The 124,491-nt window shown below is 31.9% G+C and overlaps 9 protein-coding genes, 1 long non-coding RNA gene and 1 other non-coding gene across 17 annotated transcripts; 6 read left to right on the top strand and 5 right to left on the bottom strand.

Moving 5' to 3' along the window:
- The first annotated feature begins 2,603 nt into the window (after positions 1–2,603).
- LOC115721166 (uncharacterized) lies at positions 2,604–15,832 on the top strand. Of its 2 annotated transcripts, XM_030650418.2 has the most exons (18): positions 2,604–2,928; positions 3,089–3,150; positions 4,001–4,121; positions 4,396–4,606; positions 4,839–4,918; positions 5,103–5,141; positions 5,659–5,677; positions 6,166–6,219; positions 7,067–7,194; positions 7,266–7,334; positions 7,569–7,654; positions 7,931–8,040; positions 8,402–8,452; positions 8,627–8,685; positions 8,939–8,983; positions 9,102–9,176; positions 9,343–9,541; positions 15,734–15,832. In XM_030650418.2, the coding sequence occupies exons 2-17, from the start codon at positions 3,089–3,091 to the stop codon at positions 9,457–9,459; spliced, it is 1,326 nt and encodes a 441-aa protein (XP_030506278.2). In that variant the 5' UTR covers positions 2,604–2,928; the 3' UTR covers positions 9,460–9,541; positions 15,734–15,832. The 2 variants fall into 2 exon arrangements, with proteins under 2 accessions (XP_030506278.2, XP_030506279.2); XM_030650419.2 differs by lacking the exon at positions 6,166–6,219.
- A 10,345-nt stretch (positions 15,833–26,177) lies between these two features.
- On the bottom strand, positions 26,178–26,284 carry LOC133035221 (small nucleolar RNA R71). The gene has a single exon (XR_009686501.1). It is a non-coding gene; the product is annotated as a small nucleolar RNA R71 (small nucleolar RNA).
- Positions 26,285–37,319: 11,035 nt separating this feature from the next.
- Positions 37,320–38,508, bottom strand: LOC115721183 (transcription factor bHLH149). Its single transcript, XM_030650439.2, has 2 exons — positions 38,348–38,508; positions 37,320–38,261 (listed from the first exon to the last, which is right to left on the bottom strand). The coding sequence occupies exon 2, from the start codon at positions 38,170–38,172 to the stop codon at positions 37,507–37,509; it is 666 nt and encodes a 221-aa protein (XP_030506299.1). The 5' UTR covers positions 38,173–38,261; positions 38,348–38,508; the 3' UTR covers positions 37,320–37,506.
- An 8,288-nt stretch (positions 38,509–46,796) lies between these two features.
- Positions 46,797–47,933, top strand: LOC133033843 (uncharacterized). The gene is made up of 2 exons (XR_009685901.1): positions 46,797–46,977; positions 47,656–47,933. It is a non-coding gene; the product is annotated as an uncharacterized LOC133033843 (long non-coding RNA).
- On the bottom strand, positions 47,749–60,841 carry LOC115719308 (protein SUPPRESSOR OF QUENCHING 1, chloroplastic). 6 transcript variants are annotated; one of them, XR_009685899.1, is made up of 30 exons: positions 60,381–60,841; positions 59,998–60,098; positions 59,829–59,885; positions 59,647–59,741; positions 58,897–58,996; positions 58,594–58,652; positions 58,247–58,371; positions 57,709–57,838; positions 57,458–57,545; positions 57,234–57,312; positions 56,952–57,012; positions 56,732–56,807; positions 56,538–56,648; positions 56,240–56,335; positions 55,693–55,815; positions 55,408–55,605; positions 55,180–55,284; positions 54,775–54,839; positions 54,580–54,673; positions 54,231–54,388; positions 53,408–53,457; positions 53,180–53,301; positions 52,972–53,079; positions 52,214–52,306; positions 52,010–52,046; positions 51,363–51,610; positions 51,082–51,231; positions 50,038–50,225; positions 48,259–48,335; positions 47,749–48,016 (listed from the first exon to the last, which is right to left on the bottom strand). XR_009685899.1 is itself a non-coding variant. In XM_061108832.1 (30 exons), the coding sequence occupies exons 1-29, from the start codon at positions 60,727–60,729 to the stop codon at positions 50,058–50,060; spliced, it is 3,216 nt and encodes a 1,071-aa protein (XP_060964815.1). In that variant the 5' UTR covers positions 60,730–60,841; the 3' UTR covers positions 48,075–48,335; positions 50,038–50,057. The 6 variants fall into 6 exon arrangements, 4 of the variants coding, with proteins under 4 accessions (XP_060964815.1, XP_060964816.1, XP_030504150.2 ...); XR_009685900.1 differs by having other exon boundaries at positions 48,291–48,335; XM_061108832.1 differs by lacking the exon at positions 47,749–48,016 and having other exon boundaries at positions 48,075–48,335; positions 57,709–57,736; positions 57,767–57,838.
- Positions 60,842–63,848: 3,007 nt separating this feature from the next.
- LOC115718665 (pentatricopeptide repeat-containing protein At5g48910) lies at positions 63,849–66,118 on the bottom strand. The gene has a single exon (XM_030647488.2). It carries the CDS (start codon positions 66,047–66,049, stop codon positions 64,025–64,027), a length of 2,025 nt encoding a protein of 674 aa, XP_030503348.2. The 5' UTR covers positions 66,050–66,118; the 3' UTR covers positions 63,849–64,024.
- A 353-nt stretch (positions 66,119–66,471) lies between these two features.
- On the bottom strand, positions 66,472–69,052 carry LOC115720765 (putative high mobility group B protein 11). Its single transcript, XM_030649942.2, has 6 exons — positions 68,784–69,052; positions 68,361–68,436; positions 68,037–68,199; positions 67,783–67,923; positions 67,320–67,549; positions 66,472–67,111 (listed from the first exon to the last, which is right to left on the bottom strand). The coding sequence occupies exons 1-6, from the start codon at positions 68,957–68,959 to the stop codon at positions 66,836–66,838; spliced, it is 1,062 nt and encodes a 353-aa protein (XP_030505802.1). The 5' UTR covers positions 68,960–69,052; the 3' UTR covers positions 66,472–66,835.
- A 23,245-nt stretch (positions 69,053–92,297) lies between these two features.
- Positions 92,298–95,902, top strand: LOC115720490 (probable pectinesterase 29). Its single transcript, XM_030649639.2, has 5 exons — positions 92,298–92,753; positions 93,624–93,786; positions 94,388–94,600; positions 94,691–94,929; positions 95,549–95,902. Exons 1-5 carry the CDS (start codon positions 92,497–92,499, stop codon positions 95,706–95,708), a joined length of 1,032 nt encoding a protein of 343 aa, XP_030505499.2. The 5' UTR covers positions 92,298–92,496; the 3' UTR covers positions 95,709–95,902.
- A 2,799-nt stretch (positions 95,903–98,701) lies between these two features.
- Positions 98,702–103,755, top strand: LOC133034345 (probable pectinesterase 55). The gene is made up of 5 exons (XM_061109409.1): positions 98,702–98,961; positions 99,059–99,218; positions 99,893–100,135; positions 101,530–101,777; positions 103,288–103,755. The coding sequence occupies exons 1-5, from the start codon at positions 98,702–98,704 to the stop codon at positions 103,454–103,456; spliced, it is 1,080 nt and encodes a 359-aa protein (XP_060965392.1). The 3' UTR covers positions 103,457–103,755.
- Positions 103,756–104,360: 605 nt separating this feature from the next.
- Positions 104,361–107,863, top strand: LOC115720491 (probable pectinesterase 55). The gene is made up of 5 exons (XM_030649640.2): positions 104,361–104,691; positions 105,412–105,571; positions 105,722–105,961; positions 106,042–106,292; positions 107,508–107,863. The coding sequence occupies exons 1-5, from the start codon at positions 104,441–104,443 to the stop codon at positions 107,686–107,688; spliced, it is 1,083 nt and encodes a 360-aa protein (XP_030505500.2). The 5' UTR covers positions 104,361–104,440; the 3' UTR covers positions 107,689–107,863.
- Positions 107,864–112,733: 4,870 nt separating this feature from the next.
- On the top strand, positions 112,734–115,165 carry LOC115720492 (putative pectinesterase 52). Its single transcript, XM_061109407.1, has 5 exons — positions 112,734–113,014; positions 113,273–113,450; positions 113,933–114,139; positions 114,222–114,478; positions 115,001–115,165. Exons 1-5 carry the CDS (start codon positions 112,734–112,736, stop codon positions 115,161–115,163), a joined length of 1,086 nt encoding a protein of 361 aa, XP_060965390.1. The 3' UTR covers positions 115,164–115,165.
- Positions 115,166–124,491: the final 9,326 nt, after the last annotated feature.

Genomic DNA, 124,491 nt, shown 5'->3' with positions numbered 1-124,491 from the left:
TATTCTTTTAACTTTATCTATAACCAGTTATGCTGACTATGCTCCATCCTTCTCGCAATGACAATTCTCCTTAAGTATTCGTATATTTACATCACATAGAATAATGACAAATAACTTCTCATAACTATTCTTTTAACTTTATCTATAACCAGTTATGCTGACTATGCTCCATCCTTCTCGCAATGACAATTCTCCTTAAGTATTCGTCAAGTAGTATTTCTTGCATTCTTCTATTAATATTGAGTGAGACATACGCGGGACGCTTATCCAGGGCCGGCCCTGAAAATATATGGGCCCAAGACGAATTAAATTTTGGGACCCTAAAAAATATATAAAAAAATAATCAAAAAAAGAGTGCTATGGGATTAGAACCCATGACCTTAGACATTATGTCATCCACCTCAACCAACTAAGCTATGAATATTTGTTGCTTATAATACACTTAGATTTTACTTAAATAAAAGCCTAAATAAATTTTTTTATTTTTTTTATTTCGGGCCCCCGGAAAGTGTGGGCCCTAGGCGCGGGCCTAGCCCGCCTATGCCTAGGGCCGGCCCTGCGCTTATCACCATATGAGAATTGTGAGGTGAACCATTTTTTAGTCTTTCAACATACTCATGAGTATGTGGGTCAATGACCTGCGAGCTCTTTCGATAATTCATTATCTACCATTTCCAAACATTTTTACTGTTGTGTATTCTATGTATCCCAAGATGGATTTTTTTTTGTTCGTCTCGCTGATCTCATTAGTCAGTACTTATTATTCATGGGTCGACATTATCTTAAAGAGGGTGAGTTTGAATATTTCTATCAACTATACTTCTCGAGGCGAGTTTTCTGAGTATTTATTATTGCATTATCCGGGTTAGTTCATATTCCAGCTTCATTACACGTGTCAGCACCATATTGCTGATCGAAATAAAAAGTGACTTCTTAATTACTTAAAGGGTACGATCGTATTTTTCCATTTAAAATTGCACGCTTTATTTTGGTAGTTCAAAACTTCGAAGCACACATCATTTCAGCATTTATTACATTGACCCCCATTTTCCCAATAGTTCTTATTTGTCTGATCAACTATCATTGTGATAGAATGGTTTTCATTATTTGGGTATAAAGTCTGAAATTCCTCTTATTTTGTCATTACAATTTCACGAAGTTCTCATAATTCAAAAAACTTCAAACCAATTTGCTCCCTAAAATTGCATGCCCTCATAATCCCTTACATATTTTCTCCGAGTATCAAGTGATTTCGCTTCTCAAACCCAGAATCGATGACGTTCAGGTTCTTTGCACCAAAAATCTTCAAAAATTCTTCGGGACCCAACTCTTTACATTGAACTAGTAAGTGACGTTTCTTCATTTATCTTCTGATTTCTTCTTGTTTTTCTTCCCATACATTTTCCCTTTTGTCACTTATTTCTTGAGAGGGATTTACATGAACTTTTTAATAATCTAGGGCTAGAAATTTTAAGGTTATGTAATTCGTAAGTTTCGGATTTTAACTATGCTTTGTTTTTCTAAGAACTTTTTGGGGCATTATACTTTGTGACAATACCATTTCCCATTTTGATCCAGAATTTGCACAACCAGGCCCCTTAGCATCAGATTATCCTCGTTTCTAAGGTGTAGTTTTTAAACCTTAAACTCATAAACCCTAAACCATACTTAAAATAATTGATAAATTAATTAGGCAACACACCACTAGGAGCAATCAAGAAGAGATATCCACTTATTATATTTTTACATGTATTGGCCCCTTATTAAATTTTGGGATGGTATCGCCATTAGGTGCATGGTGATTCATAAGTTAAAAATTTAATAATAAAATAAAAATTATTAATAATGATATAATTATATAAAAATATATATATTTAGTGATTCATAAGTTAAAAATTTAAATTTAATTTTTTCTAATATAAAATTAAAAATATTTTAAATTTTTTAATTTTTATTATATATGTAACAAATTATATGTAAATAACTGTATATAAGTTTTCTAATGGAACCTAAATTTATTATTTTTTTCTATAATGCCAGCTTCAATAATAGCGAAACGGGTCACAATAGGTCGACAAGAACACGACACAATTTCTCACAGGTCGGGTTAGGGTTGAGAAAATTAGACAAGAGTCAAAAATGGGTCAACACGCCTGACACGAAATATAAAAGTTGGTCACATAAAATATGACACGAACACGACACGATGACACGTTTTGCCACTTCTAGCTAAATGTTAATCATCTTTAAAAAAAATCAATTAAGAAAGGGTAATGTGTAACGCAAATACTTAAGTTTAATTTTCGATTACAAATAAATGCATACATTTAATTTTTGATGATAATAATATTAAGTTAAGTGTCAAGTAAATGGTCAAATAGTAATCTCTAATTAGTACAAGTAATTAAATTTTTATTTTTAATTTAAAATTTATTTAAATATATTAATAAAAAAAAATAACACGTAAATATTGATTTAACAATTAACGACAAGAAATTAAAATTTTAAAATAATATTAACGTTAAAAATTAAATTTAAATATTTATTTACCATCAAAATTTAAATTTGATTATTTATACTCCAAATTAATCCTCAACAAATATATTTTGGTTTTTGGAGCTGGGACCGGGTACCTTAGCCAGTATCTTTTTGAAAACAAATTTCCCAAACCAATTCCGTCTTATCTTTCAGACTCACTCGTACAACTACGAACCCCAAACAGCTGTACAAGTGACCCACCGTCCCCACTGCGTCTTCAGGCACCGTTCACCGCCGTCCACTCCTTCCGTTGCTTCATGAACTTAGCTTCTTTTCACCATCTAACACAACCAACACTCTCTGCCCTCTCTCCACTCCTACTGAGCTGACCCTGACTCCCATTGTTAACTGTTAAGAGAGAGCTATACCATTCAAAACCCAATATAAAAGGTAATCAAGGATTTCAATGGAATTAAAACAATGCTTTCTGGTATTTTTCAGTCTTTGGATTTAAATAAGTGGGAAATTTGTTAACTGACAACATTGTATAAAGATTATTATTGGGTTTGGAGTTTCGATTACATCTACGTTTTATTATTTCACATATCAGATGGCTCAGATTGGTGCTTGGCAACTTCAAAAGCTGATAGTTGATTGGGGAGGCAGTATCAGGTTTTTCTTTTTTGCTTTTAAATCATTATGAATTTAGTTGTTTATTAAGATTTACGATATGAAAAAGAAAGTTATGAAGGTGGAAATGAGAGGCTTAACCAATCTTGAAATGGGAAATGTTATTACTAGAACACGTCCGTTTATGAAAAGAAACTTATTGTTGTGGATTCATAATTCTTGATTAGAACCATTAGTGTTAAGAATTTAACTTACATTATGCCATTTGAGGCTAGTTCAAGTGGATGACTGGTGGGTGAATGGTATGGGTTCAAGTTTCTTGTTAAAGAAGTTACATTACCGTTGCTGGCTTCTTGGACTTGTTAATCAATGGGCTGGAATTTGAGCATTTGGGTACTTGCGCTATGTTGTTATAGCGTGAGGACAACATTTCCTGTTTCTCCTTCCCACTCTTGAATGTGGAGGGTCTGCAAGACAGAGAGTGAGTAACTATAAGTGTATATCTTGGGAGATAGAGAGAGGCCGTGAATATAGACAACATAGAGAGGCGGCAACAGAAATATGTGACAGTGGAAGAGAGAATGAGGCTAGGAGAAGATAGAGAGAGATGATGTGGGGCAGAGAGATGCTTTGAAGATAATATGAATATGCTATTTAACTTGGTAGTTTCCTTAAGGGATTTTGAGGTAAAAGACCCAATATTTTTCTCTTAAATTTTTTGTATATATTTTAATTAAATAATGAGTCTCTTCCAAAAATATAAATAAATAAGAAGAAGACAATGGAGGAGGAGAAGGAAAAGAGTCTCAAAACTTGATAAACTAGCAATATACAGTTTTCATTCATGGCGTTCTGTCAATCTTCACAGCTTCATTAACATTCTCTTTTGTAGATGCTTCAAACTCTTTGGTACAAACTTCTTAACCCCTCGGAGTGTTGGAGTTGGACTTAATCGCCTCAACAGCTTAAACAAACCCCGTTTGTGTCCCCCTTTGCTCGCCTTATCTTCAAAGGCAATGTTTTACTAATTACTGTACTCATTTTTGCGTTTCATGTATTTTTCTTATTTGGATTTGAATTCATTCCTAGAAAAAGAGCTTTTTCTTCTTTCTTTTTTTGTGGACACAACAACATCCACGCTTGCTTCAATGCTCTTAGTTTGTTTTTGCTTCTCACTTTTCAGAGAGCAATGGTAGAAGATGCTTCCCACATTTATGGAATATGCTTTTTTATTCACCGACCCTTTTGCCTGTTTGACCTGATGTGCAACTTAATGTAAATTTTCAGGGTTATTGCATAAAATCTGGTGGTTTGGATGCCGATTTAGCTGGGGGTGTTCATGAGGAGAGGACTGCAACCCTTTGTGCAAAAGGTACATTGCAGCAAGGTGGACTAGTTTCTTCAGATGAAAAGGATGTAAATAATAATTCTTTGGACGGTAGATTAATGCTCATTGATGGCACGTCTATCATATATAGAGCGTACTACAAGCTTTTAGGTAAATCTTCTTGGTTTATATTTTGATCATTTGTTTTGGCTTCACTCCAGATCTTCGTCTGTGTTTTCACATAGATTCAATGCTCAGCTAGATAAGATGAATTATTTCTTATTGGCTTTATTTGTATACCATACTATGCTGGCCTGGATAGATTGGTGAAATGTACTTTGTCCTTTTACAGTTCTTGATTATGTGGCCCACTAACAAATGATTTACCTTTTCCTTTAAATAGCGAAGTTACACCATGGGCTCCTATCACATGCTGACGGTAATGGAGACTGGGTGCTGACTGTATTTACAGCGCTTTCTCTTGTAAGTGATTGTAAAAATTGTTATCTTATGATAGTTTCTCCTTTATCTTTCGAGTCTACTTTGTTAACCTATTTTACATTTTTGGGTGCACATTATGACTGAGAATTGTGTTTCTTTTTGGATGATGATTTAAGATGAAAGATCAGGTCTAAGTAAATTCTTTTATCCTTTTTGGGTTTTGCAGATTATTGATGTTTTGGAATTTGTCCCTTCCCATATCGCGGTATGTTTATTTTTTATCAAAATTTTACTGACCTGTCCATTGAATTATATTATCCCTGATTTGCATTCCATGTACTTGTGCCATTTTTGGTTGGATGGGCTTGGCTTTGTTTTCTTTTTTATTTGTGTTCTGTTACTGACCCTAGAGATCATTTGTAGATTGTAAAATTTCCACCTAAAATAGTTGTTTATCTCACTAGGACCTTAAGTTTTATGTCATGCATTTATCATGGGAGAAGAAACGACCAACAAGCTCATTGAATCTTGCCATGTTGGACTATAACAGTTACTAAATGTCATTGAAAGTTGTAGAAAGTTAGGAAGAATGGCATCAATATGTTATATTGCTGGGTCATTTTGGCCTCTTGTTTAAATCAAACTTTGTGAGGACCCTATATCTCTTTTACTAGGTTCTGTCTGCTCCTATATAACCTTCTTTTGTTTGAGAATCTTTTCACCTCTTAATTGGATAATGTTTCTCATGGTTTCCTTTCTTCTTTCTTCTACCCTTTTTGCAGGTGGTGTTTGACCATGACGGTGAGATATTAAATCGGAACATCTTTTACTTTCTACTTTATTTTGTTTATTGTTGCTGTGGTTGAATTGTTATAGTTTTGAGTTCTTGTACGTATTTTTCCTTTTGTCATTCTAAGCTTCCTTATGTTTTCGCGAAGCTGGTGATCTGACTATAGTCACTTCAATAGGTTGCTAAGGGAAATTCCTAAAAATAATTGGGAAACTAAGTAGTCTATGCGTTTAGATCTCTTTCTCTCTCCCCCACTTCATTTTTCCTTATTCAATGGTTGATACTCTCTTCGATTCTCATGCAATAGGACATGAAGATGTATCACATAGTTGAGTCACATTGGACTAGCATCTTATAAGAAAGATGTCAAGCTGTTGTCTAATAACCCACCTTCTCCTATTCTCACTATAATTTATGAGTATTAACATTTTGGAGAAAATTTGGTGTGTGGACCTACTGTTTCCTGTCAATTTTTGATAAGATAGACCTTTCTTTTCAGGATTTCCATATGGTCAAACATATAATTCGTCCAAAGAAAGTTTTATGGCAAAAGGTATGTTTTTAATCAGTCTTAGTTTTGTTGCGTGCACATGTTAATGTTGAGAAGAGTAGGCCAGTTTTTTTAGAACTAAAAGATCATAGTTTGAAGGTAGGAAGTTATGGATGTAGTGTTTTCTAGGGTATGGTAGGGCTTGCTGACAAAATAAGTCACAGTGAATCCTGAATAAATTTTGAAAGTGCAAGGAACTCTAGTGTTAAGCACTCCGGAGAGCAAGTTATAATACATACACATTCTATTCTATTTTCTATGTGGCTGGCTTGCTTTTCCAGATGAGGGATGGAATTGTGCATGTTTTTTGCTTTTTGTTTTTTGAAAGCAAGCCACCATAAAAAGAAAACCCATCATTTTTGCTCTTCAATTTTCCAAATGCAGATGGCTCTATAATTCCTCTGCTCTTTTGGCAATTGACATATGTACATTTCCACATAGGAAATACGAAACACATAGACATACTCCTCTCACTAGTTTCTCCATTACTTGCACAAAGGTGTTTTTTGAGCATCTTGAGAGATTTGAATGAGTTGAATCCAGGCTCAGGCTCAAGTTGCACCAAAAATTGGTGCTATGTCCTCTTTCATTTTAAAAGGAACTTCAACCAAATCCATAAATTTGTAATTTTTGAGCTCTGAATGTGCTTTGTATTCCCATTTAGAAAAGGTCTTACGAAACATTCTTTTATTATTTTGTATTCCTTGGATAGAGTTGAAGATTAACTTTTAGACAGATGATTGTTGCTCTTAACACTTTTTTGTAAATTGATTTTTTTGTCATTAAACTATATGCTGTGTTGGCTGTTTTAAAACTTATGGCTTCTTATATGCAAATTATTTATTTTTAGGCAGGAATTTTCGTCATACTCTTTATCCCTCATACAAGAGCAATCGACCTCCGACTCCTGATACTATAGTTCAGGGACTTCAATACTTAAAAGCATCCATCAAGGCTATGTCAATTAAGGTTATTGAGGTAATGGCTGTACATCTGAGATCTAGGTTGCTTTCCTTGGCAGTAAATTATTCATTAATCTTGTAACACAGGTGCCTGGTGTAGAAGCTGATGATGTGATTGGAACTTTGGCTCTTAGAAGTGTTAATGCTGGATACAAGGTAGGTGATTTCTGAAAAATTTATATCTGAAATTTCCAAAAAGTGAATTTAGTGAGATAGTTTCTGTATATAAACTTTCAACACTATTTATTATTTGTGCTTGAAATCTTAATAGTTCGATGTGGTATTCTCTAATTTTTTTTTTTTTTAAATTATGATTGCATTTTGAATAATTGCATATGATATATCGGCATGTGTGCTTAGTTTCTCTTGATTGCCTTGACTTTTTGTCAGGTACGAGTTGTCTCCCCAGATAAAGACTTCTTCCAGATCTTGTCTCCTTCATTGCGTCTTCTACGAATTGCTCCACGTGGTGGTGAGTATGTATCAAAATTCTTATCCACCTTTTTCTGATCTAGTTGACTCTAATGTACTTATATTCTGTTTATCACCTCTAGAACTTCACAAAGACTAAATTAATACCAAGTTTTGAAGCATATTATTTCAAGTCTCTTTTTCTCCTCAAGTAAAGCTGTTAAAATTTGAAAGTGAAACGGCTGAAGTAGAAAGATTTAAATTTCTTTTTCACTTTTACAATTGTCTTTTACCATCCAGGGAAATTAGAATTTGACCCAAGTGTTTTTCACCCTTCCCAGAATGGTTTCATTTGGAGTAGAGGATTTTGCTAAACGATACGGAGCCCTAGAACCTTCTCAGTTCGTTGACATCCTTGCACTTGTGGGTGACAGATCAGATAATATTCCAGGTGATAAGTAATTTTGAGTATGAGAAAGCTGTAATGAAATCCTCATAGATATTTTCATTTACAATTGTTTTTCTTTTCAGTTTCTTACCAGTTATCCTTAAGAGCTAATAGAATGGAGTCCATCTGCGTGTCACTATTGAAATCCTAATGCACTCAATATGTTATGCGTTTTAATAGGGATATACATATTTGAAACTATGCTTGAAATATAAGCCCGTGGCATTGGAATGCCTGCAACTGGATTTAAATCTGAAAGTTTCCTATAGTCTTAAAACAGAATCCCAAAAGATAATTTAGAGGGCCTAGTTTATTTTTTTAAATGAAAACTTAGTGCATGAGTACTTATGATAGTTCAATGCAGGAGTTGAAGGTATTGGAGAGGTTAACGCGGTGCAACTAATCTCTAGATTCGGTATGCACATTACATGACTTATACTTTCTGCTGACAATGGGTTTCCTTCATTTCGTCAAAAAAAAAAAATGATTTCCTTCATATATTTCAAAGTGATTTTGTTTAGTCTTCCACCCCTTTTTTAAATCTGGAATTTAAAGTATTGGGAACCTAACTGCTATCACTATTTGGCAGGCAATATAGAGACTTTGCTGCAACGAGTTGATGAGCTAAAGGAGGATCGTATTAAAAAGGCAAGTATTATCAGTTCTATGACTGATTTGATGTTGTAACTTATAAGATCCATTTATTATAATGTTCATGTTCTTTCGTACCTTCTTTCTTTACTTTAAGAGACGAGACGACACATGTTAACTGCAAAACAATCTTTGGTGAGCTTTGTTATTTAAATTATTGTTAATTGCAAATTATTGTGCCTTTTGTTTTTGTAAAGATTGTTAGTATAAACTAACTCGTGAATCATGATCTACTGCACTTTTCTTGTAGACCTTGGTAGCAAATGCCGATCAAGCTCTTCTAAGCAAGAACTTGGTAATTATACTAACATTGCTACCACTTCTTTGCCCTTTTGAATTTGTTTTGTTTCTTTCCTTTTTTCTTCAAGTTTGGATTTTGGGATATAATTATTTGAGTGCATGACTTAACACAGGTGCTTTTACGTTCGGATCTTCCATTCTACATGGTACCATTTGTCACTGAAGATCTCATATTTAAGCATCCAGAGGTTTGTTCTATCTTAGCTCTATAAATTTCAATTGAACTATGCATCCATTGTTTTGCATGAGAAACACTAGTTGTCATACTCATATCGAGGAACTACCCCGAAATAATGGAGTTAGATAATAGATATGGTTGTACCCCTATGCCATTGCTAATATTGATGAATGCAGGATAATGGAGAGAGGTTCAGTAGCCTGTTAACCGCAATGGGTGCCTACGCAGAAGGATTTTCAGTTGATCCCGTTATCAGGAGAGCGTATTACTTGTGGAAGAAGCTTCAACGGTGACAAAATTTTAGCTTGTTTAGTCAAGTAGAACCATAAATTCTATCAAAAAAAAGTAGAACATGATGTTTAGGAACCATACTCTGTACAGCAATTGAGAATATTCTTTTTTTTTTTTTTTGAAACACAGGATGCTTTAAAACCTGAGAAAAGAGTACAACCTAACAAGAATCCTCAGGTAAGCCAGGAAGGCAAACAACCATTCCAACAATACTCACCATCTAATCCTAACCCTGCCCTAGCACACCTGTGAGCCAGCTTATTGAACTCACGAGGCACAAAAGAAAGAATACAGGTAGGACTGAACGATAGCAAGTGTCTAATACGAGTTACAAAATCACTCATAACAGAAAGGTTACTAAAAGACCCATTAACTTTATCCACTAAACCCTTACAATCAGACTCTACAACATCCACAGGAAGATTCACACTCTGAGCCCATTCCAATGCAAGAAGAAGAGCCTTGGCTTCTGCAACATCAGGAGGCACAGTCCCTGTCAAAGGAGCAATAACACCAGCCACCACCTGATCTTGATCATCTCTTACCACCACACCAAGACTATGCTTTTTCAAGTTAAGATCAATTGCAGCATCAGTAGTGATCTTGTATCTAGAAGGAGCCACTGAAGAAATAAGGCTGATTGAAGACCGTTGCACAGTACATAAACCTTCAGCTTTAAGATTAGCAGATTCAAACTCCTGCAAATAAGCAACTGCATGATCAAATATAAACCTGGGAGGCAAACATCTCTGATGATGCAAATAATTATTTCGCTGTGACCACACCATCCAGAGGAAACAAAAGAGAATACATAACATGTGTTTATCTAAAGTCTCAACTGCTTTCGAAATAAAGGCATAAATATTCAAAGATTTGTTCTCAGCATAAAAAATATTAAAGGAGGAATTTTTCCAGGCAGTTTTAACTCTAGAACATTCAAGGAAAGCATGTGTGACCGTTTCTGAATCTACATGACAGAGAGGGCATAAAGGTGCAGGGATAATATGTCTATGATAAAGGTTATAAGCAACAGGGATAGAGTTCAGAAGAATACGCCAAACACAATGCTTAACCTTCGCAGGGATGGGAGAGAACCAGAGTTTAGACCAAAAACGTTTATTTCCCAAAGGAGATGAAGAGGAGGGGATATCTCTAGAAGTAAGTGCAAGATGATATGCAGATTTAACATTAAAAATCCCAGAATTATCCTTCCCCCAGATTAAAACATCAGAACACGAATGACCTGCTATAGGGATATCCAAGATATGATCAATAATGAAAGCAGGAAAATGATCTCTCAGCTTGTTTAAGTCCCAAGCACCCGAAGGAGAAATAAAGTAGGATAAAGAAGGAGAAGGAAGAGCGGCTATCAAATCAGAATCCTGGATGATAAAATTGGGCAACCAGCGATCGTTAATGGTGTTAATAGTTTGCCCATTACCAACCTTCCAACAAAGGCCTTTCTTAAGAAGATCTCTACCCCAAATGATACTTCTCCAAGAGAAAGAAGGGTTATGACCTGGAACAGCATCAAGAAAAGAGGTATGTGGGAAATATCTAGCTTGAAGGGTAAGACTAAGTAAAGAGTTAGGTGTTTGAAGAATTCTCCAAGCCTGTTTTGCCAACATGGCCTGATTAAAGTGAACCAGGGACCTAAAACCTATACCTCCCACAAATTTAGATTGGCAGATCATGGACCACTTTCTCCAATGAATGGAAGGGCGATTGAGAGAAGAGCCCCACCAAAACTTAGATACCATTGATTCAAGTTCTTTGCAGATTTTGGGAGGGATACGAAAGCAAGCCATAGCATAAGAAGGGATAGCTTGAAGGACAGCCTTGACTAAAATTTCTTTTCCAGCCTTAGAAAACCATTTATGATTCCAGGATTGAAGAACAGACAAGACCTTATCCTTAAGGAAAGCAAAAGATTGATACTTAGCACGAGAAAAACATTGGGGAAGTCCGAGATACTTAGAGATAAAAGGCTTATCCACCATTCTGAGAGTATGCATAAACATATCTCGAACATTGGCTTGAGTGTTGGGGGAAAACAAAATGGATGATTTATCAAAATTAATTAATTGACCCGAAGCCTGAGAATAGGTATGAAGAGCTGAGTTCAAAGCTTCACAAGAAGACGGTGTAGCCATACAAAAAAGAAGACTATCATCCGCAAACAGCAGATGAGTGAGAGAAGGGGCAGTGCGGGAGATAGCAACACCTTTAAGAACTCCTTGACGCTGAGAGTGATGAAGGAGTGCAGAAAGTCCTTCAGAACAGAGGATAAAAAGGTAAGGAGAAAGAGGATCTCCTTGCCTAAGCCCTCTGGTAGGGAAGACTTTACCACATACCTCCCCATTAACAGAGAAAGAAATGGTCGCAGTAGTTAGGCATTTCATGATATTAGAAACAAACTTTACAGGAAAGTTAAAATGATACATCAGACTTTGAAGAAAGTCCCATTCAACCCTATCAAAAGCTTTTGACATATCAAGTTTAAGGGCCGCCCAACCTACTTTCCCACTCTTCCTATTGTTAATGGCATGAACAACTTCATTCGCAAGGAGAATGTTATCAAAAATGATACGCCCCGAGATAAAAGCACTTTGGTTAGGGGAGATTATTTTATCCAAAACAACCTTCAGCCGATTGGCAAGAGTTTTTGAGATGATTTTATAAAGGGTGGTACAAAGACTAATAGGCCTGAAATCCTTAAGAGAATGAGCACGTTGCTTTTTAGGAATAAGAACGATGAGAGACGAGTTGATTGAGGAAAAATCTGCACCATGATTAAGGCAATCCAAGATAGCCTTAGTCAAGTCAGATCCCAAGACCGACCAATTCTTCTGATAAAAATAGGCATTGAAACCATCAAGGCCAACTGCCTTATCACCAGAGATTTGGAAAACAGCCCTCCTAACTTCTTCAGCAGTAAAATCCTGATCAAGAAAACTGACATCAGATTCATCTAACCCAGAATTAAGATAAGAAAAGATAGCAGAAGCAGCGTGCACATCACTGCCTTGGGTAGAAAAAAGGTTTTGGAAGTAGTCAGTGATTAAACCAACAATCCCCTCATGAGTGTTCACCACCGAGCCATTCTCAGTTCTAAGGAACTTAATCGTATTCGTTTTCTTCCTAAAAGAGGCATGTTTATGAAAAAATTTTGTGTTTCTGTCCCCAGCTTTCAACCATTTAATCCTAGCACGTTGCCTCCAATAGATCTCCTCTTTGTACAGCAGAGAATCCAGTGCAGACTTCAAAGAACTAAGCCTACGGGACTCCTCAGAACTAAGGGCCATCTTACTCTGAAGTTGGTCAATTTCTAAATTGAGCCGAGAGATTCTAGTCTTAAAAAGAGAATTGTGCTTTTTACCCCAAGACTTAAGATGGCTAGCACAGTGTTGCTGCTTATCAAAAAAAGATTGCAACCCAGAGGTAGACGAAGGAATAGCATGACCAGTCCAAACTTCTTTAACAGTAGAATAAAAATCAGGATCCTCTAGCCAAACATTCTCAAATCTAAACCTTTTATTTACAAAATTAGGGACAGTATAAGAATTATTATCTAAAACTAACTTAAGAGCTCTATGATCCGAGCCAAAAAAACCTAGATGATGTAAAGAATTATTAGGGTAAAGGTCACACCAAGATTCCGAGACAACCACCCAATCTAATCTTTCTTTAACACTAGAATTATACCAGGTAAATTTGTTACCAACAAAAGGAAGGGGAATAAGAGAAAACTTGGTTATAAAATCAGCAAAAGAAGAAGAACAAGAATTAGAACTAATACTACCCCCATATTTGTCACTACTAAATAGATAACTATTAAAATCTCCCATTATAACCCAAGGAAGACAAGGAGCATTATAAAAAAGCTTATCCAAAAGTTCCCAAGTAAAACGCCTATGACTTTCCACAGGAGAACCGTAAAAACAAGTAAGATGCCAAATATCATTAGTGTTAAAAGAAATATTACAATCTATATGATTAAGGGAATAGTTCAAAATATTTACATTACAATCAGCTTTCCATAATAACATTAAGCCACCCCCAAAAGACAATCTAGGGACTTCTAAACCAAAATCAAAACCCAAAGAAGTCTTAAACCGATCGATAGAGTGAGGCTTGAGTCTAGTTTCCATCAAAAAAAGAACTAACGGCCTGTGAGTCTTGACCAAAAGGGAAAGCTGGTTAAATGCTCGAGAGTTCCCCAGCCCTCGAGCATTCCAACTAATTAGAGTCATTTTTCTGGGCGGGTGTGCCCTGCAACACCCGCCTGTTCAGTTGGAGTTGTGGAAGGAGGAACAGAATCAGCATCCCCAGACCTTGCTCGCTTCAGTTGAGAACGCAAAGAGCCACCAATTTGGACTTGATGCGAGTGGAAAGTAGGTCTCTTGACTCCTGAAGCACAAGCAAGACCCTTTCCCTTGACATTAGGATCAGGGGCAGCAGTTTGCTTCGCCATATTGGTTCCCAGGTCAAGGGAAGGAATAGCATCAGCAAGAGATCTAGCAGCCATTAGAACTTCAGGATGCTGGAAGTCAGAATGATCAGAAACAATAGTGGAGTCCGTTGGTGCAATAGTCATATGACTGGGAACAGAACCATAATGCATGGGAGTAACATATTCAGGAAAGTTAGAAGTACCATGAGTGCTAAGATTCGGATTAACAGGAGTAGGGATCATAAGAACACTAGAGGAAACAGGTGACCCCAAAAACGAGCTTGGTCCAATGGTAGAGTTCAACAAACCAGTGAAAGTATAAGACTGGGCCAAGAACGGATTTGACATTCCCTGATTAGGGGGAAAAGACTGCTGAGGTAACTCAGAGATGGAAAAAGCAGGAGGGTGAGGATAATCAAAAGGACCAGACTTGTCCATAGATTTTTCTTTCCCCCGGAGGAGAATGGTATAAGGACTAGGTGGTGGAACAGGATTTTCATCACATTTTTGCAAATAAGACTGACAGAACCTTCGAGTATGATCAAGCCTACCACAGTAAAAGCAGAAATCAGGCAATCTTTCATATTTGAAGTCCAACCATTTGGTAAATTCCCGCCCCATCTTAAGAAAACGAATGTTAATACCCCTCCTAAGTGGTTTATTAACATCCAGAAGGAATCTACCCCTTAAGTAAGGCCCAGTGCCTTCCTTAATGGTATCCTCATCTACTTGAATAAGGTCTCCCAAGCCTGAAGCTATAAGCTTGGCAAGATCATAGGACTTACAGCGAAAGGGGATGCCATACACTTGCACCCAGAAAGGGATATAATGCAAAAGATCGGCTGTAATAGGAAAGGAATGATCAGGAGATGCAAAAACGGTCAAGCTTTGAGCAAAATGCCAAGGCTGCCCATCAAGGATTCTCTTCTTATCACCTTCGCACCCAAACGTGACAAGAAACAATCCCTCAGAGTGTTCAGAGACAACAACAGGAAATCGGCATTGAGAGGTCCACATTTGCGAGAGTGTTTTCATGAGGGAGGGACGATTGAAAGGACGGATGGTAAACAAACGCAGAAGAAGGTTAATGGAGGGATGAGAGTCATCAGGAATATCAGGTAAGGTGAAGACATCACTTTCATCAGGAGTTAGGGACAAAGGGATAGGAGTTGAAGTGGGAATCATAGCCATAACTAGAAGAGAAAGCAGAAAAAAGTAGGCAAGAAAAGAGAATAAGGAAGAAGATACCTGGATCTGTAGCCTAGGATTCACCTTAAATAGAAAAAACCAGAAAGTCCACAGATCGACACCTCTCCAATCGCAGATCATAGCCACCACTTCTCTAGGAGTAGATCTCATCATGGGTAGAGATCTTTGAGCTGCACAGTGACCATCATGCTTCCTTGCCGCCATAAAGATGAAACAAAATGGCTCTTTGAGAAACGGGATGATTTGATAGCCAAAGATTAGGAAGAGAGACAAGAGTAAAGAGAGGGAAAATGGAGGCTGAGGAGTATCTATTTGATTAAGAGAGTAATTAATGTGGTCAGATGGGAAAGAAAAAACAAAGAAATAAAGATTTAGAGGATCAGAAGCATTAAAGATACATTTAATGTTCTGAAAGTAATCATAGTAATCTTGGATTAAAGGATCGGGGCACCGGAAACCACCACACAACTCCGGTGGGTGGACCAAAAACCCATTTCGGGTACCAGAGTAGGAAACACACACAGGAACCTTGAACATTCTAGAGAGAAAAAGCCTTCGCCTTATGTGCACATCTAAAATTATTTTTCATTATTTTTATGTTTAATATAAAACAGTTTTCGCAATTGAGAATATTCTTGAAAATATTATTACTCAACAAACGTGCAATTTTTATTTTATTGGGTAAATTAGGCTGAATGCCTAATGTTTTCAAAGTGTTACAATTTTCTACACTTTTTTTTTTTTCCTTTTGTGGTAAATATACTAAAATATATTTTCAACTAGTTGACCTCACCATCCTAATTTCCATCCATCATATGAATTTAACACTACCCAAGTCTATATGCAAATTTTTACCTTTCACACATTGTAGTTATTTATAACATGTCATCGTTAGTATTTATATGACTCAATAAGATTTTAGATACTTTTGAACATGTGTTAAATTTATATTATTACACATAATATTATTATTTTAAAAATATAAAAATTATTTTAAAATTTATAATTTTTATTAAATATTTTTTTTTATTTTTTTTATAATTTTGTTTAATTTTAAAATGAATTTGAAAAATAATTTTTAAATAATAATATTAGGTGTACTAAATATAAGTATGTCATGTGTAATAAGCAACTCATAATGACAGTTAATCAAATGATATCTTAAATTTGCTACTAGTTAAGTATTTTAAAGGGTTAACCGTTAAAATTTGAACTTAGAAAGTTAAATACAAGTGAACAACAATTAAGAAGGTTTAGCTGTAAAAAACTCATATATATATATATACTAGGTGATTGTTACGTGCCAAGCCGTAGTGTTAGTTTTATTTAATATTTTAGTTTTTTATTTGAATTAATAATTAAAATAGTATAATTATTTGAACGATTTGTTTTATAAAAATAAAATATGTGTCAGTATACTTAGTAAGTAAAAGATAGCTGTGTTATAATAATGTATGTTATTAATAGTAAAATGTACATTAATCTTCTAATTGAAAAAAAGTTCTATTATCTCATTTCATATCTAATAATAATAGCTACACAACTATATATTTATAGACTTTCACATTCTTTGCAAATTACTAATAAGCACCAATAATATTTTCATATTCTAATATTTTTCAACCTTCTCCTCTTGGTGGTAAAATTAAAAATAAAACTAAAAATAAGCACAAACATATAAGGTAAATACTAATTACAACACATTTCATCTTCTTTTTATTTTTTAAGCCCAAACCCAAAAATCTCTAATCCAACACAATCAATCTTCTTCTTCCCAAATAAGTTTGTTAGAGATATATGTGGCTAAGATGATTTTTTTAATTTAAAAAGAGATTATTAATATTTAAAAGATTGTTTAATTTTTTGGGTTTAATTATTGGGTTTATTTATTAACGGTAGATCAAACCTAATCGTTAAATTTAACAGAATATTCTTTTATTTTTAAGTATATTCTGTTAAACCAAGAAATGCCGTTAGATAGGCACTTTTAATATATAAAGATATATAAAATCATAAAAACGAATTAATTTATATTGAAAGTGAATAGTTTATATAATAAGAAGGAATAATAATGTATATAGAATTTAGGTTAGTGGAGAAAGTGGTCATTTTCTAGCCACCAAAGAACCACGTGTGGCAAATAAGTAAAGGGACCCAAACCCAACCCAACTTAGGCCTAGCCCATAACATAATTTTGTGTGTTTTGATAGTCAACTTGTATTTTGTCACATGACAAGGAATCATCATCACCATCATCATCATCTTCATCATCATCATCATATAATATAAATAAATATATATAGAAAAAGAAAGAGAAGAAAGAGAGATAATGTGATATGTGTTCATAAGTTATGCCACGACTTTCCCAATTATCTATTCTCTACATTTCACCACACAAAAAGGAAAAGAAAAAAAACACAATACAAAACAAAACCAAAATAAAATAAAAGCTTTGCTTTGACACACATTTTGTCGTTTTCCTAATTCCTTTTTGGTTATGGGACCAACCCAAATGTGACCAATGTTGTTGGGGGGCCTTTTGTAGAGTTGGTTGTTGGACATGGACAGCTCAAAAGTGCTGCCCTCTCTTTTGTCGTTTACCACCTCATTTATGTCGTTTTGACAACTCCTTATTATGTATCCAAAAAGCAAAAGGAAGATATGATTTCATTTTTTTTTCTTAAAAAAAAAAACTATTACTACCAAAAACAAACAAATATGACCCAATTTATATCACCAAATAAGGAGGGGTCTTTTGTGTAATATATTCTTTATGTCCTTAAAACATGCAAATCATTTCACTTGTGCTATATATATATATATTTAGTCTTAAAATGTGTCCTACTATCAATTTCTTCATACCTAAAAAGATAAGTCTAAAACAACAACAACAAGAACATGTATTGTTTAAGTTAGCAGTAGAATATTATGATGTAAAATTAATCCCACAAAAATGGAAGATTAAGACATTTATTATTGATGTTATTATTATTATGAAAAAACAAATAAATAAAAAAATTTGTATCATCATCACATGGATTGGGGACAAGACAAGAAGAAAGTTAATAGAGAATAATAAATAATAAAATGATAGTAGACAGAGAAGGATTTAGTGAGTTGTGTTTTTGTCGAGTTTTACTGAATTGTTGACATGTCAATTGGCTGCTTCCATGGCTGAATAGCCACATGTCATCTTATACATCACAATCAACACCCATGCGTGCCAAACTTTCACACGTGTTCTAATTCAATTGGAATAAAAAAAATATCAATTATACATGACAAAATATATATAAGATTTATTATTATTACACATTTATTTGATTTTTTTTTTTTTGAGAATATACTTATTTGTTACTATTAAAATATAAGTGTTTTATCAAAGTATAAATTTGGTAATATCTTTTTTGTTTTAAAATTATACATATTTTATGTTTCGAACTCAAATTTGATTAATAATTCTTTATCAATTAGACCAAGTTACTCTTAGTTACTTATAGTTAAATAGTTAAATTAAATTTGAAACTCATATAAGATAGTTTGATTATATTGATGAAATTTAAATTTTACAGTACTAAAGTTTATAATGTCAAAATATAAAGTATTATATAAATAATATTAAAAATATAAAATATTAAATTTGTATTTTAATAAAACACAAGATATCAAATAAATAATAAATGCACATATATTTTTTAATATAAAAACCGTTCTATAGTTTTCTAATTTTATTTTCGTTTAATTTAATCAATTCATACCTTATTAAACTAGCATCTTAAAGAGTCAAACATAATTCTTTTAAAATAAGTTATGGTAAGATTCAAACTCATACAAAAAAAAATATCGATAAAAATATTCGTACCATTGTACCACACAACGCAACACAGCTACTTAAACTATGGTTGTATTTAAAAAATACAGGATATAATTATTTATTTAGTTAGTTAAAAAAAGGAAAAATGAAAATTCTCAAATTGTTTAATGACCGACACAATATATGCCCATGAGGAAAAAAGGGTCCCTTGAGATTTTATAGACAAGGGCCTTACATGAATGAATTGTTACGGTTGAAATGTTGGTGACATACAAAATATATATTTATATATCTATATATATATTATTTATATCCACATTTTCTAGATTGGAAAATTTTGGATTTACTTTCAAAAAACATAAAAATTATTTGGTAAATTAATAAGATATTCAAAATGTTTGATGAAGTCATGTATGGTTTTGGTTTTTTGTGCCTATGAAATATTGCTAGAAACAAATATGAAGATATGAGAAAGAAAGAAAAAAAAAAGAAGAAGAAGAACGAAGAAATAATAATAAAGATCGATTTTACAGCCTATCATTTTGTTTTGTAGATATTCTTTGTATGAATATCATATTTTATTATTGTTTTAATTAAGGAAAGAACATAGAGTGGTCTTAGTTCTAACTTTTGCACATATATGCCAAGTTCATGAGTCTTTAATTATTACCAGAAAGATTGTTTGTGATAATTAAATAGTGTTGATGAATAATCATATATATATTTATATATAAATATAAATATATATAAAGAAAAATCCTACAAAAAACTAAATTTATAAAGTAGTACCCACCACCCAGCAGTACTACATGGGGAAAATATTGAGGAAAGATTTCATTGTACAAAAGACGTACAATTCTAGATTTACCAAAAGTTAAGATAAAACATGTGGAGTTGAGATTTTTATAACGGCTGATATTGATATATATATATGACGTGTATGACTTTTTTTACTTTTTTTTTTTAATATTTTAATTTCATTAAATGTTACAATCTCTATATAATTTCTAGTCAAATGTAACTCAATAGAAGTCTTGTGGAACCTTTAAATGAGATTGTAGATGAGATTGTAAGAAATTTAGCTTTCATATATAGGAATTAATTTTTGTAATTCTAGCTTCAAGATCACACTTAAACAAACAAAAGTTATATCAGAACAAACAAATCAAGAACAAAAACCAGCAAACACAAAACCAGAAAAATATAATACAGATGAATCTAAATGACTGTCAGACACAATAACACAGAGATTTATATTGGTTCTGATCCTAAGTTCAATGTGAACTTGGTCATACTCCAGTTTGAAAGCATTGCCACCAATCTTTATTGATGATGAGAACAAGAGATATCAATCTCAGGAGCTACAAGAAAATAATCACAGCAAGTCATGTATGGTGTAATCCCTCAACACACATTAACTTACTAACCCGAGCCAACATAATCAACAATGTTGCTCAATACAATTTCCCAATCCCAGCCCTCTCTCTCTCTCAAATATCTCTCTCCATTTCTCACTCTAACTTCTCTCTCTTTCTGCTGTATTGTATCTCACTCTCTCTTGTGTTTGACTTCACCTTTTTTCTTTTGTTTTTTTCACTTATGAAATGAGAGGAATAGTTCTCTTTATATAGGCCAAGGGACCCAATATGCAAGTTGTCCTTTTCGATAATTAAGTTAGTTAAAGACTAACTAACAAACCGAATCTTGGTTGTTGGGGGTTTAAGGAATAATACCACAAATTCTACCTTATTTTTTCAAGCCCTAACAAGCTAAGCATATCTGTCCAATGGAGGTGGTAATGCTTTCATGTGTAGCTACTTAGCAACTAAGGTTGAGTAAGTCCAAGCGATGCTTGAACTTACTAACAGGTAACACCTTAGTGCCAATATCAGCAAGCTTCTCTTCTGACTTCACTTTCTCCAACTATTACTTCTTCTATCTTCTCCCTTATCCAAAACAACCGAATGCAAATGTGTTTTGTCTTCTCGTGATAAACAGGATTCTTGCACAAATGAACCGAGGATTGGCTGTCAGAATATACCCTTGCCTTTCCAACTAGAAGCTTCAACTCCTTCAGAAATCCTTGTAGCCAAATTGCTTCTTTGAATGCCTCTGTGGTCGCCATGAATTCTACATTTGTAGTTGAAAGTGCTACTATGGATTGGAGTTTTGATTTTCAACTAATACAATCTCCATTAGTTTGAAACACATAAGAGGTAGTAGACCTTCTAGTATCCTTGCTTGATGCTTAATCAACATCAACATATCCTTTCAATGTTACTTTCTCTAAAACTCTCTTGTAAGTCAATCCAATATCCGATGTCCCTCTCAAATATCTCAACCATTTGAGTGCCCTCCAATGGTTTATCCCAAGATTTGACATGAACCTACTCAATATGCTTAAAGCATGAGCAAGGCCATGTCTTGTGCTAACAATGACATACACGAGACACCCCAAAGCCATTGCATATGGAATTTCTTCCATTTCTTCTTTCTCTTCTACTGTCATAGGGCTTTCTTCCTTGGTTAATACAAACTGTCCTCCAAGAAGTACTAAAGTGCTCTTAGAATCTTGAATCTTGAACTTTGTTAGGATCTTCTCAATGTAATTCTTTTGCTTCAAATGCATGACTCCATCACTCTTGGATCTATGAACTTCTAGACCAAGTATCTTCTTTACTTGTCCCAATTCTTTCATGTCAAATTCTACCTTGAGTTTATCTTTAATTCCTTTAATTAATGCCTTGTCTTTGCTCATTATTAACATATCATCTACATAGAGTTATACACAACTGTTGACTCTTTTAGGTGCTTAAAATACAAACTATGACCAAACTTGGACCTTATGAAACCAATCTCCTGAACATAGCTGTCAAATCGTTTGTTCCATTGTCGTGGTGATTGCTTAAGGCCGTATAGGGACTTTTCCAACTTACAAACCATCTCTTTTCCATCTTGTTCCACCTAAAATCCAGGTGGTTGCTCCATGTATATCTCTTCTTCTAGATAACCATTTAAAAACACAGTTTTAACATTAAGCTGCTCCACTTGTAAACCTTGCTGAGTTGCCATTGACAACATAAGTCTAATGGTCTTATACTTCAGCACAGGTGAGAACACCTCAGTGTAATCTATTCCTTCCACCTGAGTGAAACCTTTGGAACCTAATCTTGCCTTAAATCTTATTAGCTCATCATCTGTCACACCTTCTTTAATCTTTAGAATCCATTTGCATGAGATCACCTTCTTGTCCTCAAGTCTTGGAACCAATACCCATGTCTTGTTCTTTCTAAGTGAGCTTAATTCATCATCCACAGCCCGAGACCACTCTTTGTACTTTCCATTTAAAGCATCTTCTATACTTAATGGTTCTAGTATGTCACATGAATGATCTATTGACAAAGCATAGGCAATCAGATCAGCTTCTACAAACCTTGCTGGTATATGGATTTCTCTTCTGGTTCTATCTCTAGCAAGCTGGTAGTCAGACAGATGTGGTTGTTCCTCAGTCTCATCTGGAGCTGTGTCTGTACTGTCATTCTTCTCACTTTCTAGTTCAAATCCTTTGAGCTCAATTTCAAACTCTGTCAAATCTTCCCTCTTGCCAAATGAATCTGCATCAAGTAACACACTGCCTTTCTCGGCTCTCAAGTGAGGAAAATCATTTTCATTAAACACAATATTTCTAGAAATAATCGCCTTACGCTTTCTATTCTGGTTTATGCAAATTCTATAACCTTTTGTGCCTATAGGATATCCTAGAAACATGCTTTTGACAGATCTAGCATCAAGCTTATCATCAGGTTGATATACATATGTTGCACATCCAAACACTCTCAAGTGTTTTAGGTTTGGTGTCTTCCCATACCACTTCTCATAAGGTGTCTTTAAGTCTATGACTCTATTAGGACTCCTATTAACAAGGTAACAATAAGTAGCTAAAGCCTCTCCCCAATAAGACTTTCCCAACCCCGAACTAAGAAGTAAACATCTAATTTTATTCAAAAAGGCTCTATTCATACACTCAACAACTCCATTCTGTTGTGGAGTTTTTACAACTGTCCTATGCCTAGTTATCCCATGCTCATTACACAACCTATCAAACTCAGTGTTGATGAATTCTAGACCATTATCGGTTCTAAGTGTCTTAACCTTTAAGTTTGTTTTATTTTCCATCAAAGATTTCTAAATCTTAAATTGTTCTAGACACTCATCTTTGGTTTTAAGTAAATAGGTCCAAACACATCTATTAAAATCATCAACAATAGATAGGAAGTAGTGTTTACCTGAATGTGTTGGGATTCTACTTGGCCCCCAAAGGTCAGCATGCACATACTCTAGGACTCTCTCTGTGTTGTGAGTTACTGTTGTATACTTGATCTTGTGTTGCTTGCCATAAACACAAGTCTCACAGAATGGTAATGCACATGTCTGAAGCTTTTCAATGACTCCCTTCTTGTGCAATTCCCTCATGCCTTGTTCACTCATATGTCCAAGCCTTTGATGCCATAGATGCATATCACTTTCTAAGCCTTTTACTGTATCTACCTCAGCCACAGGTATAGTTTCACCCTCGAGTACATACAACCCATGTACTCTCTCTCCTTTCATCACAAGCATTGAACCTTTTGTGATCCTTAGGCTCCCATTCAAGGACTTATAGCCATAACCTTCATCTTCCAAGGTTCTAAGTGTTATACCCAAAATTCAGCTAGCACATCAGAGGAAGACACGTGTCAAGCTGGGAAGAATATGAACCCAAACACGTAATTATAATTACACTTGAGATGGATAGGATTATGTTAAAAGTAATTTTGTGTTTAATTTTAAAATAAATTGGACTATTTTTTTAAAAAAGAAAATTAAAATTTAGCTAAAGTTAAAATATAATGATAAATGAATAAAAATTAAAGTTAAATAATAAAAAAAATTAGAATGATAAAATACAATAATAAACCTTTATAGAAATTAATAAAATTTATATTTTAGAAACATAATATATCATACTGTAACTAAATATGTATATATATTTATAACACTTAGTTGCATAATATATTATCATTATAATAATATCATGATTTCATATAATAAAAATATTTGAATAATAAAATATCATTTATATTAAACAATAATTTAAATAAATTATTTAATTTAATACTAAATATTTTTATAAAACTTTGATGTAAATGTTAGGCTATTTTTAGCCTATGTTTTGGATCTAATTTATGTGCGTTTTTAGCTGTGTTAGGACGGAATTACGCTTGTTTTCTATGTTTTCAGGTTCTTTGGAATAAAAGATGTCTCGGGGGCAGAAATTCAACAACAGACGGGCTGAGCCAAGAAAACGCGAATTATGGGTTATTTTGCACATCTGGCCGCGGCTAGATATAGCTTGGCCGCGGCTAGATCACAAAATAACCAAAAGTTGGAGGCTGCTCCAGTAGCCGCGGCGAGGTTGTATATGGCCGCGGCTAAAAGCTCCTTACAGAACAGCCTATTTTTTCCACTCATCTGGCCGCGGCGAGTGTGTATATGGCCGCGGCTAAAAGCTCCTTACAGAAAGACCCCTTATTTTCAATTATCTCGCCGCGGCGAGAGGAAGCTTAGCCGCGGCGAGATCCCGTACGGACCAGGGGTATTTTCGTCCATCGAACCCTAAATTTCAGTTATAAATAGAAAACTGCGATTGGAAGTCTGGGAGAGCGATTAGAAACCCTAAAATACAGCTGAGAGCGGCAGGAAGAGCACAGAGATTGAAGTGAAGATCCAGAATTCATTCACCAACAGTTCTTTTCTTTATTCCTCTTTAATTTATTTATGTTGAATATTGCTATAGGAATGGTTATGGATTTGTGTCTGAACTAAATTTCCCATTTAGGGAGGATGATGATTGTTGTTTAATGTTTTGCCTAGTTAATGTTTAATTACCATTCCTCCATTCTTGTGTGTGAAATTATCTTAATTTGTTCTTAATTTCATGTTTAAGATTGATCACCTTGTGCATGCTCTATGATCTCAATTCGAAATCTGAAAAGTGAGAATTGAGAATGCTAAAATTAAGATAATCAATGTTCTATGTGAAACGAAAGTATTTGCATGACTTATGTGACGAGTAGATTATTACTTAATGCTGATTTCATGTTAGTTTAATTAAGGAATTAATTAGATAACATGTGATTTAGAATCTAGAAGATCTGAAAGGAGCTAGGTTATTTCATAATCTGTCATTCACTCCAAGAATAGGATAGTAATTAAGCATTAACGATTTGGGTAAACAACAACAGGATTCTCCTCCCTATTGTCTCATCTTGCTCAACTTTCAATTGTGTTATTAAGTTTTCTGAATTTCTTTCATATTTTACTGTTTTTAAATCATAATTGTTTTCGATTTGCTGAATAGAATCATAAGTATAATTTAGTGGTATTTAATCCAATTCCCTGAGGGATCGACCTCACCTGTGTGAGATTTACTACTTGATTGCGTATACTTGCGTAGCGTTTATAATTATAGCAACAAGTTTTTGGCGCCGTTGCCGGGGAATTGTTAAAGATTAATATTACATAAAATTATACTAACTTCTACTTTGGTATATTTTCTCTTGCTGATTTTTTTCTAACCTTTTTCTTGCAATAATTTCTTGATCTATTTCAGGAATCCTAAGTGCATGCGCCGTCAAGGACAAACAGTCATATTACCAGTTGATCCTGAAATCGAGAAAACTTACAGGAGGAATCGAAAGAATAAGAGGCAAGAAAGCGTTTCAGCAACTGCTGAAACATCAGAAATTATGGCTGCCAATGTGAATAATAATGCTGGAAACAATGGGGGTAATAACGGTAATAATGGAGGTGCCGTGGAAGATCAAGCTAATGGCCGTAGCTTGAGAGATTACATTCTCCCTACTCTGACGGGAGTGCAGTCATGTATCAGGCCACCGGCAGTGGATGCAAACAATTTCGAGATTAAGCCTGCCATACTACAAATGGTGCCGGTCTTCGAGTCCCGATTTGGTGGACTCCCTTCTGAAGACCCCAATCTGCATCTATCGAACTTCATGGAGTTATGTCAGACCTTCAAAGTCAATGGGGTTAGTGATGACGCCATCCGTTTGAGACTGTTTCCATTCTCACTGAGAGAGCGAGCCAAGAGTTGGTTGATCTCCTTGCCACCAAATTCTATAGCAACATGGACAGACTTAGCAACAAAATTTCTGTCTAAATTCTTCCCTCCAGCAAAGTCTGCAAAGCTGCGAGGAGAAATAAACAACTTCTGTCAGCAAGATAATGAATCTCTCCATGAGGCTTGGGAGAGGTTTAAAGATCTAATCAGAAAATGCCCTCATCATGGCATAGAAAAGTGGATGCTGGTTCACAATTTCTACAACGGGTTGGTTGGTAACACTAGAACTCTGATAGATGCAGCAGCTGGTGGAGCTTTTATGAGAAAGAGTGCTAATGAGGCTTACGATCTATTGGAGGAGATGGCTCTAAATAATCAGCAGTGGCCAACTGAAAGGAGTCAAACTAAGAAAGTAGCTGGTGTGCTAGAGGTTGATGCCATCACAAAGTTGACAGCTCAAGTTGAGGCCTTGACAAAGCTGATTGCAGGGCAAGCTAAACAAGCCCAAGTTATTTGTGAGATATGTGGAGGCAACCATCACTTTTCAGAGTGTCAGGCAGATGTGGATAATTTGCCAATGGATCAAGCAAAAGCCATTGGGAACTACTCCCAAAATAATAATTATGGGCACAACCAACAGGGGTTCTACCAGCAGAGAAATCAGCCCCAACAAAACCAACAACAAAGTCCTAGTGGAGGCTCCAATATCCAAGCTGATTTATTGCTCCAATTCATGATGGAGACTAGAGCCTCTATTAAAACTCTAGAAACTCAAATGGAACAATTGTCTACTCAAGTGGCAAACCAAGCTCAAGGAAATTCACCTAGCACTAGTGAGGCAAAAGGAAAAGAGCAATGTAAAGCAATTTCCTTGAGGAGTGGAAAGAGTTATGAAGGACCTAGTGGCAAGCAACCAGTTGAAGATGGGGTTCAGGATCAACAGGCACAGACACCGGCACCAAAGGAAAAGAAGGCTACTGATAGCCCTGCACCACCACAACAGTCTCCACCAATCAGTATTGATCATCATGTGAAGATACCTTATCCTCAGAGACTCCGAAAGACCAATCTAGACAAGCAGTTTACAAATTTTCTAGAGGTCTTCAAAAGACTACACATCAACATTCCTTTTGCTGAAGCCTTGGAACAAATGCCCCGTTATGTGAAGTTCATGAAGGAGATATTGTCTAAGAAGAGAAAAATGGAGGACTATGAAACAGTGGCATTAACTGAGGAGTGTAGCGCCATTTTGCAAAAGAAACTACCGCCCAAGCTTAAAGATCCGGGTAGTTTCAATATTCCATGCTCTATAGGGGGTTCAGTGGAAACTAAAGCTCTATGTGATCTGGGAGCAAGCATTAATCTAATGCCGTTGTCTGTCTTCAAAAGGCTAGGATTGGGAAAAGCAAAGCCCACAACAGTGACTCTACAACTAGCGGATCGTTCTCTAACTCATCCTCGTGGCATAATTGAAGATGTACTGGTGAAGGTTGGTAAGTTTATCTTCCCTGCTGATTTCTTAATTCTTGATATGGAGGAAGATTCAACTATTCCCATTATTTTGGGAAGACCATTCTTGGCCACGGGTCGAGCATTAATAGATGTTCAAAAGGGGGAGTTGAAGTTGCGAGTCCAAGATGAAGAGGTCAATTTTAATGTTTTTGCCCCAACTGACATTCCTACCTGTTGCAAGATTGAGGTGGTGAAGGGTTCTTTTGTTAAAACTGATAAGAAGAAAGCAAAGCCTAAAGAGCGACTTCGAACGATTCAGCGTCGTTGGAAAAGATTGATGTGTGGTAGTTCTGAAGGTGAACTTACTCTTGTGCAAAACTCTGAAATCAACACTATTGGTGGTAAATTTTCTTCATTTAGTGCGAGGGCTCTTTTGAATGCAAAAGGTGGACTTGATCCCTTCTGATGGGGCTCAGGTAAGTTTCTCTCACCCTGGTTTATTTTCATACATTGGGGACAATGTGCATTTTAGTTTGTGGGGGGAGACTTAAATTTTTCAGTTTATTTGTTTTAGTTTAGTTTGTTTTAGTTTTTCTTTTAGTCTTGTGTGATAGCTAAATTGAAAGATTGATTGAATTGTTGTTATTCACTTGTGCAATGGATTAAAACATAACTGTGTGCTTGACTTGCAACTGTTTGAATTAAGATGGATGTGTGCTAGGAAGTGATTCATGTAGATTTAAAGCATTTGTTATTCTCACATATCACCTCTGTTCTATTTGGTTTGTGGAATGATTGATTGTACATGAAATAGAATTTGTTTGACATACTCTCTTGAAGCAAAATCCTTGATTTTTTTTGTTTGGAAAGTGATTTAGGCAAGTTTTCTTTGGAACGATTGAGTCTTTCAAGCCTACCTAGAAATTTTTACCATAGTATACCCAAAGTTGAGCCTTAGCCTGTTTTAAAAATTTTTCACCACTTAACTGAGCTGAATTCGTATCTTAAATTCTTTTCACCCTGAACGTAACTTATTATGCCACGAGCCTTGAAGCAAGTTTGGGGGGAGGATAAGTGTTGTAAGTGGAAAAATAAAGTGTAGGAATGAGAGATTGAGAAAAAAGAGAATAATATTGTGGGTTGTGCCTATGAGAAAAAAAAAAAGAAAGAAAAAAAAATGTCTTCTTGAAGAAAAAAAAAGTTAAGAAAATTATGAGGAACACACATAAGAAAAATTGCAATATCTTATTTCTGTTTTTGGGATATATGGAAAGAAAGCAAAATAAATGTCTAGGCTTGCTTGGTTAATAGTGCTTATGGTATAGTATAGCCTAAATGACTTCTCACCTACCCATGTACCTAAGCCATGCGATGTTAACCGAAAAAGACCTATTGATTCTGAATAGAAATTTGTCAACATTAGTGGAGAGAGGTATGTCATTCAAACTTATTGATCATGTGTTAGTGGGATGTTGGAAAGTTTAGAACAGTTGTGATATTGATGGCAATTGCGATGCTTTATGTTTGTATGAATTACTTACTTGTAAATTGCACATTCAACTTAGTTCTTAGAGTTGGCAAGTTGAAATTCTGGTTATTGATGGATTGAAGTTGTGCAGGTGGTGGGAACAATTAAATTGTTGGAAAGTTTAGCTATCATTGTCAGTTTGTTTTTAGTTTAGTCTTAGTACTCGGGGACGAGTAAAGAGTCAGTTTGGGGGAGTTTGTTAGGCTATTTTTAGCCTATGTTGTGGATCTAATTTATGTGCGTTTTTAGCTGTGTTAGGACGGAATTACGCTTGTTTTCTATGTTTTCAGGTTCTTTGGAATAAAAGATGTCTCGGGGGCAGAAATTCAACAACAGACGGGCTGAGCCAAGAAAACGCGAATTATGGGTTATTTTGCACATCTGGCCGCGGCTAGATATAGCTTGGCCGCGGCTAGATCACAAAATAACCAAAAGTTGGAGGCTGCTCCAGTAGCCGCGGCGAGGTTGTATATGGCCGCGGCTAAAAGCTCCTTACAGAACAGCCTATTTTTTCCACTCATCTGGCCGCGGCGAGTGTGTATATGGCCGCGGCTAAAAGCTCCTTACAGAGAGACCCCTTATTTTCAATTATCTCGCCGCGGCGAGAGGAAGCTTAGCCGCGGCGAGATCCCGTACGGACCAGGGGCATTTTCGTCCATCGAACCCTAAATTTCAGTTATAAATAGAAAACTGCGATTGGAAGTCTGGGAGAGCGATTAGAAACCCTAAAATACAGCTGAGAGCGGCAGGAAGAGCACAGAGATTGAAGTGAAGATCTAGAATTCATTCACCAACAGTTCTTTTCTTTATTCCTCTTTAATTTATTTATGTTGAATATTGCTATAGGAATGGTTATGGATTTGTGTCTGAACTAAATTTCCCATTTAGGGAGGATGATGATTGTTGTTTAATGTTTTGCCTAGTTAATGTTTAATTACCATTCCTCCATTCTTGTGTGTGAAATTATCTTAATTTGTTCTTAATTTCATGTTTAAGATTGATCACCTTGTGCATGCTCTATGATCTCAATTCGAAATCTGAAAAGTGAGAATTGAGAATGCTAAAATTAAGATAATCAATGTTCTATGTGAAACGAAAGTATTTGCATGACTTATGTGACGAGTAGATTATTACTTAATGCTGATTTCATGTTAGTTTAATTAAGGAATTAATTAGATAACATGTGATTTAGAATCTAGAAGATCTGAAAGGAGCTAGGTTATTTCATAATCTGTCATTCACTCCAAGAATAGGATAGTAATTAAGCATTAACGATTTGGGTAAACAACAACAGGATTCTCCTCCCTATTGTCTCATCTTGCTCAACTTTCAATTGTGTTATTAAGTTTTCTGAATTTCTTTCATATTTTACTGTTTTTAAATCATAATTGTTTTCGATTTGCTGAATAGAATCATAAGTATAATTTAGTGGTATTTAATCCAATTCCCTGAGGGATCGACCTCACCTGTGTGAGATTTACTACTTGATTGCGTATACTTGCGTAGCGTTTATAATTATAGCAACAGTAAATATTTTTAATAATTTAAAGAAAATCAAATTTTTTATTATATATAATTGTAGTAACATAATATTTCTCTTAAAATCAATTGAATATTTAGTTTTTAATTAAAACTATTTTCAATTTTAAAACCTTAAATATGGTTAAATTCAACATTATAATTTCACCAATTTTAGTAAATAAGTTTTTAATAAAGATAATCTATAAATAAATTTTTAAATTTAAAATATATTTACAAAATTAAAAATTAAAAAAATTATTAAAGAAAAATCTCAACTGCATGAGAGTATTTATCCCACATTACAAGATGTCAGGATAGGATAAATAATCTCAGATAAATGAGATGAATTTGATTAGTTATCTGACCTCCAACATGTCCAAATGCAAGAGTGAATAAATTATACAATCTTATTAAACCGATTGGTCATTGATGAAGCTTAAAGCAAAACGAAAGAGAAGAGAAAAAGAGAAGAAAGGAAAGAGAAAGATTAGTAAAGAAAAGAGAATCTCATTGAATTACAATACCAGTCAAGTATATATACAATGAGCAAAACAACAAACAGTATAAGAAAGCTAACCAACTAACACACATAACAACTAACAGAAATAACAGAATTAGTTATAACTAACAACTAACTATCTGTTCTAACACCCCCCTTCAAACTCACAATTGAATGATCTTCAATTTTGAGTTTGGTTATAAAGTCTAAGAATCTTTAACTGGAGATAACTTTGGTCAGCCCATCTGGGAGTTGGTTGTATGCTGAAACATATTTGATTTGAATAGTTTTTTACAAAATTTTCTCTCTGAAAAAGTACAGGTCAAGTTCTATATGTTTAGTTTTAGCATGTAGCACAAGATTTTGTGTAAGCATAATTGTGCTTAGATTATCACACCAAATTATTGGAGGTAGCGACATTCGAATATGCAGCTCAGAAAATAGATAATGCAACCATGTGAGTTTCGCTGTGACATTTGCTACACTCCTATACTCAGCTTCAGTGCTAGAACGAGAGATTATTTGCTGTTTCTTACTTTTCCAGGCAACTAGATTAGATCTAAAGAAGATGGTAAACCCTAAAGTGGATTTCCTGTCATCTGGATCCGATGCCCAGTCTGCATCACAATAGGCAGTCAGTTCATAAGACAGGGGCTTAGTTAGGTGAAGGCCAAAGTCAGATGTTCCACTTGTGTACCTGAGAATCCTTTTTACAGCTTACCAGCGTGTTAACAGAGGTCTTTGCATGAATTGACAAACCTTGTTAACACAAAATGATAGTTCAGGTCTGGTAGTTGTAAGGTACTGCAGGGCACCAACAATTGACCTGTATAGTTGAACATTTGGCATAGGATCCCCTTGGTGAGCTGACAATCAAAGGCCACTGGTCATTGGTCTCAGCAATCGATTCCCTCTTATTGCTGCAAGAACCTGCTGCTTCCACTGGAGAAAGTTGTGATCATTGAGACAAACAGATAGGCTGTGGTTGAATAAGACAGGATCATGATTCATTCGAGCCCTATTGTCAGCTTGAGCTCCTAGTATGTTGTTTCTGTTGTTGTTCGTTGCAGGATTGGTATTGTTGTTTCTAAGAGTAGCCATGTTAGCTGAGAGCGGAGAAAAGTACTCTGATACCATGTTAAACCGATTAGCCATTGATGAAGCTTAAAGCTAAACGAATGAGAAGAGAGAAAGATTGGAAAAAAAAAAGAGAATCTCATTGAATTACAATACCAATCGAGTATATATACAATGAGCGAAACAACAAGTAATAAAAAAAAGCTAACCAACTAACACACTTTACAACTAACAGAAATAACAGAATTAGTTATAATTAACAACTAACTTTCTGTTATAACAAGTCTTATTCAGTCTAATTATGCATATCAAATGGACCTTATATGTATACACGCATGTCTTTTATAGTATTGTTATTGGATATCAGTGGTTCCCAATACTTTTTATAGGTGGCGCTCCACGATTAGTTAACGATATTTCCTAAAAATTATTTTCTTAAGTTATATGAGACCTAATATTTAATTACACCAATAACAATATAACATTGAAAAGGGTACTAAGCACTAATGATACTTGTTAGCAATTCTTGGATTGGACCATGGACATCCACTTGGGCCTGGATATGTTTATACATTATTCACCAGACTCACTCTGGTAAAAATAATAAAGTTTGAATGGTTAATCGAATGCTTTTATTATATATTTATATGGAATAGAGTACTAATAATCCTCAAAACATGTAATCATTAACTACACCAAGTTTTGTAGGTGTCTAGGTGAGTATCATGTGACCCAAGAATGAGTGAACTATAGTTAAAAAAGAACACAATATCCGAGACTTCGGAAGTACATTAATATTGAAACTAATGATGAAAGTGTTGGGAGTAAATTAGTTTAAAAACAAAACAATTCACCCCATTTAAAGTTTAGACTGATATTAGGATAAGAAGCTAACTATTTATTTATTTATTTATTATTATTATTATTCAAATTAGAAAAATACAAAAACAAAAAAGTGGTTTGTATTTGTAAAAAGTGATGATATATAATTTGCATTATATGGCTCTTGAGGTATCTTTCATATCATCAATCCCTTTGCATTAACTTTTCATTATTTGTATTTTATTAATTTATTATTATTTGAATTTGTAAAAATGAGAGAGAAAGGTTGTAAGTAAGAAAGAAGGCAGGAAAGTTTGGCCTAAACTTTACCATGTGACTTCTCTATATAGATGCCCCCATTTTTTGTAACATGGTAAAAATGTTCTTTTCTTTCTTTCTCTCTCTCTCTCTCTATTTGAAAAAAGTTGGCCAGGTGCATAATATAAGGTAATAAATTCTGAAGAAAAAGAAAGAGAGAAAATGATAGCCCTTCTTAAAGGAAAGCACATGGCTGCATGTGAGAAAATATGGTGTTATTATGTGGGAATGCATAGAAATCAGTAGAATCAGCACAAAAATAATGTGACTTTGTGTGTATGTTTTTGTTTTTTCAGAGAGAAATAATAAGACTAATAAATAAGCTACCAAAAAAAAGCCACAATAATGAGAGAAATATTATATAATATTAGTAGTGCTTAACACCCTTTTATGTATTATATTATTATTAATTAAATATCAAATTTTATATAATTTAATATAATAATTATTAAAAAATATTACTAATTAATGGCAAGACGCTATTTTTAAATGATACTTGTGACGACCCAATATCAATCCACTCATAATATTTACAAATAAATACATGTCTTCATGTGGTCCTTGGTTGGTTGATTCAAGTATGATGACCAATTAACCTCCAAAAATAAAGCCAAAAAACCCCCTCCTGATAGGGATGCCACTCAGTACCCTCTATACTCTATGTCTCCATCCAAAAACAAGTGACAGCTGGGTGATTTCTGTCAGCACACGTGTTACAATTTAATTAGGACAATTAAAATTTTTCAGCCCATAAAATTTTAAAAAAGAATAAAAGAAAAAACCCAAAATTTCCCTTTCTCTTCTTCTTCTTCTCTCCCTAACATTTTTCTTAAAATAAGGAATTATATAATAAGGTGAGTTGAGTTGGGTGGGCAAGGTAGGGTTGGTCCCCAAATTAAAGTTTAATTTGTCTCAGTTAAATACACACATAACATAATGTTACTACTTTCTCTTCTTCTTAGAACACTGAAATGCAAAAAATATGTACTTGTGGTGAATATATTATCACTTTTATTTTTATTATAAGGATATTTTTTCCAAGTATTTGAAATTTATCGAAAATAAATAATATACAACGTGGTATAAAAATAATTAATATATTTTTTTTTATATGAGCAAAAATAATGTTATTTATATATATAATAAATTAATATTTTTTTTTTGAGAAAATACTAAATTAATATTTCGTTAGTTATATTATTAATTTTTATTTTAATTATGTATATATTTTTTATTGTATAATTAAGTTTTTTTAATGTTATTCAATAAATAACATCATATATTATTAAAACATATTGAATTTATGTATTATTTATAAAAAAAATTATAATAATATTTAAAATTTATTGTTAATTACCGTTTTAATTTAACCGTAATATTTTTAATTATATATATTTTTTAAAATATCACAATTTTTCTATTTTCTTTTTTTTTTAATAAAAAAAAATATTTTTTTATAAGATATGTAAATTGGGTAAAAAAAATGATAATAGAAAAATATTTAAAATAAAATATATGAGATATGTGTAGTAAGTTTAAATTTAAATTGTAATATTTTTTTAAATAAATAACATTATTATATAACACATTTAATATAACATAGATATATTTAAAATAGGATAAATACTATTTTGTATCCTATATTTCTACTTTCTACTTTCCAGCACATAAATGCGAAAATTGTAATCAATTTGGTCATACCACCTTCGTATTGAGTTATTACTAAATTTTAATTTAACGAAAATTAAGTTCATGATCTATTTTGTACAATTTTAAAAAATACAGTGCCTAAATTATCATTTAACAAAACAAATACTCTCATTATAATTTTTGCAAAAATAGATCAAAAAATAATAATAGGAAAAAATTCTACAATACACCCCCTTAAAATGGGTGTATCGAGGCACCCTTATCTATTTCGGTATCTACAAAACTACTTAGTCTGATTTTTTTATGGTCGTATACATTATAGTTATTTAAGACATTTGATAAAATTTTGAGAAATTTAAAAAAAAAAATTAACACGTTAAAAACAATGTTTAAAGAGTCTATTGCATGCTTGACTTTTTTTTTATACGCATGTGAAATAGACGGTTTAAACATTAATTTATATATTGTAAATTATTCTAAATTTCTCAAAAATTTATAGGATGTGTTAAATAACTATAACGTACATGACTATGAAAAAATTTAGACTAAAAATTCTTATAAATACCAAAACATTTAGGGCTCGTTTGGTACGTCGTATTGTATTGTATTGTATTAGTATTATTTAATACAATACTATGTTTGGTATTGACTTTTATTAATAGATTGTGTAAAGTTATAATATATTTTCAATACACTCGATCCAACACCAACTACGGGTCTGAGTCTTGAGTTCGGGTCCGGGTCCCGGTTCGACTCCTGAGTCCCGGGTCTGGGTCCAGATTCTGTGTCTGGGTCCGGGTTTGAGTCCGTGTGCGGGTCCAGGTTCGGGTCCCGGGTCTGGGTCCTGGGTTCGGTCGCAAGTTCGGGTCCGAGTCTAGGTCCTGTTCCAGGTCCGAGTCCGGGATCCGATTCTAGGTCCCGGGTCGGAGATTGGTGTTGACCCGAATCTTTATAAAAAATATAATACGAGCTAATACAGATCATTTGTTATGTATTAAATAATACAACAATGTTGTACATTAAAAAATTTGGTCGTAATAATTAATACAATATATTGTTTTATCTAAACATCGTGTTATTTATTATTTAATAAAATACGATCTTTATATGGCGTACCAAACGAGCTTTTAAGAGTTGCGTCAGTACACTTATTTTAATGAAATGTATTATAGAAGATTTAGACCTTAAAATATGGTGGATTTGGTAAATTGGGTTTCATAGGGTCACATGCAAAGGGGTTATAAAGGCCAAAGGGAGTCGGAAAAGTGGGGTTTACATGGTCAGTGCACTTGAATTTGTAGGGTCACTAATGCACATGATATTAGACTCTTTCTCATAAAACCAAGTTGGCCGGTGTGTGTTTGTGTGTGCTTCTTTCTTTATTTTTCAAATTAGATAGTGGGGCTACATTTTCTCCGACCATTTCCCTCTTTCCTGATTTCGTATCTCAAAAAAAAAAAAAAAAAAAAGAAACTCATAAATTTTCTTTTCACCTTCTCAAATTTTTATTTTTTAATTAGAGAGTCCTCTTTATGGTACCAACATGAAATTATTTAGTACTGATAATATAGACTAGTTCGATCTGCTTGCCCCATTTAACACACACATAGGCTGCTGCTGCTACATTTGTCTTTGTACAGTGTCAAATCAAATCTTATGCTTCCATTGGTACATCATCACTGTTCCTAACTAAGCCTAATTTCGAGTTTGGACAAACTTGACCATTTTTTGCTCTTATCATTTGAAACAGAAGAATGGCTTGATAATAAATAACTTATTAAAGATTAAATTATCATAAGTTTCATTTATATATGTCAATAAATAACACATTAAATTTTTCGTTTATTTTCTAAATGAGTAATTGGGATTTAAATAGGGTAAGCAGCTAAGAATTTGTCTATAGAAGTGCATGTGAAACTTACCCTTTTAATAGGGTAGTGTATAGTGATTAATTCAAAACAAATATTCACACAAAATTAACTCAAAAAATGAAAAAATAAATATTGGATTTCAGTATGTAAATTTCCCATCAAGTCAAAAAAATTTGAACATTTTACTGTATTATTGTCATTTAATTTTGCTAATAAATAAAAACATAACAACAACAATAGTTATTGTATACATTAATGTTGTCCATTTTATTATTACTAACTCTTTTTTTATTATTTAAAAGAATTTCCTTTTTTTCTTTCCTTTTGGTGTATGACTTTTTCAGTCATCAATTTCACAAAACCATATTAGCAAAGCAAAGCCCAAAACTGCGCTGAAGATTCTCATTCATGGTTGTCTTGGCATGTTCAATTAAATTTAATTAATTGAATAATAATAATTAATAAATTAAATTAAAAAAAATGACAGAAAGAAAATAATAAAAAATAAAGGAATTGGGATAGTGGAGCTGAAAAAAGAGAAAGAGAATAAGACAATGTATACAAAAGAAAATACATGAATCTCTAATAAAAATCCATTAAAATAAAAATATTTTCAAAAGGCCAAAAAAAAATTAATTAAAAAAAAAAAACACCTGGCACAACCAGCCGAGTTGGCCGCGAGTCGACTCAGCTGTTTTTTTTTTTTTTTTGTGTGTCAACTCGAGGCGTTAATGGTTGAACCAGATCGATTATTGACCGGTGAACCGGTTAGAAGCTCGGCTAGAGCGGTCATGGCTCGGACCTGCATCTCTAGAGCGGCTATGTAATCGGTTGTTTCTTCTAGAAGATTCGGGAAAGGAAGCTTCCGGCAACCGGGAACCAACCGGCTGAGAGTTTGAACCTTCTTTTGAATAGGCGGTAACCTTGTTGTTTTGGTTCTAATCGGCGGTGGTTTCTGTAACCTGCTTTTACCGGTAACCTTCACCTTTCTATGTTTCCTATTCGTCATCAACATGTGTCGACTCGCCAGAATCGCTCTACTCCACCGAGTCGTTCCTTTGGCAGCCACAGCCAGAACTCGGTCAGCAGTTTCCCTAACTTTCCTCACCTTTCCCGGCGAAGAAGAAGAAGAAGAAGAACTCCGTTTAGTCTTACAGAGAGCCTCAACAAGTTTCGTTGAGTAGATCTGTTGCTCCGAATCGGATTTCCATCTAATCATCGAGCTTTTTTCGCGATCATGAGTAGTAGTCTGAGTCAAACTCGAACTCGAACTCGGAATCTCATCTCCTCCTCCTCCTCCGATTTTCCGACGCTTTTTTCTACTGGAATCTCCCGATGCGTCAATATTCGATTCCACGTTTGAAATATTATACGAAGCCATTGAAAAATTATATAATAAGACCAAAACTCCAACACCTCAATCAACCTCTAAATATATATATATATATAACTTTGTTATATACAACACAACTGCAAAAATATAAAAAAGCTTGATCAGTCAATACTCGAAGAACAAATTTATTCAATACATACACATATATAAAATATTAAAGTACCTTCGAAGAAGAAGAAGGATGATGATGATGAAGATTATGGAATCGGAGAAGAGGAATGGTTATTTTGGGGATATTTGGTAACGAAATGTTGAAGAAGGAAGACTATCTGTATTGCATATATGTATATATTTGTGTGTGTTTGTGTTTATATAAATATTTATTATATATATAAAGAAATAAATAAAAAAGAATAATAATTTAATTATTATATAAAAATAAATAATAAAAAAGGACGAGTCACGGGGAACCACGCGTCCTTTATTACCCTCTCTTTATTATGCCCTCCATCTTTCCTGCGCCGAGGTTTTTTTTTTTTTTTTTTTTTTTTAAAAAAAAAATAATAATTTTAAACTCAACTAGAGAGTGAAAAAGATAGAGAATTCGATGTAGTAAATGTTATTTATAAAAATATATATATTATAGGATAAAATAATTATGAATTTATTTATTTTTTTTTTGGTTTTTTTTATTGTTATGACTAAATATATTTAAAAAATTCATTGTGAGAGGTGAGAGGTGACAAATAGTGAATGGAATGAAGAAATATGTTTTTTTTTGTCCTCTATCTTCTAACAATTTTGTAATTGTTCCATACAAAAAAACAATATTGTAATTGTAAATTTATTGTATTATTGTATTTTTGATTTCATTTATGCAACCTCTTAAAAGGGGTGCAACGTACTTATGTTTTGGTGTTTAAGAAAATACTTTAGTTTAATATTTTTGTTGTTATGATCGTGTATATTATGATTATTTAAAATATTTTATTAATTTTTTTTTTTTTGAGGATAGAGATAAATTTTAAAAAATTTAAACAAAAAATTAATATGCTCACAATAGAACTCAAACAATTTATTCTACAGGTGACTTATTTATTTTATACTAATTTAATATAAATTATTTGAACATTACTTTTTATATTAAAAATTATTTTAAATTTCTTAAAATTTTACAAAATATTTTAAATAACTATAATAATTATAAAAAAAATAAATCAAAAAATTATATGAATACCAAAATATATAAAAGATGCATCACTAAATTTCTTTTATGGGTTGCAGAGTATACATATATATGTAAGTTTGAGTAAAATGAATGCATTACTACTTCAAATTATAAAAATCATTAGGAAGTTTCCTAAAAAAAGAAATCTTATTAGGGAAGTTTACATTTTAACTTAAAAAACTATAACTACTACTACTAGTAAGTGTCATGTATGTATATTAGTAAAATATTGATACTTTCAATTATCAATGCAATACAATGATGATTTCTTTTTGGACAAAATGAAATACATTAACTTTTCCAAATGGGAATAAAACAAGTTCAACTATATTATAGTTTGTATTTTGTTTTTACACTCCTCTTGTCTCTTGACCTTTATTATTATTATTATTATTATTATTATTCATAATAATTAGTATTGCTATTATAAAATACAAAAACTTTTATGAAACAATACAATTTATTCAAATAATTAAGCTCTTTTACTTTGGAAGTTAAATTTTAATGAAAAAAGAAAAATAAAAAAATATAGAAAAATAATGTAAAAAAAAGAAAGAAAAAAATCTCATATTTGTCCCTTATGTTTTTTCTAAGAAGAAAATGTAATTTTCATCAAACAAAGGTCATTTAACAATAAAGATATTACATTAGCATGGATATTATTATCCTTACTAATAGTACAACTGGTTTTGAAAAAGGAGATCCTAACAAGAATGAACTACCTTATTTGCTTGTTTTACAAATTCAACAAACATGTTTAATATATGAGACAATAAAAATTTGGACTCATAAATTAAAATATCATACATTAATTTTTGCTTAAAATAGTTTTATTTCCTTAAAAAAACATAAAGATATTTTCTTTAAAATTTACATGAAATTAGACGGACCACCCTAATTTCATTTATAGTGTTAGATAAGGATGTGTAGAAAATCATCCGATTTAATTACAGTCGACTGATCTAATAGAATTTGATTTTAGTTATAACTGGATCGGATCGGATGTAAATTTTAAAGATTCAATCGGATCAGATTTGTTGTTGAATGAGACATCTGATCTGATAGATAACTGAACCGAATGTCTAATTATCATCCAATGAACATCGAATTATGTTAATATATTTTTAAAATATATTTATAATTTTATATATTTAATATATTTTATTTAAAAATATATGTTAATTAATTTAATATATATTTAACACAAAAGATTAAAAAAAAACCTTAGATCTAAATTATTAATTCTCATATTCCTAAATGCTAATAAAATTGTCAATGCATATTGAATAAAATTTATTTTTTGGCAGATTTATTATGGGATTATGAGAATTAGGTTGCAGGTCATTTAACATCTTAGCTTGAGCATTCAACTATTGTGCAAGGTACGTAACCGCACTACTATAGCAATCCCTTCAACCACAGAGAACTTATTACAAAGATAAAATAAAACAAAATCATATTACATAGACAAGACTAATTATCGCAGTAATTTAAACAAATGATACTCAAAACCATGTCACAGAAATAACACTAATCACAGTAGCAAAACTACAGACCCGACTAAGCTACGCCTAAACTCAGGGAGGATCAGCAGGCCATACCAAAAAAAAAATAACCTCAAGTGAAGCAGAGAATACATAAAATAATAATTTATATTAAGCAAATAATAATATAATTATAATTTTTTTTTGTTGGTTACTACAAAGAAAAAGAGGAAAAGAAAAGAAAAAAATAGTGAATTGTTAATACTCACTTTTTTTTTTCTAAGTTATATAATTATATTAAAAATAATTATTTTGTTTTTGGTAAAAAAATATATTTTGTTTGATTAAAACTTTAAAAGGGAAAGTGTGATTGTGGATAGAATTTGCGTAACGTTGAAGTTAATTAGCCAAATAAATAAATAAATAATAAAAAGGGGTTTGAGAGCACATGGGATTAAAATCTATGATTCGTTGGACAAATCTTTGTATTCAGACAACTACTTCTTCTTATTTAATATCATATATATACATTCTTTCTTAATTTTAATCTTCTTAATTATTTATTTATTTTTGACTTTCTAAAATGTTCTCTATATGTATATATTCACCATTTTTAATTATTATTATTATTATTATTTTTTTAAAAAAAAAAGTCTTATAAATTTATCATTTTGTTTGTTGACATTTAAATCCGGCTTGTTTGTAGATAGGTAAACAACATTTAATTAATTGCTTTATTAATTAGATTATATTTTTATTATATAAATACAATGTGGAAGACATGTTTGATTTATTCCCCATTTATCTAATTACCTTTACTCTTATTTATTTATTTATCTGTGTGCTTGTTACTAGAAAACACGTGAAACAAGAGTAATTATATAAAAATAAGTACAAATTTAGTGGTAACATTTCTGTTAAAAAAAATAAATTCTATCTTCTAGTAAATGTAATTGTTTGAAAAATTTGTATATTGTTGTTTAGATAATATTGTAGTACATATTTGTGTGGACATAAATATTATTAGTTTATCACTGTGTCAAACAGTTATGACATGCGAGAGCTGAGTGACTATTAATTATACATAATGTATAGTAATAAATTTTAGGGAATTATTTCATATACTATTTTTTTAATTTTTTTTTTAATTTAGGGTTTGGGTTTCTAAAGTGGTTGCAGATAGGAATTTCTAAGTAGAATTCTGTAAAAATGCAAAAAAAAAATCGTCATAAAGTGTAAAAATAAAAAAGACCCTAAATTTTATTAATTATTTTTTTTATTAAGAAAAAATATTTGTATCAAGGAAAATTATTTTATATATATATTTTTTAAATTTTCGATGTGTGTTGCTATGTGAATTTTAATTGCGATTTAAATTATTCCGTTTATTCTTATGTGGATTGCTATATAAATTTTTATAAAAATACATAAAATCAACTACAATAAAACATAAAAATGAAAAAATCCCTTTTATTAATCATCAATAGCTTGAGAGGCAGAAGAACAAACTCCAATTACAAATTAATTCTCAAAAACTAAATCCATCGTGAGTGAACTTTATTCTCCAGTGTTTTGTACATCTATCTTTCATGATAGTGTGTTACAATGTCATTAAATATGATATTTTTTAACAAAACAAACTAAAAGTATGAATATAACCTTAAAAAATATTAAAAAACACAATTAATCTTTTTAAATTAGAATCACACACAATTTTTTCTCTCTCTTGACGTTTGGTTGGAAGTAATGAAATGGAAAGAAAATAATTTTTATTCCATTATTTTGTTTAGTTGCATTTTAAAGTATTGGAATGACATTCGAATGGAATGTTCTTTCCACTATTTTAGTGGAATGACTATTCCATTTTAAAAAGGAAGGAGAGATCATTTCAATGTAACAAAAGAAAAAATTTAATGATTTTTTTATCAATTTTTTATGCATTTTAAATTTTATTCCATTCCTATTCTTATATTTTCATTCCTTCCCACCAAACGACACTTTAATTTATTCGATGTCCTGCGATTTCCTTAATTGATCTCTTTTTATCTCTCTCATGAAATTCCATTGGATTGTTATCTTTCTCTCTCATACTATGATTATGATTTCTCTCCTTTTCTTGCGATATAGATTTCTTCAACCACTGTAAACTTCGGCAAGTCCGATCCTCTACCTCCGACAACCTTTACTTGGGGATGAATTTTGGACTTGAAATCATCAAAATTGCAATATAAATGTTAGACATGACTTGAAAGATCTTTGAAATAGATTTATAAAAATCAAGTTGAATCGCGTAAATCAGATAAATATTGAAGGAGAAATGACTGTTTTACTGAACACTGTTCAGCTCTGGGCGCCCAGGTTAACACCCAGCGCCTAGGTTGACATACTGACTTTAATATGGACGTTGTGTGAGTGAAAAACGTTCCAGGCTTGTATTTTTTGATGCCTAAGTGATATGTTGACATTACTTAGTCAATTTTTTTTAGTTTTGGTGAAGTTGTTCACTAGTTCTCGGAGATGTCACTTTTCTGTAAAATTGGATAGACTTGAAACTTTCAATTTGCAGCTAATTTACTGATATTCTACTTTGCCAAAAAGGTGAAATATCAAAGTGTGAATTTGAATTGTCACAAGTTTTAACTCTCGTTGACTATGATAAAGTAGTCAAATGCTCGAGACGGACTCAGAATCAGATAAACAGAACCGAGCACACCAAGCTATATGTCAACCTGGGCGCTAAGTGCTCTTTGGGGAACTTCCCGGGGCTCATTTCAATACTTCTAAGGCATTTGAGATTGTGAATGAGGTCTCCTATCCTGTTTTTGACCAAAATAAGAAGAATATCCAAAGCAAAATTAACGTTTGAGGAGCAAAAACATGTGAACCAAGTTGTACGTCAATCGGGCGCAGTGCCCAGCACCCATGTCAACATGGGCACTGGGGCCCTATTTTGGCTCTCCAAGAATCTCGTTTTCTCCCTAAGATTACTTGTATTACTATGAATATGTACATATACTAACTTAATAGAATTAATATAGTTATTAAGTTCAATCTAATAAGAATGGGATTATGTTAGCATGTTATTATACGAAAATTTAGAGGGTTAACAAATATTTTAAATAATGAATTATTGTTTAAAATAATTTGAGATAAATATTTATTTTATCTTAAATTTTTAGTTAGACAACATAATTTACATATGTATATATTTATATTTTATAATTTTGTGATAATTATTATGTTCAAACAATTTTCTTTCATCGTACGTAGAGTTTATGTTTATTAATTATTACCACTAATTCCAAGTTGAGATTTAAATATTTATGATTATATATTCCAATATGAAATAAGGGAAATTTTACTTGAAATAAAAATACCTTAAAACACCAAGCACTACCTTAATAAAATTATATAACATTTATTAATGCATAATTCACAATTAGCTCATTCATTTTTATTAGTGGGTAATTTAATAATTAATAAGTAGCATAATTGTAATGGAGTAAAAGTCAAAATTGAAAGAGACTAAAATGATAAACGATAGAAACGTGCCAAAATAGGAAAGCAAGGAATAATCATCATGTATTCCAAATTCACCTTTGGTTTTACCCAATGGAGAGAATTATTTCGTAGTAACCAAACAAATGTTGTTATCTACATAATATAACTACCAAACAAATTAAAAAAAATAAATAAAATTCGATTTTAAAGGAACGGTCCTAAATCTCCAATTTTAGTTGCAAGTTGTTTACGTAGTAAATATTATTTTGGAATCTGTGTTTTGTAAAAATTGTATACTATAAAATAAACTTATATTTTTTAAAATGGTAAAAATATGATCCGAGCTCAATTTTTAACAATTTTATTTTTTTTTAATATAACTAACTTTAAGACAATTTCTACCACGAATAGATACAAAAAAAATATAACTAATTTTATCACAATATCTCTAAATTAGATTATTATTAAGTTTTATTTTTACAAAAAATCAGTTTAGGATTCTATTTGTACAATTTTAAAAAATACATGGTCTATTTTATCATTTAATAAAATAAAGAATCCAATTAGTAATTTTTACAAAATACATAGTCTAAAATAATATTTACCCTTATTTATATACATCTCAACTTTCTACCTTAGCAAAAAAAGAAAAAAATAATCTCAAAGCTGGTAGAGAATAAAAATAAACATCAATATTGTGAAAAGTATTATTAAAGAAGAAGGAAAAAAAAGCTAGAGCATATGCAATGACATTGGTCTTAATTTTCTTAGTCTTTGCATTAATATTAATATATTATTAATTTGTATTATCGGTTCTAATTATATAGTTTGAAGGGGGATTATGACTTGGATAAATACAAATATTAATTTTTTTCTTCTCTTGTGTTTTGATCATATATATTTTGTTGGGAACTCTAATGGATAGATGATTGGATAACAAGTATATAAATATTGTGATTGGGTGATTGGGGTTGGGGTCCTTGGGGATAGTGGGGTCAATGGAGTTTTGTATTTTAGCTGAGCAATGATTAGTGGGTATTGAACCAAATAGAAATTTAGGGGAATGCATGTGGTTGTTTTCATATATTATATAACACTTTCCATCATATGTGCCTTTATTTTGTTTTCTTTATCACTTTGCCTTGGACTCACTCACCCTCCTCCTTTATGAAATGTGGCCAAGTTTCATCCACATTGCCCTATTATTCTCTCTCTCTCTCTCTCTCTCTCTCTCTCTCTCTCTCTCTCTCTATACATATATATATATATTATTATTATTATTATTATTATTATTATTATTATTATTATTATTATTATTATTATTATTATTCTCTTTTAATTCACTAGCTTGCATACATTTTACATGATATTTTACACAATTATATTAGAAATCATTAGTGATCAATTCTTGTTTGTGCTATTTAAGTATATATTGGTGAATCTTTAATTTTCATTTTCATACTAAAATTAGAGAAAGTGTAATCAAAAACTAATAAAACATATAAAATCCAATCTATTTATATATCAAGTATAAATAATATGTGAAATAATTATATTTATATATTTTTTTTTTATATCAATAATGCAATTATCAAAGATTTATAGTATTTATAGTTTTTTAAATAATATAGTAATATTTTTTTAGAAGCAAAACATTTATAACAATAATAATTGTAAGATTTAAATAAAATATATTATTGAATACTTTAGTATTTCTCCTAAAGATTTTTATTATTATTATTTTTTTCAGTATTTTAAGCATAGAAATTTATATTGACAGATATTTTCTCCCATTTAACTTTTTTTTTTTAATATCTGACACATGCATGTTTTTTTTTTCTTTATGTATTCACTTTATTTTAAGTGATCATTTCATATAAATGGTGAAGAACTTTCAATACAAAAGGATGGCGCAAATCTAGCTACAAATATATATATAAATTCCACTAGGCCACTAAAGAGTTTGATTACATTATCTTCAATCCCAACAGAAATAAATAGCTATAAGTTCTTTCCTTCCTGGTTTTAATAAAAATAGATAATAATTGTTGAATTTGATGATCTCAATTAATGACATGCCAGAAGGATTGCCTCCTTGCGTGAGACAAGCTTTAATGTCTCAAAAAAATAAATATTCAATTAATTCAGTGTTTTTATTTTATTAATTAATAATAATAATAACACTAATGATTTCTATTGTGTAATAATACCCCTTCAGGCCTTTAATACAATCTTTCTTATTCTTATTGTATTGTATAAGCTAGGTCATAATACATCACCTTGTTAAAAAGGTTGAAATAAAGTTTCAGTAGTTTTCAAAGTCAATATTATTAGATTTACTCTGGGCATTTTGTTGTTCTAATCACTTTAACCCTCAACCAATTACAAGAGGCTTGCTCAATTGACAATATAATATATAATTATGATGTTACTATTATCTTTAATTAATTCGGTTCTTGGCTGTTATCAAACAATTCTATTGTCCAATAATATTCATGCTTATCCTTTAACTTAACTACTTCTTATAGGAAAGCCAATGAGGTTTCATTTGATGTTTTTCAGACAAATAAACAATGGTTTTCAAGAAATAATTTTATTGTATCCCACCATAATCCCAATTATGGATCTCAATCAAGGAAGGTTTGATTTTAATTTATTTAATTAATTATGATACTACATAAGACAAAAAGGCTCGATTACTTGTGTCATGCTTTTGCTCCCTAACATGGGTTTTTCGAATAAAATAATATGCAGACCATGTTCTCCATCTATATTCATTTCCCCCACTCTGCTCTAAATATTTAATATAATTTTAAAATTTTCTTTGCTCATTAATAATAATAAATAAATGATTGAATTTGACAAACCGTCCACTTAATCATCTTAATTCCATTTCTTTCTAAATTGTTAGGTTATTGACCCTCTAAAAAACCAAACAGACGGTGGTCATGCTACCAAGAAGCATAAATCTCAACTTATATGATTCCAATTTTCTATTATAGTTCTATGAGATGGCATTGTTGGTGTGTTGTTAATATCATGTGCACATGCTCATTTTTCTTTCTAAGTTGTACTAATTTATTTACCATGGTAAATAAGTAATTGACTGTTATTATGATTTTACATATTCTTACTATAAATACATATATGTGTTCATGACTCATGTTCAATTATTGAGTCTCACACATATCAAAGTGTAGAATAGAATCACAATAAGTTGATTCACTTTGACCATATGTTACCTTACTTTCTCATCCATTTGTGTACTTGGTCACTTTTCAAAAATTAACCTTTCTTCTTTTTCTTTTTTTGTCAAAGTTTGAAGCAATAAGCTCTCAACACGACAAGAGAGCTATCTAGCTGAGACTCATTATGGATAAGGAACAAGTCAAAGAACAAAGCCAAGTTGCATACCACAAATCCATATCATTAAATTATTGTAAAGACCATGTTTAGGATAGAAGATAGACATGGGATTTGGTGAAACAAACGCGCTTTACAAAGCCCTAATCTAAGTATAATACAATATACTACAATAATCAATGTGTTTAAAGCTTACAATATTTCTTAAAATAAATGCCCACCTTTCATTCTCACATGATTTTGTTAACAGCTTTCTCAAAAGATTTGAGTCCCATACAATGGCTTAGGATGCAAAGAGTGGGTGGTACTCTGTTGTCTGTTTTATTAATAGAAACAATTATATTACATATATAAAATTGATCAAACACAATAATGGACTATAGATGTAATCATTTAATCGAGTAGAAACAAAAGGTGCACGAGTGCGTGCCTTGGTAAGCAATCTATCTCATGATTATGTTAACAACAATAATGATAATGATTATTAATGTTAACTTAAAACAGCAATTATAAACATACATACATTATACATACATACATATATATATATATACTTACACATTAATAGAAAAAGAAAAACTGATTGGCACCTTGTATTCTTGTAAAGGCCTGTTACTCCAAAGAGCAGATCTTACCTGGTAATTTATAAAGTTGAAATAAATATTAATGGTTTTAAAATAAACTAGGTTTGATACTGACATAATAACTGATAAAAATATCTAGACATATTTGCGGCGAAACTTTTTTAACATTTGTAATTATTTTACATATGACCATAATAAAAAAAAAAGTAGCGATAAAAGTACTTTATTTTACAATTTTGTTATAATCGCATTATTTTTTGGTTGTTAAATATCAAGTAAATCCGTTAAGTGCCAATTCAGAAACACGTGGCGATATATATCTTTAGTTTATTTAATACGTAGTCTAAAAATATATCGTCACGTGTTTCTAAATTGACATTTGATAGCCAAAAAAATAATACAACTGCAACAAAACTGTAAAGTAAGATATTTTTACCGCTATTTTTTATTAGTCATATGTGTGACAATTGTAAATGTAAAGAGAATTTCCCCGCAAATATCCCAAAAATGTAATATACTTTTGCCCACTCATAGATTCGAAATTTTTGTTCCTGATAATAGTGTTTGACCTACCAAATAGTGGATTAACTATCTCTTGTTTTTCCTAAACAAATACCATTAAACTCTTTTTCTTGTTGTACAAGTAACTAATATGAATTCATTGAGTTTGTTTAAAGCTTTCACATGATAAAGTGGCATGAATAAACTAATTATAGCTTCCCATGTTATTCCCAAGAATAGGTAATTGATCAAATGTTTGTTTTAATAATAAGCGTTGCGTTGTCAAAATAATTATATGGATAATCCTTGTACTATCTGGATCATATTGTCTCTTAATTCTGTCTTTAACTTTTTAAAAGATGTCATTCTCTACTTATTTAGGAAAGAAAGAAGGGTAGAACAAAAAAATATAAAAATAAAAGCTGTTTCAAATCCAAGCAATGTTTTCAACGACAAGTCGTTTGTATAGCAACACAAACTAATGAATAATGATATAATGTACAGCCTAAAATGGGGTCATGTAATATTCAAATAAAAAAAAAATTACTCATTTAATCGTTTTTTTTCCCTGGTAAGTGTTAAAATGTACAATTATCTCCTATAAAAAGCAGATAATTATACTAATTAATTAATTTTTAGCTTAAATATATGCTATGGAATCTTATTCAAATATGAGGTTGAGAAATGGGAAAATATGAACAAATGATAATATTTTCCCGTGATTGATAAAAAACTGAAATTGTTGTATAAATGACTACTAGTACTACAACAATTGCTTACGTCAGATGCAATTCAGGATAGTAAACTATGTAAGAAATTTTAAGGTCAAAGTGGCATGACTGAGTACTATTTGGAAGCCAATATAAAAATAAATCCAAAGAAAAGCAAGAATTTTCTGCGATCCAAATGTCGTTTCTTAAGAACTTCTCAATAAAAAGAGTTTAAATGACAGCAAATTCTAAACAATGTTCAAGTAATAGAGTAAGCTCAACTTCAAAAATATTTGAGGGACGTCTAGTTTTCATTATAATGCAGTAAATGTTTGCATGAAAAACAAGTATATTTTACGAAGGCATGCTTTTGAGTTTGACAAACAATATGAAACTTACTATTCAGTATTTCTAATAATTTCCCTCTGTTTTTTGTATTATATGTGTATTGTGTGTGCGTGTGTACTTTTCTGTAAATTAAGTAATTTTAATTAAGCATTTTCAAGACCAGAAATCCAACAAGTGATAGATAGAGGCCTTACCATTTACACAAGGATCAATCTTAAGGGGCAACTGCAGGTAACTGTAAGCTGCTTGCTGAAGTTTTTGGCTTAACAAGAAATGGAAGTATGATTTCAGCTGTGCTAGACTCCCCAACTTTCTCAAGGAAGGGTACTTCAAACGACAGCGATTGGTATAAACAGACCTCATCTTCTTTGCAATAGTAAACCTGAAAAAAAACCAAAGGAAAACTGCTGAGTTGGTATTAGAAAATTGAGCCTATTGGACAGTATCTGATATCAGAAAATAATCACTTCAGCATTTTTTTTAAACAAAATAAAAATAGATATGTATATATTGAATATTTTTGTTATATGGATCTTGGAGTGAGCTATATCCCACTTCAGCAGCATCTGAAAACTCAATGTTTAACTTCTTTCAGTCATTTTATATCTTTAGAAGAGAAACATTTCCAGTAAGACCTCTGAGATTGTGCATTAGAAAAACAAAATATGGGGGTCACAATGTCACATTTAGTATAATGATGTTATCAAAGGCTCACAAAACTCATGTTATAAGTAAAAAGTGAACATTGTATGGGGTTTCATTAGAATACGTAATAACTAAAAATTCCTCCAGGTCATGAATGCTATAAAATAAATGTATTTGCTTCGAATGTTTTATGTTAGTGTATGTTAATGTTTGTTTAGTTTTAAACCAATTACAAGACATGATGAATTGGGAAGAAAAACAATAAGAATAACGAGAGAAAGTGGATTAGAATTGAAAATGTGGTGAGAATAAGACAATATAATGAATTCATCTTTTGGTTTATCTTGCTCCGTAAGAACAATTGAAAACTAAGAGCATGTTTAGTACACCATATAAAATTTAGGTCATTTATGATATTAGTTCAAAGGCTGTATATTAAGTATAAAGGTCAACCTAAACATGGTTAATAAATTAAGAAGAATATGCGGTGTGCCAAACGTGCCCATAATGTCCAACTGTTGGCATGGTGGTAACTGGTAAGAAGGAGAATTTGTGCAAGTTTATAGTTGACATTTACCATAGAAGTGTGTTACCTTGCAATTTATTTTTCCCATCGAAGCTGATGATGAAGATCTCTTAAAATGAATTGTTGCAGATCCTTCTGGACTAAGGTATCCATCCAAAGGATCAATAGTCAACGCATTTTCAGGCTCAACATCAACACTAAATTTACTGCGAGCCTCCTGCGTAAGAAAAAATGGGTTGATACAGACAGGAATATTAAATTATCAACGTGAAAATCTTAGGAAAATAGTTATAAACAAACAGTACTAATAACTTCATGGCTTTTGTCTTGAGGGTCTAAAGAAGTAACCTTTGAAAAGTGATATTCTTCAGGCAATGATATTTTAATGAGTAAGTTTCCTTCGCTGGATAAACTACCATCAACTTTAATAATTTGTGCATCTGATGGTGCTCGTCTCCTAAGCCGCTTTGGCAATTTAGATTTTTTATTAGGAGGCTGAACACCTTTCAGCTCTAAAGTTAGAAGTTCAGGTACTTCCTTGTTTAAGTCCAGATATCTTATTATGCTGTTATTTGTATCAGCAATAAGCAGTCTTCCTGTAAGAAGAAGAGAAGAATGTATAACTATATATTGGAAAAAATCTGATCCAAAAATTAAAAAGAGGTCAAAATTAGAAAAAGTTGTCCAGCAAGCTTTCGGCGGAGATCATGCTTTCCTTTCTTGGATGACAATATGTTTCATGAAATCAACTAGGTACGTTTAAATACAAATTTGATTGTCTAAGTCACATGGTTGAATGAGACAAGGAATATGAAATTTTTGAGTCAATGAAGAGCGTTGATAACTTGTAGGGGTTTGTAAGAAATTAAGTCTGTTTCGAAAAGAAAAAAAAAGGTTTTCCTTAAGCACGATGATGAATATAATTTTGCAAGAAAGTAGAAGCTAATTTGTGATGCTGCATATTAGACGGCAAGTCAACTAAAATAGAACCGCACCATTTTCTACTTCAATGATTCCTGACGGCTCTGAAAGCTGCAACAACACCAGAAAAGCATTAAAGAAAACATAATTAGCTACCAACGATCAAAGTTATACAATCACTCAGCTTAGAAAATAGTACATTTAGTTTTGTCTTGTTTCATTAAACTTCTCCAAAATTTTAGTAATTTGTTCAATAAAGATAGAAAACGTTATCCAACCTGAGCTTCTAGGGCTGTTCCATCCTTGAAACCAGCTTTCCCTGTACCTGCTATGGTAGTAACTCTTTTACTGGCAAGATCTAGCTTCTTGATCTGGTATTTAGATGGAGCAAATCAATTAAAAAGTTCCAAGGGGCAATGATGAAAATAAATGTCATAATGAACTCTTTAAAAAGTAAGTTCCTCAGACATTGAAGTAATTGCAAGGTATCCAAAGGACTGGTATCAAACTATCAATGAGTTAAAGATACAAAAAGTTAAAAGTTATTCCAATAAATGAAACTAAAAGCATTCCAAATATTCTTTTCAAGTTTCAACACCAGGACTATATGAATCTCATTTACTTGAAATAGGTGTACAGATCAAGAACTAAGATTACACAATGTATAATAATGCTTAAGAGGGATTGATGGCCAAATGCCAAAGGCCACATTAGAAGCTGTTATTGACCTGCCAGCCAAATACACTTTAACGAAATGCTAAATCCCTGTTCTAATGTTAAGATGTAGCATTGATGACGAAGTTTCTTGTAAATTTGTAAAGCTTATGCTATATTTTGTACCACACTTGGCATAGCAGATTTATAAATATGATAAAAACTGTTTACTTACAAAACCACAACTTTGTATCTTTAAGTATTGGTGATTGGTAATTTGGTTATACTTAAATTGGTTATTAACAAATAAAAATATTTTATTGCAGAAATGATCTTCAAATGTAAGAGTATTTCTATGGCATCTTTAGTCATGAACAATCACCTTGTGGTTGTAGCTATCTGCTATATAAATTTGACCATCTTTTGCGCAAATGACACCCAATGGATGTTGAAGGAGTACTTCAGCCCCTACTCCATCATGGTCTCCAAACTGCAAAGGGTTTCAACAACCATAGAGAAAAGAAAACAATTCATCAGAAAGAATATTCCTTCCAAAGAGGATGTGGTTTCCAAGGTTGAACGAAAAGTACCTTAAACAAATTGTCTGAGAAAAAGGGATCACCACCAGCTAACAATTTCGATCCTCCAGTCTTCAGATCAAGTGCTCGAATTGAGCTACTCTCACTATCAGCAATATATGCCTCTGAAAAGTCTACAAATTATCACAGAATTCAGAATGATAGATTGAGCATATACATAGAACAAAAATTATGATATAAAACTTCAAGATGTCTTTAAATGTTGCACATCATATTTACCATTAGATAACGAAATTCCAGAAGGCTGTGCAAATGATGTGGTGGTTGAGCTGGCTCGATGGAAAAACAAAAGAGACAGCATCAAAGTTTTTCCGAGTATCACATTAAAGAGAAATGAAAGGGAAAAAAATGTTACATTAAATTAAGCACACTGCGCTATAAATGCTGATAATGGTTTACCCACTGATGTTTAGAAAGCAACGTGGAGAAATTTTCAACACTGAGGTTGCATTTGGTTGGAGGTAATGAAATGAAATAGAAAAGAATCAAGTTTCATTCCATTCTTTTATTTGGTTGCATTTTAAAATATTAGAATGTCATTCCAATGGAATGATTTTTCCACCATTTTGGTGGAATAACTATTCCATTTTAAAATGGAAGAAAAGGTCATTCCAATGCAATATGAGAAAAATTTAATAATTTTTTTTATCAATTTTTTTATGTATTTTAAATTTTATTCAATTCCATTCCTATTCCTATTTGCATTCTTATTCCTATGTTTTCATTCCTTCCAACCAAACGCAACCTAAATTTATCTTATTAATGTCAAGTTGGGTCTCAGTGAACCTATGTGCTTTATAATAAGATTTAGTTGCATCACATAAATTTAAGCAGATATACAGATGGAGAAACAAATTTCCAAAATCTTCCCAAACAATTTACTAGCACAGGTCCATTTCCTTTGAGGATATAGATCAAAAGGACTCGCATATAATCTTATGTAGTTCAATGTTATTCGATAAATTGTGCAAGTTTTTCACTGCATTCAGTACTGCTGTTCAGAAAACTGTCATTACCCACCCTATCAAAGATCTACTCATACCTGGGGCCATTTAAGTTTCTTTCGTAACCATCACCACTGAATGTTTTGGTACTCCCGTCCAATGTATTGTGCACCCAGATCTGATGTTGGCCAGCCATAGCAATGTAAACTTTCTCATTGACGGGCTCAAAGCAAACATCCCAGGGGGAGTTCAGGAGCTGAGAAAATTATGTCATTATTTGAATATTGTCGGAACAAGTCCTCATTAATCTTTTAAAAAGAAATATACGACAGATATACCAAAAAAAAAAAACAAATACAATAAGCAAATAATAATACAGAATATCTGATTGGTTGATCATTGTAGCTGAGAATTACAAACAAATTAAATTGATCATCTCAGTTTTACCTGTGTGCTTCCATTTCCTCCTCCTTTATAGTCAGAACCCTTTGTTCCATTACCAGCTAGAGTACGCACTGTCTCATTAACAAAATCAATCTCCCTACATTAACAGGCTCTAAATAATTACAAGTCATTACAGAAGATAATAACCAGACAACAATAATTTAAGGTACTCCCAAACTGTAGTGAGGATAACATTACCTTAAAGCATGATTTTCAGTATCTGCTACATAAAGTAAATTTTTCTTTGGATTGTACGCAAGGCCCTAGAAATCACATAACTCCGGGTTAGCATATTTATGTCTAATTTGAAACATGAAACTCAAATATTAATGATCAAAATAACAAAGCACTTGTGTATTTATGCAAGCATTCATGAGCAAAAATGATACTCACAACCAAGTTCTCATTATTGTTTTCAGTTCAAGATGTAAGCAAAAATGTATATATCTTTCTAGCCTAACTTCGATATGCATGGACTGGGTAAATGCTGTTTTTGGTGTAATTAAATCTCTATTAAAAAAAAGCCTTTGATATGCATGTGCTAGCTATGCTGGAAGTTCATTTTTCAGTCTAAGGGCCATGATTATACTTGAAGCTCCTCACCTGCGGCCGATTGAAGACAGCATCATCAAAGGTACCATCACGTAAACCTTCCTCCCCTGTGCTTCCAATTTGGACAATAAAGTTTCCCCTGAGATCAGTCACAACCTGAAATTCAAAGACCCCAAGAAGAATAATTCAGTATCTTGATAGGAGGAACCAAATTTATATATATATCTATATATATATATACACACACACACATAAAACAGAGAGAGTGAGAAAGAGTACTATGCGGTTGTGGTTACTATCAGAGATGAAGAGCCTATTGTTGAGGACATCTATTGCCAGCTTCCCCGGAAACTTCAATGGAGATGTAAGCAAACGAGGATCGTTATCTTTTTCTAAACTTAATGGTAAAGGAGTGCTGTTTAAGATTTTCTTTCCACCATAGTACTGAAGAGCTGCCTCCACAATATCGTCAAGATCCTTCAAGAAGTTTCTTGTTTATTGTACAATATGGTTTTTAAAGACAATTCATGCATTGATAATCGAATACAATTAAAAAATCTGTACCTTTCGACGACCTTCACCTGATAGTTGTGCAATGAGTTTACCATCTGGGCCAACGACAGCGAACGTTGGCCATGAACTCACACCTAGTTCACGCCATAGCCGCATCTCTCCATCATTCACAACCTAAATTAATCAGCAAAAAGTACGAAAAATGAAAACGATTCAGTTGAATGTCAACATGTAGTTAAGCTAAAGATAGGATTGTCCGTCAGCCTTGTATAAAGTGAATAGGTTGATAGAAATTTTCAAAGTTCACTGATCTTAGGAATTTGGGGTAGTATTATCAACAGATGTGAGTGTCAAACACTAAGATATTCTACAGCCAACAACAGTGACATCTGTGTAGATAGCAGTCGGAAAGAATCGTGGCGGCACTACATGCAGAGTGAGTAGAAAGTATTTTTCAAATTCTTGGGAAAAAATAAAAACAAAAAGATGAAAACGAAAAGAAGAATGAAACAATGGAAGTTCAGGAAAACTGATAGAAATCAAATAGTGACATATCTGTTTTAACCAGCACTATCTAATATTGAAAGTTGAAGCTTACTGGATGATTAATGCCATAACGTAACACTGCATTGCGAATGGCTTCTAAATCTTTCTCATTATCAAACTTTGCTGAGTGGACTCCCACAACTGTGAACTGCATAACAAAGGATGCTTTACAAATTACACACTAAATGTCTAAATGAATAGGTAATTCTCTTCCACGAGTCATAAAATCACACAAATTTATGATTTTATTTACTTAATTAGGAGCAAATTGGTTAAACCAAGACTCAACTTGTTGAGAAATTTATATTTTCCGACAACTGAATGCATCTAAAACACAAAATAATAATTACCGGCATATCTTTGTATTTGTTCTCTAAAAACTCCAGATCTGGAAGCACATGTATACAATTTATGCAACAATAAGTCCAGAAGTCAAGCACAACCACTTTTCCTTTCAACTCCTGCCAAAATAGAAATAAAAATTATACTCTAACCATATATCCTGTTTCACCAAATCCAAATGTTCAAGTCAACTAGAATTTACCTGGCTAAACTTCAGGGGAGCTGTATTCAACCAGTCCAGTCTTGGTGGAAATTCTGGCACCATAGGAGCAGTTCCACTTCCACAGTGAAGGATTGTTTACTCAGAACAGGTTACACATATATAAATCTCAAGAGTAATTACTGAACTTGAACAGAAAAGAAACCTAACCAAAAACTAGAAAATATGCAAATCAGAAGAGGTTAGGATGAGGATTTATTACCTGGTTTCTAAGTCAGCTACATATTTCACAAGTTGTTGGATTCTTTTAGTTCTTGATTTTCCTACAACCAATAAAAGAAAATTTGAAAAAACTGTAGTTCCAAAATAAGGACATGTTCATTATCCAAGAGAAAATTACACATGGAAATACCCCACCCCCCCCCCCCCCCCCAAAAAAAAAAAAAAAAAGGCAAAAAAGAAAAAAAAAGATGATGATAAAGGAACCAAAAACAAATGTGACAGAGCAGAAGCAATAGAAAACAGAAACTTATAGTGTTATTACCTTCATTTTGCCCAAAAGATGGTTGAGTCGCACCAAACAATGCATTCCAAATAGCTTTTGGTGATGCATACTGCATTGCCTGGGCATTAATGGAAGTTAAGTTCATATGTTTACCAAACCATGAAAAGCTAGAGAGAAAATTGAAGCCATTATCTTTGCATAATTCACTAAAAACTAAAATGGTATGTTTATTATCAAGCTCCTCTTTCTCAAGTAAGTTAGACCTTCCAGTTTGAGATGGCGAAAGCAAGGCAAAAAAGAGAAATCCCCAAACTTCCATATCTTATTATATCTCGCCGAGAACCCTGCAACCTGTCCAAGAATTATTTTTCCAGCCTCAAGCTAGGGTTTTCCAAGAACATTCTTTTAAATCATTGCAAATGGGGAGCACAAAAGAGTAGACAAGACAGGAACATCAAAAAGAAATTAAAAATAATCAACTTCAGTTAGAACACTCAACCAGAGAAGCTATTACCCTCCATTTAAGGAATCCCCATTATCAGACTTCTCTTGTTGGATTGGCCCATTTTCAATCTTCTCTTTAACCAGGCCTGAGGAATTTTGGGATGGTGTCTGAAGAACTTGGCTTTCCTGCATCGTCTCATCTGCAATGGCATGTCTTTATAAGAATTTATGTCAGAAAATTTAAATACAACTTTTCATTCCATAAATACTTTCCTCGGAGAATGTTATTGTATATATTAAGTGCGAGGACCCATCATCTTGATGAAAAAATTTAATTATTTTTATTTAAATAGTTGGTGCCAAATAGTTCACTCAGCAAAAAAGCAAGGATTCATCTTCTTGATGAAACTACAATATAAATCTAATTCAGTAACTGGAGCCAAAGAGTTTGCTCAGACAAAAAGGACAGAAAATTTCAATACAAAGAACACCCGTCACAAGAAGATAGGTCTTATTTATAGTCCTTAAAATGAGCCACAAGTATAGCTTCACCATTCTACATTATTGGCACAAAATGACAATTGCAGCATATTCTCAAGACTACATACTATAGTCATCAGAGCCACCACTGAGAATATCATCAAGTGAAACATTTCCTATCTCATTTCGTATAAGTGATGGACCAGCAGTCTTTAAAGTCTCTTCTGCTAAGGTAGTTTTGACAGCTATGCATCTGCAAGAAGCAGAAAAAGATTTATCATACACTAATAGCCATAATTCGAATTTATAAAACAAAGAACTCAGGTCAACAAGTGGCATGAAAATAATTAATAAGCTTAACGAAAGGTCTAGCACAAATGAGACTACAAGGTACACAAAAGGGAAAAACAAACGTATATGCATACTGATACCACAACTTGAGAAAACATTAAGTAGCTATTGCAATTGATTTTACCTCATTCCAGCAGCTTTGGCAGCTTGCACTCCAGCAAGTGCATCTTCAATAACAATGCACTGCAGAAAAAGTAATAAGAGTAAGACTCAGTAAGGCATTGCATATATGTATTAATAATTCCCCAGAAACATTTGACTTTACCTGCTCACCAAAAGTAACCACATTATTTGGTTGAGGAGGCTTATTGCAAAGCAAATACGAAGGCATAAACAATATTTATTTTCACAATATAGAGAAATGGTGTGGCATTTAATAATACCATATACATGACTATGCCTTATAGTTATTTTTATGCTACTATACCTCGCTAGTGGGTACACTCAAGATCTTTGATGCTGCTAAGAAAATATCAGGCGCAGGTTTCAGATTTTCAAAAGCATCTGCTGACACAATGGCATCAAACCTGATAGTAAAACATACAGAATAAAATTGTATGCTCCAAAATATACGGTCAGAATTCAAAACTCATATATTACAGTGAAGTACACAGTCCAAGTCAAACAGGTAACTTCTTAGTTCTAGACAAACTTAGCAGGTCGACCAAAATAAACTCTTTTGCATTTTTCATATTATACACAAAACATTAAGATATATTTTTTAATCATTTAACATTGTTAGAATTAGTCTCACATTGCTAATGCGTAGAAATAAAACACCACATATAAGATGAATGGGCTACTCCTCTCATTGTCAATTGATTTTGAGATGGAACCCCTTTCCAAATTCTAATAAGCATCAACCACTACTATTCTGTCAACTTTCTTAAAAGAGCTTCATATGTTATTTGTAAGTTCTTATACTGTTGTGTATCTCATTCCACCCTTATAGAACTAATATCAAAAGCACTGAGCACCCATTAACCATGTCTCAATTTACAAGTTTCACAACCTGATGCGGTTAGAGATTGTAATGGTTGAGGGTAAAAGCCCTTCTATATCATCTTGACATTTCCATGACCACAATAGCAACTCATGAACAAGAATAAGCATAAATATAAAACAAGAATTTTTTTATGCTCTTGCAAAGGAAAAAGCACACAGCTAGATTGGTTACAGTGATAATGGCAAGGCAGCAGCTTCTAGATTTGCGTCAACCTTGATTCGATCAGCACTAGATGCTACAGCAACTTTAAGGCCTTTGCTTTTACACTGTTTAACATTAGTGTATAAAACCAATATAAGCCAAATGTCACGAATGAGGGACATGATTTTACAATGAGTCAACATTTCCCATACCTGAGTAATGAGTTCAAGAGCTCCTGGAAATCCAATTCCGGAATTTGGCTTTGCATACTACAAGAGGGAGAAATTTTGGTGGTTATTGGAAATTTAAAATTGCAAATTATAAGTCATATAGCACCATTGAATGGTTTCTCTCATATATATAAACATAATTACTGCTAACCTTTTCCAAATATATCTCAAAGAATCTCTTCTTGGCGGCCTCAGGATCAAATCCTTTCACTCCCTTAACAGACGCAACACCTCCCAAGAAGTTGGCCTCACCTGCCATATTGAAGAGGTAGAAAAGAACATGCAATCTCCGACTCATTATTACCATTATTAGTTCTAATTAACCAAATTGAATTGACAGATTCAAACGCCAAACGTTAACACAGTTTTTTTAAGCTGTTCCTTCACATTGCCACGAACCATTTATAAAATTTCAGTTCAACATTTCTCATAGTTTCATCCACACAATACGATCAGAAACAAATAAATCCATATACATCAATAAACAACTATGCTATGCAATAATTCCAATTCCAGTAACAAATTAGCTCTCACCAGTCCCCATGAAAGGCACAAAGTCCTCCACTGTGACTTTAACACCCATCTCGGCGAAAACGTCGACTCCAGTCCTCCTCGAAAGGTCTTCACTATTGCATAGCACTCCATCCATGTCGAAAAGCACCGCAGAGACTTTCCCCCACTCACTTCGGGCGGAGTTTTGGGAACTCTTCTCCTCCACTTTGAGACAAGATTTCGCAGCCATTCTCCGGGAGCAGGAGCTTCGTTTGGACCTCCAATAGGTCGGGAAGGAAACGAGTTTAGGTCCTTTGGAGGTGGAAGAGAAGGAGAAGAGCTTGGTGGAGCGGGAGAGATAAGAAGGAGGAGCTACGAGCTTCGAAGCCATTGTTAATTTTGTATGAGTGGCGGGGAAGTGAACTCTGTTATACTTTATGCCATCTGGACCAATATGCCCTTTAAATTTCCAATATTTAGTATTAGTAGTATTGGGTTTTTAGTCATCTTCGGATTTCTTTGATTTTATTAGTGGTGGAGGAATGGTTTCTTTCAATTAACGGGTGATGCAATTTATTAGCATGTTTCAAATTATCCTCTTCTTTTTGTTATTGATTTTTCTTTTCTTTTCCAATTATTCAGTTTTATATTTTTAAGAATAAATTTAAGTTTAAATTTTGGATACAAATAAATATTTAATTTTAATTTTTGACGATTATAATACATAAGTTATATTTCGAAATTTCTATAGGTACTTGAGTTTTAAATCATTTTAGTGTTATTTTTTTATTAGTATATTTAAAATAATTTTTAAATAAAAATAAAAGTTTAATGATTAGGATCAATCAGAGATTATCACGTGATAATTTACTTGACACTTAATAACTAGATACTTACAAAAATTTCAGAATTATTATTTAAATATTATTACCGAGAGTTAAACTTAAATATTTATATCGTAAATTATTTTATTTTAAAATACATAGTTTGTTTAAATATAGGGTTATTTGCGGCAAAACCCCCTAAAGTAAAGAGATTTTTACAACTAACCCCTAATTCTAAAATTTTTGCGGTAAAACTCCCTAAACTCAAGTTCTGTTAGCACTTAGCCCTTTCCGTCCATTTTTCTCTGTTAAATGCCATGGTGGAATGTCCACGTGTACACAGTGTACACGTGGTACAATTTTATTGGTCCACGCTATAAATATTTAAAATTAAAATAAAAAAATTAATTATTTTAAAATAAAAAATAAAAAATAAAAATATCTTTAAAAATTAAAAAAAAAAAAAAAAAATTATATTCATTTTTTTTTTCCCTTCTCTTTTCTTTCTTTCTTTCTTCTTCTTCTTCTTCTTCTTCTTCTTCTTCTTCTTCTTCTATCCTCTGCCTCTTTCCTTCTAACCCTAGCCGACTCCCAAAATCAGCCCCATCATTTTCATTCATGGCTCCTTCTTCCCTCTCATCTCTCCTTCAGTTTCACTCTCACTCTCTTTTCTCTTCCCACACTCCTAACCCTAAATTCACTCACAGTCACACCCTAAGTCACACCCTCACCCTCCCTTCTCACACCTCCCCACGTACCCTAACCTTCTGCTCTATTTCCAACCCCAACCCCCTCCCCAACCCTCGGCACCGATGAGTCATCGCCTTCTCCGTCACCATTGCCTACGCCACGACCTGTAAGAAAATCTCTTGTTGTCGCCACTGGGGAGCTCTTCTTGAAATTGGCTTCGCGCCTCATTAACAAGCCCAGCCGTGGCCCAAATGGCGAGGAGCTGGCCTCGGTTGCTATGTTCGAAAACTATGGCAAAGGTGGCTCGAGTAGAAGGAGAGGATTGGGGTGGTCATTGAGGATGATATTGAGCCTGATGTTGTGTGGGAGCAGAGCGTGATGGACCTCATAGGGAGTCAACGAGGGCTTGACAGAGAGAGAACGAGAAGAAGAAGAAGAAGAAGAAGAAGAAGAAGAAGGCGGCTTGACAGAGAGAGAGAACGAGAAGAAGAGTGGGAATGGGTTAGGGTTATTAGGGTTTTTTTTAATTTTTATTTTTTTAATTTTTTTTTAATTTTTAATTTTTTAATTTGTAAAGAAAAATATTTTTTGATTTTTTTATTTTTAAATAATTAATTTTTTTTTATTTTTTTAAATATTTATTTACGTGGACCAATAAAATTGTGTCACGTGTACACTATGTACACGTGGACATTCCACCATGGCATTTAACAGAGAAAAATGGACGGAAAGGGCTAAGTGCTAACAGAACTTGAGTTTAGGGAGTTTTACCGCAAAAATTTTAGAATTGGGGGTTAGTTGTAAAAACCTCTTTACTTTAGGGGGTTTTGCCGCAAATAACCCTTAAATATAATATGGTACTTATTACATATGATTTTTTTTTTTTAGAAAAATAGCTTCAAAATATACTACTAATAGTCATGTGCTCAAAGGAGCCCAAAGTTAGAAATATCATTGATAAATGGACTTAGTCAAAGTAAGGTTCCTGACACAATCAAAATAAACAGACTACTATACTGTGTTTGTAGTAGAAGTTAAAGCAAATATAATTAGAGTATTATTTACTACATTAAAAGGGCTAAGATGAAAACTAACAATATTAACAATATTACACGAAGTCTTAATATCCCTAAGAACTAGACCCAAACAAGAGTAACAAAATGGAGATATTGAGCTTAAGTATTAAACTTCTACAATAAGATTCAATAGGAATATTGTTGCTCCAAAAAGGTTGCATTAGTAATTACATATGAATTGTTAATAGTCTTGACAAATAGTTATTAATTATACATACAAATAATATTTTTAATAATTATTATTTATGATAAAAAAAATTTAATAATTATACTCATTTTTTATTGGGGTTATGAGAATTAGAAAGTATAATTTAAACCTCTCAATTGCATCTAATTACACAATTATTGTATAATTATATGGCCAAACAAATGTATCGAACTATATAATTACCTCTAATTAAACAAAAATTCAATTTCACTATAATTTTTCAAATGTTAAGGTAAATTTGTAAGTAATTTATGATCAGATCCTCCGAGTTAACAAAGATTCTCTTGGAATTATTAGAGATTTAATGCGAGTAGAAAAAATAATAATGAGTTAAAGTAGATTACGATGTTCAGTATCTTAAAAAATAGTAATAAGATTTTGAGTAATTTAAATTTAAATTTAACTCTCGGTTACAGATAAATATCTAAGGGCTCGTTTGTAACGCCGTATTATGTCGTATTGTATTGTATTGTATTATATTGAATTGGATTATATATCATATTTTTATATAATACTATGTTAAACTTTAATTTATATTAAAATATTATATATTTAGGTGTCCATAAATGTTAATACCACATGTAGTTTTACATAAAAATATTGTATAAAATACAATTCAATATAATACAATACAATACAACCTAATACGCGTTCCAAACGAGATTGAATTCTATGATTGAATTCAATGAAGTAGTATTAAACTTTCAGTTCATATAAGAATAAATAACTATGAGCTTGAATAACCAACAAGGTCTAACATCATTGATGTAAAAAATCTGAATTTAATTACACAGAACTGCCTTAAAATCAAATTTCTGGTTCCACCTTTAGCTATATATGTTCCACCACCAGAAAGAGATGTTTTCAACTAATTTAGTCTAAAACCATTTACCAGAAATCCTTACATGAACATTTTCCATTTCTAAAGTGGTGATATCGAACGCGGTCTCTAACAACTATGTCTCGGTTATATATCTGCGAAATGAGCTTGGTAGCAGAATGGCAGTCCTCACAGACCCTCAAGTTTTTCACTATTCTTATTGTTGTTCCAGGAGTTGTGTTAAGGAGACCAAAAGCCATGGCAAGCTTTTCACTGTGGTACTGAAGCTCAGTTTCTTTCTCTTCTTCTGAGATATCAAACAAAACTTGGGTAGTATTTGGCGAATAACCTTCGATTCGAAGCTTCTCTATGATCTTTTCCAACATCAAGTAAATGTCCTTCATTTGTGGGTGAGACCCATCACCCATTTTGAATTCATGAACTGTACCATCCAAGTCAATCATGCTAATTCCAGGAATAGTCTTTATACCTCTTTGCTTCATCAATTTTCTCACATTTTCAACATCTTTCCATTTTCCTGCCTTTGCATAGATATTTGACAATAATGCATACCGACCACTGTTATGTGGCTCTAGTTCAAGCAACATTTTCCCAATTCTCTCACCCAATTCAACATCTCCATGTATCTTGCAAGCACCTAATAGCGCCCCGAAAACAGCTGCATTCGGTCTCATGGGCATTGAGCTTATTAAGTCCTCTGCATCTGCAAGTAACCCTGCTCTACCCAAAAGATCAACAATGCACCCATAATGCTCTACTTCTGGTTCAAAACCATACAATCTATTCATAGAGCTGAAAATCCTAATACCTTTATCTACCAAGCCTGCATGAGCACAAGTGTTTAAAATGTTCACTAATGTAATCTTATCTGGTTTAAACTTTTTCCACTGCATCTTAGAGAATAGCTCAAAGGCATCATCTGCCCTACCATGCATAGCAAGCCCACCAATCATGGCATTCCAAGTAAAAGTTTCTTTGTGTTTCATCTTTTCGAAAACATCCCATGCCAAATCAAGCCGGCCACATTTAGCATACATATCCAACAGGGCAGTCCCTAATACAGCATCCAACCGAATTGAATTCCTTTCGACATAAGCATGAATCCACCTTCCTTGATCAAATGCTCCAACATTGGCACAAGCAGCTAACACACTCGATAACATAAACTTTCCCGGCTTAATTTCCTCTCTTTGCATCAAATAGAAAACTTCCAAGGCTTCCTTGAAATACCCTTCTTTTACATAACCATCAATAATAGCTGTCCAAGATATTTCATCTCTCTCACTCATTCCATCAAAAAACTCCCTTGCAGCATCTACCATCCCACACCTAGCAAAACCACTAATCATTGCATTCCAAGAACCAACATTTCTTCTTGGCATTGCCTCAAACGCTTCCTTAGCCGCTTCAACATTACCAAATTTCAAACAACCATCAATCATTGCATTCCAACAGATAACATCCGAATCCCCAGCCTCATGAAGCATCCGCCGAGCCTCATCCACATATCCAAAAGAGGCATACATCTGAATCCCGGCACTCTTTACGTGCCCATCACTGCTAAACTGATGTTTCACAACATGGGCATGGACTTGAACACCTTCTTTCGCCGCCTGCACCAAATTGCAGGCCTTGAAAACCGCAGGAAAGGTGAACTTATTAGGCCTACAATTCGCGGCCACCATTTGACAGTACAACAACACAACCAACAATGGCTCATTGTTCTGAAGACACCCTTTAATCAAAATATTCCACAAGAAAACATTTGGCTTTGGCACTTGATCGAACACCTTGAGTGCAATGTCTAAGTTCTTGAAATAAGGATTTACATAGCATTTCACCAAGGTTCCTGCTACGTAATGGTCCTGAAAATGGCCTGATTTTAAAACTAGAGCATGGGCTTGCCTCAAGTGATGTAAAGAATTTATACATTTTGTGTTTAAGATAGATAAGATTGTTTTCTGAGAAAGATGGGATGTGGGCGTGGAGGTTTCTGTACTGAAGCCCTCTGGTTTGAACTGATAAGGAAGATTTGTGGTGGTGGTGATGGCAGTTATGGTGCTTAGGCTCATCTTGTTTTTTCTTTCAACTACTAATATAATTGAAATATTTATATTATCCAGACATAAATATTAGAGAACTAGGTGTCGTTTTTTATATTATCCTCATATAATAAAATATAAAAAATATAAATATACCAAATAGTAATCCCAAACTTTTTAGGCTATCAAGTTAATGTTGTTACTATCAACCCATTTAGCAATATTATACAAAATTTCGAGATCAAAGCAAATTTACCATCTAAAAACCAACTAGAAAACCTATTACAGGTGGTTACATAATTATCTCGATAACTATTTCCGAGTCACTTCTCTAATAAGTGGATCCAAGAAAAAGAGCACTCTTTAAAAGATAAAAAACAAACAAGATGATTTCTGAGGTCAAAATCAAAAAAGACTAAGAGAAACAGTTACTTTATTTTCAACAATTAGAATTTTCTATAAGAATCCGATCTACCATTATTTAATTCAAATTCAATCAAAGCAAAATAATAATAATAATAATAAAGGCTATATATAACATAAGTGTTCTGGTCAGTGACTCAGTGTTCATGCAACTGCAACAAGGTTCCAAAACTCTTGTACATAATAAAAGGTAGCAGCTCTAATTTGTAATTTAATATATACATAGTAACTCCATGATAAACAAACAAAATCATACAAAAGAAGAGCTGCCATCAAAAGGGTATGTGTCCAAGGAACTATTCTGTTTTCAACTTATGTACAGAAAAAAGAACCTTCCATTACAAAAGCACTGACCATGACCACCATCCCCAACTAAACCAAAGACTACAACTTTCAGTCGTTTGGGAGTATTGGGTCAGCTAGATTTTTGTTCATGGTTCGATTGGCGAAGTCAACAGCATCTTGATCGTGCAATAAGGGGTTTCCAAACTCAACTGCACCTTGATCATGGACTTGGGGTTTTCCAAACTCAGCTTGGACATGATAATCCCCATCCAAGTTGTTGTGTGCTGTCTCTTTATTTTCCATGTCATTGTTGTGTACTGCAGAATCAGCCTCCAGTGGTTGAGAATATTTTTCCCTGTCCCTATTGCTTTCCTCAATGTATGGCTGCAAAAAACAAATAGATAGTAAAATATCTATAATGAAGCAGTCCGCAATGTCTAGTAGTACATGGGGTAGTGGTTTCGAGTCCTGATTCCGGTTTTGAATGAATCAACTAAGCTTAGCAAACAAAACTATGAAGTTCAGTAACTTGCTGCTACTTCATTCAAAAAGTGTGAGTTAAGTTGACAAAGAAAACAAACATTTGATTTACCTGTCGTTCACTTTCGGTGAGGTGTCTCCACGCATCGTCTGCCATACTTCTGAAACTCTGGCCTCGTTGCCTCACCCCTCTAGTTTTTTTCAACCTATCACATTCTTCCCTGATGAAGATCTGATATGCAGTCCTTATATTCCGATTTCGGCCAGGGGAAAGTTTCTTCTTGGTCTTCTTAACCACCACTGTCTCTTTCACTTTTGGTGTATGTGGGGTTAATTTATGTTCTGCAGTTCCTCATATTCAATTGGAAACTCAGATATTATGTGACATGTGTGAACTAGAAGAATGTAACAAATCAAACTCATATTAACTAATAAAATCCTTATGAGTTAGTAAACTTTAGATTGAGAGTTCAATGTAATACAATGAGAAATGTCAAATATGAAAATCAACATAGAAGAGTTTACCAACTAAGTTCCAAGTTCCAACACGTGCATAGATAGTACTAATGATATACCTCTACACACTGAATTAGATTTTCTGATTAAGATCTTTTTCTCCACTGGAACATCATCTTCTTCATCTGATTGCGCCAGGCATAATGAATCTGCACTCTTTCGCTTCATCACTGAACAATTTCCATGATAGAAAGCATGACCTGCACAAAGAAAGCCCATGATAAAAAATAAGAAAAATCTTAAACCTAACAGACAAGCTTTAAGCAAGCAAAGCCTCCTTCTTAACTAAATAGAATCAAAGCATTACATATACCTGGATCAGCAGCTGCTTTCTCAGGTGCCCTGTAGGAGTAAATTTGCTCAAACTGGAAAAGAAAAAGAGCATAAACTTGTTGAAGTTGAGCAGGAAACTTCATTTTGAGGCCATCTATTTTCAGGGCAACAGCAACTTCCTCCCATTTTTTATTTTTGGTAACCTGAAGAAAGACAAATATCATCAAAAGAACAAACAATGGTAAAGTTCTTTAGATTTCAATACAAACTCAAGTGTTTATCCCTATGGTACACAATCTTCCAAACAAAATTTGGGACCAGTTCAGTAAATATGGGACAAATGTCATAACATAATGAAATAAACCTGGTAAAAACCGCCTCTTTGAACGACTTCTTTGTAAAATACATGCAAATTGAGTAGTGTTTCTCGAACATTTAGCCTGCCATTAAAACAAAATATTAGAAAAAGGGTATTAAAAGCTTAAAGAATCAATTAAACCCTGCTACAAGAACATGCATTGGTACAAAGACTACAAGAATTTTAAATTAATGACATATAATCAGATAGATTACCATAAATCATACATATATAAGCCAAATTAGGGAGATAAAATCAAATTTATAAGATAAAAACCACAGAAAGCAAGTTTAAACCAAAACCCCATTAATTTTCCTGCCCTTTCTCACCAACCAAACAACAGCACAAGTATAAAAAGAATTTTCCTTTTCCAAAACCCCATTTAGGAAAACTGTACCTAAAAGAAAAAATAAAAAATTGGAGACTTACACAAGGTTGAGTCCAGATGACTCGTACATCTCATACAGCTTCTTGTAAAAGCTCTCAGAGTTTTCCAGCAAGTGTTTCCCATCACACACAGAAAATTTCATAGTCGAGCCATTAGAGAACTTTAAGCCGTTGATTGGACTCTCTGGAGAGTCCCCATTACCGTTCTCCATTTGCATGTCTGGAGAGTTTTCACAGTGAGATCTTCAATGGTTACTTTCTTCTTTCACAGCAACTCACTCACACTAGTCCCACATCGAGACAAAATGAAGGTGTACAGTAGGTATATAACCACTTCACAAGTAGGGTGAATCGTAACCGTTGATCATGACAGCATAATTAAAAAGACCCACGTGTAAGAAATCTAACGACTATCCTACTTTCAATGTGGTTTTTCTTTTTTAGTGTTTCAATGATGGTTTTAATTAATTATTAATTATTATTTTTATTTTTTAATAATGATTCTGAGTTAAGAGAAAGTAACTTGACTCGTTCAGAAATTGTGAGTAGTCTAACTCCATCCATGTGACGTGGCATTGCCTAAAGACTATGTCAAGCCTAACCAGCCTCACTCTCCACAAAACCCTCTGACAAAGTCCCATACTCTTAACTCTTTGGTCTTTAAAGTCTTAGACCACTTTGGTATGGTGGAGTGGATTGTACTAGATTATCTCTTAGGATTACATTCCATTGGATTGGGACTAAATTATATTAGTATTATTTCATGTTTGGTGAAGTGTAAAGACTAAATAAAGTATCAATACTTTTTAATAATATATTGAATTGGATTTGGTTGGATTAGATTATATAATTATTGATACTATTTATGTTTGAGGGAGCATATGACTAAATAAAGAATACAATATTATATTGTTTAAAAAATAAAAAAGAATACAATATTATACAAAAGTTTAAATTTTCAAATTGTTTTTTTATTAATATTAATTATTAATGTTAAATAAAATTTAATAAAATCATATATTATTTTAAATAAATAAGTGAATATTTTTTTGATAAAAATATTAATTTTGGCATTTAAATATATATTAGGAAAATATTTATGTATTTAATGTTATATTATTTAATATAATATATAATATAAATTAAAATAGTGTATGTGACGTGTATATATATTAATGTATTGTTAATATATATGATATATGGTGATAAATATAGTTTAATCATGGACTAAAAAGTAATATAAAGGGTTATTGAAATAGAATTTGTAACTTATGAACCATATGTGATTAATTGAGTAAATATATGAATTACCCAAAGGTATTATGGGATTGATAATTGTGATAATATAGTTGTTATAAATGTTCATAATTCATTTATATAATTAAATTGAGTGCTGAAATACTTTTGGAGGAGTTAGCATGAAGAAGAGTTACAAAACACATTAAATGTGTCCTGGAAAATCACTAGATAACATGTCGCCCAATGAGTAGCGACATGTCGCCTGAACATGCAAACAAAGAATGTCGATCAGCATAGCATAGCATGAAGAAGAGTTACAAAACACATTAAATATGTGTCTTGGAAAATCACTAGGCAACATATCGCCTAATGAGTGGTGACATGTCGCCTAATGAGTGGTGACATGTCGCCTGAACATGTAAAAGAGGAATGTCGATCAGCGTTACGTGATTTCGAAAATTGGAGTGCATTTTCCATTCCAGGCGATATGTCGCCAGAAGTTGTTTTTAGAAAGAACGTTGTAAAACGTTCATCCTTTTAACAGGTCCCATTTACGACTTCAGTATTTTCAAAACCTACGGTTTCGCTCAAAATAACTTCAGTAGTGTATTATTAAAAACCGAAGATAAATTGAGTTAAAAATAGAGGTTAAAGATCATTTTTTTTAGTAGTGCCAAGTCACTATTGATAAAGCTTCATCACACATATACACGATTCTACTAAGGATAAGGGACCATTCTCTATCCTTGACTTTTGTTTTTCATTGATCCTAAGAACATTGATCATCACCACCATTATTATTGAGTTTATGGATAGTTGGTCTCCCATGAGCCTCTGTTCATAAGCCTTAACATAGATTTCGTCCAGAAATTCTTTTTGTATTAACGTCCACACACTTTTGAGAACATAACTCTGGCGTGTTAGACAAAATCAATAAAATATAAAGTAGATGTAGCTCTATTACTATCGTGACATGAGAAATAAATTACTATAAATCCTGGTGTCTTATTTACTTTTTGCGATTTTACTTTACCAAAGTCTAATTAGCGTATTAATCCTCTATTTTTTATGATATTCTTAGATTAGCTAACGAAAAATTGCGTCAACATTATTATTATTATTATTATTATTATTATTATTATTATTATTATTATTATTATTATTATCATCATCATCATCATCATCATCATCATCATCATCATCATCATCATCATCAAATTTTAAGGTTTTTTAACGTGTCGTGTCTTTCAAGCTTTGTCGTGTTGTGTTTTGTTGTGTTGTGTTGTGTTGTGTTGTGTTGTGTTGTGTCGTGTTTAAGTACATATTTTCAGTGTCATGGCATGCCAATTTATAGCATTGTGTTTTTGTGTCCAAACCCATATTTTTTCGTTCCTAATCATGCTCGTGCCTCTGAGGCTTATGTCAATTTCGTGTCGTGTCTAAAAGTCAGGCCCCTATTTACAACACTAAATTTTTATCCTTAAAACGCTTAATCCCTTGTAAATAAAACTTTTGTAAACTTAATTACTAAAGTAAGATCTCTTTCATTTAAACTTCTTGAACAAGGCTTTAAGGAAATTACCATTTAACTTCTATAAGTAGAAGCTACTAATTTTTATATCTATGACAAATATTCTGACTCAATTATATCACCAAGTCCCCAATTTGTAAGTATGGGCTAGACTGTAAGGTAGACTTGTAACAAACAGATCTAATGACTCAGATAACATAATAAGTTATAATGTTTATAACTCATAATTAAGGCTATGTTTGGTGGGAGGGAGGGAGAGTAGGATGGATAAGGAAATTAGATAGGATGGGGAGTAAGAGGGATGGAGAGGATTGTTAATTTCTTTTGTATTGTTTGGTATTAAGTGTGACGTGGAAATGATGAAGAAAAAATTGATTAGTAAATTAAAACATTGTCCTTTTAAAAATAAAATTTTATTATTTTTTTAAGAGTAGTTATTGTATGTTACAAAATGTATTTTGTCTTTTTCTACAATCCTTCTAAATTTAGAGGGAATAAATTTTGAAAGTTTGGAGAGAGAATGTCTCCCTCTTGCCAAATAAGTAATTTAGTCTCTTCTTCTATTACTCTCTCTCCACCCCTCTCCCCCTCCTACCAAACATAGTGTAAGGTTGAGTTAGGCTGTGATCAATTATTGTGATATAACTAAATTAGATAATAACGATATATTCTTTCATCTAATAATAAGTCAAGGTTTATTTAGTCTCATGTAATAAATACATCTGATCATATTTATTATATTTATGTTTTCGAAAAAACATAACACTTGCTTGTATAAGTAAAACTTGTCGTGGATTACTTAGTGTAAATCAAGTGCAGTGACTAAACTAAGGACTTTAAATAAATGTTTACTTATATAATCATAATTAATTTTTATTGTGATTTACGTTACAGCAATTATAATTATTTATATGTGCGAGATTTAATAGAATTTAATATTACATGTATAACATAAAATTAGACACAATGTGATTTACCAAGTCAATAAATTTATATTTGTTATGAAATAATATAAAATAGATGAGAAGAAAGAAGAAGAAGAGAGAAAGAGAAAGTGAATGAGAATTTCTGAGTTGTTTATTCTAATGGGGTGAACCCCTATTTATACAAATACAAGAGTGAGATATTAAGAAACTAAGAAAAAGGGAAACTAAGGAAAAGAGGAATGTTGATTACAACTCATGGTAATAAATAAAAGATTTGGACATCCACATAATTATTAATATTTATAACACTCCCCCTTGGATGTCCATAATAACTGCCTTATTAAAAATCTTGCAGAAAACTTGGTCAAAGGAAAAGAGTATAGTGTAAACTAACTCCCTCCCCCTCATTTAGGCATTTGTGGAGATCTTCTAATCGACGAATTTCGATCTTATCTGCCGTCTTCTCAAATGTTGATGTTGGTAATAACTTTGTGAATAAGTTTGTAAGATTGACACTTGATTGAATATGTTGAACACCAATATGAATTTTCTTGAAGCGTATAAAGAAGAATTTGGTGAAATGTGTTCTGACTCTATCTCCTTCAATGTACCATCTTTTTAATTGAGCGATGCAAGCAGTATTATCCATAGAGAATTGCTTAAGTTGATACTTCTTTATTGAGTGCAATCCATATGTTTCCCGAATATGCTATGCCAATGATCTCACTCACACACATTCTCTACTTGCTTTATAAAATGCAAGTATGTTAACATGATTTATAGTTGCCTCGTTAAAAACCTTGCCAGAAAAACCCAGTGGGACAAAATCTGAGCTAGGGAAAAGAGTACAATATATATTTCATATTCATAATTATTTGCAAGTTGCCTCGTTAAAAACCTTGCCAGGAAAACCCATTGGGACAAAACCTGAACTAAGGGAAAACAAGTGCAACATAAATATGTCTCCCCCTCATGCACATATGATCCATAATTTTTTTGGTGATAATAAATCTCATAAGATTATTGTTATCACTTTTAAAATATCACCATATATAATCTTTGATCATATATTTTCTATAACTCTTTCAGAGTATGTATGGACTTCTAAATTATAGATGAGGGGTTCGTGGAACATTAGTCTTTATCCAACTAATTGTATCATTCATATGTGTACACAACTTTGTTCATACGAAAATTTAAAATTTCAAGTCGATATGAACATAACACATTAATGGTACTATAAATTTTAATTTGTGACAATGATGGTACTCCAAGACCATATATTTGTTCCATCTTGTTGTATGATCTTAATTTTCATATCAAATGATCATATATCTATAATTCTTAATACATATGAAGTACTTCAAGACTTCAATACTAATGAACAAACTTTATACATTTAATATTTCTCGATATACAAAAGAAATAAAAGTTTGTTTTGCAATTAATTAAAAAACTCTTTAAGAGTTTATCACAACGTATAATTTACGTATTTATATTGCATAGATAACCATAGGTATTTTTCAAATAATAATTTACTTACATGTCTTTATTTCATACAAAGATCTTTGTCATATAGTGCGCGCGACTTTGAATTTATATCACTTAAGACATGTATTAAATTCTTCTAGAATTTTTAGATAAGGCTTATTTCAAATTCTCACTATATTAGGAGCTCCAAATAAATAACCTTTTGTTGCAACATTTATGTGACGCTTATAAATCCTCATAAAATATATTCCAAGCTATAATCAAATCATGATTATATTTTCTCAATATTTAAGCCTTACTTCAATCAATCTCATGTCTATGCAAACTTTGTACAACAATTCATTATGTACAAATACATATATGCAAATTTCTCATTAGAAATATTTATTTGCACACCCTACCGGTCTTACTTCACTTTATGTGAGTAAATTTGCCTGGATTGCGTCATAATATTTTGGCCAAAAATCAAAATGTATGTCGATAATTCTCGACAAATCTAATACAATGATCCTTGCTATCTCATGTTAGTTTATTGCATATGCACACATTCAATATTTATTGTCGACAAAAATTTCAATAAATGATAATTTCCTCCCATATTGACATAACTTATAGAGATCTCTTTAAATTACATATTTTCAAATATGTTTATCATTTATAGGTACCTATATAGAATCACTTCAGGGATTCAATTATGATCAAATGTGTTATGTTTAACTTCTCTTGGGAGTCTTTTCGAGTACCGTTTTCATCACGGTTATCATTTTAATGCTTTATAACATTAAGGTATCTCCATGAATACCTCTAGATTTAACAACTTCAGGGCAAATCAAATGAACATTTATTAATAATTTCTACATTGTTCATTTACGCTTCAGGCGTTTTCAACTCATTCTATCTCAACTTTGAATAATATTGATTTGCAGTTGGTATATATCATTTTGAACTATATTGTTCTTATATACTTTGTGCAAGGATCATTTTTCAAAAATTATCATCGATCCCAACTGCTTCTCTCCCCCTGATCGAGAGAATTTTAAGAAATTGTGATATCTAATAATATTAATACACCTGTAGGGATTTCAATATATCACAATGAATCAATATCTATTTAAACTCATATATATTATATGACATTGAACTTCAGGTTCAATAACTTCAGTTTCAAGTTCAATACTTATGAACTTAATTCATTTCTAAGAATGAGTCATACGTGTATAATTAGAAATACATAAATTTACACATTTTGTAAATGCATGATTATATAATCTTATCACATCGATAAAAAACTATGCAATAAAAATCTAACAATAGCTCAAGATTGTTAAAGAAATATAATTTAAATATTTTCTATGTGCAAATATATGCACATTCTTTTTTTGAGCCTTATAAATTAACAATGAGAAGAATCTTTTGGTTCTTCAACAAAATTTAGTCAAATCCTTTGACAATTTATTGCATATGATTTATCATGTCAAAATAATTCAATTAATGAACTTCAGGTTCACTATAATTTGTATTTCAATGAAACTTTCAAAGGTAATGTAAATTCATTACAACATAATCATTATAAGTTTCATTTTTATATACACGAATAATATAATTATATTATTCTCCAAAACATATACACTCTTCAGGAGTCACTATTATGTTTATCAAATTTTATATTTCTTCAGGAATCACTATCATCAATTTAATGATGCGTATTATATAAAATGTACATAACAACTTCATCATGTTGTTATAATGGTCAAATAGATATAACCATAATATATCATTCATTTTTCCTGGTATCTTTTTAACAAGTCGTCTAATTTATTTAGACTATTCATCAGTCTAATTATCATGACTTGATATATTATATATTTAAATGTACAACCAGTACATATAATAAGTCATCTCTTATTACTTTCATAACTAGATAAAAGTTATACATCTAGGTACATACAAAGATATTTTACTACTCAAAGTAGCAATTGTATGTAAGAGTACTTCTTCAGGAAGCTTTTCAAATAATCATTTTGCGATTCTTTATCACTTTGATTATATTGGATCACTAACAAATATTAGTAAATTATATATCCACTTTTGGGAATATGCAAACTGAATTATATAGTAACTATATATATACATATCATGTACTAACAATAGTTTGAAACTATTGATTTCAAGAAATAATAAAATATGTATATATTAATTTACTTCTGGCATTGCCAATATATGTGAAATCTATATTCTTTGAAATAGAATTTCATGTCTATTCATTCTCTTTAGGTAATGATATTTAAATATTCTAAATGTACAATAAGTTTGTACAATTCACATTCTATTAAATAATCAAGTATACTTTTATCTTGATTATAAGTATGTCCGTACTACAGGTACACGACCACTATTATTAAATTCCACACATGATATATAAATTTCATGCACTTTGATTATGTGTGGTATCTCATCTTTTAGTTGTTTCCACTTTTTCTGGAAATATTTGAGTAGTAAATAATGTCATTGATTATTTAAAATCATTACATTCACTTCGGGGAATGACGTTGAACAAGTAGAACATTATTATAAATTTCTTAAAAATTTATTACTTGTTCATCCATAAAAAATATAAGAAATTATTCAACAATTTCTTTTACGATATTTCAAAGAATATATGAATGCAATTTTTGCATAGTCTCCAAGATGTATGCAAAATTTAATCTTTAACATATGTCAGATTCAATAATTTCTAACATTGCAAGTAATAACAATGTATAATAACATGACTAATACGAGGAATCTTTAAAAGTGATTGACTTCAATTCGTATCATTCTCTGCAGGGAATGATGAACAATAAATACTGCCTCATGTATTTAAATAACATTAGTCATGCTCATTGTTATTCTTATACTTTGATGTTTCAATGCAATTTTCTTAATATTCTTTTTGGATATTCAAAACCCACTATAAAATTGCATCAATAATAATCATTTTTAATGATTCTTTAGTTGTATTCACATAAATACAATTTTTTTTTTGACGAATATAAAACATTTACTTCTGAAAATGTTTGTCAAAATCTATATCGATATTAGATTACTTTTCATTGTCCTCAAAGAATACAAGAACATATATATAAATATGTATTCATCTCTTTCATTATATATCCATCAACTATATAATGAATATTACGTTTGCATAATCTTCAGGATATATGCAAGATTTTATTGAGGACGCATAATCATCAGGATATATGCAATATTTTATCGAGGATGCATAATCTTCGGGATATATACAATTTTTTATCGATGATGCATAATCTTCAGGATATATGCAATATTTTATCGATGATGCATAATTTTCAGGATATATGCAATATTTTATCGATGATGCATAATCTTTAGGATATATGCAATATTTTATCGATAATACATAATCTTTTGGATATATGTATAATTTATATAAATTTTCTCTATTATATCATAGGTACACATATATTGTAAATATTATGAATGATAAGAACATAATATATATATATAAAATTAATAATAAATATATAAAAACATATACATAAATATATAATATATAGATATATAGATAAAAAGAAAAAGGAAACCAAATGATTCTTGAAATTGTTTCAGTCAGATGAGTATATATATAAATATATATTTAGTGTATCGTGACTTTGAAACAATTCAAGAACTTTAACAAAATACTTACATTGGGTCTTAGGCAGAGATTCATGCTTGAAGCTTGGGCAGAGACTCGTGCTGATAACGTGTTATGAAATAATATAAAATAATATAAAATAGATGAGAAGAAAGAAGAAGAAGAGAGAAAGAGAAAGTGAATGAGAATTTCTGAGTTGTTTATTCCAATGGGGTGAACCCCTATTTATACAAATACAAGAGTGAGATATTAAGAAACTAAGAAAAAGGGAAACTAAGGAAAAGAGGAATGTTGATTACAACTCATGGTAATAAATAAAAGATTTGGACATCCACATAATTATTAATATTTATAACAATATTTTTTTTATTGATGATGAAATTATTACAAAGTAATAGAGTTTTAATTAGCGAATAAAACTCTAACACTCTCTCCATCTTTGAAAATTCAGTCTCTATTTTCCATTATCTGGCTCCCAATTGCATTATTATATGAAGCAAATAAGTAAATACTTGAGTCTATATGAATGAATTAAAAATGATATATATGTATATGTATAAAATGTTAGACTTTTATTTGGGCTTACATTAAATTTTATTGGTTTTATTAAAACTTGGGTTGATTGGATAGTTCTTTGTTGTGTTAGCCCATGTTGTTGGTGATCAATTGTTAATGGGCTTAGCATCTGTGAGTAAAGTCTAGGTGAAGCAGAAGTGTGGGCTTTTCTAGTTGACTGAAGCCTTTGATGAGCAGGCCCAGCCCAACTAGGGTTTTGTAGCTAAGTCCCCTCCCTAACTCTATAAATACATATTGTCTCATCACAATTGTATACCTTTTGATAATCAGATAAAATAAATTGCTTCTGATTTAGAGATCTAGGGAGGAAGACTTAGTTGATAGTATTGCACTATCGAATTGGAGTAACTGCTGTGGATCAATCAGAGATAATTGATATGGATGAATCAGGTACACATACCTAATTATTATATCTTATTATTGTGTTCTATGTTATATACAAATAGATCTTGGGTTAATTGTTAATTTATTTAACATGTGGTATCAGATTGCCTATTGTATATGATTTAGAACCTATAATTAGTATAATTAATTTGTATATGTTAATTATCCATAATTTCATATTAATTTCGTTATTATTTTATGTTGAATTTTTTGTTTTTAAATCTTACAACTTTAGGGGTTTTGTTTATCATTAAATTCTTGTTCTATTGATATATTATATGCATGAAATCATTGTGTATATTAAGAGAATTTTAAATTTAAAGTTTTAGGGTTTATATGATTATAATATGAAATTATAATTTGTGTGTTTTGATTTTATTGATTTTGATCTAAAATTGATTATAGATATCTCACTATCAATTGTTTATCAATGTTCTTACACAATTTATTTCGGGTTTCAATGGAGAATTGATAACACAAATTATTTTTTTTTAAGTTCTTAATTTTCGGATTGCTTTTGCCATGAAATCTAGAGATTTAACCTTTAATACCCGAAATTAGTAGCGTAGATTAATTAGAAATTCAATCCCGAGCAAAACCCATCCAAAATCCCCATTTTTTCGTCGATTTTTGGCCGGAATACGCAACCAGACCCGACTGGAGGCAAACGGGTCGCGTGACCCGACTGAAGACCCGCCCAAGGAAGAAGATGACTCCCAGCCAGCGAAGCCCACTCGCGGCAGTGGCGCGTGGGGGCGCGTGCGGCCACGTGGAGCATCGTTTTTCGACGTTTTTTTTCAGCGTGCTTAGAATTTAATTTCTGATTTTTCTATGATTTTTAATTAATTTTTTGACTCCGTTTAATAATTATTATTATTTTAATGATAATTATGTAGTTAAAAAATTATTAAAAATAATTTTTGATGATTTTTCGAAATTTGTCAATCATAGAAAATTTTTTGAGTTTCTTCTCGTTCCATATGACATAGTCACTCTCTTATTTAATTTATTTTGACTATGTAGTCTCCACCAATTTTCTTATATTCACATCTTTTAATTATTTGTTGTTCTAAAATTATAAAACTTGGTTGTTTGATACAAAAATAATGTGTTATGGTGGACACTTTATTTTTTGCTTATCAATATAATAAAAGCAATTATATATCTCTTTTGGAAATTTGGTTGAAAATTATTAATTTTCAATGATTGTTTTATCACCAAATTTCACATGTTGAAGAAAATATTATATTTTTGGTTGACTATATGTGTAATTACTTGCCCAAAGGTAGTATTTACATATATTAGTTCACATTCCATGAAGTGAGTTAATATTAAATGTATATATTTTAATTATTTGCCCAAAGGTAATAATTTAAATATATAAATTTATTATTATTTTTTGCTTGAATTAATACATATTTTTAAGAAATTTATTTGCCCAAAGGTAATAAAATTCTTAAATGATATGTATTTTTTTCTTTGTTGTTAACTTCATGAAGGTAGATCATGTGTGTGTTATATTCTCACCCCAAAGGGGAGTTTATAATGATCAGTTGATTCTACAATATTTTCTAATACATTGCTCATATTGCTTATTCAAGTTTTAATTTTTTGAATTTTTCAGTCTCCTTTTCTGTGAACAACAATAATGCTTCCATCCATATTTTGAATGCTTCCAATTACAAGACATGGAAACGAGATGTGGAATTTACTTTAGGCATAATGGATTTGGACTTGTGCCTACGAGAAGAAAAACCTGCTGATCTTACTGACTCCAGTACAGCTGCCGAGAGAACTCATCATGCACAATGGGAAAAGTCAAGTCGACTTAGTCTTCTTACTATGAAAAGATCCATTCCTGAACATCTATTGAGTGGTTTGCCATACACTACAAATGCCAAAGAGTTTTTCAATGCTGTAGAAAAATTATACGACACTGGTGAAAACGCTGAAGCTGGACATCTTATGGATGAAATGACAACCATTAAGTATGATGAATTAAAAGGAGTGCGAGATTTTATTCTGAAATTGGTGAATGTTCAGTCCAAGTTGAAAGATCATAATATTCCTCTTCCTGACTCTTTCATTATTCATCGAGCTCTTCATGCTCTTCCTGCCTCTTTCAGCCTTATCAAGACAGCCTACAACACTTACAATCAAACATGGACTATCAGCGACCTAATTTCTCAGTGTGTAGCTGAAGAAAGCAAGCTTAAAAGGGAGAAGAATGAATCTGCTAACTATGTTTCTCACCTCAAGCCCAACAAAGGAAAAGGAAAATTCAAGAATAAAAATGATGGTGCTACAAAACAGAATGGTAATGGTAAGGAGCATAAGAATAAACAGAAGAATAACAATGGAAAGTCCAAATACTCTAATGTGAAGTGTTACTTTTGTGAAAAATTAGGGCATCGGAGAACGGACTGTCACAAATTTAAGACTTGGTTAGAAAAGAAGCAAGCACAATCAGGTAATCCATTGGCATGTGTTTGTTTTGAATCTAATCTAGTTGATGTTCCTATTGATTCTTGGTGGTTAGACAGTGGTGCTACTGTTCATGTTTCTGCTTCCTTACAGGGGCTAAGGGATCTCAGGAAGCCAAGTGAGAGGGAGTCCAAGCTTAAAGTGGGCAATGATGTTGGAGTTGACGTTGTCTATGTTGGAACATTTATTCTTGAATTACAGTCTCGTGATAAGATTATTCTGAACAATACTTTTTATGTTCCTACTTTTAAAAGGAATTTAGTTTCGCTTCCGCTTTTGGTTAAACAAGGATATTCTTTTCATTTTGCAAATGATAATGTTGACATTATGCTTGACTCTCGAATTATTGGAAATTGCTTTTATTCTGATGGTCTTTACAAGTTGTCATTGGCTCCTTTAGATTCCTCTTTTAATGTTGTGAATACTGTGGGTAAAATAGCTCATATTAAGGAAACATCCTTATTGTTATGGCACAAAAGATTGGGTCATATTTCCAGAGAAAGGGTTGATCGTTTAATTAAATCTGAAATACTTCCTCCTCTTGATGCTTCTGATTGGGATACTTGTGTTGATTGTACTCGTGGAAAATTGACTAAAACAAGAAAGAAGACTGCAAACCGCAGTCCATCTTTATTGGAAATTATCCACACAGACATCAGTGGTCCTTATTCCACCACGTTGTGCAGAAATAAGTATTTTATCACTTTTATTGATGATTTTTCTCGTTATGGATTCACCTATTTAATTAAAGAAAAATCTGACGCCCTTGATAAACTCAAAATTTTTCGAAATGAGGTTGAGAAACAATTAGGAAGAGTCATCAAAGTTGTTCATTCTGATCGTGGAGGAGAATATTATGGTCGTTATACGGAATGCGAACAACACATGGGGCTTTTTGCGAGTACTTACAAGAAAATGGTATAGTTGCTCAATACACTATGCCTGGTTCACCTGAGCAAAATGGCGTTGCTGAAAGGAGAAATCGCACTCTCATGGATATGGTTAGAAGTATGATGAGTAGAACAAATCTTCCAGAGTTTTTATGGGGTGAAGTACTTATGACTGCAACTTATATTTTAAATCGTGTTCCCAGTAAATCTGTTCCCAAGACCCCTTTTGAGTTGTGGACTGGGCGGAAGCCTAGTCTAAATCATCTTCGTGTATGGGGTTGTCCAGCTGAAGTAAAGATTTATGATCCTAATTTGAAAAAGTTAGATCCGAGAACAGATCGCTGTTATTTCATTGGTTATCCAATGCGCTCAAAAGGCTATCGCTTTTACTGTCCCACTCGTGGTACGCAAATTGTTGAATCTCGTACCGCTAAATTTACGGAATTTGATGTTCTTTGAAAAAATTCCTTCAACATCTCTTGAAATGGGGGAGTCCTCTAAAGGAATTTGTATTCCTATGTCATTTTCAAGAGATGATAATAGAAGTCTCCATCCTACTCCAGTTGGTAATGCTCCCATTGTTGATGAATACATTGCTCCCGATATCGAAGATGATGAAGGTCCTATTATTGATGAAGGGCCTATTAATGATGAAGCTCCTATTGTTAATGAGAATCCTGTTATTGAAGAAATTCCAGTTGTGGAAGATGTTATTCAAAACAATGATCAACAAAGAGAAGTTATTCCAGAAGTACCTCCTCTAAGAAGATCTCAGAGACAAAAGAAGTCAACAAAGTGTCATGATAATTTTGTTTATCTTGGAGAAGGAGAATATGATATTGATCATTTTGTGGATCCTGTCACTTTTAGTGAAGCCCTTAATAGTCCACAATCTTCAAAATGGTTAGCAGCTACGGATGATGAGATCGACTCCATGAAGAAAAATGGTGTATGGGAGCTAGTTTTATTACCTGATGGTTTTAAACCAATAGGTTGTAAGTGGATTTTAAAGGCTAAAAGAGATAAAAAGGGACAGATTGAAAGGTTTAAAGCGCGTTTAGTGGCTAAAGGCTTTACTCAAAGAGAAGGTATTGATTACACCGAAACTTTCTCACACTGTTTCCACTAAAGATTCATTCGTAATTATTATGGCCTTAGTTGCGCATTTTGATTTAGAGTTGCATCAAATGGATGTTAAAACTGCTTTTCTGAATGGAGAATTGAATGAGGAAGTCTATATGTCTCAACCTGAAGGCTACAAGGAGAAAGGAAAAGAACACTTAGTTTGCAAGTTGAAACGATCCATTTATGGTCTCAAACAGGCATCTCGCCAGTGGTACTTGAAGTTTGACAAGGTTGTGACATCGTTTGGTTTCGTAGAGAACAAGTTTGATCAGTGTATTTATATGAAGATCAGTGGGAGTCGTTATATTTTTCTTGTTCTTTATGTAGATGACATTTTACTTGCCACAGTGATTTGTCACTACTAAATGAGACCAAAAATTTTCTGTCTTCCAATTTTGATATGAAAGATCTTGGAGAGGCATCCTATGTTTTGGGGATTGAGATCCATCGTGACAGGAATCGAAAAGTTCTTGGCTTATCTCAAGAAGCTTACATTAATCGTGTGCTCAAAAGGTTCAACATGGATTTGTGTAAAGCCGGTTCGTTCCTATTCCGAAAGGGGACAAGTTCACTAAGCAAAGCAATGTCCTAAGAACGACTTGGAAAGAGGAGCAATGAAGAACATCCCTTATGCAAGTGTAGTAGGGAGTTTGATGTATGCTCGGAGTTTGCACTCGACACGACATAGCTTTCGTAGTAAATGTTCTTGGGAGATATTTATCCGATCCCGGCCATGATCATTGGGTTGCGGCCAAGAAAGTTTTGAGATATTTGCAAAGAACGAAGAGTTTTATGCTTGTGTATAAGCATGTTGACAAACTTCGAGTTGTTGGTTATTCGATTCGATTTTGGTGGTTGTGTAGATGATTTAAAGTCAACTTCGGCTATATTTTCACCTTGGCGAGTCTTGCTATTTCTTGGAAGAGTGTCAAACGAGACTTTGATCACATCATCTACTATGTATGCTTTGAGTTTGTTGCATGTTATGGGGCATCTTTGCAAGCTTTGTGGTGAAGAATTTTATTTCGGAGATACGAGTGGTTGATTCTATTTCCACACCTATGCTAATCTATTGTGATAATGATGCTGCTGTTTTCTTTTCAAAGAATAACAAGATTAGTAGTGCTTCTAAACATATGGAAATAAAGTATCTCACTGTCAGAGACTTGGTCGAAAGGAGACATTGTCATTGAAAATTGCAAGACCGAGTCGATGTTAGCCGATCCTCTAACCAAAGGGTTAAGTGCCGTCTTGTTTAATAAACATGTTGTTAATATGGGCATTTTAGAATCTTTTGATCTTTTGGGTTAGTGGGAGTTTTGTTTTCTGTTTGTTTTTAGAAATTATTATTTATAATTTTCTGAATAAAGTTATGAACTACATTTTATGTTTCAATATTTTTTATTATTGAATGGATATGTTTTCAATTATGTTTTGTTATATTCTCGAGAATGATTGAATTGAAAGCATGTGGTTCATATTGTTGTGATCATTGTCTTTTAAATTTATTTGCTTATTGACAATGATATGTTGTTGGCTTAATTCTTTAAGCAAGTTTAGTGACACTTACTTATTTTAAGTGGTGTATGTTTAATTTCACTGGCTTATTTATTAAGCATCACGGTATCAGTGAAATTGAGGACTGATAAGGATATTATGTTATTTTAAATTGATCACATGTTGAACATAATTCCTTACCACACTACTAGACTTATTGACCATGTCGATTTAATACTTTGGTATTTGTGATTATGAATGTATTTTGTTGAGCTAAAAACAATATGACTGTCATAGTTCATTATCAAAGGTTAAATTGGACCGGTATGTTGAGATGCTATCAGAGAACTATCAGTTTTTAAAGTGGCCACAAATGTTTTCTGTTGTTCAACCCATGAGTCGTTTTCAAATAAAATTATTTTGATATATAATATATATGTATTAAAATCAATGTAGCCCAAGTGGGAGAATGTTAGACTTTTATTTGGGCTTACATTAAATTTTATTGGTTTTATTAAAACTTGGGTTGATTGGATAGTTCTTTGCTGTGTTAGCCCATGTTGTTGGTGATCAATTGTTAATGGGCTTAGCATCTGTGAGTAAAGTCTAGGTGAAGCAGAAGTGTGAGCTTTTCTAGTTGACTGAAGCCTTTGATGAGCAGGCCCAGCCCAACTAGGGTTTTGTAGCTAAGTCCCCTCCCTAACTCTATAAATACATATTGTCTCATCACAATTGTATACCTTTTGATAATCAGATAAAATAAACTGCTTCTGATTTAGAGATCTAGGGAGGAAGACTTAGTTGATAGTATTGCACTATCGAATTGGAGTAACTGCTGTGGATCAATCAGAGATAATTGCTATGGATCAATCAGGTACACATACCTAATTATTATATCTTATTATTGTGTTCTATGTTATATACAAATAGATCTTGGGTTAATTGTTAATTTATTTAACATAAAATACAAATTGAATAATACTATTGAGCATTTTGGGCACCAATCTTGCAATTTTAGTTATATTTTTTTGTTTGATGATTAAATTTCTCATTTTTAAAACGTACTTAATATAATATGCCCCCAATAAAATTTTAATTTTTTCTTAAAAAAATAATATTTATTATATTTCATATTTTTGAAAATATATTAACATTTTTTAAAATTAAGAGGTTTTTTTCTTTTGAAGGATAGGAAATTATGATTAGGGGCGAAATTGCTACCGTTTTTTTTTATTATTATTGGAGTTACAAATGTTATTAATTTTACAGAATAAAGAATTTTTCTGCAAATATACTAACGATTGCACTAACTATAAATAATAGGGATTTTTCTACTAATAGCAACTCTAATTTTTATAATGTATTTTGTTATCGAATTAAAAGAAAATTTGTTTAAAAATAGTCCATTAAAAGAATATTTAAAAAAAAAATGGGGATAATTTTCTATTATCTAATATTCCAATCTCCATCTACATTTCCATGCATTCCATGGTAAAAAAAAGTTATTAATTACTTTTTATCTATTGACTCCAAAATGGCTATGATAATTTCGTTTAATAAGCGATGCTTGTTAAGTTTAAAGTAGTAAAAAGAGTGGTTAGCATAATTGTTATATTATTTATAATAATATAATATATAGATTAAATATGTGTAATAAACTAATAATATGTAACATATGACTATATTAGTTGTCATCTTTTTGTAACATTTGGGGAGTTGTTACTATGAGTAACCTCCACCATTATCACCAACATTAAGAGTGTAAAAGATGTTACACACCTTTATTTGAAATTCTTAATGCTATAGGAGTTATGGTGTGTGTAAGAGTTACATTTGAGTCCATAACATCTATAGGGGTTATGAGTTTGAATTTTAAATGGTGATATCCTAAACACTATATAAAGGAGGTCTATGGTGCTCATTTGGGAGTAAGAGATGAAGTTTTCTACCAAGAAAGCACATTGTTAGAAAATCCTAAAAGGCTTGATAATTCCCAAAGCTATTTCTTAGGGAGTTCCCTTAGTGCTTAGAGATAGGGAGAAATAAGCTTTTGGACAAAGGTGTAATACCTTGTTCAAGTCATGGTGATCCCCACTAATCTACACTCAAGGTTGTGAGTGAGTGTTTATAGATATATATTATTCTCTTGTTATATATATACATATATTATATTACATGTGTTGTAATCTTCTCTTCTACCTTCCATATATATATATGTAATATATATAGTGTATATATATGTATTGTAACATATATTTAATCAATCTCTTATTTTAGTCCTTGTATTATTTTACAATAGAGTTGTAATAAATCTTGATTTTCTTCCATTGTTATAAAATCTCTAACAATCAAAAGCTTATTTCTTTTCAATGGAAGAGGAGATAAATCAAGATTGTGAGAATACAAGGATAAGAGTTTTGATGTGAAAACCATTCATGGGTAAGCATGGTGGTATATAATGTGATTTACTATTTTATATGATAGTAATTAATATATATAATATATATGTGACATATATGTGATCATGTGATTATATCATATTAATATATATAGTAGTATATAATATGATATTTGAATTTTATATCATGTTATTATATGTATATATGTGATATATAATATGTAACATGTATATATGAGTAATATATATTATATATATGTAGAGCATGTGATATAATATATATTAGTGAGATTAAATATGTAGAAATAATTATTTCTATGTATTTATATGAGACATGTATATATAATATATATATGTATATAATATATATTATGTATATTAATGTGTATATATATGTTATATATGTGTGAGGTATGTAACGTATGTAGTTGTGTAATTAATGTATATATTATGTGCATATGATATATATGTATATTATAGTATATATGTTATATATATGAGATATGTAATATATGTATTTATTAATTTAATATTGATATTATGTGTATGTTACATATAAGATGTTGATTAGTAACATACATATTATATTAATGTATGTGTTATATAGTATGATAATAATGTTGATAGTAATAATATAATATTGTTTATTGCTATTGATGTGGAAATTATTATCATCTATTTTGTGAATAAAGAATATTTTAAATTCTTTTTTAATTTGGTAGTGAACATCTTACTTTATGAGATAATAAAAGATGACTTTTGAAAAGTTACATCTTTTATTGGGTTATAAGAGATAATCATCTCATATTTGAGATAAGGAAAAATGGACTATGAGGGTTACACTTTTATTGGACTTGCATTGTCATAAGCAAGAACAAATGGATTAAAAGTGAATCCAAACTTGTGAAATGAGCCATAAATTGGAAGAGCAATTTTGGACTCAAAGGTAAATGAATCAATGTGGATTCAAAAATAGTGAAAAGATAACAAAATTGGAGAAGCAATTTTGAATCTTAAATGATCAAAGTTGTGAACAAAATTGATGAGAATTTTGTTAACTTTGGTATAATTTTGGGCTAATCTCAATAAGGAGATAACCTTAAAATTATGAGTAAAAATAATCACATTATTTTATGAGTAGTAATGTGAGTTTGATATTTTAGTTTTGTTGAGAAAACTAAAAATGTCAAATGGTATTTTTAAAGTGGCCTTAAAGAGTCATTTGAAGAGGAAAATACACAAAAGTGATATTTTATATACACTTTATGGTAAAAATGTGGGGGTGAGCCACAAATTTAATCAAAATGTGTTGAGACATTATTGATTAATTTATTTGATTTTGAATTCAAATTCTAAATCAAATTTGGCTATGTGTATATGTTAAATTTTGACATATTTTGGTGTCAAAGTTAAGTGAAAATAATTTCAAGAAAGAAATTAATTAAAAGAGTTATAGAGACAAAGTGGTCTTCTATATTTTAAAATCAAGATATTGTCTTGATAATGAAACGTGAAAGTATGGGGGTGTTTACTCTAATATGAGAAAGTTTAGACATACTTGGTGTCTAAAAATAAAATATGAGAATTTATACATGTTTGGTGTCTAAATTAGTGTATTTTTTATATGTTTGGTATCAAAATTATTGAGAATTTGAGTTGTGTGAAAATTAATCTTTTATGATTGAATTTTCAAAGCTTAAGTACTTAAGGACAAAAGTGGTCACAAAGTGAACACTATATTTTGGCATGCATGATTCACATGGAATCAATAGTGAAAGGTTATAACAAATCGCTTAATCTCCGTACAAGATTAAAGCATGAATTTTCGAGGGATGGGACCTAAACTCCCTTAGTGTTTTGCTCATTGATGGTAACCTATCTTAACACTAGTAAACATCTAGTCTTAAGTTCAATAGGTAATAACAAGTCAATAGAGTGAATATGGTACTCAATTGTCTCATCTATGAATGAGTACATGTGGTGAAAATTGAGGGTTAAAACCGAAAGGTTTTTTTAATGGAGCTTAAGCTTAAGAAAACTCACTTAAGCTTAAGAAGTGTCTAAAGAGTGGTGAGACACTAAAACTCCACCTATATGGGCTAGAGGTGGTGCCGCCTCTTATGAGAATTGGGAGTCTTCTCTAGAGAGTCCATGAATTGGAATTTTGCACATGGCCATTAACGATGCAAGAGCGAGACATGCGGTCTCAAGTGAGCATTAGCGAGGGTGTGTGTGTTATCACCGGTTTGTATTAAAGGAATAATGGTTCAATGCTACGGCAACCAAAATTTCATCAAACTTTGTGGTAACTACACTAAGGTAAAATTCAAGTCGAAAGACATTTTACCTAATGCACCTAAGCAAGATTTCTTTAGAAGTGTGTATTTAGTCAATCAAAGTGGGGGAATGTTATATTTTGATATAATATTTTTGATTGATTAAATAAATGTTTCAAATGTTACAAGTTTATTACTAAAGAGATAATATTTAATCTAGTGGGGGATTGTTATATTATTTATAATAATATAATATATAGATTAAATATGTGTAATAAACTAATAATATGTAACATATGACTATATTAGTTGTCATCTTTTTGTAACATTTTTGGAGTTGTTACTATGAGTAACCTCCACCATTATCACCAATATTAAGAGTGTAAAAGATGTTACACACCTTTATTTGAAATTCTTAATGCTATAGGAGTTATGGTGTGTGTAAGAGTTACATTTGAGTCCATAACATCTATAGGGGTTATGAGTTTGAATTTCAAATGGTGATATCCTAAACACTATATAAAGGAGGTTTATGGTGCTCATTTGGGAGTAAGAGATGAAGTTTTCTACCAAGAAAGCACATTGTTAGAAAACCCTAAAAGGCTTGATAATTCCCAAAGCTATTTCCTAGAGAGTTCCCTTAGTGCTTAGAGATAGGGGGAAATAAGCTTTTGGACAAAGGTGTAATACCTTGTTCAAGTCATGGTGATCCCCACTAATCTACACTCAAGGTTGTGAGTGAGTGTTTATAGATATATATTATTCTCTTGTTATATATATACATATATTATATTACATGTGTTGTAATCTTCTCTTCTACCTTTCATATATATATATGTAACATATATAGTGTATATATATGTATTGTAACATATATTTAATCAATCTCTTATTTTAGTCCTTGTATTATTTTACAATAGAGTTGTAATAAATCTTGATTTTCTTCCATTGTTATAAAATCTCTAACAAAAATAACTTTATATTAGTTCGATCCCTTTTAGCGGTAATAGCCTACATCTACTCAAGATCACAACGAGACTCCATTGAGTTTCTTAAGCATAAAGTTAAAAACTGATTACAAAATTTGCACCAAAGCGCATGGTACTCTAAGCGCTAGAAAATCATAGAGCTTCTAATAGCATAACATATGAGTGCTTAAATGAGAGCTTATAAAATAATGAACAATCTAGTCACTTATTTATATAAAAAGTTATTTATATTAAAATTAATAATAAATAACTGTTTAAAATAGCATATTCTAAGAATCTTTCCTTTTGCTCAATCTCGATCGTTGAATTTGAACAATGGACTTCAATCTTGATCATTAATCTTAAGGCTTGATGACATCTATTAATTTTGGCTCTAGATAGGCGGACAAGATATGTTGCACCTGGAAGTGAATGTTAGGCGCCATTGATATTTGAATCTAATGTAGATCGTTGATCTCTGATGAGGTATCAGAGCTTTTAAGTGTTGGTGAAATTACTTGACAACTTTGTATATGTCATCTTAAGAATAATGACCTGCTCTCCAAGATGACTTATCTACTGGAATGATCTATCCTCGTAACAACTAGAATGATAACATGATTTGATACGAGTTGATATGAATCAAGGTAAACTGATGTGAGAAACTCATTCGGGAGTTGAAAACACCTTCCTAGGCACTGAGTAGGTTTGGACATTCCCCTATATGGGTTCATGACTCCTTACTTTGAGTTGAAATCATACCTGCTAGTTAAGAACCTTGTTTCCATGCTAAAATATAACTTGAAATCCATATGAAGCTAGAGATGAAATTGGAGTTAAGAGTTGGGCACCCAACAATAGTGAAAGACCATGTTGGGTGCTAGGAGTGTTGGGTGCAAGGTATTGTGAGTCAGTCAATTCATGATATTCTGTATGATGCCAATTGATGACTAAGTAGGAAATTAGATCCGAAAATCAATCCTACAGCATGAAAGTTGATGAAAACTCAATCAAGGTCTAAGAACCCTACTTGGGCGCAGGGTAGGTAAAATGCTCAGTAAAACACAAGTTAGACGTTGCTCCAGACCTATTCTTATACTTTTTTTTTCAAGACTTGATTATGTGCACCGCTTCGTAAAATAGTCTCAAAATTAACTTATACACCTCGAAATCATGGCATGGACAACCTAGAGGGTGCCTAAGCAATGGGACCAACACTAGCCCATTGTGATAATGTGCATGTCATCTTTTTTGCTTGTTTAATGACTTCAGTGTATTTTCTTGAACAACATTAAGTTATTGAAGGAAACGACCCTAAAAATCATTTGTCCATTCACAAGTAGCCACATGGGTGCAGATTCCTAGTTGGGTGTTAGGTCTAGTGTCCAACCCACCTGGATATTGCCTAGTTGCTTGATGATTTTTTTGTGCCATTTTGCATGTTACCTATCAAAAAATACTATTTACCCTATCTTATCAGATTTTTTGAATAACAATATTTATCCAATTTATTCTATATGAATTTATAGTTGGCAAATGGTCATTAACTCCTTCACTTTTTTTACATTTTTTAATACTATTCAATCTTATCTAATTTAATTATCCAAACGTGACCTTAAGTATCAACACATGGAAGAAATGAAAAGGGAATTTTCTTTTTCATAATCATCAAAAAAAAAAAAAGACAAAAAAAAAACTTATAAAAATACAAATTTCGAAATTTCTTTTAACAAATATATAAACAATTGAGGTTGTTTTAACAATTATGTTGTTTGTATACGCAGTTTTCAAATTACTACTACATTTACATTATATTTTTTTTATGTTATTTTCTTAAAAAATAATAAATAAAAAAATCAATCATAATCCGTATAAATATAAAATATGTATTAATGAAAAAAAAAATGTCTTTAAGTATTTTGTATAAAAGTATCAAACAAAAATGATAATAAGGACATTTCTTATTAAGAAAATATCTAGAACAAGAAGAAAATCATATGTTTATGAAACAAATTAACTATATATAGCCACACACAATTTTTGTTTCCCTTTTATATATCTTCATTTTCTTAATTAGTCCCTTATAATTTAATTAACCTAACATACAATTTATTTTCAAGCAGATACTATACCAAATATAAATATGCTGTGTAAGGAAATCATACAATAAAAATTGTTCCATATATTTGAATCAAATGAATTAATTACCAATTTAGTCATCTTCTCAAGTAATATAAATATATAAATTGTATTGCAACAATTTTCAACCATAGATTATTATTACCTGTATACCTTTCTTAAAGTTTTTCACCAAGATGAAATTTCTTCAGTATCATAACTTCATTAGTATTATTACTATTCTTTTACTATGTAGTGCTTCGACTACTTATTCTCGTGACATTAAACATTCAAACATTATGAAATACGACACTCTTAATAATGTCGTTTCGAAGACCATCATTGTCGATAAATCAGGCCATGGAAATTTTATTACAGTTCAACAAGCCATTGATTCTGTACCCAGCAACAACCAGTTATGGATTCGTATTCATGTTAAAGCTGGTATTTACAAGTATGTAATAATATTATTATATTCTTACTCGTGTGATAATATATTAATAATAACATAGTGATATAATATAGTCTTATGAAAATTATTTATTTGAATCATATTTCACAATATACTTGTAAATTAGTACTACATTGACTTCATATTTTTGTTTTTATTATTTTTAAATTATTAAATAAATAAATAAAATGGCATGTGTGGTATTTAATTATTTTTTAATTATTCATATAAAAATTAGTATTTGCTCAATTAAGTAAACAATATTTTATTATATATATGATGTGTTAAGAGTTCCACTAATAATGAATGATTTTTTTTTTTTTTAGGTGTAACCTTGTGGTATTACTTATTAAGGATGTTTGGTTGGAAATAATGAAATAGAACGGAAACAATTTTTATTCCATTTATTTATTTAGTTGCATTTAAAAGTATGAATATTATTTTAATAAATAAATTTTCCACCATTTTAATTTAATAGCTATTTCATTTTTAAAATGGAGGGAAAGACTATTCCAATGCAAGACTTGAAAAAAAAATTAATAATTTTTTTTATCAGTTCTTTTATATACTTTAAATTCTATTTTTATTCCAATTCTCATTCTCATTCTTACTCATATATTTTCATTTCCCAACTAAACACTACTTACAAATTTTGGGTTTGAACTGATCATCATTTCTCTTTTTCTTAGGTAATTTTAGCCTTTTAGGAGCTTAACTGATAGAAATTAATTAATACCATTAATAATATATCATAGACTATTTCACTTATATTGATTTTCAGATGAACCTAATTACCATACAACTCACATTATTTTATTTTTTAAATTATAAAACCATTTTGGATGATATATATATTTCACTATATATGTATAGTGAGAAAGTTTTGATCCCAGAAGACAAGCAATACATAGATCTTGAAGGTGAAGGTAAAGACACAACCACCATAAGTTTTGATGCTGGAGGTGACAGTGGTATGCAAAACACAACATTCACTGTGTTAGCAGATAACTTTATGGCACATGATATTACATTTCAGGTGGTTCTTTTAATTAGTTATTAATTAAATAATTAATATTATAATAAAACTAATTATTAATGATAATAAAAGACTAATTCAAGTGGTCATAGGAAAAAGTTAAACTATATCTCTTTTTTTTTTTTATACATTTATTAAATTTACTTTCAAATAAAATATAATTCAAATACATTTATATTTATCAGTATTGTACTAAATTATATCTTCACACACTCACATAACTAAGACATAAAATATAATAGATTTGTATTTTTTTGTAGATGGATGTGTAAGTTTGTAGAGAAGTTGGGGAAATTTTTTGATTAAAAAATAATAAAAATTATCGTAAAGTGATAGAAGTAAAATTAGTATAATGATTGAAAAAAGAAGTAAACATAATAAATTTAAAAAAATAGAGTAAAAATTAAAGACATATGTAATATATATAATTTTCTCTATAAAAAAAGGTATTGAGGTGTGTGGATTTTTATGAGATCCAATCTTCAAATATATAACTCAAAAATATAATATAAAGTTGCAATAATAATAATAATAAATAATATGATTTTAAAAAATAATAGTAATATTAAAATATAATTTTACTAATTATTAATTTATACAGAATACATATAATATGGGAGGAAAAGGAAGCATGAGAAACATTACATGGGCACCAGCAGCCATGATCGCAGCTGACAAAGCAAGCTTTTACCGCTGTGGATTCATTAGTCTACAAGACACATTGTCTGATGCTCATGGCCGTCACTATTTTGAATCTTGCCACATTCAAGGCGCAATCGATTTCATTTGGGGTGATGCCCAATCCTTTTATCAAGTAATAATAATTTCATTATTAGATAACATTACTGTCAATATATATGAAGTGATGTCTTGTGAATAGTTAACGATATTTTTGAATATACAGAGTTGTAGTTTAGAAGTAACAGGAAGTAGGATTGGGTTGTCTTACATCACCGCTCAAGGGCGAAATAGCGAAAGTGACATGGGTGGGTTCGTGTTCAATGGTTGCAAAATATTTGGAAATGGTGAAGCATTGTTAGGAAGAGCATACAGAGCTTATGCCACAGTCCTCTATTACAACACTTATATGGATAATATTATATCCCCTCAGGGTTGGGATGCTTGGTTTAATACTGGTCATGAGTAAGATATATCTATGTTATTTATTTATTTACACTTTTTTTCTCTTAATTAATATTAACTTGATAGGTATGAACATTGTGTATATAATTTTATATACTATAGTTATACTATATATTTTAGGATAAATATTATTTTAGATCTTGTATTTTGCAAAAGTTACTAATTAGATTCTCTATTTTGTTAAATGATAAAATAAACCTTGTATATTTGAAAATTGTACAAATAGGATCCTGAACTGATTTTTTGTCAAAATAAAATTTAATAATAATTTAATCTAAAAATATTATGACAAAAGTAGTTATATTTTCTGTTAGAATTTGTTTTAAAGTTAGTTATATTAAGAAATAAAATTGTTGAAAATTGATCTTATTTTTACTATTTTGAAAAATATAAGATACTTATTTAACAAAACAGATAATCTAATTGATAACTTTTGCAAAATACAAAATCCAAAATAATATTTACCCTATACTTTATTTAAATTTTATATATATCAAGAATAGAAATGACTTTAAGAAATGATGTTCCAACATGTATAATATATTTTTTGCTATATATATATATTTGGTGGTGCTATATATTAATCTAATTGTAATAATTTTGGTTAATTTATTGGTAGGAGTTTAATCACTTTTGCTGAGGTGGGGTGTGAAGGACCAGGTGCTCACATGTCTAAAAGAGTAACATGGGAGAAGAAATTAACGAATGTAGAGTTGCAAAAGTTGATCAATGTCAATAATTTCATAAATCAAGATGGATGGTTGCAAAAACAACCATAATTAATATATACATCGACTTTAATTATATATTACTTTATATACTCATAATGAGAAAATTATGATCATAGAAGCAAAAAGTGCTCTAGTGGAACACATTCTTCTATGGCTATGTAATTCTTAAAATGTCATATGCTATAGTGGTCGGTGTATATTAATGTTTTGACTTCCCTAATAAAGCTTATTTATTTATTTCACATGAATTGTGTTTACTTGGAAATTAATTTTAGTGACGTGAACATCAATGTTTGACGTGAAAAGAAAAAAAAAATATTTATGAAGTTAAGTAGTCCCGAGTCATAGCAGTCGACATAGGAAGAGTACCTAGTCCTACACCCAAGTTGACTTTGAGAACTCTAAAATGTGTGTTTGGATCCCGCCAATTTATTTCCAACTCACCATCCTTTAGTATTCTGAACCAAGACAAGAAGAATCCAAGTCCGGGGCCTGGAACCTGTGAAAAGAGACGAAATAACACCCCAAAAGTCAACCTAGGTGCCTAAGGTCTCTACCCAGCACCCAAGTTGACAATCTCAACCAGAGTTTCAATTTTTGGATCTGTCTTAGTGTAAAACAACTATATTATCACAATTATCAATCCCATAGTACCTTTGGGTAATAATGGGTAAATACTATTTTGGACTCTATGTTTGCAAAAGTTACCAATTGGACCATTTTAGTTTTAAAAAACTAGGATATAAAATCACTTTTAATCCCAGTTATTATAGAAAAATCAGGATAAAAACCCATTTTTAATCCCGATTTTCCCTTAAAAACCGGGATAAATTTATCCCGATTTTCCTATAATAACCGAGATTAAAGGTAACAAAAAAAAAATTATACTAAAACTAATAAGTAACGAACTACACTAGAGAGACAAATTACCCTGACAATATTTTTCATAAAATATACAATTAGTACAAATTTAAACCCCAAATAATCAGTACAACACACGAACCACCTTGGACAACCACCAATAGCGGCGAACCACCTTTGACAATCGCGAGTCATCGTCAACGACCACAAACAGTGACCATGAAGCTTCGTCCACCATGAAAAACCACGAACCCTTCGACCACGAACCTTCGCACCTAAGATAAGAGAGAAGGAGAGAGAGTTGATCAGCGTTTTAGAAAAAAAAAAAAAAAAAGAAGTAGAATGAGATTAGAGGACGTGGAGCACATATCTCTCAATAAAAAAAAGAAAAAGAAGACAAATGGTAATTTCAGAGGGCATGGAGCTTGAATCCGAACTCCGTTGACTCATTCTTCGCTAGAAAAAGGCCGCTGGCTTGAGATGATGCACAAAAATAAAAGAGTAAGGAATGAGTGAAGCTGAGAGATACACCATGGCAGAACCCATTTGATCTTCCGTCTAGAGAGAGAGAGAGAGAGATCGGGTAGAAGGCAATGAGAGTAACCCTAATAAAAATGAAACCCTAAAAGTTAATTGTTCATTCTATATGTGTACACTACAAAAAATGTCACTTTTGCCAGCACATTTTTGTGCTGGCAAAAGTTGGTATTGCGCTGGTAAAATAGAATTTACCTATGATGTGTTGGCAAAAGGGGTTGGCAAATCAATGTTGGTATTAGAACTTTTGTCAACATAAAATGAAAAGTGCTAGCAAAAAAGACTTTTCCCAGCGCGTTAATGTGCTGGTAAAAGTTAGATTTTAACCACTGCAAATGTACGCTAGTAAAACTTTGATCTCTTTGCCAGCGCAGTTGCGAAATGCACTGGTAAAAGTTACTTTTACCAGCGCAATAACGAACTGTGCTGGTAAAAGTGACATTTCTTGTAGTGGTAGCCGACTCAACAATTAAAAGACCCAGATATATGGGGACCTTTTATCCCGTTATGTAAAAATCAAGATAAAAAGTACCACTTAAAATATTAAGTTGTGTTTGACAAATGCATAAAAATAGCCTTTTCAACACTGTTGTTTGTCTATTTTCCAAACAAGATTCTTATTCCAATTATTTATTTAAGGCTCCAAATGTATAAGCGGTATCAAAATTTTTTATCTCACTTTTTTATTTTTTCAAATGTAAAAAGTAAGGTAAAAAATCTCTTTTGTTGTAATGGTTCCACCTAGGAGTCATAGTTATTTTCTCCCTCGGTAATAAATGATAATATATTTATATGATGTATATTATTCAGAGAGAGATATAATTAAATATGACGTGATCTCTACTTAAAAATAATATAAATAAAAGTTGACCTTGATTATTATCACATCAGTGTGTATATTATTTTGAGTATGTAAATTAATTAGTAGTGTAATTATATAGTCATATATAATTACACATAATGTTGTAGTCCCAATTAAAAATATCAGTAATTCATCAAATTTAAATATATCGAAGATATATAATTTGAGGACTATGAAAATTAAGAGTATATAACTTAGTATTAATATGAAACAAAAAAATATATGCATATTATAAGTGGCACACTAATTAATAAATTATTTATTATATATTAACTAAATGTATATAAGTACTGTGTACTCAGCCCTTTTTTTTTTTGAGAGAGTTACTGTATACTTATCTTTTATTGGTTATTTTAATCACAAATTCAATTATTATTATTATTAATATCCTTGAAAATTCATAATTAATTCAGTATAATATTTGCCAGTATACATAATTACATACATTTGAATATTGTATTAATGTAATAAATATTCTTTTACATAAGGAAACTATTTCAAGTTAAGATTCTATCGATATGTATGTCCATATTTGAAAATAAGATAGATTTGTAGCTAATTCAATTTATTAATTAGATGTTAATATTTTGTGTCTACATACAATTTTACAGATCAGAGTATCACATCAAATTATTAATTATAATTTCGTAAATTAAGATAAATATAATACAGACAGCTATAGCTAACTCAATGTTTATCTTTTCAATATTGTATATATGTATATGAAATAAGTATGATCCATATATACAACATATATATATATTATATTTCAAAACATTACATGAGAGAAATTGTGAAGATGAAGTTTAATAATAACTACAAATTATTCAAATATTATTTGTTCTACATCATAACAATACTACTCATCTTTTTGGTAAGTAATAGTGATGGTTATAATATTAATAATGGTGTTACAATGAGAACCATAACGGTTGATAAGTCTGGCAAAGGAGATTTCACCACTGTGCAACAAGCCATTGATTCTGTTCCAGATGATAACAAATCTTGGGTTCATATCCATATTAAACCTGGCAATTACACGTAAGTATATATATATATATATATATATTTATATGTATATTATTTTACATAATATACATTAGTTTTAAATATTTTTTGTTTTATTTTTTACGTACAGTGAAAAGGTTAGTATAAAAAGAGAGAAACCATTCATATTTTTGGAAGGAGAAAGTAGCAGGAACACGATTATTGCATGGGGAGATTCTGGTGACATCGTTAAAAGCCCTACGTTTTCATGCCATGCTGATAATATCGTCGCAAGCAAAATACAATTCAAGGTTATTTAATTGATAATAGACATTTTTACACAAAATATTTAAAAATTTCATATATTTTTTTACATTTATACCGACTTTTTTTATGATTTATTTTAAATTACATTTTTACAAAAGCTCATGAAAATAATATATAGTATAGAAAGTTCAAAAAAAAAAAAAACTAAATCCGTATTTTTATAATATTTTTATTATTATTAAGATAATTAGAATTTTTGCTCCCTTAACTTTTACATGTACCAAATTATGTTGTTTAAACTTTTAAAGACGTTAAAAATTTCTCTTGAATTATTGAGATTGTTAAATTCAAAGACTTTTAACTAATTTTAGTAAGAAAAGTAACATGAATCAAAGTTCAGAGGCATAAAATGGTAACATGTCAAAGTTTAAGTGACATAATTTGGTAGATTTTAAAGTCTCAGAAACATAATTTAGTATGTGGACAATCACCAAATTAGTAAAATTGAAAGGAATTGAACAAAAGTTTTTAAACCCGACATTAATTTTAATAGTTTAAAGAAAATTTTTAACAGTCAGAAAAATTTAGAAACATAATTTGCATACATGTGAATATTCAAGGATAAAAATCTTAATTAGCATTATTATTATTACTAATACTATGGTATAAATAATTGATAAATAATTAGTAACTAAATGGTTTCTAATTAAACGTGCAGAATTCTTATAACGTTAATCATAAGAAAGAAGTAAGAAAGAGTAGTAGGGATGATGATGATGCAAAGGCAATTACATGGGCACCAGCTGCACTTGTTGAGGGAGACAAAGTGAGCTTCTATGGTTGTTCTTTCATTAGTGTACAAGACACATTGTTTGATGCCCTTGGCCGTCACTATTTTGAGAAGTGCTATATCCAAGGTGATATAGACTTCATTTTTGGCAATGCACAATCCTATTATGAGGTAATATACATATATCATATTATATATTTTTCTTAAATATGTTACTAAATTCATGTCCATATATAGGGATTCTTACCATCCACATTCTCAATGAATAGTGTAAATTTTATGAGTAAATGTTGTATTTGGTTCAAATTATAATTGTGCTTTAATGTATTAGGAGTAAAATAAATTATTTTAATAAAAATGTGTACAAAGTCAACAAAAATATTAATTTTTTATTAAAAGTATATAAAAACTATATTAAATATATAAATAAAAATATAAAAAGTTATTATTGTATTAAGAAGTGACAAAAGAATAAATTAGAAAGTGATATTTATTGTGGTATAAAATTTTGTTCGTGCTATATTTTGTGTTAATAAATTTAGCACAACTTTTAGCATGTGTTAACCACGTTATACACTATTATTAGAGCTCGTTCGGTACGCCGCATTGTAATGTATTCTATTGTATTAGTATTATTTAATACAATACTATGTCTAATATTTACTTGTATTAGTAGATTGTGTAAATTTATAATATATTATCAATAAACTCGACTTCAACACTGACTATAGGTTGGGTCCAGGTTTAGTTTCGGGTTCAGGTCCCGGTCCGGGTCCTAGGTCCTAGGTCCTGGGCTTAGATTCGGGTCTGTGTCCCATGTTCGGGTCTAGGTCTAGGTCCCAAGTTTGAGTTCGAGTCTGGGTCTAGCTTCGGGTCCAGGTCCATATATGGTTTTGGGTCTGAGATTGGGGTTGACCATGGATCCTTTGTAAATATTAAAATACAAGCTAATAGTAATACGGACCATGTGTTATGTATTAAATACTACAACTTACATTATATCAAAAAAATTTGGTTGTAATAACTAATACAATACATTAGTTTATCCAAATATAGTATTATTTATTATTCAATACAATACAACCCTTATACGGTGTATCAAACAAGCCATTAAAGTTCAATTTTATTAACATAAACTAAAAATGCATATACACCACTCTTATAACATTTTATTAGAGACGCTCTTAAATGCGACATTTTTTCTTGCTGTAGGGGTATGATCTATTTTCATATTTCAAGAAATTATATCTTAATTTTTTTACCTCATATATGTTGTATATTGTAGTTATAATAGATATTTTGTCTATTTTTAAGTAATTCTGGACACTTAATTAACGCTGTCAAAAATAAAATTCAAATTAGTCTGTTATACCTGCGTAAAATAAAACTGAGGCAAGTTTTCTTGTATTTTACATTACAACTGAATGTTTAAATCTTATATTGAGCACTTTTTCGAAACTCCATCATATAAAAAATTGGTTTATTATATAATTTCATTATATACCAAATACAAATTTTGTTATACATATAATTGATCTAATAGTATGTATTGGCATTTGGTGCAGAAATGTAACTTGTTTGTTTCAATTTCGGGTTCGGGTAGTAATGGGGTTGGTTACATAACAGCTCAAGGAAGAGAGAGTTCTAACGAAACAAGTGGGTATGTATTTCATAGTAACACCATCAAAGGTACAGGTCCTACCTTATTGGGGAGGGCTTATAGACCCCATTCAAGGGTTTTGTTTTACAAAACCTATATGAGTGATATTGTCAGCCCTGAGGGTTGGAACGCCTGGGAAAGCAAGGGTCACGAGTAAGTAATTATTATTATTATTATTATTATTATTATTTAATATTACAAACTAAATTTTATTTATACAATACCTCACTTACAATAGAGATTTCACATCCTTCATATAGGACAATTTTATTTTTACTGTAGATTAGATTACTTTTTTACCTTTTGACCTTGAATAACCGGTTATATAACTGGGAGTTGCACTAAAAATATTTAAATAATATTTCAAATTTTAGTTGTTCATTATTTTATACTATTACTATACTATTGAGGGTCAATAAAGTAATTTTGCAATTCATGAAATTATTTGTTTACTTGTATTTACTTCAAAATAAAAAGTATTTTATAGGAAGGAGAGTTGTATTTTGCAGTTGGTTGAGTTGATACTAGCATAAAAAACTATGAAGAGGATTTTTATGAATTTATTTTTATAAGAGAAAAGTTTCAGTTTGGGAGGAGGTGCAGCAGCGACGGAGTCATGAGCTGCCAAACATATTTAGGTTTAGAAAGTAATAGCAATGAATTTGAGTAAAATATAAAGATAAGAGCTTTACAAATGACATCCCATTAATTAAATTTGAGCTGCAGAGGAACAATGGCTATAATATTGTGTTATGTATTTAGATATCTGCCAATGTGGAGAGGATAAAGAGCAACAAAACAGTGATAGTTGGTAGATCCATTATTTCAATAATCATACTTTCCAAACTTTTTTTTTTCTTAAAATTAACTTTCCAAACATTAAGAGTACAAAAACATGAATAGGTTGCCGGTTTTTAATTTTTCATTTCCCTTATTTTAAATTGGACAAATATTAACCATTAGATATCAAAAAAAGACCAATTTATTCAATCCAAAGGCTATAGTGCTATTGCAGTTTCACATCCCTCAAAATGAAGTGAGGGACTTCATAATTGGCCTTATTAAATTATTAGAAATTATGTGATGCACATTCTAAAATAAGTATATTGATGCACTTCTTTTTATATTCTCAGTATTTAGATATAGTTTTGGAAAATTTTATAATGCACTCCCGTAAAAAAAGTGTATTGATGCACCCTAATCTATTTTAGTATTCGAGAAGTTTTTTTAATCTATTTTTTTTTTCATGATCGTATTCATTATAGTTATTTAAGATATCCTGTAAAAGTTTGAGAGATTCGAAAAAATTTAACACCCTGAAAATAGAGTTCAAATTGTGTATTTGATCTTGTTTTTATATTATAAATTATTTTAAATTTTTTAAAATTTTACAAGATATCTTAAATAATTATGAAGTTCACGACTATAAAAAAATTAGATTAATTTTTTTTTTCTAAACCCTGAAATAAATAGAGATGCATCAATGTACTTATTTTAGAGAGGTGTGTTTTAAAATTAATTAGTACCCTATTTTATGTGAGATGAGTCTCACCACTTGTTATATAAACATATATTATATTTATTTGTGATTTATCTATGTTTATACATCATTATTCTAAATTTATAATATATAGTATACTAAGCATTAATTAAAAATATATAGGAAAACCATAACTTTTGTGGAGGAGGGATGTTTTGGACCTGGATCAAATCAATCCAAACGAGTGCATTGGTTGAAGAAATTATCTCTTCATGAAAGGAAACAATTGATAAACATAAATAAATTCATTAATCAAGATGGATGGCTACAACAGCAACCCCGCCCAACTTAAAGCATGCAACAAATTTAATTTAATATCGAGTGTACAATACTATATTTCGAGAACAAGCCATCCCTCAATTCATTGTGGAACTAGTCAGAAGGACTGCAAAGCCTACTAAGAAGTAGTTTGTAGTCCTCCCGATATTAGTCCCACATTTTGTTTGAGAAATGGCTTCAATCGGAATACAAAGTATTTATGCTCAATATTTAGTTTTTAGATTGTTGGTTATTTTAAATATTTTTGTATTTATTAAATCGGTTATGTTTTTATTAAGATTTTATGTTTTAATAAATATGGTTTATATTAGCTAATTATGAATTAGTTTTGGTATTAGATAAATAATTTTGATTTAACAATTACGTTGCCTAGCTATTTCGTGTTTGACAATTTAACACTTATCACCCGACAATAAACATGTCGAGATACAAGTCGCGACTAATTTTGGACATGAAGGCGTAACATGTTCATTAATAATTAACCAGTTTAGTGACACTCAACATTTATATTTAGTAATTGCATTTATAAATCCAAATAGTGATATTATATATTAATTATTAATAAGTATCCTTTAATAAAAAAAAACAGATGTATTTTTCTAAAAAAAATGTAAGAAATCCACATGTTACCAATTCAATACAATAATTACCAAAATGTTATTAATATTCTTCCTTATAAATTACATAAAATCCAGCTAGCCTAGCATTTAAATATCAATGCAAAATTTTCAAGATTACAAATTAGGAATTTAGGATTTTTTGTTGATAAGTACTAATAATCTTTAAAAAGAAAGAAATCATTAATTATATGGCCCTAACATATATTTTCCTTAATTTATATTTATTAATTATCACAAAAACAAAAAAACTTCTGCCTATATATATAATCAAACAATACATATACAAACAGATAGTAATATATAATCTGGCAAAGTCTTTTTAAATCAAGATTAATAATTCATATTTCTATTATCATATACATAATACAGGTGTGTATATGATAATTAAGATGAAGTTGAATAATTACAACTTCATATTTTTCTTAATACTCATCATCTTCTTCTTCTTAAGTGGTACTACTACTTCATCACCAGCTCACTATAGTACTACTAAAGAAGTTACAATGAAAACCATAACAGTTGACAAGTCAGGCAAAGGAGACTTCACCACTGTGCAACAAGCCATTGATTCTGTACCAGAAGATAACAATGCTTGGATTCGCATCCATATTAAAGCCGGCACTTACAAGTAAGTAACAGATTTCGTTACGGCTTGTGTTTTGGCCAAAAATACGTTCGGCTCGTCTTAGGCTAGACTTTCACCTAAGGTCCACTCAGCCATTCAGTCCAAGAAAAAAAAAATTCTCCTTTTAAAAATAGGATTATTTCACAAAAACATAAAAACAACAAAATAATTACAAAAATACAGTTTTACGGAATTTTAAATATTTTTACGATTTTTTTTATTTTATTTACAGAAAATACGGTCTTTTTATCTTGTTAATTTGTTGTTATATGTAAGTTATTTTTTGTTGTTATTTTGATATTACTTTTACGTAGTTTTCTTGATAATTTTATGTTGTTTTCGTGTTATTTTTTGAAAAACCGTAAAAATGTAAAAAATCATTCTTAATTTGAACGTAAAAATGTAATTATTTTACAAAAAATTGTGTCTTATAAAATAGAGATTATTTCAAAAATACAAAAAATAATAAAAAAAATTTAAAAATATAGTTGTGCGAAATTTTAAATATTTTTACGGGTTTTAAGATTTTATTTACTGAAAATACGATCTTTTGATGTATCCATGTGTATTTTTATGTTGTACTCTTGATATTAATTAACAAAGTATAAAATTTAAACAAATAACTGTAACAATTTCTCAAATATTATATGTTACAAAATCATATTAATTACATTATTAATTGTATATACTAATTTTTCAGTTACTTATTATGATTATTTACAGTGAAAAAGTATCAATAGAAAGAAGGAAACAATTCATATTTTTGGAAGGCGAAAGACGCAGCACCACTATGATTGCATGGGGAGATGGCGGAGACGTTGTTAAAAGTCCTACATTTTCATCTCACGCTGATAATTTTGTCGCAACTAGAATAACATTCAAGGTTATTATCATAGACATTACTGATCAGTATAAGGGTTTCTTTCATCTAAAAAAATTTATTGTCGCCCAAAATTGTAACTTATATTTAATATATTATCTAATTAAGTACATTTTTATTATTAATTAATTAATTAATTAATACGCGGTGCAGAACTATTATAATCATCCTGTAATGACGAATAATGGTGATTATTATAAAGATAGGGATGGAAAGAAGATTTTGTGGGCACCAGCGGCACTTGTTGAGGGAGACAAAGCTAGCTTCTACGATTGTGCTTTCATTAGTGTACAAGACACATTATTTGATGCTCTTGGTCGTCACTATTTTCAAAATTGTTATATCGAAGGTGCAATAGACTTCATTTTTGGCGACGCACAATCCTTTTATCAGGTATATATTTATTAACTTGATATATTTATATATTATTAATTTGGCTTAATTAATTATTGATACATATTTATAATTGACAGAAATGTAACTTATTTGCTGACACTGCACTTTTGGGACCTGGGCAAAGTTATGGGTATATAGCAGCTCAAGGGAGAAAGAATCAAAGTGAAAGTAGTGGCTATGTATTTTTTGGTAACACCATAAAGGGTTCAGGTCCTACATTATTAGGCAGAGCTTATAGACCTTATTCAAGAGTTTTGTTTTACAAAACCTATATGAGTGATGTTGTTTTGCCTCCGGGCTGGGACGCCTGGAACTACGTCAGTAGCGAGTAAGTACTTTTATTATGTATAATGATGTATATGTTCATACAAAATATATATATGCACATTTAATAGTACTGTGAATGCTTAGTCACACACATAATATTTATTTAATTACTAAAATTTTATTCCGAAAACGAATGTTATCTTAATCAGTATGAGTGGCTAAAAATTATTGGCATGTCATTATATTTTGTGTCCATATGATACATTAATTTTTGTTGTTGTTGTTGTTTATAGTTAGTATTATATTAGTGTACATGTACACAAAATATGCACAGAAAGTGACATAATAATATTATTTCTCTAATATAAAATAACATAAATAGTATATTCAACACTAAAATATTTTAAGGTGATCATCGTCATTTATTCTTCAAAGTGACTTTGAGATGTGGGAAATATATATTTTTTCATTATTATTGCTTAATTATCAAAGCATGCTTATATAACTATAATTGGTTACCTTTATAGAAAATATTTGTGTGAAAAATAATTAACTTTGTAGTTGCTTTTTAAATTCATTTAAGTAATATTTCAATGAAATTTTTTGAAAATATGTATTATTTGTTATGATTTTAAAGTAATTCGTAAGTTTCATTTTTATTTGGTTTATTATCATTATATAATACACATGTAAAAATTATGTGAGTAAAGCGTATGTATTATATTTTTTTTTTAACAAAAATATAGCTATGCAATAAACTAATAAAAAAAGAATATTTAATAAATGTGGTAAATTGTTATAGTATATGGTAACCAACTAATTTGTCAAATAAAGTTGAAAATAATTAATAAAATGTATCTTAAATAATAATTAAATATAAAACCTTAAACATTTATAAATATATAACATAACCTAAATTAACTAATTTACAATTAAATATCTACAAAGTTTGTGATAAGTTCTTTTGTTACTTTATAAAGACTTATTTTAAAGCTGATCTTTTCATTAAAAAGTAACTTATCAATATCTTATCGGTATTACAACCAACTAAAATATTATTGTTTATATAACCTATAAAAATTGAAAATTTTTAGATTGCGAATTTTTTCATCCAATTTTGGTATTAATTATTATTTTGGAATCCAGTATTTAATATGCTAATGTGACACATATTATTATAATTTAGTTATAGCTAAAAGTAGTTTCTTAATTATTTAAAATTTTTACACACAAATATTAATGTGAGATGTATTTTTTGTTTGTGTATTATTAATAGGAAGGACATAAGTTTTTATGAGGAGATGTGTTTTGGACCTGGATCAAACAAATCTAAAAGAGTGAGTTGGGAGAAGAAATTATCACCTGCTGAAAGGAGTTTCTTGACTAATATAAACACTTTCATTAATCAAGATGGATGGCTACAAACTCAACCATTATATAATTCAAATGCTACTTAAAAATAACATCACCACACCACATATATATTACTATATATATTTGGTCTCAAATTAATAATTTCATGAGAATTGTAATTGTATTAATATATATATATATATAGTCCAATTATCAAATGTTAATTGGATTTGTTATGCTTTTGTGTTTTGACATTAATATGGTAATATTGGCTTTTATAATTCTAATCCTATTTTTTTTTATCAAGAAGAAGAGGAATTTCATTAATCAACTCGCCAATATAAACAAATAAACTTCTCCAAGAGAAGCACAATCACAAAACTTATTAGTTACAAATCAATCTTTGTAGTAAATTCTTCTCCACTCTAGTACCTTTTCTATCTTTGATCAACAAAAACCTATATTTCACATCATTTTTAATTTTGTTCACTATACAAATGATAGAGTTAGAGTAAAAAGAGAATAAACAAGTGTTTCAGTTGCTCCATAAGTGGTAAACCACGGCTGCTAATAAAAGAGTTCTCACACTATCCACAATGTTAAATCTTGCATTGCCCAACCAAACCGTCTAGCTATCAAAATTCCTTGACCAACTATCAAACCCCACCCAATTAAAAAGTATAGACAATTGGGAAAAGATTAGTAGAAGAAAAAATCTTTAATATTAGAAGAAAAAATAATTAAAAGATTATTACAGAATATATATAACTATTTTCTATACTAATAATTCTATCCAGATCACACAAAGCTCCATATACTATGGAATCATTCCTACACGTGTCAAATGTAGAGCTGTAGAGAATATTTTATTGTTATATCTGTACAACCTAATCATTATAACCCAATCATTTTGGAAATACAAAAACAATTCATTTTCACACTTGTTCGTTGTTGGGAAATTTTTATTAATATCCATAATAAACATTAAATTTACATTAAAATCGTTGAATCAATTAAAAATTGGTGTATATATACTGTGCTACCTAAGTATTTTATAGCGCAAATCTAATAAAATTAGTTTTCATCATCGGAAAGCGCTCAAACTTCCACAATTCACAACATTCTCCATTTTGGTTAGCGCGTGAATGAACCAAATTAAGTTAAAAACCTATAAATTCTCTTAAATTCATTAAAATTATAAAAAAATTCAGAACTAGAGAACTCCATTGTCGAACCTACCTCCTACCTGTTGTTTGACATTGGTGATCGACCCCACCTTTATATCATAGTCTCAGGCAGCTACAAATTACTTCCGAAAGGCAGACTGCAGCTCTTTCCAGATATGGATCGATTTGGGAGCTAATCTCTTCTATCAATCTTCAGCAAACTTAGTGAGTGTCAGGAAAAAATACAAACACTTAGCATCATCACTTACCCTGACCACTTGCATCATCTTGTTTAATTAGCCAAGTGAGTCCTTGGATCAGCACGTCCATCATATAACACAATCACTGGGGTGGTTTTTCCTTCTCTTGGGTTTGGGTACTTTTGCATCAGTCTTTTTTTGCGCAATAGGACCTTTCAGAGTAGAAAGGCGTCCAAGTCTTGTGGACATTGGTGGCCTTCTGCGCCTATATAGGTCTATTGGTTGGATTCGCACCTTTCTTAAGAGATACAGGAGCTTTAGGGAATTGAGGGTCACCTACCTTTACATTTTCCTTATCCTGTACAAAAGCAGAGGGTCACCATTTGTTTTCTTATTTTTTTTGCGTCTTTCCATACTTAAAATCTACAAGTTCTACTTGTTGGAGAATTTGTTCCGCTGACAGTGGCAAAGGAGCCATATCTCCCTCTTCAGTACCATCGAATGCTTTCTTCTTCCGTCTATCAGGATGATTTGTAGACAAGTATCATCTCTGACCCATATAACACATCTTGTGTCCATTTGCCAAGTGATGAGCCCATGTGTTAGTGCAACAAATCGGACAACTTTCGTAACCTTTTGTGTTTAAGCCTGATAAATTACTGTAAGCAGGAAAATCACTGACAATCCACAATAACACTCCTTTCAGATTAAAGAATTCATTTTTAAAATCATCATAGGCATGAACACCATTCTCATATAATTCTATTAAATCGTCAATCAATGGTTCCAAATATACATCGATATTATGTTCGAGTTGTTGCCGGTCTGATATCATTAAAGAACGCATATTACATTTCCTCTTCATCACTAACCAGGGAGGTTAAGATTGTACATAACAAGGAAGACAGGCCATGAACTATGACGACTACTTAGAAATCTATGTGGATTTACTCCATCCGCAGACAGACCGAGACGAATGTGTCTTGGTTCAGTTTTAAATTCAGGATTTATGTAGTTTACTTTTTTGCAAGCTTGAGAATCTGCAGGATGTCTGAGTTTTTCATCTTTAACTCTCTTGGTCTCATGCCAAATTAAATTTTCAGAATATTCTGTACTACGATATAATCGTTTCAATCGCGGAATCAAAGGCATGTATACCACGTCACTTTCTGGGGGATAAGTTTCCTATTCTCCTTACTCTTGTTTACTTTATGGCAGGATAAACCATAAGTAGTCGAGCAATAATCCATGTCTGCATATTCCTTACGTTATAAAACGCAATCGTTTGGACATGCATGAATTTTTTCATACTTCAATCCTATAAAATTTAAAGTTTTTTTCACTTCATGTGTAGATTCCGATAAGTAGATGCCAAATAGTAAGATATCTTTAAAAGCAGCTGAAAATTGAGTAAAATATTTATCGCTCACTCCATTTTCTGCTTTGATATTGTAAAACTTAACCATTGTTGGTAATCTTAGTTTTATACAACCATCGAACAGTGGTTAATCTGCATCACTTAGAAAATTATCGAATTTTTCAGGATCATTAAGAAATTCCTCCTGTGTTTCGTTAAGCAAGTCCAATAGATGATCATCGAAATCAATACTCTAGATATCATCTACCCCCCGCTTTCCTAATAGATATTGATCATCAGCTAAATGTTCGCCATACCAATACCAAGTAGTATAACTTCTATTGAAACCTCGTAAATACACATGGTCCTTAATCATTGAAATATTTCATTTAGATCCATTACAACAATCTACACACGGACAATGAATACGTTCAGGATTTTTAGAATTCTTTAAGGAAAACTCTTAAAATGCATCGAACCCTACTTAAAATCGCAGTGTGTCTCTCTCCTCACTTATCCATGATTTATCCACAACAAATATCCTAACCAAAAAAACTCAGTATTTAGTAACTAATTATAACTAGTTACTACTTACACAATGTAACTAACTAGGTTTCTCACAATTAATTCATATTAATTTATATATTACTAAAACTTTTATTTTAGTTTGGTTCATGTTATTAAGTTGTATAAGTTGTAATTAACTAACTAGGGTAGTGTTTAGTTGATTAGAATGTAGGTAGAATTGGAATGACTTTTTCTAAAGTGAATCCATTCATTTGTTTGGTTTGTCATTTATAATTGAAAAGTTTATATAAATGTGTTATGTCACCTAATTTCTTACAACTAGCGAGTAATTAACTAGTTATTTGTGTTATGTACTTTTCCTTTAATATTTATGTTTTTTTAGTAAAATTTGTTCTAATTCTACCGAAATTTCGGCAGCATAACGATTATAATTTGACGTTCCCAAAATTTTTAAAAATGCCTAAAGTAACAAACAAATAAATATAACAATACAGAACAAACAAATATAAAATTTATCCAACCATCCGACCGCAGTACATGTATTCACAGAACCTACTTCACTACGGATGAATATTTAAGATATTCAAACTCCACTAAGCATTCATTGATAATTAATTATAATAACAAAAATTTAGTGAATGTATATACCTATAGCAAGTTAAAATCCGATCAATACCGAAATATGTCGAACTTTAAAAATTAGCTCACAATCTACAATATAATGCAATACAACAAAATTATAATTTTAATTATTTAATTACTTACTAGTTATTTAAAAATGTAACAAGTTATTAGTTACTAAATTCTATAGATTAATTTTTTTAAAAAAAATATCATATACATATATATACATATATAATCAATTATATATCACAATAACATAATTTTACAAATTTTATTTCTGAACTAATTAAATCCCTACAATCTCATTCTCATTCACAACAAATATATATACAATACAATTACACAATTTACACAAATAGTATATACACAATATATACACACAATATATATATAAACACATATCCAATAATAAAACACAAAATATATGCATATATATTATATATCAAGTTAAATATATTTACCTTATAAACGCAATCCGACGATAAATTACAGTAAAAATCCGACCACTTATAGCACACACACAACATAATATTAATAAAATAGAAAAATTATTCCAGAAAAAATTTACATAAATAAAAATATAACAATGTACATTAATAAAATAAATATAAATCATATTTATATCTTAATGGACATTGAGATTCAACATTTTTTCTGCTAAAATTGGTGGCCGGAGTTATACCAAAAAATCGCCTTTAAATATTAATTTCAAACTAAATAAGTATTTTCACACCTTTTAACTTTCCTTTTTATAAAGTGGGTTGAAAACACAGCCTCTAAAAGCTTAGTTACCAAATTAACTAGTGCACTCTAACAAGTGAAAATCCAAGTTTAATTACTTAATTATTATTACTTGATCCATAGATAAATTACCAATAATATCCTTTCATAAAAATATTTTTCTTTTACCTTATATATTACTTAAAATCATTAGCAAATCAAGAAGAAGAAAAACATAAACTGGATTTTGGTACGAATTAACAAAATATTTGAGATCTGCTCTACATGAAATCAAAAAGGAAAATATAAATACATAACAGTACATATCATATATATGAGTATCAATCATGATTCTTTTCATATTTTTTCTCTATAAATACAGATCATCAAACAAACCTAAGCTAGATTTTGGTACCTTTTGTAACAAAATTAGATACGTTCATCAGAAAAAATAAAAAAATTGGTTACCATTTATAGTACTCTCTCTCTCTCTAAGTATCTATATATATAGTGATTATTATTATTATTAGATTTATTAATTGGTTCAAATGAAAATGCAGCTTTATCTCCCAGCTCTAATATTATATATAATTAATAATTTTGGTTTAGTATTATTACTTGTAGTAGTAGTGAATATTGATGTTGTGAGTAGTTTGAGTCATGAACATCGAATTTTATTAAGAGATTATTCTTCAAAAGTAGTAACAATATCGAAGATCATCACTGTTAACAAGAAGGGTTCTGGGAATTTCAACACTATTCAAGCAGCCATTGATTCCATTCCTTCTGGAAACACTCAATGGATAAAGATCCAAATTTCTCCAGCCACATACACGTACCTACCTACTACTCTACTACTATATACCATTACTTACTATTACACTATATAACATGTTTTTGACTTTATTAAATATTTTTTTAAAATAATTGATACTATACATATACACATGTTTTTGTTTTGTTCAAACTCAATGATTTAATATTTGAATGTTATGTTTAAATATATTGGTGCGAATATTGGTACTTAATTCCTATTTGTATAGTATGCTAATTAGTTATATATGTATAATCTAAATTAAGTAATTAGTTAATTAATAATTTACAGAGAAAAGGTAAATATTCCTCGTGAGAAACCATATATTTATCTTGAAGGAATTAACGGTCGTCATGAGACAGTTATCACATTTAACGACCATGAAAAAACAGATGAAAGTGCTACATTCTCCTCCTTCCCGGACAACATTGTTGCCAAGGGCATTTCATTCGAGGTATATATATAAGACTAATTAGGATTTTTCTTTCCGAACTTTTAAGGTAGTTAAAAAATTTTATAGAACTATTGAGATTGTTAGATTTAAAGACTTTTGTCTAATTTCATTCAATTTTACTATTTCAGTGATTGTTTATGTACTGAACCATACTTTAATATCTATCAAATCATGTCCCTCGAACTTTGACATGTACTAAATCATGTCCCTGAAATTTTATCTATGTTAGAATTTTTTTACTAAGATTGGATAAAAGTCTTTAAATTCAACAATCTTAATAGTTCAGAGGGGCATTTTTAACGACCTGCAGGGACATGACTTGATACATGTCAATTAAAGTTCGGGAGAAAAATTCCTAATTAGCATAGATATAATTTTAATATTGTAATTAGTTTTTTTTTTTGAGAAAAATTACTGTAATTATAGTTTATTCAAACATAATCTTACTATTATAAATTTTGACGTATAATAATTAATTAATGCAGAACTCATACAACTTAATGGGAAGTAAAAGTGAGGTAACACCAGCATTGGCAGCAAGAATATATGGTGACAAATCGGCATTTTTCGACTGTGGCTTCCGAGGAGTTCAAGACACGTTATGGGACGTAACTGGTCGACATTATTTCAGTAACTGTTACATCGAAGGAGCCGTAGATTTTATCTTTGGTTATGCTCAATCTTATTACCAAGTAAATAAATAAGTAAAAATATACATAAAATCTATTCTTTTGTTTTAGACTATTTTAATTAAATTTAATTAATTATTTGCAGAATACATTGATAAATGTGACAGTTGGAAAGATGATGGAAAATGTTAAGTACATAGGGTACATAACAGCACAAGGAAGAGCATCAGAGAATGATCCTGGTGGGTTTGTATTTGAAGGAGGGTCTGTTGTAGGGAGTGGGCAAGTGTATCTTGGTAGAGCTTATGGTGCTTTTTCAAGAGTCATATTTCATGCCACTAATTTTGCTTCTAATATCATTGTTCCACAAGGATGGTATGCTTGGTTTAACAAAGGCCATGAGTAAGTACACCCTTATAAGTTATATTTACTACTTTTTAAAATAATATAATCATGTGACTATAATTTACAAATATAGAGTATATTTAACAATTTTAAACTACTTAATTAAAATTTAATTTACTATAACATTAAACATATATATTATCACTATAAGAATGCATATAGGCATATAAGCATATATATATATTAATTCATCATTAGATGGTTGCTAATGTATTTAATTTTGTCTAAATTTCGAATTGAATTAGATTTATGTCACTTTAATATAAGATCAACTAATTATTTGAAGAAATGAACAAACTGGATGGAGATATATTTTGCAATTATTTTTATAGATTAAGGGTAGTTTTTGTAGAAGAAAAAAAATCAGCAATAAAAATCTAAAGACTCTTAATTTAGAGAAGACAAATCTTATTTATTCTAATATACAAATTACAAAGTGTTCCATGCATCATCAATTTTATTTATGTATTTTTACACTATTTAATTACATTTTTATTAATTATGAAATTATATATACAGGAATACTTTTACATATGCTGAGGTTCATTGTGAAGGAACTGGATCAGACACATCCAATCGTGTTTCGTGGGAAAAAAAGCTTAGTCAATCAGAGTTCAACACTACTTATTCCAAATCAGTATTCATTAATCAAGATAATTGGATGCAAACACTCCCTCAATAGCTATAGCCCCAATTAACATTTATATTTATATTTTTTACAATAAGTTTTCGATTTTTAATATTTATGCGAAAATATACATAGTTAGGTCGTTTTACCAAGCTGGCACCTACCTAAAGTGTCATTAAGTATCGGGTTGTCATACATGGTATCGTATTGATCATGTTTTTTAATATTCGTGGTAATAAAACAATGCTGAAATTATAGGCCTTATGAAAATGGTGACCTATGTTTTGGTCAATATTTTGATGTTTTGTTTAGTACAAAAATTTTCAAAGTGTTTTATGTCAAAAAAGTCTCTCTCTCCCCCACATTCTCACACTGTCACACATAAGTTACATTCTCCTAAATCAAATATTTAGGTATTCAATCTGTTATGGTAAAAAAATATTTGAATTTGAGCAATAAGCTAAATGCCAATAACTAATTTCAATGATGCAACTTATTAATTTTTTTTTTGTGAGTGTTATTAATTGTCTTTATATGAGTTGTTTAAAAGATGTTAAACTTATCAATTAATAAATATAAATTTTGTTCTCGCACTACTACAATATGGGCCTTTAGCTTCCCTTTTTTTAACCCATTATATAAAAAGGGAAGCTAAAGTGTGTGAGAACACCCACCAGATTCGAAATTGACATTTAGAGGCGGTTTTTTGGTAAAAACCGTAGGTATATATATTAGTAAACCCTATCCCGTCGGTTGGAAATTAGGATTTTTTAAGGGTTTCTGGGAGACCCTATGCCGTCGGTTCCTAGCAAAGAACCGACGGCATAGGTGCACACTTTATTGACACGTGTGCACCTATGTCGTCGGTTCTTTGCTAGGAACCGACGGCATAGGGTCTCCCAAAGTATAACCTCTGCATCGTCTTCTTCTTCCTCACTTCTTCTTCTCCAGCATATACCCAGCCACTTCTACAGCAGAGAAAACCCACGCCAACCACCTCTAAAAACCCACATATCTCTCTCATTTCTTCACCATTTCACCTCATTTTTGTCTTAAAAGTTTCTATTTCAATATCTAATCCCATACACTAAAAAAATTTTGTTTTTTCACCCATTTACACTGTACCCGAACCTATTTTAAAAAAAGGTGGTGGTTTAACTCCGACCATAGGCACACAAACTCGTGTGAGACTCATCCATGATCTCTTTCTTGATGTTTTCATTCATAGGCACACAAACTCGACTTCCAAATCTCAACATTCCCGTTTCATCTACTGAGAAATCACTAGCCTTCCCAGCCAAAACCCTAGCTCGGGTTTTTATCAACTCTGAATCTTGCTTTTGTGCTTCATTAATTCTCTCTAAAAGAGTGGATTGTAGGGTAATATTAGCCAATTGCCCCACAACCAACTCAATCTGAGCTCGAGTCATTTCATTTGCTAACGGTCGGGAGATTTGCTTCATAGTACTCGGCCCGACTCGACCTTTTCTACTCAAAGCGTCAGCAACCACATTGGCTTTACCAGGATGATAAAGGATCTCACAATCATAATCCTTCACCAATTCTAGCCAACGTCTTTGTCTCATATTCAAGTCCTTCTGGGTGAAGAAGTATTTCAGACTTTTATGATCAGTATATATCTCACATTTCTCGCCATAAAGGTAATGCCGCCAAATCTTTAGCGCAAATACCACTGCTGCGAGTTCTAAATCGTGAGTAGGGTACCTCTGCTCGTACTCCTTTAACTGCCGAGAAGCATAAGCTATTACCCTCCCACTCGCATAAGCACACGGCGAGACCTGTCTCGAGGCATCACAATATACCACAAACTTTTCCTTATACGAAGGAAGAGTTAGTACGGAGCGGTAATCAAGCGTTGCTTTAACTCCAGAAACTTTTCTCACACCGATCGGTCAAACAAACTTCGGTTCTTTCGGGTCGGCTCCGTTAAGGGTACAACAATCTTTGAAAAACCCTCAATGAACCGACGATAATAACCGGCCAAACCCGAAGAAAACTTCGACCTCCGTAGTCGACTTCGGTGATCGGCCAATCCCGTACGGCTTCAATTTTGGCTGGATCCACCATGATCCCATCTTTATCCACTATGTGCCCCAAAAATGAGACACGAGATAACCAGAATTCACACTTTTTGAACTTAGCATAAAGCTTGTGATCCCGTAATCTTTGCAAAACCGCTCTGAGATGCAACTCATGCTCTTCTTCTGTCTCAGAGTACACCAAAATGTCATCGATAAACACAATCACGAACCTATCCAGATAATCCTTGAACACTCGGTTCATCAAATCCATGAATGCCGCCGGGGCATTAGTGAGTCCAAAAGACATCACAAGAAATTCATAGTGTCCATACCGAGTACAGAATGAAGTTTTCGAGATATCTTCCTCTCGAATTCTCAGCTGATGATAGCCTGAGCGAAGATCGATCTTGGACAAGACCGTCTTCCCCTTCAGTTGATCAAATAGATCATCAATTTGAGGTAAAGGATACTTGTTCTTAATGGTAAGCTTGTTCAATTCCCGGTAGTCAATACACATTCCCAGAGTTCCGTCTTTCTTCTCTACAAACAACACCGGAGCACCCCAAGGTGAGTAGCTCGGTCTGATGAATCCCAGATTCAATAACTCTTGCAATGGTACCTTCAATTCCTTCAACTCAGCTGGAGCCATTCGGTACGGTGCCTTAGACACTGGATCCACTCCCGAAGCCAATTCAATAACAAAATCAATCTCCGGATAGGTGGCAATCCCGGCAAATCTTACGGAAAGACATCAAGGAACTCACATACCAATTTCGTATTCTCAGGCCCTGATGTCACAGGTTGGCTAGTGTCCACTGTAGTAACTATGAACCCTAGACAACCTCTACCCATCAGGTCTTTAGCTTTCAACAGTGATATTCTCGGTATGCGTGCCCCTTGAACCTTACGCACGAACACCGCTGGGTTAGCACTATCGGGCTCAAACACTACCATCTTTTGTTTACAGTCAATCGTCGGTCAATAGTTAGACAGAAAATCCATTCCTAGGATTATGTCAAAATCCGATAATTGCAACTCAATTAGATTGGCGGTCAACTCACAACCGTCAATCCAAAAAGACAAGGACTGAATCCACCTTGTGGATACTATTAGGTCTCCCGAGGGTAACAGGGTTCCAAACCCCGAAACATAAATATCACATGGCTTATGTAAACTTTCTATCACTCTACTCGATACATATGAATGAGTAGCTCCCGAATCAAATAACACAGTATAAGCACAACCATTAATAGATAACTGACCTGTCACAACTGACGGACTAGCATCAGCATACGCGAGTTATAGTGAAAAGTCGCCCGGGTTACCGAGCAACATTCTTCTTAGGCTCTTCTCTCTTGGCTTGGGGACAGTCTCTGATAAAGTGGCCCACCATGCCACACTGGAAACATGCCTTGGCTCGGCACTCACCAGGATGATGCTTCTTGCATTTAGAACATTCTGGATATGATCGGAATGAGGACCCGCGACCCTGACGGCCACCTCTCGTTTCCCGAAACTTTCTATTTCCCACGAAGCTCCGGAAGCCTCGGCCTTCCGCTTGTGCTCGTGGTTGCCACCGTCCGGTCCCCTACCGACATTACCACCAGCGGGGAGGGTTTCATGCCATGGCGGCATCCTTTGCAGCCTGCTCCTTCATTACTTGCTGCTCGGCCTCCTCAGCAATTAAGGCCAAGTCTACCACTCTCTTATACAGAGTGTCATGTGATGTGGTAATCTTCAAGTCCCGACTAATTGTAGCATTTAGTCCTCGAACATATTTCTGCTTCGGTAAAATCCGTAGGCACCAGATCACCAACAAATTTAGATAACCGATCGAATTCCAGAGTATATTCGGCCACAGACATTTTCCCCTGAGTCAACTTCACAAAATCTTCTTGGTGTGAAGTCCTCACTGCAACGTTATAAAACTTTTCTTCAAAAAGTTTCTTGAACTCTTCCCATGTCATCACACTGACATCTCGAGTCTGATTCACTATATCCCACCATACGCGAGCATGATCTTGAAACATAAAGGCCGCACAATTCACCCTCTCAGTTCCGTCACCCCCATGTTATCGAGGATACGGGTAACAATGCTCATCCATTGATCGGCCTTAATAATATCAATGCCTCCCGGAAAAGCGGAGGTTGCAGCCTTCACAAACCGCTCGAACACAGAGTCCCGGTGCGGCATAATATACCCTTGGTTCCCACCACTGGCACAGGAGCTGGTGGTAACCCTTGATTCACTGGGGCAGCCTGTTGCCTTAAACGTTGCAACTCTTCCTCTTGACGAAGTATGACACTTCGCATTTCATGAAACATCTGCTGCCAGTCAGCAGGAGGATTAGCATTAACGGCCCCCGCATTATCCCCCGGATTTTGCGGAGGTGGAGGCTGATCTTGGTGGATCGGTTTGGGTAACCCCGGGCTCTACTTGCTCGCCACGTGGTCTAGATGATTGCGGAGGGTCCATTACTAGTACCCCTGTAATCAACAACCCCAGCGAGTTAAGCACCAATACCACACTTACGCACTTATTGCCTTAAACCCTAACTCATCTATTTACCTCATACATATTTACATAAACAAATAGCATTTATAGCATGGCATCACATAACACATACATACTCTAGATGCTTGCATACTGCCTAAAATGGAAAGCGGTAAACAGATGATCACACATACGATCAAGTATTTACTCTCAATACTTACTGCACCATGAGTCGAGCATATCTCTGACGACGAATGTACATGTTCGGCCGGTCTACAGGAAGTTTAAAAACCTTGGCGCTCTGATACCAAATTGTAACGCCCTAAATAATTAGGCACGCTACCCAAAATACTTATAAAGCCCTAATCCCCTAACCGGGATTACTAATTAAAATAGCGCAGAATTTAAACTTTTATATTAAATACCGAAAATAAACTTGTAATATATTTAAAACTTTTCAAAATAGTTGGGATCCCAAAAATATTTACAAACTTATTACAAGTTCTTTCTTACTAGCCGACCTAAGCGGCAAAACAGAATACAAAAGTCAACACTATTAGACCCATAACCCGCTTGGTCTGAAGTGGCATGAACATGTACATTCTTCGCCCTGCTCCTGAAACTCATGGCTGATCAGCTAATGCCTTACCCTTTCCTGCACAGTAGAGCACCCGTGAGCCAAGCCCAAGAAGACAAGATAAATCATAACAAATATATTATGCTCATTCACATATGTACGTATAGCACAGACCTGATCATTATTTCATCATGCCCAATTATGTCTACGTGGCGTAGACCTATGTGTTGCGCTCACACATCTAATTAAATCTACGTGACGTAGACCCACGTGTTACTCTCACACGTCTAAATACATTAAGGCCTTAGAAGCGGTTCATCTCGGTTATGAGTACCGAGTCCAACCTGATTATGCCTTGAGCACATAATCCTTAAATCTCATTTCAATTAACATAGCATGGCATTTATACACATATATCACTAGGGTAATAACCCTAGGCTATTAGACCGTTCCTATTAGGGTAATAACCCTAATCCCGGTTACTTAACATTCATGCATATCATTCTCAACATAAGCGCCATTGCGCATACTCTACGTGCTAATCACTGTCTTACTTGTTGTCCCGCAATAGTAGAGATTCCAAATCCCCGGTGCTCCCGACTGTGTGCTTAGGTAATCCTAGTCACACACAATCCGGATTTTCACAAATAGGGTTAACCCCTGATTTCACATTCATAAAATAAATTCATGGCATTTCAAATACAGATAATCACATAGAGCTCAAAAGAGCTTTCCAACGGTATAAAGAACGTCCCAAACGGAGTCCCGAGTCAAAAGTTATGGCCAAAACAAATTCGGGAAAAAGATGGCTCGCCGGGTTTTATGGCCGCGGCGACCATAGATACGGCCGCGGCCTTGGGTTCGAAAAACCCGGAAAACCAGATTTTAAGGTCTAAACATGCCCACTTTACCATATATTCGAACCTTAATCAATCCATACCCAAAATTAACTTCTTACGAGATAAGAATCATCACAACAAAAGCTAAAACAACAATTCCAACATGTAAACCCCTAATTTCAAATTATTCAACAACACAACAATCAAACTTCTCCAACAAGAACTCAAGCTCAAAACTTGAGCTTCAACTCAACCAACTCAATCAATTTTCCAGCTGCAAACACTTTCAAAAATCTGAATTCAAGACATGAAAATAACCCTAAAAATTTATCTAGAGCTCAATCAAACACCCAAGCAAGGATTCAAGCATCACATACTCAAATTCAACAAAACTAACTTCAATTCCTTTACACATGCAATCTCAAGAACATTAGCACAAAATTATGCTTTTACAACACTCAAATTCAGAAGTAAAAATCAAGATTAAAGTCATAGGAAATTACCTCAAACTCAAACCAAGAATTCACAACTTCAAAGCTCCAAAACAAGCTAAGAACCAAGCTTTTCTTCAAATTCAACTTTCATATAATAAGAGGGTTTGGGAGAGAGAAGGGGTCGGCCAAGAGGAAAGCAAAACCAGAAAATTGCTTTTCATTTCATCAAAAATCAATTTTAATCAAACATAATAATTAGGGGTGAAATGACCAAAATGCCCTCATGGCTTATTATTCACACCTACACCCTCACAAGGGTAAATAAGTCATTTCAATACTCAATTAATTTCAAATAAATTTCAGATTATCATTCATCAAATAAAATGCCAAATTATCAATCCAATTTACATTTCGGGCCGAACCGGTTCGCCCGAAATTCCGGTTGTGACTATACCGCGCTAACCTCCGTCGTAACACACACGAAAAGACAACACAGGTATACTATATAATAATATAGTTCTATTAAGCACGTAATTAATTTAATCTCAACAATTTACCCTTCTCGGGTCATAATTACCAAAATGCCCTGGCTCACCAACGGGGTCTTTAATATATTAAAATTCATATAAAATCACATATATTAAATTATATAATAATATAATTTCCTCAATTATACATAATTATCTAGTTAGGGTTTTGCTAATCCATTTCTTAATTCCGGGTATTACAATTACCCCTCCTTATAGAAATTTCGTCCGAAATTTACTCGAACAACTCCGGATATTTCTGCTGCATATCCGTCTCGAGTTCCCAAGTTGCCTCTTCTACTTTACTGTTCCTCCATAGTACTTTCACCAGTGCCAGTGTCTTGCTTCTCAAGACTTTTTCTCTTCTATCAAGTATTTGCCGGTTGTTCCTCGTATGACAAGTCATTTGAAGTTCCAATGCTTCATAACTCGCAGCATGGGACGAGTCTCGAGATATATTTCCGAAGCATTGAAACATGAAACACATTATGTACGGTACTGCCGTGCCGGGGGCATAGCCAACCTGTACGCTACTTGCCCTATCCTCTCAAGGATTTCAAAAGGTCCAATGAACCTCGGGCTAAGCTTTCCTTTCTTCCCAAAGCGTTTTATGCCTTTCATCGGAGATATTCGGAGAAATACCATGTCCCCGACTTGAAAATCAATATCTCGACGCTTTGGATCGGCATAACTCTTTTGCCTACTCTGAGCCGCGAGCATTCGCGCTCTAATCTTATCAACTGCCTCACTTGTTTTCTGAACAGCTTCGGGACCCAAGAACTTTCTTTCACCCACTTCATCCCAGTGAATGGGCGATCTACATTTTCTTCCATACAAAAGTTCATAAGGAGCCATCCCGATTGTTGCCTGATAGCTGTTATTATAAGAAAACTCGATCAGGGGAAGGTACTTTACCCATGATCCCTCAAAGTCAAGCACACATGCCCGTAGCATGTCCTCTAAAATCTGAATGGTCCTCTCGGATTGCCCATCCGTCTGAGGATGAAAAGCTGTGCTGAACTTTAACTGAGTTCCCATAGCTCGATGCAGACTCTCCCAGAATCTCGATGTAAACTTTGGATCTCTATCCGACACAATGGACTTTGGGACACCGTGCAGACGAACAATTTCTCTAACATATAATTCAGCATACTGATCAATGGAGAAATTCGTCCGAACAGGTAAAAAGTGAGCAGACTTTGTAAACCTGTCCACTATGACCCACACAGAGTCAAATTGTCCCGTGGTTCTAGGCATACCTACCACGAAGTCCATAGCTATATCTTCCCATTTCCATTCTGGTATTTTCAGTGGTTGCAGCAACCCTGCAGGTCGCTGGTGTTCAGCTTTCACTTGCTGACATGTAAGGCACTTTGCAACATACTCAGCGATGTCATTCTTCATGCCTGGCCACCAAAACATGGCTTTCACGTCTTGGTACATCTTTGTCGACCCTGGATGAACTGAATAAGGAGTCGTGTGAGACTCATCCATGATCTCTTTCTTGATGTTTTCATTCATAGGCACACAAACTCGACTTCCAAATCTCAACATTCCCGTTTCATCTACTGAGAAATCACTAGCCTTCCCAGCCAAAACCCTAGCTCGGGTTTTTATCAACTCTGAATCTTGCTTTTGTGCTTCATTAATTCTCTCTAAAAGAGTGGATTGTAGGGTAATATTAGCCAATTGCCCCACAACCAACTCAATCTGAGCTCGAGTCATTTCATTTGCTAACGGTCGGGAGATTTGCTTCATAGTACTCAACTGACTCTGACCTTTTCTACTCAAAGCGTCAGCAACCACATTGGCTTTACCAGGATGATAAAGGATCTCACAATCATAATCCTTCACCAATTCTAGCCAACGTCTTTGTCTCATATTCAAGTCCTTCTGGGTGAAGAAGTATTTCAGACTTTTATGATCAGTATATATCTCACATTTCTCGCCATAAAGGTAATGCCGCCAAATCTTTAGCGCAAATACCACTGCTGCGAGTTCTAAATCGTGAGTAGGGTACCTCTGCTCGGACTCCTTTAGCTCGCCGAGAAGCATAAGCTATTACCCTCCCAGCCTGCATAAGCACACAGCCGAGACCCTGTCTCGAGGCATCACAATATACCACAAACTTTTCCTTATCTGAAGGAAGAGTTAGTACAGGAGCGGTAATCAAGCGTTGCTTTAACTCCAGGAAACTTTTCTCACACCGATCAGTCCAAACAAACTTCTGGTTCTTTCGGGTCAGCTCCGTTAAGGGTACAACAATCTTTGAAAAACCCTCGACGAGCCAAGCCGACGATAATAACCGGCCAAACCCGTAAAACTTCGACCTCTCGTAGCCGACTTCGGTGATCGGCCAATCCCGTACAGCTTCAATTTTAGCCGGATCCACCATGATCCCATCTTTATCCACTATGTGCCCCAAAAATGAGACACGAGATAACCAGAATTCACACTTTTTGAACTTAG

The sequence above is a fragment of the Cannabis sativa genome, chromosome 2 (assembly GCF_029168945.1).
Source record: "Cannabis sativa cultivar Pink pepper isolate KNU-18-1 chromosome 2, ASM2916894v1, whole genome shotgun sequence".
Lineage (NCBI taxonomy): Eukaryota > Viridiplantae > Streptophyta > Magnoliopsida > Rosales > Cannabaceae > Cannabis > Cannabis sativa.
This window is presented reverse-complemented; position numbering and strand designations above follow the sequence as displayed.

Bases quoted from the DNA above. Each gene is read 5' to 3' on its own strand.
- LOC115720490 (XM_030649639.2), top strand. From the start codon at position 92,497: ATGAAATTTCTTCAGTATCATAACTTCATTAGTATTATTACTATTCTT. The intron at 92,754-93,623 runs GTATGTAATAAT...ATATATGTATAG, and splicing joins GTTAAAGCTGGTATTTACAA to TGAGAAAGTTTTGATCCCAG. The intron at 93,787-94,387 runs GTGGTTCTTTTA...TAATTTATACAG, and splicing joins CACATGATATTACATTTCAG to AATACATATAATATGGGAGG.
- LOC115719308 (XM_030648290.2), bottom strand. From the start codon at position 60,729: ATGGCTTCGAAGCTCGTAGCTCCTCCTTCTTATCTCTCCCGCTCCACC. The intron at 59,742-59,828 runs GTATGGGAAATG...AATGTTAAACAG, and splicing joins CTCTTGAACTCATTACTCAG to TGTAAAAGCAAAGGCCTTAA. The intron at 54,674-54,774 runs GTAATGTTATCC...CTGTTAATGTAG, and splicing joins ACTGAAAATCATGCTTTAAG to GGAGATTGATTTTGTTAATG.
- LOC115720765 (XM_030649942.2), bottom strand. From the start codon at position 68,959: ATGCAAATGGAGAACGGTAATGGGGACTCTCCAGAGAGTCCAATCAAC. The intron at 68,437-68,783 runs GTAAGTCTCCAA...TTTTAATGGCAG, and splicing joins TCATCTGGACTCAACCTTGT to GCTAAATGTTCGAGAAACAC. The intron at 68,200-68,360 runs GTTTATTTCATT...GTCTTTCTTCAG, and splicing joins AAAGAGGCGGTTTTTACCAG to GTTACCAAAAATAAAAAATG.
- LOC115721183 (XM_030650439.2), bottom strand. From the start codon at position 38,172: ATGGCTTCGTATAATATTTCAAACGTGGAATCGAATATTGACGCATCG.
- LOC115718665 (XM_030647488.2), bottom strand. From the start codon at position 66,049: ATGAGCCTAAGCACCATAACTGCCATCACCACCACCACAAATCTTCCT.
- LOC115721166 (XM_030650418.2), top strand. From the start codon at position 3,089: ATGGCTCAGATTGGTGCTTGGCAACTTCAAAAGCTGATAGTTGATTGG. The intron at 4,122-4,395 runs GCAATGTTTTAC...GTAAATTTTCAG, and splicing joins TGCTCGCCTTATCTTCAAAG to GGTTATTGCATAAAATCTGG. The intron at 8,041-8,401 runs GTGATAAGTAAT...AGTTCAATGCAG, and splicing joins CAGATCAGATAATATTCCAG to GAGTTGAAGGTATTGGAGAG.
- LOC115720492 (XM_061109407.1), top strand. From the start codon at position 112,734: ATGCAGCTTTATCTCCCAGCTCTAATATTATATATAATTAATAATTTT. The intron at 113,015-113,272 runs GTACCTACCTAC...AATTAGTTAATT, and splicing joins ATTTCTCCAGCCACATACAC to AATAATTTACAGAGAAAAGG. The intron at 113,451-113,932 runs TATATATAAGAC...TAATTAATGCAG, and splicing joins AGGGCATTTCATTCGAGGTA to AACTCATACAACTTAATGGG.
- LOC133034345 (XM_061109409.1), top strand. From the start codon at position 98,702: ATGAGAGAAATTGTGAAGATGAAGTTTAATAATAACTACAAATTATTC. The intron at 98,962-99,058 runs GTAAGTATATAT...TTTTACGTACAG, and splicing joins ATTAAACCTGGCAATTACAC to TGAAAAGGTTAGTATAAAAA. The intron at 101,778-103,287 runs GTAAGTAATTAT...AAAAATATATAG, and splicing joins TGGGAAAGCAAGGGTCACGA to GAAAACCATAACTTTTGTGG.
- LOC115720491 (XM_030649640.2), top strand. From the start codon at position 104,441: ATGATAATTAAGATGAAGTTGAATAATTACAACTTCATATTTTTCTTA. The intron at 104,692-105,411 runs GTAAGTAACAGA...GATTATTTACAG, and splicing joins ATTAAAGCCGGCACTTACAA to TGAAAAAGTATCAATAGAAA. The intron at 105,962-106,041 runs GTATATATTTAT...TATAATTGACAG, and splicing joins ACGCACAATCCTTTTATCAG to AAATGTAACTTATTTGCTGA.